At 36.5% G+C, this 144,179-nt stretch overlaps 1 protein-coding gene and 1 pseudogene across 3 annotated transcripts; both read right to left on the reverse strand.

Moving 5' to 3' along the window:
- Positions 1-32,112: 32,112 nt before the first annotated feature.
- MRPS9 (mitochondrial ribosomal protein S9) lies at positions 32,113-114,070 on the reverse strand. Of its 3 annotated transcripts, none has more exons than XM_020987908.2 (11): positions 113,910-114,069; positions 85,454-85,633; positions 69,594-69,656; positions 69,476-69,506; positions 55,353-55,432; positions 45,278-45,360; positions 44,335-44,410; positions 42,032-42,200; positions 40,881-40,989; positions 35,466-35,635; positions 32,113-32,335 (listed from the first exon to the last, which is right to left on the reverse strand). In XM_020987908.2, the coding sequence occupies exons 1-11, from the start codon at positions 114,027-114,029 to the stop codon at positions 32,244-32,246; spliced, it is 1,173 nt and encodes a 390-aa protein (XP_020843567.1). In that variant the 5' UTR covers positions 114,030-114,069; the 3' UTR covers positions 32,113-32,243. The 3 variants fall into 3 exon arrangements, with proteins under 3 accessions (XP_020843567.1, XP_020843566.1, XP_078003499.1); XM_020987907.2 differs by having other exon boundaries at positions 113,895-114,068; XM_078147373.1 differs by lacking the exon at positions 32,113-32,335 and adding an exon at positions 39,835-39,878 and having other exon boundaries at positions 35,542-35,635; positions 113,895-114,070.
- Positions 90,397-90,869, reverse strand: LOC110209414 (large ribosomal subunit protein eL24 pseudogene; annotated as a pseudogene).
- Positions 114,071-144,179: the final 30,109 nt, after the last annotated feature.

A 144,179-nucleotide genomic window follows, 5' to 3' on the forward strand; every position in this document is an offset into this window, starting at 1 on the left:
ATATTCTGCAGATCTTGACGGCTCAATGAATGTTGTTGACAGATGGCGGGTTGTCCCCAAATTTGTTCAGCCCTTTCCCCAGTCCCCCAGGTTGCTAGTCTCTCTAAAGTTACATCTATTCTGTATATATCTTGTACATACCTATTTTCATACATGCTGATCATTAGAATGTAAGCTTTTTGCAGGCTGGGAATATTTTCACTTGAAGTGTTCAATAATTACTCTTAATAAGAACTCTGATTCTTACTTTCCTTACTTCACCATCATATATAAGCTGCCTTCTCACACTGGAACTTCCCTCAGGGACTGTGGCCTTCTTACCTTGAAACACCTCTGTCTCTCAAGGACCCTCTTCTCCTAACAGTGAATTTCTCCCAGGATCTCCATTTTGGAGAGGGGTCCAGGCTTGTCAAGGGCAAGGTCACCTAGGCAGCACAGTAGATAGAATTCTGGATCTTGGGTCAGGAACACACGAGTTCAAATTCAACCTTAGACACATACTAGCTGTGTGACCCTGGGCAAGTTACTCTTTGAGATGGCTCTTTGGAAAAACTGACAGACTATGTGACTCTCCAGGAGTGGGAAGAGAGAGGTGGGGTAGGCCTCAAACTTTCTATTTCCTTACCTGTTAATTTGAGAAAACTGTTCCTCCTGAGTAAGAATTTCTCTGTATAGCTTCATTTTGTTGCTTGAAGTGATTTCAAATCCAACTATATTTAAACACAAATTCAAAAACACATTCTAAGGCTGAATATTAGACAAAGAATTTTAGGATTTTTGCTGCTTTGGATTATCTAGGCTTCTGTTCACCTCCATTAGTGTGAATAACCATTAATCAGAACCAGCTATTATCAAAAGTCTTTTCAGAGGGGAAGAGGGTCCACACTATGTTGCACCGGGCAGGGGTAAGCCAAGGTTTAAACGTGAATAGTGTTCTGTCCAAGAGTGTGCTTGGAGAAATCAGGTATGTCAGTATTGTTCCATTTTTATTGTTCAGCTCGTTTATGTTAAGCTAATGATAGGGGTGCACTGCATCTTCTAGAGGAGAAAGAAGTGAAAATGTAAGATGATTCTGACCAATTAGACCCTCACAAACTTGGCTGGAGTTCTTAATATGAACTGCAAATGCATTAGATTAGACTTTAATCAATTCTCCTCAAACTCCTAATCAAATTATCTTTTCAGGAGAATCAGGCTTCTTTTGATAACTTAATTAATATTTTCAGAGGAAACTTGAGAAACTAATCCACTTAAGACCCTGTTAGTTGTGTGTTAATTCAAATAAAGATGATTTCCCATATATTCTATATTTTCATTTTTCCAGTTTTAGAAGAAGATAAGCATTTTCTTAGCATGACGATTTCCCAAAGTTTAAATTAAGATGCAACAATTTGAAATGAAAATATGGGAAACTTACTCTAAGGATATTTATCTTTGGACACTTGGATATTTCTCTCATCTTGCTTTTGCAGAAAGCACATTTTAAACCTGTTGTAGAAAAAAAATTTCTCTAAGCCTTTTGCCACTATTTTCTCCTCACTATTCTTTTCTTCTTTGACTTAATAAAAACAGGTACCACTTAACTAGTGCTTTAGGTGGTAAAGTTTGCAAAGTGCTTTACACATATTTCATTTGATTCTTATAACAACCCCGGGGGTAGGTGCTATTTATTACCACCATTTTAAATTCGAGGCAACTAGAAGTTCAGTGACTTGCCCAGGGTCACACTGCTACTAGGTGTCTGAGGCAGGATTTGAACTCAGTTGTTTCTGACTCTTAAGTCCAACTCTCTAAACAGCCTAGATGCTTCCTTAACCTCTAAGTGTCAGGGTGGTTTTTCAGTCCTCCTCCTACTTGACCTCTAACTTTTGACTCTTTTCTTTTAGCTTTGGTGACACTCCTTCCTGTCTGACTGCTCCTTCTCAGTGTCCTTTGCTGCTTAATTATCTGACAGCTTCTGGTCTGGGCCCTCTTCTTTCTCTATGTCTTTTTGATCTCATCTATTCCCATGGTTTTCAATTAGTATGCATAGGAAAGTAATTCTCAGATACCTACATCCAGCACCAAAGGCTTTCATGAGCTGCAGTACTAGACTATGAGCTGCCTGCCTGCTAAGACATCTCTGCCTGGATGTCACATGGGCAACTGAAATTCGACATGTCCAAGATGGAATTAATTTCCCCCCAAAACCTGACCTACATCCAAAATGCCATATTTCTGTTGAAGTAACCACTATCCTTTCAGGCAACCAAGTTTACAGTCTCACATAGCCAGTCAGTTGTCAAGTTTTGTCTCTTCTACTCCCACATCATCTCCTGCTTCTTGTCCCCATCCTCATTCAAACCCTCATCATTACTTGCTCAGAATATTGCAACAGCTTCCTATCTGATATTCCTGTTTTCAATCTCTCATCTCTCCCATCGATCCCACAAGTAGCTCTCAAAATAATCTTCCTAAGGCACAGGTCTGACCAGGTTACTCCTCTGCCTCAAAATCTTCAAGAGTTCCTTGTCTCTAGCTAAAATGCACACCCTTCAGCAGGGGACTGACATCACAATCTGGCTCTAACCCACCATTCTAGTCATTTCATATCCATTTCTTCCATACCCTCTACATTCTAGCCAAACCAGGCCATGACCTGTTACCTCAACTTGAAATGCCGTCTCCTATCTCCATGGCTTCGCATAGGCTATCCCTTCCAATGTTAGAATGATTCCACTGGCATGCCCGCAGCCCCTTAGCATCCTTAGCTTCCTGTAAGACTAAACACTAGTGCCAAATTGCTGCCTTTTCTAATTCCCTCTAATTGCTAATGCTCTCTCTCCTGAAATTATCTTGTGTCCACATATAAATGGATATAGGGACATTCATATGTCATGCTCCCTAGTAGAATGTAAGCTCTTTTTGTATCCCCAGTGCCTTGTACATATTAGACACATGATAAACATGATAAATATTTGACTAATTATTAAACACTAAAATATTTCAAGCTGGTCTCGTATGTTAGGTTTTTTAAAAATCTACTAGAACATATTTTTAACAGCCTTGACTCCACCTGATATGATTTTTGCCTCCGAGCTCTATGTGTCACTAAAAGCTAGCACACCTGTTAAGTCAGCTTCTTCCCAAAGTCTTTTTTTCCCTTCTGGGCCCTCTCTATACAGAGAATATGGACACTCTGACATTTTCTCTCCAAGCCTTGGGTTATATACACTTTGATTCATCTTTTGCCTTTTGTGTCTTAAATGTGGATGTCTCTCAAAGTTTCATTTTAGGTTTGTGTTTTATCCCTCTTTTCTACATAGCTTGAATGTAGATGACCCTTCAAAATATATACCCAGACCCAATCTTTCTCTTGCTCTCTATTTCCACATTTTCAAACTACCTGAACTGTACACATCTTTAGATGGATATACCTCCAGGATTTCAAAGTCAAAATGTACAAAGTTGAATTTATCTTACCCTTAAAATTTGCCTTTTCCCCAACTATATTTTTCCCTTACTGGTACCACCCTCCTTCTAGTTAACCACTTTCAAAACTTTGGAGTCATCTTTAATTTTTTCTTCTCTTCCTCCCTCTAGCTTGATATCATGTAATCAGTTGTTATCAAGTCCTTTGTAATTTCTTTTGTAATAATCTCCTTTCTACTAACAATCCCCACCCTACCTAGTTCAAGTTCTTACCACCAAGATGGTTATGATAGCCTCCTGTCTGATCTAGTGAGATCACTTATTAGTCTCCCTGAGTCTAGTTTCTATGTTTTTCAATCCACCTTTCACACAGCACCAAATGAATCTTCTGCACATGCCAATTCTCTGCTCAAAAAATTTCAGTGGTTTTCTTTTGCCTCTACAAATTGCTCAGCCTGGCATTTAAAATACTTCACAACCTGGCTCTAATCTGCCTTAAAGTACTAATTAGTATAAGCACCATCCCACTTCGTGAACTCTCCTTTCTAACTAAACTAGACTACTAGTTAGTTGTTCCTTAGTTCAGTCCTATCTCTCATTCTGACCACATCCCTACCTGTTAAAATCTTTTTCTTCACCCAAACCTGGCTGAAGCGGTGAGTCCTTCGTAAAGTCTTGTCCTTCTCCCCTCAAACCTCCAGCTGAAAGTGATCTCTCTCTCTCCTCAAATCTCATAGCACTTTGAATAGAGCTCTGCTGTTGCCCTATCACCATCTACCTTGTATCATATTTATGTGGACTCAACACTCATTGAAGGGTGGGTGCTGTCATTTCTAATCTTTGTTTCTCCAATGACTAACATAGTGATTTGCACACAGTAGGCACTTAAGTATTGGACATAACATTCGTAAGTACTTTGTGAACACAAGTATGAAGTAAACCTAGAAAATGACTTTTTTTAAAAATCAAGCTTACTAGAAACTATACATCTAAGTAAGTCCTTACCTTCAAAGTAGTCATGTGGGGAGGTTATATTTATTCTAAAACTGCTACTTTTGCTCAAAACATTTGGAACTTGTGTTATGTATTAATCCTTTAAAAGATGGATTTGATTTTTGGAAACAGTGAAAAGTAATTTGGATTTAAATGTGGAAGAGCAAGCTGGGTAATTGTGCTTCCAACCCAAAATGAAATGATTGTGACTATAAAGAAAAAATGCTAATTGTTTTATGTGCTTGTAAACTGCCCTTGAAGGTTATTTCAAAATAAAAGTTTTAAAAAAAACCCCAAACTTGAGTAATGACTGTCAGGTGAAGTCACCCACATGTTAACTATTTAAAAATTTTAAATTTGTATTCTGAACTTAATATTGACTAAAATGAGCATTTCCTGTATGCAAAGTAAAATAGAGAGGATTATATGTGAAACTGCAGATCTCTAGAAGTATAGTTTGCTTTTCTTTTTAAGTATAAATGAATTGAGCCTGTAGCTTTCAAAACTGTCCTGCTTGACTATGATTCTTTCTAGCCTTCCTTCTGCTCTCTTCTCTGCATTAAAAGTTGCTTCAATGACTCCTTTTCTTTCTACTCCTCCTGCCTCTCTTCCTCTCTCTTTTCCTCTCTTCCTTCCTCTCTTCCTTCCTTCCTTTCTTTCTTTCTTTCTCCTTCTCTCTCCCTCCCTCTCTCCAACTTCCTACATACACAGGGGAGAGAAAAAGAAAAAACAAACAAAGCCCTTGCAATAAGTATTTGTGATCAAGCAAAGCATAGTCCTGTATTGGCAAATCCTCTCTTTTTTGTCAAGAAGTGGGTAGTATGTTTCATCAGCAATGATAATGGAATCATTGGTTATTCCTTTGATTAGAGTTCTCAAGATTTTCAAAGTTCTTTTTCTTTATAATGCTGTAATACTATAAATTGTTCTAGCTCTGATCATTTCACCCTGCAGTAGTTCATATAGATCTTCCTAGGTTTTCTTTGAAACCATGTATTTAATAATTTAATTAGATAATAATAATTAATAATAGAGTACAACAATATTTGGTTACTTTCAAACTCTGTTTCCTCACCTGTAAAATGGAGATAGTGAAATCTATAGCACTTACCTCCCAGAGTAGAGGTGAAGATAAAACAAAATAACGTGCATAGAGTTCTCTGCCAACCATAAAGTGATATATAAATGTTAGTATTACTCTAAAGGCAATGAAGCAAAGTATATAGAGGGCCAAATTTGGAGTCTGGAAGACCTAAGTTTCAGTCCTACCTTTGTCACATCCTAGCTGGGTGATTTTGGGAAGATCATAACTTCTCAGACAATTCTCAAAAAAAAAAAAGTTAACTTTTTGCAGGATTTGGCTATCCTCATGTTTATTTTTAATTGTTTAATTGTTTTATTTTTATTGTTTCTGTGGAAGCATAAAAGCCTTGTGATTCCCCCTTTTAGAAATATTAAGGGGGCAGAGCCAAGAAGGCAGAGTAAAGGTAGGGACTAGCCTGACCTCTTCCCCAAGCCCCTCCAAATACCTAGACAAATTCTAGAGTAGCAGCACCCACAAAAAGACAGAGTGAAACAAATTTCCAGCCCAAGACAACCTGGAAGGTCGACAAGAAAGGTCTGTTGCACCAGGCTGAGAGAGGAGCACAGCACTAGTGCAAACCATGCCAGCACAGACCAGGCCCCAGCAAAGCTGGAGCAGGCCTCAGGGGACTGAATCATTGGCAGCTATGTCGGTTTCCAGACTTCTCAACCCACAAACACCAAAGACAACTTACAAGGTCAGTAGGAAAGGTCTGTTGGGAGAGAAAGAAGACCAGTCTGGCCCTGTCCGGAATGTAGCTCAGGGGCAACAGTGGCTGATTCTGGAACTCTCAGCCAACAGATGGTAAGGGGATCAAACCACTGTTTAGAAGATTACAGGGACCTCTTTGCTGGCACTGAGGCAAGATTCTGTTGCTTTGCCCATACTTGGATCTGGGTCAATTATCTGGATAAATTATCAAGGAAAACTTCCCTGACATTCTAGAACCAGAGTGCAAAATAGAAATTGAAAGAATCCACTGATCACCTCCTGAAAGAGATCCCAAAAAGAAAAATTCCAAGAATATTATAGCTAAATTCCAGAGTTCCCAGGTAAAGGAGAAAATATTGCAAGCAGCCAAAAAGAAACAATTCAAGTATTGTGGAAACACAATCAGGATAACATAAGATTTAGCAGCTTCTACATTAAGGGATCGTAGAAGAATTTAATGTGTTCTTGAGAAGCCAGAGCTAAGTAGAAAAACTAACTCAAATACAAGACTGAAGAGAAGCATGAAAAGGTAAACAAGAAAGAGAAATCATAAGAGACTTATTAAAGTTGAACTGTTTACATTCCTATGTGGAAAGATGATATTTGTAACTCATGAGATCTTTCTCATTATTTGGGTAGTTGGAGGAAATATATATATTGACTGAGGGCACAGAGTGAGTTGAATATGAAAAGATGATATGTAAAAAATAAAATTAAGGGGTGAGAGAGGAATGTATTAGGAGAAGAAGGAAGGGAGAGGTAGAATGGGATAAATCATCTCACATAAAAGAGGCAAGAAAAAGCTTTTACAGTGGAGGGGAAGAGGGGGGAAGTGAGAGGGAATGAGTGAACCTTACTCTCATCAGATTTGGCTTAAGTAGGGAATAACATACACACTCACTTGGATATGGAAATCTATCTTACCCTACAGGAAAGTAGGGGGGAAGGGGATAAGAGAGGGCGGGATGATAGAAGGGAGGGCAGATTGGGGGTGGGGATAATCAGAAGCAAACACTTTTGAGGAGTGACAGGGTCAAAGGAGAGAACAGAATAAACACGGGGCCGGATAAGATGGAGGAAAGTATAGTGTTTTGCATGACTACACATGTATAACCTATATTGAATTGCTTGCCTTCTCAATGAGGGTGGGAGGAAGGGAGAGAATTTGGAACTCAAAGTTTTAAAAATGATTGTTAAAATTTGTTTTTACATGCAACTGGGAAATAAAATACACAGACAATGTGATACAGAAATCTATATTACCCTACAGGAAAACAGAAGGGGAAAGGGATAAGAGAAGTGGCAGTATAATAGAAGGGAGGGCAGATTAGGGGAAGGGGTAATCAGAATGCATGCCATCTTGGGATGGGGGGAGAAGAGAGATGGGGAGAAAATTTGGAACTCAAAATCTTATGAAAGTGAATGTTGAAAACTAAAAATAAATAAATTTTTAAAAAAGATTTTTTTTTTGTACCAGCAAGTAAACTTTATTCCAGTACATTATAGAACGGGGGTGGGGTAGGATAGTGCAGGAGTTACATTTTTATTACATTTCTAACAGTATGAATCTAGCTGGTAAGTCAAATACAATTAATATAATCATCAATACATGGTAGATTAACCATTCATAACTCTTATCCTAACTCCATCAACTAACATAATTACCCCAAACTTAATTCTAGTCTGTTTAATTCACTAATACAATCACTGATACCCATCAAATCACAATAAATGGAATAAATGCAGATTAATTTGAGTAGGGGTATGAAAATTATCATCACAGTCAGGAAGATCTGAGTTAAACTCTGCTTCAGATTTTTTAAAATATAAATTTCTTTGTTTTTAGTTTTCAACATTCACCTCCACAAGATTTTGAGTTCCAAAATTTCTTGCGATCTCTCCCCTCCCCCTACTCCAAGACAGTATGTAAGCTGACATAGGCTCAACATATATATTCATATTAAGTCTATTTTCACCTTAGTCATGTTAGAAAGAATTAGAACCAGTGGGAGAAATGACGAGAAAGAACAGAGAGAGCAAAAAATATGCTTCAATTTGCATTCATACTCTATAGTTCTTTTTCTGGATGTGGACAACATTTTCCATCATAAGTCTTTTGGAGTTGTCTTAGATCCTTGCATTGCTAAGAAGGGATGTCTATCAAAGTTACTCATCATACAATGGGGCTGTTACTGTGTGCAGTGTTCTCCTGGTGTTGCTCACTTCACTCTGCATCAGTTCATATAAGTCTTTCCAGGCTTTTCTGAAGTCTGCCTGCTCATCATTTCTTATAGCACAATAGTATTCCATTATATTCATAATTCTACAACTTGTTCAGCCATTCCCCAACTGATGGGCATTCTCTCAATTTCCAATTCTTTGCCACCACAAAAAGGGCATTCTTTGCCACCACAAAAAGAAATATTAAGAAAGCATTTTTAAACTGTCATAGTCTGCAGCCTTTCTCATCTAATAGAAACACACACCACTCTTTCTTTAGGTTATTTTTATTATTGTTACTATTTGAGACTGGGTCTCCATATTTTGTCTAAGCTGGAGCATGTAAAATTACTAAGCACCCAGGAAAAGGTCTATTTTGATGAGAACAGAAATCTTCATCATCTCTACTCACCAAAACAAAAGATACACATGCCTGAAAACATACCCTATGAGGAAACACATTTGAAAAAGAGTGACACATAGAGGGTAAAAGGTAAAAGGCTGGAGCAGAATATATTATGCGTCAGCTGAAGTAAAAAAAGCAGGGGTAGCAATCCTGATCTCACACAAAGCAAAAGCAAAAATAGACCTAATCAAAAGAGATAAGGAAGGAAACTACATCCTGCTAAAAGGCACCATAGACAATGAAGTAATATCATTACTAAATATATATGCACCAAATGGTATAGCACCCAAATTCTTACAGGAGAAGTTCAGGTAGTTACAGGAAGAAATAGACAGCAAAACTATACTAGTGGGGGACCTGAACCTCCCCTCTCGCACTAGATAAGTCTAACCACAAAATAAACAAGAAAGAAGTTAAGGAGGTGAATAGAACATTAGAAAAGTTAGGTATGATAGACCTCTGGAGAAAACTGAATGGGGATAGAAAGGAATATACTTTTTTCTCGCAGTACATGGCACATACACAAAAATTGACCATGTACTAGGGCATAAAAACCTCACAATCCAATGCAGAAAGGCAGAAATATTAAATGCATCCTTTTCAGATCATGATGCAATAAAAATTATATGTAATAAAGGGCCATGGAAAGATAGACTAAAAAATAATTGGAAACTAAATAATCTAATCCTAAAAAATGATTGGGTCAAACAACAAATCATAGAAACAATCAATAATTTCATTCAAGAGAATGACAATAATGAGACAACATACCAAAACCTATGGGATGCAGAAAGCAGTTCTTAGGGGAAGTTTTATATCTCTAAATGCTTACATAAATAAAATAGAAAAAGAGGAGATTAATGAATTGGGCATACAACTAAAAAAACTAGAAAAAGAACAAATTAAAAATCCTCAACTAAACACCAAATTAGAAATATTGAAAACCAAAGGAAAAATTAATAAAATTGAAATTAAGAAAACTATTGAACTAATAAATAAAACTAAGAGCTGGTTTTATGAAAAAACAATAAAATAGATAAGCCTTTGGTTAATTTAATTAAAAAAAAGAAAGAAGAAAACCAAATTACTAGTATCAAGAATGAAAAGGGCGAAGCTACCACCAAGGAGAGGAATTAAACAATAATTAGAATATTATTTCCCAACTATATGCCAACAAATTTGACAATCTTAGTGAAATGGATACATATTTACAAAAATATAAATTGCCCAGATTAACAGAAGAGGAAGTAACATACTTAAATAACCCTCTCAGAAAAAGAAATTGAACAAGCCATTGATGAACTCCCTAGGAAAAAATCTCCAGGGCCAGATGGATTTACATGTGAATTCTATCAAACATTTAAAGAACAATTAATTCCAATACTATATAGACTATTTGGGAAAATAGGTGAAGAAGGAGTCTTACCAAATTCTTTTTATGATACAAATATGGTGTTGATACCTAAACCAGGAAGAGTCAAAATAGAGAAAGAAAATTATAGACCAATTTCTCTAATGAATATAGATGCAAAAATTTTAAACAAAATATTAGCAAGTAGATTACAGCAACTTATCACAAGAATAATACACTATGACCAGGTAGGATTTATACCAGGAATGCAGGGTTGGTTCAATATTAGGAAAACTATCAGCATCATTGAGCATATCAACAACAAAACCAACAGAAACCACATGATCATCTCAATAGATGCAGAAAAGCTTTTGATAAAATACAACACCCATTCCTATTAAAAACACTAGAAAGCATAGGTATAAATGGAGTCTTCCTTAAAATAATAAATAGCATCTATCTAAAACCTTCAGCAAGCATTATATGTAATGGGGACAGGCTAGAAGCATTTCCAATAAGATCGGGGGTGAAACAAGGATGTCCATTATCACCACTGTTATTCAATATTGTACTGGAAACCTTAGCTTTAGCAATAAGAGAAGAAAAAGAAATTGAAGGCATTAGAATAGGCAAAGAAGAAACAAAGCTATCACTCTTTGCAGATGACATGATGATATACTTAGAGAATCCTAGAGAATCAAGTAAAAAACTACTTGAAATAATAAACAACTTTAGCAAAGTTGCAGGCTATAAAATAAACCCACATAAATCATCAGCATTTCTATATATTACCAACAAAGCCCAACAGCAAGAGATAGAAAGAGAAATCCCATTTAAACTTACTGTAGACATTATAAAATATTTAGGAGTCTACCTCCCGAAACAAACCCAGGAACTCTATGAACACAATTACAAAACACTTTTCACACAAATAAAATCAGATCTAAATAATTGGAAAAACATCAGTTGCTCATGGGTAGGCCGAGCTAATATAATAAAAATGACAATCCTACCTAAGCTAATTTACTTATTCAGTGCCATACCAATCAAACTACCAAAAAATTATTTTATAGAGTTAGAAAAAATAATAACAAGATTCATTTGGAAAAACAAAAGGTCCAGAATATCAAAGGAACTAATGAAAAGAAATGCAGGGGAAGGTGGCCTAGCAATTCCAGATCTTAAATTGTATTATAAAGCAGCAATCATCAAAACTGCTTGGTACTGGCTAAGAAATAGGGAGGTGGATCAGTGGAATAGGTTAAATATGCAAGACACAGTAGTCAATGACTATAGTAATCTATTATTTGATAAACCCAAAGACCCCAGCTTCTGGGATAAGAACCCACTCTTTGAAAAAAACTGCTGGGAAAACTGGAAAAGAGTATGGCAGAAACTAGGCATAGACCCAAATCTCACACCATATACCAAAATAAAGTCAAAATGGGTTCAGGACTTAGATATAAAGGCTGATACCATAAGTAAACTGGGAGAACAAGGAATAGTTTACCTATCAGATCTATGGAGAACAGAAGAATTCATGACCAAACAGGAGATAGAGAACATTATGAAAAGCAAAATGGATAATTTTGATTACATTAAATTGAAAAGTTTTTGCACAAACAAAGCCAATGCAACTAAGATTAGAAGGAAGGTAGAAAATTGGGAAAGAATTTTTACAACCAGTCTCTCTGATAAAGGCCTCATTTCTAAAATATATAGAGAATTAAGACAAATTTATAAGAACACAAGCCATTCCCCAATTGATAAATGGTCAAAGGATATGAACAGACAGTTCTCAGATGAAGAAATTAAAGCCATCTATAGTCATATGAAAAAATGCTCTAAATCATTATTGATTAGAGAAATGCAAATCAAAACAACTCTGAGGTACCACATCACACCTATCAGATTGGCCAACATGACAAAACAGGAAAATGATAAATGTTGGAGAGGATGTGGGAAAATTGGAACGCTAATACATTGTTGGTGGAGTTGTGAAATGATCCAACCATTTTGGAGAACAATTTGGAACTATGCCCAAAGGGCTACAAAAATGTGCATACCCTTTGATCCAGCAATAGCACTTCTAGGGCTATATCCCAAAGAGATCAAACAAATGGGAAAAGGACCCACATGTACAAAAATATTCATAGCAGCTCTTTTTGTGGTGGCAAAGAATTGGAAATTGAGAGGATGCCCATCAATTGGGGAATGGCTGAGCAAGTTGTGGTATATGAATGTAATGGAATACTATTGTGCTATAAGAAATGATGAACAGGCTGACTTCAGAAAAACCTGGAAAGACTTATATGGTCTGATGCTGAGTGAAGTGAGCAGAACCAAGAGGACTTTGTATACAATAGCAGCCACATTATGCAATGACTAAGAATGTTAAACTGAACCCTTCTCAGCATTACGAGGATCTAAGACATCTCCAGAGGCCTCGGGATAGAAAATGCTGTCCACATCCAAAGAAAGAACTATGGAAGTCGAATCGCTCTCACTTATTTTTACCTTCAGTTGAGTTTTGTTTCATCTTTCTGATAGTTCCTCCTATTGGTTTTAATTTTTACTTACAACTTCACTAATGTGAAAATATGTTTAATGGGTATGTAAATGTAAAGCCCATGTCAGATTGTGCGCCATCTTGGGGAGGATGGGGGGGGAGAAAAAGGGAGAAAAAAATTTTCAACTCAAAAGCATATGGAGGAAAACATACCCTATGAGAGATAGCAATACATAAACAACTGTCAGGTAAATGCTAAATCTCTTCCAACTCCCTACCAATGTTAGTAGACTTAAGCCTTTTACAAAGCTTCTGATGTTCTTATCATTTAGATGAATTGGAAAAAATTAGTATTGGGCTTTCTTTTGTGCTTCTCTCATTAGTTAGGGCTATGTATGTGATAATTAAAACCACATTATTAACCTATTTGCATACAAAATATACTTTTAATTATTGTATGTTCATTGTTCTTTATCATCATCATCTTTTCATACATCAACTGCTGAAAATGCATCCAAATTCTCTGTTAATCAAAACCAGGTTCTATCCATTGCTGTGAAACTTGGATGCCTTTCAAATTTAACTAATAGACAACATCATACCTTTAAAATAGCCAAAGAAGGTCATCTACTAGGATTAGAGCTACTGTTAGAATTTAAAGGAAATCTTTCTGTTTATTGCTACTATTGCATGGTAATATGAATACAGGATAATATGAATACACTGATAGTAGGATACCTAAGCTATTGTGGCATGATATAAGCTAAAGAGGATGGCACAGTATAATAACAGAGAGGCTCTGAGGTCATCTTCCAATCCAATACTCAAACTACCAGGTCGGGTTACCAGAGCATGGCTACTACATCCCTTGTCAGAGCTCTAGGGTTAGCCCTGAGGAATGAGTGATAGTTTCTAGTATTATCACTAGTACTGTCATGAGCCCCATGCAGTGAAAATCAATCTATCAGTTAACATCTTCCCCATATAAATTAACTGATAAAGATCAATTATCTTTTACAAGGGTATATTTATTCAGAAGGTATAGTAAGGACAGAAACCTGAAACAGAGTCTTCCCTCTAGACAGGAGTTCCTGGAGAGAACAGGTTCAACCCTAAAGTGAATGCTCCAAAATATTTTCCCTACCTAGTTTACTTAGTTCACTTCTAGATGTTTTTAAGTCACTCCCTTATTTTCAGGCCATGGTGTTGTGGCTTCTATGTTGATTCACTGTGGGACTGGGTTACTCTTCAGGGCTGATTCCTCACTTGACTCAGCTACTGCTGTTACCAGATCTTGTCGCTGAGGGGACTTTTGATGGCTCCTCTGACCTTTCAAAGCTCACAAGGTCATGAGCTGGTCCATTCCATCTCTGATACTCATTGAGCTAACACCAGCAATGAACAAAAACAACAGTAACAGAAGAAACAGAGGCATCATGTGTTCATGCACACATGGTGGCGGAGGGGAGAGATCCAGCGTCTGGCAGCAGGTGGCAGAAATTATCCCCTTGCCACCAGGGAAGACTGAGTTGTCCATTCAAGCCTTTTATATACACTCTCAGTTCTGGCCCATTGGCCAATTAAAAGGATCTGTTCTGTAAAACTTGAACTCAGTCAAAAAGTTACACCCAAGGACTTAAAAGGCCACATGTGGCCTTGATCTAGTATAAATATAGTTGTAACATGAAAAGTATGGATCCTTAAAATACTGGTTCCTTGATTATAAATGAATGTTTGTCTTTTTTTATTTTCGATTTTAAACAGACATAGAGTGCTTGCCTTATTGTAAGATCCTGATGGTCTTAGGGCCTAAAAACCCCTAGTAATCAACCCTAAATAATTAATTCCATTGGAGACCCCCACATATATTCAAGCCTTGCTTGATTCTGTTTTCTTTCGTCTTGAACTGAGTTTACTTGTCTCATTGTTAAGACAAATTCCATTCTAATTGCCTTTGCAGAGGCAGGAATTCATTGAGAAAATTTCAGGTGCTCTTTAGTATGGGGATCCAGAAGAAATCTCTTTGGACCTCCAACAAGGTCGCTCCATGATCCCTGGGAAAATGTTGGTGTTCCCTGTGTAGAAAGAGATACCTGGAGATTTTGTCTGAAACACCAGTCACATTCTCTATTATGTTTCAGGGATCCCTAGTGGGGAAATGTGGGTATTTTATGTTTTTGTAAGGACCCAGACAAAGTTTTCATCATTAAATGTAGCCTTTGAGTGTGGGCCAGCATGGAGGGGACTTTAGGGGAAGAGAAAGTGGACAAGTGCCCACTTGGCATGTGGCTGAACTTTGTTTGACATCAAGCCAAATCAGTTTGGTTTCTCACCTGAGGACAGAAGTAGAGTGGTGCCTTCCAATTGACATACACTCCCCACCCACCACCCACCCTGTGTCCTAAATTCCTTCAGGGAAAGTTTATTTTATCCTAAGAATGTCTACAAAAACTGAAGTAGGAAGCTTGGCCTTTTTTTTTTTCCTTTTCCATGTTGCCTTTGGGTTAGAAAAGGACTTTGAAAACGCCAACACAGGCCTCTCTTAAGTACTAAGCAAGCAATAATTGCTGATAAACCTTGTAAAGCATTCTTTCTTAAATTTGCAGAACTCTATATTTGGGGGACAATATGTTCAAAATGTACCCCAGATGATTTGCCAAAGATTATAAAATTTTTTAATTTAAAATTTTTAAGAGGAAAAGTATATTTGGGGGGATTGACCAATGAGGGTCCAGTCACTAGAGTGAGCACATTATTCCCTGCCTGATGTGAATCTATGTAAAGGTTTGGTGAACCTGCTTTCAGAAATGCATGGTGGAGGAGAACCTCCCTGTCCCAATTCAGAACAGATGTTCTCTGACTGTTTCCTGTCAACTTACTGCATGGGGATTTGTTCTGTGAAGTTTGGATTCAGTCAAAGGGCCTCATTTGAGGACTTAGAGGCTATACGTGGCCTTGAGGCCACAGGTTCCCCATTCCTGACTGTAATATAACCTTGGTTCAAAAAAAAAAAAGCATTCAAACAGGCAAAAATCATCACAAAGAAATTAGTCTGATTCACAAGGAAAACCCTAGGAAATGGTACAATTCCAACCTAAAACAAAGAGAGGAAGGCAATAGCAAACTTTTTTTCTAGTAGATCCCTGTAAATGCTAAGGATCCAGTATTTATCTCAGATAAGGCCCCATATATCAAGTAGACTCTGGGCTCATTCTCCCAACTTACACTCAGAGGAGGAGGCTGAATCCTCCAAAGCAGGGCTATTTCAAAATGGTTTTCCTAAAACACAGATATGACCATATCATTCCCCTCCTCTCCAAGATCACTACAGGATCAAATAGAAAATGCTCTGTGACATTTAAAGTTCTTCACAACCTTGCTTCTTGCCATCTTTACAGTCTTACACCTGACTCCTCTCCACATACGTTAAGTATCATATGGTCACACCTGTCTTCTTGCTGTCCCTTGTGCAAAAGATTTCATCTTCCAGTTCCATGGTTTTTTAGTGGCTGTTTCACATGTTTGAATGCTCTTCCTCCTCACCCCCATCTCCTGGCTTGCCTGGCCTCCTTCAAGACTCAGCTAAAATCCCATCTTCTGAAAAAGGTCTTTAGGCCTTTTCTGCTCCCCCACCACACTTAGTACCTTCCCTCTGAGATTACCTTCCTTCTACCCATATCTATCTATCTGTCTGTCTGTCTGTCTATCTATCTATCTGTCTTATATGCACATAATTCTTTGTATGTTGTCTTTTCCATTAGAATGTGAGCTCCTTGATGGCAGAGATTGTTTTTGCCTTTTTTTTTTAAATATCCCCAGATATTACAGTCCCTGACACAAAAGCTTTATAAGTGTTTGTGGACTGCTACATCCCCTCAGAATTCCCATAGGGATTGGAAGTGGTTTAAAGGACTGTCACTCAAAGACCCAAGACCCACAGACTTAAAGTCAGGAAGAATATATTTTTAGCTCTGTGTTTAACTAGCTTGTCCTGAGTTTGGACAGATCATTTAATCTCACTGGAAATCAGTTTCCTCATCTTTAGAAAATGGGAGAATTGGGGAAGATGATCTCAAAGTGTCTTCCATGATTCTGTGAATTTATAATATGTATACTGGAAACATATACAATAAATTCAGTTTTCTACAGAGATCATCCTTTGTGAAGAATAGTAACATCTGACATTTATATATTGCTTTGAGGATCACAACAAAATGTTTTATCTACATATGAAAAACAGGCAGAAAAGGTAAACAGTTGATGATGCACCTATCTCTTTTCCTTCTCACCTAGAATAACGTGCAATACAAAATGGGAACTTTAGGAGACACAAGAACATATGTAAAACCATAATGAAATTAACAGTAAATATGATGTTTTATAGAAATCTTCCTTTCAGCCAACCCTCTTGCCCCATGAATACATCTATCTTGTCATTTCAAGAATATCTTAGGGTAGCATTTAACTTACTGTGCCACTATTCATTTTTATCTGAGATTTTTGGAGAAGTCTCTTCCAGCTCTAAGACTCTATAGTTGGGACTCTAGCAACTCCGGCACAAATTTCACTTACAACAGATATTACAAACAAATCTGTCTTTCCCTTGCAGTTTATGAAACTGTGGCTTCAGTTCTTTTTTTCCAGTATAAAATATATGCATATATTTGCTCACATCTATCAGTGTAGAGGGAGGAAGTGAAATTAGGGAAAATGGGGTAGGCTAACCTTTACAATATCTCACTATTTCAAGAGTTAATTGGTATGGGGACTCCTTCCTCTGAAGCAAATTGCAACCCTTCCATAAGTGGTTCTGCATGTGTTGGTGTGACCCAAAATATTGACCAACTCTTTCGGTGATAAGCCTCTCCAAATTTATCCATTATGGTCCTCAGATCAATGGGCCGCTAGTCAAAGCCTAGAAGAACCTGCTAGAGTTTAGGCTTTGATAATCTCAGGGTCGCCTCTATGCTGCAATGAGGCATCAAGGCAAGAAGCTTTAGTCACTGTATTTTCCTCTGAAATCAGATTGAATGAAATTGAAGTTCAGAGTAGCTCATAGGTTTTCCATTTACCTTAAAGTACTTTTACTACTGTCAGCTCAGTTGGCTTTATACATTTATTGCTTCTGTATGCTTTAGTCTTTCTAAGCATTTTATTTTGCAAAGAATTTCACTACTGGATTTAGTAGTTTCAGTGGTTCCAAATGTGTATCCCAATGACTCTAGGGTGGTATCACATAGGAAATAAGATCAGATACTTATAATAAGACCTACAGCTATATTCAGACATTGTCCAGGTCTCAGTAGGAAGAATCCTTCTCCTTCCTCTTCTCTTTTTTCTATTTCTTTTGGGTAGGTAGCATGAAAATTCTCATGTTCCTATGTCCTCAATCCCTGACAGAGTATAAATTAAAACTGTTGCTGACTGATCAGATGCTAGTCTTAAGGTTCTGCATACGAATAAACAAAAATTAAAAGGGAAGAGATATGAAGTTGAAAGCACAGGTTTGATAGGAATGTAAAATTATAAAACATTTCAGATGAGCACATTTTTACATCCCTCTGAGGCAATTAGGGTCAGTATTGGGGCAGAAGGGATTCTTCCTTCACCAGTGCTGTCTAGTCATGAAGGAATTCCCTCTCCAATTTTGACTCGATGTTCCTATGGTCTCTTAAGGTATCTTGTATGGCTTTGATACACACGAGACACAATGTTTGAGGTGACATTTCGCTTGCTGAATCACATGCTTTTTTGGAGTCAACAAACAATAAGCACTGTGAGATCCTCTATCATCTACATCTTTTAATCAATTATGTGAATGTAAGGTTGTAGTCTACTGTGGAAAGTCATTTGTGGAAAACTGCCTGTTCTCTTAATCATACCTTTTCCGTGGATGCCCTCAATGCATGTGTAATTATTTACATGAAAATTTGGCACCCCCACCTCCCACCCCATGCCTTTGTACACGTAGTGCCCCATGTCTGGCATGTACTCTCTTCTCACTTCCACTTTTCAGAATGCCTACCTTACTCCAGAGCACAGCTCAAATGCCACTTTCTCAATGAAAATTTGTTATCTTCCAAATAATTGTACTCTTTTCCTTTTAAAATTATTCTGTACTTACTTATTTGTGTACACACGACATCTCTCTAGTAAAACATAAGTTCTTCGATAGCAGGATCCATTTTGTTTCACCAATGTATCACCAGCATCTAGTATAGTATCTTATACATGGCTTGTAGAATTGCCTGTGGGTCATTTGGTACGATGAGTGCTGTTGATAAGTTCTAAGTTGCCTTTATGTGTCACACACACACACAAAATAACAAGGTCCACGAATTTTTTCCCCTACACTTTTGGAATATTCCCTTCTTTTGGATACCTTGAGAAATGATCCTGTAAAATTGCATTTCCTTTAGCACAGACCTCTTCTGTTTTATTTTCAAGTAAAGCATACCAGTATATGATTAAGTATCTGCTCATTCAACCTACTGTGACTAAGCTTAGTTAACAGGCAAAATTAATGGAACCTGTACATCTTTCTAAAAAGGCCTTGGTTGTCATAATGACAAACCTTTGTAGATTTTAGAGGCAATTAGAAGGAACAATGGAGAGAGCACTGGCCCTGGGGTCAGGAAAATCAGAGTTTAAATCCTGCCTCAGACACTTATCAGATTTGTCATCCTGGGCAAGTCACTTAACCTGTGTCTGCCTCAGTTTTCTCATCTGTAAAAAGGGGGATAACAATAACACCCACCTTTCAGGGTTCTTGTAGGATCAAATGAGATAACATTTGTAAAGTGCTTTTCATTTAAAAAGTGCTACATAATGCTAGCTGTTATTATTACAACCCTTCTCCCCATCTTGGGGGAAATGAAGCTTTCCTGTATATTATCTAAATGTTTAATGTCAATACTAACAATATAGTAGTGTAACTACTCAATTATAACTGCTTAAAATAAGCTTAGTTGCCCAGTCTCATCACTCATAATTCAGTCACAAGATTAGTATTACTAGTTCATTGTTCTGAATATAAATGTGATTGTCAACACTCAAATGACAATTTTATTTTTAAAGAATCTGGCAGTGGGGTGGGGGATATGAGAACATAGCTCTAAACACATTAATATAATGACTAAGGCTTTGGAGTTCAAGAGTTCTTCCCCACTGAAAATGGTGACACACAGTATTATGTTTTGCTTATGATCTCTCTCATACCAATTTACATCTTTTACAAAAGGAAGGAATTTAATAGGCAGTGAAACTAAGATCATCACAATTCAGAAAACTGTTGTGAAAGATCATTAAAACAGAATTTAGATTATTCAACTGCAGAAAAGGATTTCCAAAAAGTTTGATCAGTACTTATGGTGCTTTCAACAGGTGTTAAAAAATATGAATCCAGATTAAAATCAGGAGAGGAAAAAACTTCATTTCCTGTCTTATTTCTTCAAGGTTGCCTTTCAAGTGCAGTTCCTAATTTCATTAGGTTGTAAACTACTCCATCTTGTGGTTAAACAATGCAGAGCAGAAACCTTTATAGGGCTTTAAAACAGAATAAAATTACCAGACAAGTCTCCTTAGGACTTTAAATGAATCATCTAACCAACACACGCTCACTTTCAAGAATGACATAAATATAATGTGTAATAGAAACAAAATTTCATTCCTTTTGAATATTTCTGTAGCTAAAGTTGTCCCAAGATTTATTGAGCCTTTTAGCTAAAACACTTTCCCTTTTAAGTGTTATTTTTTTCATTTTCAAATTTCCCTGTTTTCTTTTCTGTCCTGAAGTTTTATCAAGCTTCAGAACAGAGATGATCACAACAGAGATTATAACTGCATTTGGATTTATGGTTGAATAGTTAACGTGTTAATATGTTAATGATTTGGAGAAGCACATGAGCAATCCAAAAGTCAAAAATTAAAAATCCAAAAGACATAATCCAAGTCATTTATATCTGTGTTTGGAATTTGTTTTATATATGTGCATTATCTAACTTTATATTAGTCTGGAGTACTGGAAAAGGTATACTATATTAGGAGACAGATGACAGTCCTGACTTTACTAGTCATGTGATTCTGGGCAAATCACTTAACTGTTCCTTAGATGCCTCCCCTATAGGTAAACTTGGCCAATGTCAGCCATACCTATTACATGTTAAATAAAGGCACTGAGTTAGATGATTTCGATAAAAAGATCAACAGTTGGAAATGATGGGCTAAATCTGATAAGATGAAATTTAATAGAGGTAAATGCAAAGGTTTATAGGTTAAAAAACTCGAGTCTGTAAGTTCAGGAATGGGATAGGGCTAAGCAAACCTGTAAAAGGAGGTCTGGTGGATGGCAAGTTCAATGAGTGTGAGATTATAGTAAAGAAAAAATATATAACTGGGCTACATTAATAGAAACACTGTATTCAGAGGAGAGATGGTCAATCAATAATAATTTATTAAATGACCGCTATGTGCCAGAGCCTGTGTTAAGCACTGGGGATACCAAGGCAAAAAAATAGTCCTTGCTCTCAAAGAGTTCATAGTCTATTGGGAGATTATTGTCATACGTAGAGACAGCTTGTGGCTCCTGACATCAGGAAAACCCAAGGTCACATCTGGCCTCAGACATTTACTAGCTGTGTGACCCTGGGCAAGTCACTTAAGTTTCATTTACTTCAGTTTCGTCACCTGTAAAATAAAGATTATAACAGCACCTACCTCACAGGGTTCTTGTGAGGATAAAATGCGATAATATTCATTCCTTTCCTTTACCTTTCCCATTTTCTGGGTAGACTATGCTATTGATTCAACTTTGGAGGAGATATTGGAATATGTTACTCAGTTTTAGGCATCTCATTGAAGGAAGGACAATGACAAATTATGACACATCCCGGGTGGTACATGGGCTTGAGACATTGTTTTTCCTTTGTTTTCGAAGAGGACCAAAGACTTCATGGGGTGATGTCTTGACTTCTGCAAGAATTGGATTTAAGTGAGGCAGAGCTCACAAAGTCATCAGGCTCTCTCTCTCTTCCAGAGTCATCAAAGTCCAACTGCAAGACAAAAGTCGAGATGACTGGTGATCGCTGCGGATGCCGTGGATGACCATGGGGTCTTCAATGTCTGACCAAGTTCTAAGCATTCCACTCATCTGCTTCAGTCACCTTTATGGACGTTGGAACAAATTGTTCTCATCTGCCCATTCCAACAGGGGAAATATTCATGTGCTTCAGGTAGACACCTCCCAACCCACTGAGTCTAAAGCCTGTTGGTTGGTTACCTTCAACTTGGTTTAGTTTGACTGATGAAATAGTTTACCAAAGTGTGGCCACTGCATGTGTTAAGCTTCTTAGAGCCACAGGTGAGAGCTGAGTGCCAAGTAGACACCAAATATGACTGAGCAGCCCTCAAATAGACTCAGCAAGCCCTCACACCAGAGATGCCAGTTTTCCTTCAACTCCCCATACATGGGATTCTACAGGCCAACATTTGGTGAAGGATGAGAAGTCCTGTGGAGGCCTGGAGAAGACCTCTCTTTTTGAGCTAGAGAATTCTGTGCCTCTGTAAGGTCTGGAATTCCCCTAGCTAGGGAACCCTGTACCTCGCCCGTTTATACGTTGGTGTCCTTTTTATGCCAAAGGAAGAGGCCATATCTCCAGACTGATTAACGGCAGTAGTTTAATCAATCATAATGAATAATTACACATAGGGACAATCTTCAGTCTGGAGGCAGCAGCTACACAGTTTAGCAGATTCCTGCTAAGCGCTAGTAGAACCTGTAAAATTTTTGCAGTTATTATAGAAAACAAAGGGGGGAGAAGCTAGAGAATACATCACTACTGATTGGTGGATATTTTTGGTTTTCTACTTAGAAACGAGCTTGGGCGTTAAGCCAATGTTATGCCCAAACATAAATTTATATATTGATCAAGTACTGGTCACCATATTCTTTTTATGGCTTTCATAGGTAATTAAAATTTGTGTACGCAGTTAAGACATTGTAGGTAGACTAGGGTGGATATGGACTCAGGAAGACCTGAATTCAAATACTGCTTCAGACACTAACTATATGATTCTTCAGTTTCTTCTTCTGTAAAATGATAATGTAAAATGATACCTATCCCATAAGAGTTGTTGTAAAAAGCAAATTAGATAACATATGCAAAACACTTTGCAAATCTTAAAAATGCTGTCATGATTATTATTAGTATTTTTATGCACAAAATACAAGTTGGCAGGTGAAGGTAGAGCCAAGATGGTAGAGAAAAGGTAGGGTTGCCCCTTAGCTCTCCCAAATACCCCTCCAAAAAAACTTCAAATAAAGCCTCAAAACAAATTCTGGAGTAAAAGAACCCACAAAAGGATGAGGTGAAACAATTTTCCAGCCCAAGATGACAAAGAAGGTCAGAAGAAAAGGTCTGTCCCACTGGGATGGGATGTGAGTGTAGTCCAGCACAGGCCAGGTCCCAGCAAACCAGCAGCAGTGGCAGTGGCAGCTTCCAGAGCTCTCAGCCCACAGATAGTCAACAGCTTGGTAAAAGAGGAACAAAAAAATACTGGAGAAAATAATAACTTCAAAAACTTTAAGGCCAAATGGAAAAGAGGCACAAAAACCCACTGAAGAAAATACCTTAAAAAAGCAGAATTGGCCAAATGGAAAAAGAAGTACAAAAGCTCACTGAAGAACATAATTCCTTAATTGGGGCTCAGATTCCTTAAGAGTCTGGCTAATATGGCAGATCTTTAATAAACCTTGAAAAAAAAAATTAGAATTGGGCAAGTGGAAGCTAATGACTCCATGAGACATCAAGAAACAATAAAACAAAGTAAAAGAGAATGACAAAAATAGGAGAAAATGTGGAATATCTCATTTGAAAAACAACTGACCTGGAAAATAGATTGAGGAGAGATAATTTAAGAATTACTGGACTATCTGAAAGCCATGGTTAAAAAAAAAAGAGCCTACATGTCATCTTTTAATAAATTATCAAAGAAAACTGCCCTGATATTCTAGAACCAGAGGACAAAATAGACATTGAAAGACTCCACTGATTATCTCCTGAAATTCCAAAATGAAAACTTCCAGGAAATATTACAGCCATATCTCAGAATTCCCAGATCAAGGAGAAAATAATGCAAGCAGCCAGAAAGGAACAATTAAAATACTGTGGACCCACAGTCAGGATAACACAAGATTTTGTAGCTTCTACATTAAAGGACCAGAGGACTTGCAATATGGTCAGTCTGGAAGGCAAAAGAGCTAGGATTACAACCAAGAATCACTTACCCACCAAAACTGAGTATTTAAAAAATTTTAAGACAATATTTCCGCCCCCTGCCCCCCCTCAAAAAAGAAAAAACAAAACTGACGGATTCCTTGCGGGAAAAATAGACATTCAATGAAATAGATGATTTTCAAGCATTCACAATGAAAAGACCAGAGCTGAATAGAAAATCTGACTTTCAAATACAAGCCTCAAGAGAAACATAAAAAGGCAAACAGGAAAGAGAAATCATTAAGGATTCAATGAGGTTAAACTGCTTACATTCCTATATGCAAAGATGATACTTACAACTCCTAAGAACTTTCTCATTATTAGGGCAGTTGGAAGGAATATATGTTAGACAGAGGACATGGGTGTGAACTGAATATGATGTGATATCTAAAAAATAAAATTAAGGGGTGAGAAAAAGGAATGTACTAGAAGACAAAAGGGTGAAGTAGATTGGGGTAAATTATTTCACATAAAAGAAGCAGGAAAGAGTGTCTACAGTGGAAGGGAAGATAAGGGAGGTGGGAAGAGCTTTAATCTTACTTTCATCAGAATTGACTCAAAGAGGGAATAATGTACACACTCAGTTGGATATAGAAATTTATATTACCTTACAGGGAAAGTAGGAGGGAAAGGGGATAAGAGAAGGGGTATGTGTGTTAGAAGGGAGGGCAGATTGGGGGAGGTAAAAGTCAGAAACAAAACACTTTTGAGGATGTACAGGATGAAAGGAGAGAGTAGGATAAACAGAGGGAGAAACAGGATGGAAGGAAATATACAGTAATTATAACTAGGAAAAAATTTTTGAGGTGAGGTTCTCTGATAAAGATGTCATTTCTCAAATATGTAGAGAATTGAGCCAATCTCCAATTGATAAATGGTTAAAGAATATGAACAGGCAGTTTTCAGATGAAGTAATCAAAGCTACATATAGTCATACGAAATAATACGCTAAATCACTATTGGTTAGAGAAATAAAAAAAAATATTAGATTGGCTAATATGACAGAAAAGGAAAATGAGAATTGTTGGAGGGAATGTGAGAAAATTGAGACACTAATGCATTATTAGTGGAGTTGTGAACTGATTCAATCACTCTGGAGAGCAATTTGGAACTATGCCCAAAGGGTTATAAAACTGTGCACACCCTTTTGATTCAGCAGTGGCATTACTAGGTCTGTATCCCAAAGAGTTAAAAAAAAAAAAAAGGAAAAGGATCTATATGTACACAAATATTTATAAGTTCTTTTAGTGGTGGCAAAGAATTGGAAATTGAGGGGTTACCCATTAATTGGGAAATGGCTGAACAAGTTATGGTATGTGATCATGATGGAATATTATTGTACTGTAAGAAATGACTAGTAGGATAAACTCAGAAAAACTTGGAAAGACTTACATGAACTTATTCAAATTGAAGAGAGCAGAGATAGAAGAACATTGTACATAATAGCAGCAATATTCAAAGGATGATCAACTGTACTATTTACAGCAATACAATGATCCAAGACAATTCTGAACGACGTATGATGAAAAATGCCATTCACCTCCAGAGAAGGAACTGATAGAGTCTGAATAAAGATTGATGCGTACTTTTAAAAACTTTTTTTCTCTTGTTTTTTTTTTTGGTCTTTCTTTCACAGCATGACTAATATAGAAATATATTTTGCATGACTACACATGTATAATCTATATCAAATTGCTTGCCTTCTTAAAACAGAGGGGGTGAAAGGAAGGGAAGGAGGGAGAATCAGGAACTCAAAAATTTTTAAAAATGAATGTTAAGAATTGTTTTTACATCTGCTTGGAGAAAATAAAATATTAAATAAAAAAGTAAAAAAAGAAGTTGGTTAACTGTTCTAGTAGAAAAAAATGAAAGCTGGTAGACAGTCTAAATACTAGCAATTATTAAATCTCTAATTTTCTAGGTTATCAGGGAGAATGAAGTTTTCTTAAGAAAATGAAAAAAGGGGCAGCTAGGTGGCGCAGTGTATAGAGCACTGGCCCTGGAGTCAGGAGGATCTTCAGTTCAAACGTGACCTCAGACACATAACACTCACTAGCTGTGTGATTCTGGGTAAGTCACTTAATCCCAACACATAACACTCACTAGCTGTGTGACTCTGGGCAAGTCACTTAACCCCCCCCCCAAAAAAAAATGAAAGAAAATGAAAGAAGTATTGCAAGAAGGAAACAAAAAAAGACTCAAATGAAGAGTCAGAGGGGAACTCTATCCTATGCCAGAAGGTTGGGGGTGAAGGATGTAATACAGAGAAGGAAAGAGAAGAGCACTGAACATCTAAAGTAACAGGTACAAGGTTCCTCATGTACAAGAAACAGACTGTCTTCAGAACTTGGAAAAGAGAAGATGTTTTTCTTTACATGACTAATGTGAAAATAGGTTCAATATGAACATATATGTAGAGCCTATATCCAACTGCACGTCATCTTGAGGTGGGGGGGAGGAGACAGATGGGGAGAATATTTGGAACTCAAAATCTTATGGAAGTAAATTAAAAAAAAAAAGAGATTGGTGCTGTGTTGCCAATAAACCCCAAGGACCTGAGCAGAACTGGGGGCTCTGGCATTTGACCTAACTAGAATGAAAACAGGCAAAGCTTTAAAGTGTTTTCTCACTATTCTCTTCCCCCATCTTCCTCCACAACTGCCCTGCAGGGATGAGAGGTCCACAGGTATAGAATATGACATCTATTTCCAGATTTTTTCTCCTATGGATTAATCGGTTTTGCTGATTTTCCCCCTTAATTTTTTTTCCTTTAATATGTTCATTGTTATATAAAATGGTCTCTGAGGAGTGGGAAGAATTCAGGGGGAAATTTAGGTGATGTAAGAACAAAAGCTATCAATAAAAGTATTCAAAAATAAAGATTTTCTCAACTTCACATGTAAAGGTGACTAGTGTGGGACAGGACAGGTCCACAGGTGTGGAATTTTGTGTATAATGTGAGCTTTTTTTTCCCACTCTTGTTGGTTTACTGATTTTTTTCTCTCTTCCTCTTTTTGTTTTATTAAAGTCTTTAATAGGGATGGCTCTCTGGGAAGGGTATTTTGGCAATGCAAAAACAAAATATATAAATAAAACTTTTTAAAAAAAATACAGGTCTTCTGAGGTATCTCCTCTGGAGCTGGTCAATTCTCATGATCTCCTTCACTCTCTTTCCTGTGGAGCTGAGTAGCTGGCTTCGGGCACTTCGGTTCTCTTTTCTTTGTCTACCCAGCAGGCAAGAAAGCAGAGGCTTTTAAATCCTGCTTTTACTCTCTTTCACTCCCTGATGTGTTGAAGAGCAGGGGCTTCTTATATCTGTTCTCTTTACCTAGCAGCCAGGAAAGCAGAGACCTTTTGGCTTCACTCCTGCTCTTCCTTTGGACAACAGAATGTAGAATAAAGCTGACTCTTCTTTATTCTGCAAGTGGGCAGGGCAAGTAGGAGCCAGTGGTCTAAAACTATACAAGAGTTATGGGAAGCTCAAAAGAATGAAATTATGAAAATACATATGGAAATCAATCCTTTGAGTGGAAAACAGGAAAGGTACACAGATTTAAAAGAGACTTGTAGAAGACACCCACAAAATAATGGAAGACTGATATAAACAAGTATATGATTTTGTAAGAGTAATGTCAAGAGTTCTAAAGTATGGAATGAGGATGACAAAAATTATTTTTGTTGGATTTCTTTTAAGATGTTTGGGTGCAAAAAGGATTATCAAAGGAGTTGTAGGACCATTATTCAAGATGATGGGGTTGTGGTAACAGAGAATGATGAAAAAGGTGAACCAAGAATTTGCTTCTGACTTTTCCTCCCAGCAATGATCTTTAAACTAGAAAGGACAGAAAAAAACAGTTGGCAAGGAGTAGAAACTCAAGATAAGTGACAAGGAATTGAGAAAGCTTCTAGTTGTCCTCAATGAGTTCATGTCAGGAGGCTCTGAGAAACTATTTCCTAGGACAAAGAATTGACAGATGTGATTGCTGTGCCTCTGTGGGTGATCTCTGAAATATCAGGGAGTACGAGAAAGATGCTACTAGACTAAACAAGGGAAAAATGACTAAAGGGGAAAAAAGAAGGGTAGAGGCTCAAAAACTTACTGATAAAGAGCAATGTCATTGTGCTACTTGTGGATACAGGCAGATACAGCTAGTGGAATGTTAAGCTAGCTCTTGGTTTTAGAAAGATACCACCTACCATCTTAAGGAAAGGTCCACTTATTCCTCTATTTGTGTGTGTGTGTGTGTGTGTGTGTGTGTGTGTGTGTGTGTGTGTGTCTGTGCACCTGCACGCGTGCATGTGTGCACAACAAGAATGGGTGTTACTCTTCTGTATCAACTGATATAACTGTATTTTTTGTTATCGACATGGTCTATTATATTGATAGGTTTCTTAATTTTGAACAAATTTTACGTTCCTGGTTTAGATCCAACCTGGCTTAAGTGTATAAATCTTTGCTACTATTTTATTTAAAATTTTTGCATCAATGTTTATCACTGATATTGGTTTATAGTTTTCTTTCTCTGTTCTGTCTCTTTGATTTAGGCATCACAACAGTATTTGTATCAAATGATGGAATTTGGTAGAACTTCTTTTAATATTTTTTCAAATAGCATATGTAATATGGGAATTAATTGTTCTTTAAATATTTGATAGAATTTACTTGTAAATACACCTGATTATATCCCCTTTTCTCCTTTGGTAGCTCATTTGTGCTTTATTCAACTTTTTTCCCCTGTTAATTAAGACATTTTATATTTCATGTTTCATTTAGGTTATTAGTTTTACTAGCATACTACACACCTCAACAACTTTTTTTTTGCTTTCCATTTTGTTTATCTCTTCTTTTGTTTTCAGAATTTCCATTTTGGTGTTTAATTGGGCTTTTTAAATTTGTTGGTCTTATCTTTCTGTATTTTGTTGATGAATGCATATAGAGTTATTAATTTTCCCCTAAGAACTGCTTTGGCTGCAGCCCTCAAATTCTGGTATATTGTTTTATTGTTATTATCTTTAATTCAATTATGGTTCCTGTGACTTATTGTTTGACCCACAAATTCTTTAGGGTTAATGTCCCCTTAAAAAATTACAAAAAAAGATTATTGAAAAAACTTCTAACTAGAAAATCACATACCTCCTTTCTCATCTCCATAAAAATTTTTAAGAGAATGAACTACATTATATTGAGAGTATCCTTGTGTGTATAAAAGTATGTGAAGGAAATACCAAAGTTCTACTTCCTCCATGAAGTTTTGAATACTTTAGCGCAAATTAACCCCTCCATTTTCTGAATTTCCATGATTTTTTTTTCTGTACCATATGATTCAGGATTTACTCTCTAATTGTGTGGTGAGAAATAAAAATTCTTTCACCAAGTACTTCATAGTATTTTGGTTGAGGAAATTACTGCAGAAACATGCTATTGTTCTGTCTTAATCTTGTCTCCCCAACTGAATTATAAGGTTCGATGAAAGGTGGCTCTCACAGTACCTAGGACAGCTATGGGTATACAGTAGTCATTCATTAAGCCTTGATAGTCCACTCTACTGTATATCTCTAAGAAGAAGGCAATGAGAATTTATTATCAACATTTCTTAGCTAAGGAACTGAAACAGGAGGGTGTCTTACCCAAGGTCACCCAAAGATTGGGTGGCAGAAAGAGTATTAAAATTTATGCTTGCATGAGTCTTCAATGCTTAGTAATTAGTTTTGTTAAGGTAAAATTTATATGGAATATTAATATAATACTACCTTCACGCAGGGCAAAACATACCTTCTCACCCCAAAGGACATTTTGCAGTTACAAAAAATGAAATCCAGGTCGGTACTGGAGAAAAGTTTTAAGGAATAGTTAACCTCATGAAGTAATGACAGCATGCTCAGGGAAACACAAGTTTCAATGAAAATTAGATGAAACTATGGGAAGATCTCTATATATTTTTCCTATTTGACATAGGCTGATGTAGTTCACACTGTGAAACCTTCTCTGAAGAGGATTCAATCTTTTCTAGAGTACAATAGAGTTCAAGGAAAACAAAAAAGGAATACATTTGCTATAGAGATGGATTGTTTTCACAAAAAGATTTTACTTCACTTGTAGGTTTGCACGTAACTCACTTGGCTTTTCTGAGCCTCCATTCCCTTTGCTTCATAATCTCCAGGTTTTTTTTTTTAAAATTTCTTCACATAAAAGCCCACAATTTTTCTGGCATATATTTCGTATCACCTCAAAAGGGAGCCTGGTCATCGTTTTTCCTCACTGTGGTTGCACATACTCAATGTCTGTATAGCAGTTAGTATACTAAAACTTTGTAAAGATGTGTAAGCTACTCTGAGAGTGCCACCTAATGGCTTTGTCATATGTAATCTACATTAAAAATGGATGGAAGTTTCTGAATAGAGAGAACACCCACCTGAAGATTTCATATTTTTCCAACACCCAATAGACTGTAAAGTCCAGAAACCATGTATCTTAGTCACCTTTGTGGTCCTCATGGTAAGCAGCACAGTTCCCTGCCAACAAGTGTTTTAATTCATTCAATCAACAGCATTTGTTAAGCACTTTACTATGAGTGAGGTGTTGGAAATATGAAGAAACTTCTAATTTAGTTAGGGGAGATGACATGTACATATCATGTATATACACATGTGTATATATGCATGTGTATGTGTATATATAAACAAAAAATTTTGGGAGGAAGGCATAGTTGGAGCGGGGAAGAAATGAAGTAGAGCTCAGAGAGACTTAGTAACATAAACTTTTAAGTTAGTTGGGGGTTCTAAGCAGAAGTGAGGTGGGAGTTAATTCCAGGCATGGGGGTCAGCCAATACAAAGGCAGGGAGAAGGAATGTGGAGTGCTAGGTATGAGAAAGGTGTCCAGTTTGGTTGGACCACAGCGTGTGAATGAAGGGGAATGATACGTAATAAGACTGGAAACTTAGGTTTGGGTCAGATCATGACGGGCTTTAAATGACAAACAGGAGCTAATATTTGATTCCAGTGGCAAAAGTGAGCCCGTGGAACGTATTGTAAGGACATGACATGGACAGAACTAAGCTTCTGGACTACTTACAGGAAAATTTTTTTATTATAATGACTATCTTTTCAGTGTAATGGAATTTTATTTTTAAAATTGTAGGCTAAGAGCTAGAAGGAATCCCAAATATCACCTAGTTCAATACCTTTGTTTTACAAATGAGGAAACTGAGACTCAAGAGAAATTAAGGGACTTATTCAAGGTTATACAAGTGGTAAGTGGAAAAGCCAGAATCTGAATGCAGGTCCTGACTCCAGCACTCTTCCTAAGCTACTCGGCTATGTGCTTCCTGGGACCACACATCCTTATCTTCACCCAGGCCTTTCCTGCCCTGCTGTTCCTATTTCACATCAGAGGCCATGCAGCCTCTCTGTACTCCCTGGGACCATGAATTCTCATCTTTAGCCATTTCCCACACCTTTCTATTTATTCCCTCCCTTCTGTCTTTCCCTGAGAACTGTAATCAAATCACCACTATCATAGCTTCTGGAAGGGTGTGTTAATGCACTGCTTTATTATTCCACTCACCACCTTTCCATGACTTCTGATTTCTCAGACCACAATTCCCTTCCCTGGCCACTACTCTCCCCCTTCATTAGAATACAAGCTCCTTGAGAAGGATGATTTTATTTTTATATTTGTTTCTCCAATGCTTAAAGCACAGTGCCTGGCACATAGTAAGTGCTTAATAAATGCTTTCCATTCATTCTTTCTATTAAAGTAAAAAGTTTTCCAAACATTATAGTTAGAGGCTTCCCCAAAAGTCCTACTTATGTGGAATTATCAAAGCCTATGCAACCAGGATGTAAGTTCTTTGGGAAGACTTTATAAAGCTGAAAAAGATTCAAATATGGCCCTGAAAAGCAGCTTTGTAAAGGGGATGCTCATTACTCAAGTTTTCCAGCAGGCAATGAATTTTTTTTGTTTGAGAGGGGAGACAGGGAGAAGGTATCAAGTAATGAAAAAAATTTTTTTTTGGTTTCAATTTCCTCATTTGCAAAATGAGGGAGTTGGATTGGATATTTTCTAAAATTCCCTTCAGTTCTAATATTCTATAAAATATGTTTCTAAAATAATTTTTCAAGAGGATTTTAAAAATAAAGAAAGACAGGCTGGATAGTAATATGTATGTGTATAATTGACATATATAGTTGTATATATTGACATCATATAGTTTGAAAATAAACTACACATATCAAAAAAGAAAAGTGCTGCCCAGCAGAGTCAATCCTTTTCTCTGAATAAGACTTAGCGTTTCTTCCAGGTGAATTTCCTTCGGGCTCCCTCTTGGCCTGGTTTCTTCCGTTCTTTGACACGAGGATCAGGAGTCAGCAGACCAGCTGTAACACAAGATGAAAATTTATGAATCATGGGACTTACATGTTGCCTAAATAGGGAAGAAGGTGAATGAAATGCAATTCGTAAGTATTGGGGAAAAAGATAATGAAGAGAGACAAATTCAGATCAATTATTCTTTTTGTGGGGAGTGGAGAACCAGATGTGCCTGGGATTTCAGCTGGTACAGGAAATTTCCATTGAGGAAACTCCTTCCACCAATACAGATTTGCAGCCGTTCTGAAACTCCTAGTTTTAGAGAGTCACCTGGGGCATCCAAAAGTTTAATCAATAAACACCCCCCCAACATATAATAAAACCGCATTTGTGAGCTGCCATTCAAAAACTATAACTAAAGATTAATAAAGATATATAAATCTCAGTGTGACTGATTTAATATGACAGGTGTGGAATATGTGCAGCAGTGGTTTTTAAAAATAATATTTTTTCCCCAATTCCACATAAAGACAATTTTTAACATTCATTTAAAAAATATTTTGAGTTCCAAATTTTCCCCATTCCTGCCTCCTTTACTTCCCCCCATCTTTTGAGACAGTAAGCAATTTGGTATTCGTTATACATGTGCAATCATGGAAAAGGGGCAAGAGGAAGGTGGGCAAGACAACCATTGCATGGTTGTAGGTGTAACTTTCACCCTGGGCCACAATTACGTCAAAGGCAATATCTGAACCAGACCTTCCTGACTCCAAAGCCAACTCTGTATTTAGTTTAACATGCTACCTCTCGTCAAAAATTCTAATTCAGACCCTCCTTAAAATGGCAAAGTGGCAGGAATAGAACAGCCCAGCTCTGTCCCACAGTTAATCCAGCAAGAAAGAAAAAAGAACGTCAGACTGAGTAACGAGCAAGAAATCCAGGGAGTAACCACAGCGAATGCATTCTCCTAACTCAGGTCCACACAAAGATGTAGCCAGAAGTCTGTAGTCACTAGAGAAGGCACTGAGCCAGAACAGCCTGACCCAGGAGCCTAACTCATTGAAACTTGCCAGCTCAGGGACCAAGGACCAATGAGAGGCACCTGGAGCCTACAAGCAGCATTGCTCTGACCCAGAGGGGCTTCTTGGGCTTGGCCCAGGACACCAATGAGGGCTTTCTCTGAATAACAATGCCCCCCACTCCCCCACAAATCACTAGCCAGAGCTACTCCGAAGGTCTTTGATGAACACAAGTATATATCATCCAGCTCCATATAATTCAAATCACAATAAAAATGAAGCCCTACTATTCAAAGGTGCAACCTGCCCACGATATCAAGTCCCAATCCAGAAAGTAAGGTAGTTGAGGTGATCATACCTCTGACCTTGTCACCATCCACAAGTGTTCCACATTTATGTTCATGAACTCTGAAATTCCTTTATCTGATTATAACTTGTTGTCATTCCAATTCTCCCCCTGCCTTGCAACTCCTAACCCTTTTGTTCTTTGTTTTTGCTGTCACCTCCAATCTCTCTACCCCCTCAATTCTTTCCCAGGCTATATTTTCCCTTTCCTGTTTTGACCTCTTGGTGAACCTGTTTAATTCTATACTATATTCTTCTTTTTAATCCTCTGCCCCCTTATCCTATTACTGATACTGCCATATCAAGCCTCAGTCTTGGACTGCTCCTACTCATGTGCTGCTGAACAGCTTTAGAAAATCATGAAACCGAGCTGACCGATCTACTACAAATTAAAGATACACAATCTCAACTGGCCCCTAACTGCTGGTGGAATAGGCAGAAAGATGGCCAGGCAATCCTTTTATATCCCCGTAATTGATTCATTATACCATTCAACTCTAGAGGGTTCTCCAAACCTTTTCATCCCTCCTCAAATCTCCCAAAGCCCCCCCCTTTACCATGCAACCCTCTCAGCTGAGAACTTTACCTCATATTTCACTGAAAAAAAAAATCACGAAAAATTCTAACCCTTTTATCCCCTCCTCATCTCATTTCAATCAGACTCCTTCCACCACTATCTCTTCCTTCACTCCCATCTCACATGAAGAGGTGGCCTTTCTCCTTGAAAAGGCAAATCCTTGCACAAAATTCTTTCATCTCTTTCCTAGCAGATAGCACTCTCCACCATCCACACTCTCTCATTAATAGCTTGACTTAATTTCAGTGTTCCAGGCAACTCTAAAATAATACCATGCTGATCTACATAGACAATGGGAATTTTCTCATAGTGGGTTCCCAAATGAAATCATAGATCTGATCCAAAAATTAGGAAAAAAAAAGGATAGTTGGTAAGAGGAAAGGAATAAGCATTATATAGTGCCAACTATGTGTCAAGTCCTGTGCTAAGTGCTATTACATATATTAATAAGTAACAAGGTCAAGTGACTAACAAAAAGTGTTCAAGAATTGATACTCTATCATTTTAATGAATGTATATGGTTGATAAATTAATTGATTATATTCAAGTGATATTCTAAGATACTTACAATAAAATTAAATAGATAAAACACAGCAGTTTGCTTGCAATACAATATCACTCGTTTGACAAATCATTTTCATGAACAGCATAAAGATTACCCTTGCCTTAGGCCCAAATAAGTTTACCACAAACTCCAAAGGTCCCAATAAATGAGGTTGTCCAATACCGTGTATTTTTTCCCAAAATGTACAAGGATTCCTAGATCTATAGCCCTGGTAATAAACGTTCAAACAATATGTAAAAGCAGGTGAAGAAAATTAAATTCCAGCTATCATCATAATGGTAAAATGAAAATATTTGCTAATTTTTAAAAGAATAATGAAGATATTACAATAAGTCAACAGAAACTTTTATCACAATAATACGGGAAACAGACAAATATAGTCTCACAAATACAGCTGAGTTACGTGCTTAACATACAAGGCAAATGGGCATGCCCCAAGATCAAAATATATTTCCAAAACCTTCAGGCAAAGGAACATTTTAACAAAATTAAACTGACAGTTTCCTAATAACGCAAATTTACTACTTTGGTAGAAATCAAGACCAAAAATTATTGTTGTAACTTTGAAGTGTGAAAGTTGCTGCCATAAAACCAAATATTTAAAAAATTTATTTTCTTATTAATCTCATACAATTATTAAAAAGTTAAGTAAACTGGTATTACTGTGAAAATATGCCTTCTTAAGTTCATACCTTGTCTCATCCATTCTACTTCATTTTCAGAGGCAAAACTACATAATGCATTTGCAGTAGCTAAACGAATTGCCCCTGCTTGGGCAGATCTCCCTCCACCTGAGACTGTGCAGTCCATGTCATGCTTTCCAAGTCGGTCGAGGAACTGGAATGGGAACATCAGTTGTTCTCTGTCAATATATATACAGATATAAATATATTTTAAAATAAGCACAGGTTAGTTCCGTATGCACAAAATAAATGCACATCAACACTTTATCTTTTTTTATGCCTGTTATTTAACACATTAAAGTGAACTGTAAAACTGCTAACATGACAGGAAGAAGTATGGTATGGCCTACAGAATAATAGCATGCAACTGAGGCTCTATTCCTGGTTCTTCTAAGTACTGGCAAATCACCTGGCTTTTTTGAGCTTATAAATGTAAATAGCAGAAAGTCACTAAAACTTGTCTCTTCCTTATCCCACAAGAATTTTGTAAGGATTAAGAGAATCTATAAAGACTTATTTTTTGAAACAACTAATTAGATTAATAAAATTATATTTATGCTTTGATCATAAAATGCTTTGAGTTAACTGTATAAAACCATCGTCTTTGGTTACTATATATAATGATCTTTATATAATTAGTTTGCACAATTACTAATGATGACACTCAACTTTCTTATATATTAGATCTCATATTACTTTTACCTTTAGTCTGAACTAACAACCTTAATAAGCTTTGTAAAATGAAGCAACTGTAGCCATTTTAGTAGCATTATCTTTTGTACTGAGTGACTTAATGCACAACCTTAGGGTAAGCCATTTCAATTAATATTTGTCTAAATGAGATTTAAAAAAGAAAACAGCCCGATTCCATTTAATAAACATTCATTAAGCACCTACTATGCATAAAGCACTCTGCTTGGGTCAAGAAGAGGTAGAAACTTAGACCAGACATGTCTCTGCACTTGTAAAACTTATTATGAGCTCACTTTTAACTTTTTATTTTACTTTGCTTCAAAATCCACTCAACATTTTTATTTACAAGGAGCAATATCATTCCTAATTGCTGCAGGCTAGCTAGGTTCCTCTCTCTGTCAGTTTTGCTTTCTAGAACTGAAGCGATGCTTATTACTGGACAACTATGGTTACGAGATAGATGACAGAAGGATACCCAAGCAAGTGCTATATGTAGAATATTAGTGGAATAATCACAAAGAGGGTAGAGAGAAGAAAAACTTCAAAAGACACACTGAAGAACATTTTCCAGAAATACTGGGCCCTGGGCCATTGTGGCAGAATTCTGGAGGTAACTATGGCAAAAAGATCAAAGTAGATATGTCTTGATAAGAAATAAGATTGTTGTTTTTCTCCCCAATATAAGCTTTAGCATGAATTTTTAGGCAAAATGGAAGAGCCAAACACTGTGGCAGGACTATAAAAACAGTGCAGTTAGACAGTCAATGACACTTAATCACTTACTATTGCCTGCAGAAACATATAAAAAGGCATAAAGGAATTTCTTACTTCCAGAATATCAAAACATTGGAATAGAAAGGAAGTTGTGGAATTTCTGTTCTTGGAGTTCTTCAGGAAGATAAAAGACCATTTATTCTGGATGGTTTAGATCAGCAGTATTCAAATTTTTTGGTCATAGGACCCCTTTACATTCTTAAAAATTGAGTTTTTGTTTGCATAAGAGCTTTCAGTTATAAAAGTTATATTTATTGATATTTACCATATTAGAAATTAAAGTGTCTTATTATTAATTAAAATAGTTTTCATTGCATAGACCCCCTGTAAAGATTTAGGGAATGCCTAGGGGTTCCCAGACCACATTACTGTTTCAGATATTCACTAGCCTTTTCTATCTCACTTTGATGTGCATTTTCTAGCTAAATAAATTTAGGTTATTGAGCTTGAACTGTGACAAACTATTATTACCTATATTAATTGCTCACATTTATATAGCACTTTACATAGGAATAGAGAACTTCCAGGTTAGGAAGTCCATCTTACAGAGTTGTCTAGAGTTCTGAGGGGCTAAATGACTTACCCAAGGTCACATAGCCAAGATGTAAGAGAGATAAGACTTGAACCCAGATCCTACTGATTTTGTGGCTGGTTCACTATATATAAAGCCACACTGGCTCTAACAGCACTTTATATACACTACCCCAGTTGATTCTTACAAAAACCTAATGAGATAGGTACAATAAGTATTATTATTCCCATTTTCTAGATAAAGAAGGTTCAAAGAGGCAGTATATGAACTCAGTTCTTGCCTGAATCCAAATCCAATGAGATTTCCAGAACATTTTTAAATGCTGGTTTTAGAATTGAGAGGCCTGAGACCGAACAGCCCTTTTGCCAATGCCTATGTGGCTCTGGGGACCTCTCAGGTCCTTAGTTTCCACATCTGTAAAATGAGCAGATTGGATATTAGGCACTTTTGAGATCTCTTTAAACTCTAGATATGTGACTCTCTGCTTACAGGAATTTACAGGAAATTAATTTGGGTGTTATTTATAGTTTTATTTCATAAGACGTACTAACCTAAGTAATAACTTCTGCCTTGTTCTTAACTGCCCTTCAGTGAAAAAAAATATTTGAAAGAAGGTTGAGTTTTAGGAACTAAATACCTATGTAATTTACACAAACTTGTAAAATATAAAATGACTATAATAAAATTAAGAATACCTCACTTCAATGATAACTGATAAAAAGTAGAAACATGGTTATAAACAATGAGTTGCTAATTCACTGGCAAACAAAGATCATCAATTCTCTTATTAGGGGGAGAAAGGGAGAAAAAAGGAAGGAGGGAAGGAGAGGAGAGAGAAAGGATACTGGTAACTAAACTGACAAAAAAGCAAGCCACTGGAATATTTTTTAAAAGGCACACGAGAGAAGGGAAAATTCAGAAGGAGGCACAGATAAGGATAGTTTTAAAGTAGTTAGTTCAGTTTATTACTTTTTTAAAAAAAAATCATAAAATGAAGATTAATGATTTTATGTACAATCTCTTTTGTGTTCTGCTGTGTACATGGAAATGAGCGTATTTTGTGTGCATTTAAGTTCAGAACTTTAAAAAATTAAATATAAAAAGCTACCATCACCACAAAAAACAAACCTGGAGCACCAAGGACTCTAAGGCTAAGATATGATGTGAACTGACTGTAAGATGTGAAGACTTTGGGAGCTCCTAAGTTACATGCAAATGAGGTTCAGGCCTAGTATACTTATTTGGAATCTGCCTTTTTTGGATAAAGTGTCATATAATAGCAGCAGCAATTCATATTTATGTCATATTTTACAAGGTATGTTCATCACAAAAACCTTGTGAAATAGGTGCTTTATTATTATTCTCTTATTATAAACGAGAAAACTGAAGATAAACAAAATGAAAGGAGTTCTAGATCATACAACTATTAAGTGGTAAAGCCAGGACAGAAATCTCAGGTCCTCAGGCCTTTTTCCCTCTGACAACTATGTCTCGAGTTGCCTTTTAAAAAATTCCAAACCCGGTACACTGGCACCATCTTCTGTACATGGTAAGTGCTCAAGTAAGTTCCTGCTTATTTAACTGACTGAATCAAAAGGACAGACAGAGAGACATTTGGTTCGTATAAGTTAGTCAGTTGCTAGATGGTGGTCAGGAGACTATCATATGGTATGATGCCTGGACATCCTATGGAAAGTTGGCTGTCATCGCTGAACAAATCAAAAAATAGCCTTACATGGCCTTTGACAACAATTTATAAAAGCTCTGTAGTGGCTGAGAGGAAAGCAACAGATCTGACAAAACTTCAAATCTGCTGCTGGAGATTTATCCTGTAAAGAAGCAGCATAAGAAAAGATCTCTGTCTAAGAAAGAGAACTCTGCCTAAAAACATATTTCTACCCATACATCTATTTTCAATGGAATTTAGGGTATGACATGTTTTTTGATATAGGAAACAAAATAATGAAATTTTTATTGAACTTAAGTCCTGCTGAGAAATTTATAGAGGATTAAAAGGGTAACACCCTTATGTAAGCATTGGGAACAGATGCCTGGCATTCTCATTTGACTGTATAACCCAAGATGGTTTAAAAAACAGAGCAGACAAAGCGTTAGGACATATGGGATCAATCAATCAGAACTTCTATTCTAGTGAATAACCTCACTTTCCCTTGGATGTCTTATGAAAGTAGGAGTTTAGAAAGACAGCTAATGAAAAACTATTAAGTGGCTGAAAAAAAAGACCCTTATGTACAGTGATTTGCTCAAAAAGAATTTGTCTAAGATGATCAATAATGACATTAATAAAATGCTTCTTGAATTAAATTTATATAGTGCTCTAGTGTTTGCATTATGAGTATTCAATCTTTACATACCAACCTTGTGAGGTAGGTGCCACAGGTATTATTATTTCCATTTTACTCCTGAGGAAACAGGTTCAAGGGGTTAAGTAACATGTCAATATCCATCATAAAACTAGCAGGAATCAGAAGAGGAAACCAAATTCAGCTTTTCCTGACTCCAAATCTAGTGCTCTTTCTACTCAACCATGATGTGTCTCAAGCAAGCAACATCTTTTTATTGTTTGTATTTATTTCCCTTACAGATTATATACAACTGAAAAAAATGTAATTGCCACAAGAAAAAAAATGACATTAATTACTGCATAGGATTTTGCTATCATCCCTGGCCACTAAAGGACAATTTCTTTGCCATCTCAACACATAATGAATTTTCCATTTTATAAGAAAAGCCCCTATATTTTCTAACATTTGGGGGAATCAAAGAAAAACATCCGGTGAAATAAGTGGCAAGAAATTCACTACTGCCAAGTTAAAATAGCCAAAGTTTCTCTAGAACTAAGAGAAGCAGAAATATATTTTACTTTATTTTATTATTTATTTGTTTTATACATATTTATTTTACTTTTATTTTTAGGCAATTGGGGTTAAGTGACTTGCTCAGGGTCACACAGTTAGTATGTGTCAAGTGTTTGGTCTGAGGCCGGACTTGAACTCAGGTCCTCCTGACGTCAGGGCCGGTGCTCTATCCACTGCACACCCTAGTTGCCCCCAGAAATATATTTTTTGTGGACACTGGTTCAGCATAAGAAGATGAAATTGGCAGCTTCTAAGAATACCTAAATTCTAATAATATCTTACGAAGAATTTTAGTAGGGGCAGCTAGGTGGCTGCCCAATTGCCTCGCCAAAAAAAGAAAAAGAAAAAAGAATTTTAGTAGCTAACTGTATAAAAATTTTGAAAATTGCTCTCTTCAGTTCAATGAATTCATCTTTCTTTAAAACTAAAAAGCAAAGAAACAAACCAAAAAACCCCAATGACTCAGGAGCACAAGATGAGAACCCTTTACTCTGAAAGTGATCAAAGGAGCTTCATATTAAACAACATGCCAAAACTAGAACTTACCTGTCCTGTGTTACTGGAAAGTAAAGCAAATAATCTATTCCATTCACTTTTATTCTTCCACTTCCATGTTCATAAACTATTACTTTTGCTTTTGCAGTTTTTCTTTTGCCTTAAAGATAGAAAAATCTTATTAGTGGAGTCTTAAGTTCACTTTGGACTTTTTATTTATTTATTTTTATTTTTAGGCAACTGGGGTTAAGTGATTTGCCCAGGGTCACACAGTAAGTGTCAAGTGTTTGGTCTGAGGCCACATTTGAACTCAGGTCCTCCTGACTCCAGGGCTGATACTCTATCCACTGCGTCACTTAGCTGCCCCTGCTTTGGACTTTTTAAAAGTACAAAGAAGTATTTCTTAAAGTAATATATAATGCTGAATAATCCTTGCATTAAATTCAACTAGAAGAGGGCAGATTACCTTGATAAAGTTTTCTAAATTATCTAAGGAACTACATTTTTATTTTTCATCCCTGAAATCATTACTTGGGAAAAAAAAGTTTACTATACCATCATCAACCCAGGGCAGTCTCCTGTTTTCTGTACATCTTTTTTCAGATGTATTTCACAGTTAACAAAAAAATTTTTAAAAAGTAAAAAAAAGTAAAACTGTATTTATTAGTAAAAAATGTCTTTCAGAGAACCATCTATAGAAGTGAAAAAAAATCACAAGTACAAAGTTGAAAACATGAAGTTTAAAAGAAGACTCAAAAAAGTGCTGTAGTTTCTGCTGTCTAGTGCTTAATGAAATCTGCTAAGTTACTTTGTGTGGCTGCACATACATAAAAAAGAAAAAACATCTAGGATGATATTAAAGATAGTAAGTTTACTGTAAATGCATAGTAAATAAGTTTCACCACAGTGGGTATGTGGATTCACTATGCATAGTCACTTTACAGAAGATAGATTTATTTTAAATATTTTATTTGCTCTGTCAGCTGAAAAACAGATGTGTATAACATTAACAGATTCATATAATATTATAGGTACATGTCCATATTTCCCTTGAGATGTTATTATGTACAGTTTTTTCTGAGATCTTCAGCACAATCTTAAGAATTAGGGAAATGTTAAATCAACATCAGGAATGGAAGATAAATGAAAAAGTTATTTTTCTATCTGAGGTTATCTTCTCGTAACTGAAAGAGAGTCACTACCTTCCCCGCTGCTGTAGCCCATTCCTTGTTCGTCATATTGTAGAGGCTGAATCAGCTTTTTTTTGGACTGAACAGGTATAGTTCTGCGAAACTTGTGTATGTATTCTTCTTCAGTGCTACCACATGGCAATGTCAATAACCTTTCGAGTTGTTGAATGAACCGCATATGCTGTAGACAATAAAAATTCATTAGAAGATGCAAGTGTAATTGCATTTGCTAAAATTTTCTATTTTTATATCCTTGATCTTTCCTATGTTGCTTTTCTTGATGAATTGTGACAGGATGACACTTTTGCATCCACATGCTGCTTTTAAAGCTGCATGCAGATGCATCTTATTCTAGGGGCCTGAAAATATCGAACCCTTTCCTTAACAAACAATGAAGTGTTCCACTCAAAGAAAAAAACAACCTTTTTGTAAATACAGCATTATAATGTTAGAATGATGTTTCTATTAATTTTCAAAGAAAACATATGGGTGATCTTAAATGTGATTCTAATTCTTTTATTAGAATTAAATCAAGAAAAGCTTTGCAAGTCTTTTCCAATAAGTTATGTACATTAAAATGGAAACAGTTTGATTTCATGAAAATGTACCTCTCAAATTATATTTTATAATACACTTGGTAAATATATCTTTGCCTGTTCAAGCTGTGTTCCTTTAATGTTTATGATTTCCTTTAAAACTGAACAATCAAGCTATTTAAAAATTCAAGAGATACTTGACTTAAAGGGCAACCTCTTGAAATAAATTATCCCTGCTACTCTGTGAGTTTTTTTTAATAGTTCTTGAACATGTGATTAGAAAGTAAACAACTTGATATTAACCCTTCAGAAATGGAAGCCAAAATAACTTACCTCTAAAGTGTTAATGCAAAATCAAACGAATGTTACATGAACTCCCTAAAATATGGATAACTCTGCCCTGTATAATTCAAAAAATTCTTACAAAATTTTTTCGAATTTAAAAATTTCATTAATTTACATAGAAAAATTACCAAAAGCATTTCCACAAGAACCAATATTCTGTTATGTTACAACTCTGAATGGTTCCTAGTGATGTATGAAACAATACCGATAATGTCAAAGATAGACAACCAAGAGTGTTATGATAATCAACATGTCATCCCTTTCATAGTTGGATTTAGTTCTATTTTCTCTTCTATGTTCTCAATTCCTATCATTTATTTCTTTCCCTTTTCTTTCTTTTCTTTTGTCTATATCTGGCATCTGCAGAGATTACTTGGTCCTACTGGTGAAACTAAGGGATGAAATAGTTGCTGGGTCTTCCACATTTTAGTTTGTCCCCCTCACTAGAAGGTATAGAAGTCACATTGGTATATATTTTAAGGTATGCCTTAGAATGCCTAAAAATTTGAAAATATATGCTCATAAAGTGCAAGGCAGCAAGAAAATGCAGCTAACAATGAAATGATCCTCCTAAAGAATTAAGAAATGCAGATTTTTTTTTAAAGTAAGCTCCAAGAGTGCCAGAACTGAATTGTAATTTTGGCTAAGGAAAACAGGGTCTAGTTTTAACACTAACCAAATTCTTGACATTAAGCAAGCCACAACCTCTCTATTCCTCTACTCAATTTATCAATAAGGATAACAATAATTCAACCTAGAGTGAAAATATAATAACACACATACTATATTTTGGGAAGGTGAAGTGTTAATTGTATTTTTCACAATATCATTTGTTTTGTATGAAGCCATAGAAGCTAGATAACTAAATTTGACGTCCAGCCCTCTCTCAGTTTATGAATTATAGAATTCCTTCTGACAGATTTGAGTGTGGAAGAAACATAAACTACTAACTATAGAGTATAGTATAAGGTTTCCTACAGATATATATATAGCCACGGAAAGATTTAACAGCATGTAATAAAAGACAGAAATAATAAAAAATACAGTAGTATAGACCACAGATAGCACAAAGTTTCCCCCCCATCTTTTTAACCTATCTATTGTATATAACAGTACCTTACTACTTACTGCTAGCCAACACAAACTAGTTAATGTAACAGGCTTATATGTGAATAATCACATCTACTGCACTCAAAGTATTAGATGATGTTAGGAGTACTAGTGAAGAGATTATCTGGAGAAGACCCATGCCATTTTTCTAACCACAGATAAGGTCTTACCAAGGCAGAAAGTAACTGTAAATTTTTTAAAAAGAGGAACATTTTCTTAGGAGAACCTGCCTCTGAGGAATATTTCTATTGGTTTCCTAAATACCACATGTGTCTGCTTTCTTATGACACAGGTCCCCTTAAATTAAAAAAATTAATTACTTACATCTTGAGCTGACAGTTTTTCCACTAACATTTCTTCTAGTTCCTCCTTAATCAGCCATCTGCTGCCAATCAGGTCTCTGTTAAAATATCACATATATTCTCATTTTAATTAACCATGCAATTAGAGTTATATCACAAAGGACCACACATACAATCATGCATGATTCAGACAAACATTTTTATGCCACAAAAGAGTATGACTTCATTCAAATATCAGGCAACTTACATTAGTTTAAGGTGTTACCATTTTGTCAATGTACTTTAAGAATGAGATCTTTATACCTTTAGTTATCTTACTGTATCAAGAATCAAATAAGGAATTAAGTAATATATTTGCAATTAAAGGCTATCCTAAATTCTTACAAAATTCATTTTTGCTTGTTTTATAATTAGAAATTACTTTAGGATCAAACTTGAAGCATAAATGGACAAAAAAGTACTTAAAAATTAAGGTTATTTAGCAAATGCTAAAAAAATCAATGCAGTGCCAAGGGCAATAAAGACACTGGCATGCAAAATCACACGAAGGTATATTCAAAGACTTTATGCACAAAAATATAAAAAGAGGGGGCAGATTTAAAATTCTATTAAAGTTTACAGAGCTAGTCTACCATGGCTTCTCAATCTCTACATCAAAAGATACACTCAAAAGTAAAAAAAAAAAGCACAGGACTTAAAAGTGTACATTATGTTCATAGAAGAAAGGATAAATTAAAACAAAGTATTATAAACCCCTGTCTTAACTATGAAATATAAATAAATCAAAGATCCAAGTACTAAAAGTCAGTATCAAATCATAACTGCAATATCCTTCCATGTAAAAATCACCTAACATTTTGGACGCAAATGATGATAAATTTTTAAGTAATACGTAATTTTTAAACTTTAGAAAACTTGCAAATTTTAATACAAAGTATGTATCTTAACTCAAGAGGTAAACTTACTGTTTATTTTTTTGAGGCAATAGACCTTTGGCTCTCAAGTCATCTGAGCGTTTGTCTAGGTCTAACATCATTCCATACACTTCCTAGAACACGAGAAAGGACCACGTTAAAATGTGAACTATTTTAACTGTTTTATCATACATTATATTCCATATTTCCCAATATATGCCATATTTAAACTTTTAAAAAGGGGCATCCTTTAGCCACGCAGAGGGGTAAAACTAAAGGTTCTTTGAAAGTATCAATACATTATTCTTGCCTAAAATGAGAAGGCTGGCTTTTACCATTAAAGAGGACTTAGATAATAAGAGGACTTAGATAATATACACAGCACTTACCTTGACTTGTTTTTAAAGTTATGTAAAAATATTCACAATTTTCATTTCAACAAGTTTTTATACAGAACAAATATACTTGTTTCCCACTGATCCTTATGAACAAGTGCCAGCCTAAATCATTACAGCTGTAAAAACCTGCACAAGGATGTATATTCTTTGGAAGAGAGGTGGTTGTGAGTCTTAAATAAAAAATACAAAATTAAATTAATTTTAAATGGAGAATTCATCAAAATAAAGTTCTGTAGATTACAAGTATATATTTTGACTTGCACAATTTATATCAAAAAAAAAAGACATATTCTGTTAAATTTGTTTTCCATTTTGTTACATTTTGGACCAAGTCTTTGTATGTAAGATACCTAACACTTATACAGGGTATTCCAAGTCTTTGTGCAGTTTTAGGTCTCAATAGTTTAATTAAGATTTAATCGCTTAAAACTGAATAAAGACTTTTGGTCATCTTTTATAAAACACTTATGATGCAAGTAGGGTAGTGTTTGCCAACATGAAAGTAATACCAGAAGCCTTTCTTGGATTACTTCTATGCTTGGAACAGTCATGTGCAGAAAAACCCTGAACCAAAATGTTGGTAAATTTTAAGAGTTACATTATTGGTTCTTAATTCCTTTAGGAAAATTTTCTGTGGAGATTCTTAAATGTTAACCTTCCAATACTCAAGCAGAAAATCTGTCCTTGCTTTGAAAGACATATCAAGACTTAAAATGTTCATTTATTAAATCCCAATTAGGACTGTATCTACTTCTACAATATAGTAAAACATTCAGGCTTTTGAAACAACTCTGAACCCTAAAATAGCTCCACTCCCCACATCTCTAATCTTTGAACAACCATCTACAACAAATATGTATAATCATGATAATGATAACAATTGAGATTTGAACCTAGATCTCCTTACTGAATCCAGGGCTCTTTCAATTATACTACATTGCATCTCCCAAAGAACTAACAGCAGAATATTATACCCTACAAATTCTGATTTATTTATTTCTGGTAAAGAAGGAAAAGAGTATTCTAATTGTTAATGTTCATAAAAGTTAATTGTTCATAAAAGGCCTACCAGTAAGTACAAGAAGCCAAAGGAGACAGAAAAGATAGGAAAAAAAAGAAGGAAGAAAAAAACATTAGAAGTGATGGCAGAAATGACAGCAATGATAAGGTATACATAATGACAGTGAGGAGACAAAAAACATAATTTAGAATAATATCTCTTTATTCTGAGGGGCAAATTCAATAAACATTCACTAATGACCTACTACATGTAACAAAGGTTGCTAGTTACCAGGGATACAAAGAATAGAAAAATGCCAGTCTCCACCCACAAGGAACATTGAATCTAGAAGGATAAGGCATGAACCGTCATCATTTGTATGCGTTAAAAATATGATTAATTGCATAGGCCTATGATTAAAGTCAAACATAGTGGCATAAGATATCCAAGGGAGAGGGATTTCTTCTAGCTGGGAAGGAGATGTTTAAAGGTCAAGCAACTTCTGAAGTTGCATCTGAGGTAGACTTTGAAGAATGAAAAGTATTTCAGATGGAGGCGATATGAGTAAGGAAAGTCTGTTCCAGAATCACTGTGGGGAGTTCTTAACTCCACTTGGCTGAAACAGATTTTAGGAAGGACAACAGTATGAAATAAGGAAAGAAAGGTAGTTTAGGGTCAGACTGTGGTGGGCCTTGAACATCAGGCTTAGGAGTTTGTATTATACTCAGTGAGCAATGGGAAACCACTAAAGATTTTTAAGCAGAAAAACAATGTGATCAGCTTAGAGGAACATTGAGCACATGAGAGTATAATGGCAATAACTTATAATTATAAAGCATGGTACAGTGAAAAGAGTGTATAATCAGAAGGTTCAGACTTGAAAACAATGTCAGAAATATACTTGTTCTGTAACAATGGGCAGGTATGTCACTTAGCCTCTCACAGTACCCTCATCATATAAAATGGGAATACTGACAGCATCCTATTGAGAAAAGCATTTTGCAAATCTTAAAGCATCATATAAATTTAAATAATTATTACTCACATATCTCATTTGAGCCTCACAACTCCAGGATGTAGGTACATAGAAACATTACTACTCCCACTGTACATTTTAAGAAATTGAATCTTAAGAGATTTTAAGTAACTAATTCATGGTTTCTCAGGTATATCTTTTGACTGAACCTTAGTCCACTAGCCTCTCTTTCTCTCCTATATCACTGTTCCACACCATTACCACTTAATATCTACATCTATAGCTGCAGTAAAACACAGTGTAATAATTGAAGAAGGTAGAGAATGAATATTTAAAATGATTTCCATAAAATAAAGAATATGCCAATCAGTAACACTAACTTTTCCAGAATCATTAATTCCCTAAAGGTGCTAGATAGCTGAGGTTTTACTTAGTTTACTTTTTATGTTTAATACGCTTTTAATTTTCAAAGGATATAAAGAAGCTTTCAACCTTACAAATCGAACTGGAACAGTATGCCAAAAAAATTCTATGTACCTCTGAAAAATATAAAGGGATTAATTCTCAAATGTTCTGATAAAATAAAGAACCAGAAAAAGACAAAATGTATAATTCTATAATCCCACATCTTTGAGGTAGGCAAAGTGCAAAAAGTACTTTATAGCTAGAGATTGTCTGCCTAAGGACATCCTGTCAGCCTGGAAGACCCCAACTAATTCTCTACAGCTTTTATGGTAGGAGGTAGAGGGATTTTTATTTTATCTTAAAAAATCCAGTCTTTAGACTTTGTGGGGTTATAGAAGTTAGAGCCATCAAAAGGCCTTCTAAATATCAGTTCATGAAACTGGAAACAATTTAGCAATCAAAAAGATATACATCAATCAATCAACAAAATTTATTAACCTACTGTGAGTCAGGTGCTGTGCTAAGTGCACTATTAGTGCATAGCGGATAATATATAGATGCTATCTAAAACCAACTACAGAAGTAAGATACTCTCCATCATTTTAGAACTTTACCATATTTTTCTTCAGACATCAGGCAGTTATAGTAGCAAAAGCAAGAGTTTCACTTGTTTTAGTAGAATATGAAAATTCACAACACAACTCTGTTGACAGAATTATTTGAAATATGTTTTACCTATATGATTTCTATCTAAAGACAAGTATGTTCTTAAACTTTCTTTCCACTGCTGTATTTTAGAACGAGTGTGTATGTGTGTGTGTGTATGTGAGTGAATGACATTTGTCAATTTGCCAAGAATAAGGATGGCAGACCAATAATGTGTTAATTTTTTTTTACATTATAAGATATTATGCATTTTAGATACATTCAGATGATTATTTCACCAAAATTAATTCAGTATTTATTAAGTACCAGTATGATTGTGGAACCCATAAGACAGGGTTTTTGTATTTAAGATGCTGATGAATAAACAAGTGATACAACATATTATAGCTATTTTTCCTTTTCACATACTAAAGTTTTTCTCAGATTTTACTTGGGTAGAGGACACAGTATACTAAAGAATAGATGATATAGCCTCAAGTCCCCAAAGAGATGTTCTAATGTACATCAAAAGAACCTTGAGAGGATAAAATATGTCAGAAAGTATAAAAATCAAAAAATTTCACTGGCAATTTCTCCTACATCATCTGGTTTCCACTTAGTTTTACAGGGACACTAGAGAATTAGTATGAATACTCTTACAATAACTTTATATACTGTATTTAGTAGTATAATTTTCAAATATGACAGAAATAACCCAGATGTGAAATGCTGAATCATTAATCACAGTCATGATTAATATTTCATAAAATCAAAGCAAGCCTATCCACCCCTAGTGTCATCAGATTTCCATAATGTATGAATCAAATTTAGAAGGTGTCTGATTTGAAAATACCAGATGCTCAGGTTGCAAAAAAAAAAAAAAGGAATGCTTAAAAGCTATACCCAAGAACAGAGCATTATTTAACTTTACAGTTTAAATTTTTTTTAATATTAATCATGTGGAAATTATGATTTTAGAAAGAATAAACAAGCAACATTAGATGGGAGGAAAAATAAAGCTAGCTGTATTTTTATACTTAAACAGTATTTTAATATTAATATTTTGGAGATAACATCTTCCAAAAATAAACAGAAAAATAAGATTTAAAATTTAAAGATTACAGAAGAGATTCTAGAAGTGCTATATGGTTTTAAAGCACTATATTGAATTCCTTGAGGTTTTGGTCAGTGGTACTCATATAACTAAATTAAAAAAATGTGAGAACAAATAAAATTCATTTATCACAAAATCAGTAAGGGTTTAGTTAAGTACTAAAAGCTCTAAATGACAGAGTTCTACTGATGGCTATTAGTATCATTTTCTGAACTATAAATTACTAACCTATTCAGCACTTGCTGAGACATCACAAACAAAGCCTGTTATGTAGGTCATATTGCAAAAGTAAAAATGCTCTGGGGGAATATATACCCACTAGGAATAATACGGTTTTAACTCAGAGCCCATATATATTTTTGTTTCTCAAATTAAAGGCTAATTATTTACTACATTAACAGTTGCCCAAGTATAAAACAAGCAACTTCTTTAGAGTGAAAATAACAGCCCTTAGGGTGAGTCCATCTTCAAACAACAAGCTCTCTTGAGGAAATTTAAAATGTAATTTAACTGGAAAAAATTCAATGAATACAACTTTTAGGAATTTACCTGACAAAAAAATATACACACTCTTTTTCAGCTACAATGTATGGGCAGACACATTGGCACCAATTGATGCATAATGGCAAACTTGTCGAAGTATGCTGATGCATTGAATATATTAACCAGGATGCTCTGCATCCTCTGTTAATAACACAGTTCATTGTACGCTAAAAATCCAGCCTGAGGGCAGAACATACCTCTCAATAATTTCAGATAAGCATTCTCCTTCTTTCCTTAACCTTGTTATACAATCTCCCTCACTACCACTTTTTCCTAGAGAAAAGTGAGCAGGTATAAGTTCTGCAACATGTATATGATGTTGTACATACATGTACATATATGTATGAGGTTCTCTTTGTACAGTTAATAAGTACTGAGCCATAAAATAATATTTTCTCATTTTCCTCAGCTCCTAAAGTAATTTAAAAAAATTTAAATGTGTCTTCTAGCCCACTTTTCCTCTCAGAATACTAGTAATTTTTTTTTGAAAAAACACTTTGTATACTGACATTTGTTAAAATTGAAGTACCAGCACTTTCTAAAATTATAATTTAATCAAAGTCTCACATTATAAGATACTGTCTTCCTCCCCCAACTCCAATAGTCCTCTGCTTCCATAATGAAATATAGTTCATTCCGAACAACCTCACTGTTTTGGTCCAAAGCATCTCATGGTGGTCAGTGTAGGAAGTTTCCTTATAATTAGAGCTGTCCTAAAATGGAAGGGCATCCTCCAGAAAGAAGCCAGCTCTCCTTTACTGGACATCTTCAAGCAGAAGGTGAATGATCAACCACTTGTCAGAGATGTTATAAAGAATGGACCTACTCTGTGGGTGTTCATCTGAGACATTTTTAACTTTTCTTAAAACAGCAGAAATTATATCTTCCTGCAAGTCACATATTTTGGAATCCATTGGGACTACCCCAACTAAGAGTTTCTGTGAATCAATGATTCTCTTACCTACCACCCTTTTTCTTAGGTCTGTTGTATGCATTGTATATTCTCTTTACTCTCTAAACTCCTCCTCACTGGTGTCAGAAAAATTTCTAATTCTCTCTCACTAACCTGAGTTTATTTGTGAACTACCAATTGCCTCTAATCATGCCTGAAAAAGCATAAAAATAATTCAAGCTATAGATTTGTTTCAAGAAAATAGAAAGCTATAAGTTTTGAAGTGAAAGAAAAAGACTAGTATTATCAACCTCAAAGGTACTTCAAAGTTCACAGAAGTATCTTTAGAATTCCCATAAGTCTCCTCTTGATTCCTTATCTTCTTTTATACATCAATTTTTTTCCTTAATTACCACTGAGTCTTCAAGATTTCAATTCCATTTTAAAAAATGTTAATTACTAATACTGCAACATTATTGTTTTCTATTTTTTTTTTGCATCATAAATGAATAGTATTTCTAGTATATGGTAATTTAAATAGGCTTGGAACTTAACCACCACTTATAATAGCAATTCTCCACAAAAACCAACAACAAAATTACAATTAACTTTTAGAAAACAAACCCATTTATAAATTAGAGACTTCTCATGTAAGCTGTGTCCTAATTTATATTTCTCAATTTATATTTTCCTACTTCCTGTAACAATCCTTTCTCAGTCTCAAAAAAAAAAATAGAAGTGAGTGGATTTTTTAATAACCCAAGAGAAAATATAACTGCATAAAGTAGTATCCTATCTGCTATCTTCTCACTCTCCCTCAGCCCCCATCAAAATAAGGCTCACTATCACATCTAGTTAATCTGAAGTTGGTAAAGGTTAGATATTGAGAGACCAACAAAACATAAAATTATCTAAGGCTTGCCCTCGATTTCATGGCTGCATATCGAAATATTAGCTGCTATGGCCCAAGTACCAACACAAGATGGAAATGAGGTTTACATTTATAAAATAATTTTTCAGTCTAAGGAAAGAAGTACTGTTTTTGGCACAGGTTTATTACTGCATAACTAAATCAAGCAATAAGCAAACTGCATCCTTGTTTCAGAAAAACCTCCTAGCAGAACATGGACAACATTACATGTGATCTAAATCCTTATTGGCCTGCTATACATGACACAAATTATATGGTCCCAGTCTGTGGGAATGCTTTTGCATATAAAATTTTGAGACCAGGAAGGGAGCTACGTCAACACAAAAATTGTTATTAGTTTCAGATCTGCTTAATAAGTCATAATCTGAAAGGGACTCTTAACTGTATACAGATAACTCTTACATACACTTTTCCCAAGCCAGAGCTAACAATGGGAACAAATAGGATAAATGAATACAAAAGATATTCAAGTTTTAGCAAGTCTTACTTTGTGTATGAAAGGCTGAATTAAACATAAAACAAATTTTATAAGCTGTAGAGTTCATGTGTTTATTCAGTAAAGTTAGAAAAGCAAAAGAAACGATGCTGGTGCAATGATAATTACAAATTTAGTAAAATGATGCATTATATTCAATTGGCACATATGTAGATTAGTGTTTATTCAAATTTCTGAAGCACAGTAATTACTTTTAAAATGCCATTAAAAAATTCTCTAACATAATATATTTTTATTAATTCTAAATTACGTTTTTTCTGGTTACACATGTAATTTTTAAAAATGTGAATCAACTTTATTAGAGATAAAATGCTAATTATTTAATTATTGTTTAATAAATGTTAACTATTTAATTGGACCTAATAACATCTTGCAAAACAAAATGACCTAAACATCTTGCTTAATGAAAATGTAACCCATAAAGAACTCTCCAATAATTAACAGTCTTCTTCTTCCACTACTCTATTACTACTACCACTACTACTATTACTACTTCATCTTCATATTTTACAGTGTTTTGTTACCCCTCCCAAAGCCCCCCAAAAGGGGGTAAAACAAGTTTAAGTACCATTTTACAAGCAGTGAAATTGAAACTCCTGGGGTTAAGTGAATTAGATGCTCCTGGTTATAAAGCTAGTAAATGACAGAGGTTTAATACTTCAAACTCGAAGGTCAGGTTTTTCTACTACAATATGGTGTCACATAATTCCAACTTACATTATATCATCTAAAAATTTTCAAGTGATTTTGCATATCTTAACTGATCCTCCCAACAGCCCTGAGCTCTGTAGGTAGGTACAAGTATCATTACCCCCATTTTATAGATCCAGAGACCAAAAGGTTATGGTACTCCCAAGGTCACACAGCTAGTTAAATAGGAGAGCTGGGTTTCAAACCCAGGTCCTCTCCCTTCAGATTTGGTATTCTTTCCACTGAACATACAAAATGAATGCCAATCAGATACAATGTGAAGTATCAGTCAAGTGACAGGGAAACATCTGACCCCTTGAGAAGCTGGTGTGTTTCTTGGACAATCTTATGTGTCTTAAAATGATACAAAGAATTAAAAGTAAAGTTATATTCCTTGTAAAATGTGTAATTTCTTCATTATGATGGAATGCAACAAAACATCTTGCCCTTGGGGTTGCTCTGTTTCAGCCAAAACAAATGCAAATGGCTTGTCGGATGACAGCTGTTTGATAAGGCTCCTCTACAAGACCTGCATGCTTTACTTTTTTCCGTGAAACTTGGGATGAAAGGCAGAAGGCAGGAAGAGAATTAATGTAGCATACAGTCTAAAGGCAATGCTACAACCGTGATTAAGTAGAAAAGTTAAAAGGCACAGATTTTCCACAGCTTCGCTGCGTGCAACCCATCCGTGTAACAAGTTGACAGGCCTATCGCGTCAGCTCCATCATCCTCTCCGACAGCTAAAACGCAGCATTGCATCCCTCTTCAGAGAAAATTTGCGTCTGCACCATGAAGCGTTGTACATTATTTCTTAGCACTGCAGGGGGCTCAAGTCCATATGGAACCTTCACAAATATTACCACAGATCAAACCAGCAGCGTTTGGAGGCAGATTTGACATACCTATTTAAATGAACAGCAGGGGTCCTCGGGCTGCCTCAGGCTGTGCAGGAGAAAACCTCTGTGGAAAGCCTCTGCTGCAGCTCCATTACTCAGCAAAGACACACTCTACATTTATCATTCATTTCATTTCTGCCAGGGCAAGAAGCTCATTTGCCCAAGGTCAACAAAAAATGAAAAAAGGGTTGTTTCCCTAACCCCCCACCAAGAAATGAATGTACCTGACAAGTGGGGATTTTGTCCTTTGGGTTTGTGGAGCACAAATAAACACCAGATAATCTAAGGACAGGAAAGCTTTGTACAGAATAGGAATGCTTGAAATCTGATATCAGATTTGGGAGGAGAGGATGGAGTATGTCTGATAAATACTTGAGTAACTTTTGTATAAGCACAAAATGGGTGAAATAAAACTTGACAGGATCAACTTATTTTTAATTGTTCAATAGTTTCTTCCATTTATAAGTGGCCATCTTTGTACAGGATAATTCTGAGAAGTCAGAGAATCTGCACACTATCAATGTCCATAGCTGTGAAAGAACTGCTCATAATATGGCAAAATGAAGTTGGAAGCCAGAGCATAATAAGCTAATATCTGAGACAGCATTATTGTAAAGGTAAATGGGGTAAGATTCCAGACGCAAACTCATTTTTACCCATGAGTGTGAAAATCTTAGATGAACAATTTAAAAATGTAATTAGATGTAATTGTCTAAATTTCCCTCTTGTCAAATGCCTTAGTGAACCTAACAACTTTATACTATATCCCTTCTTTTCTGCCTTGTTGCTTTACTAGACATCTTATATAATGCCTTTTTAAAAAACCCTAACTCTCTAAGCAAGTCATAATATAAAATAAAATAATTTGTATAAGAAATTTCAAATTACCTATTAAAAGAAAATATTTAAAAAGAAAACAAGCCATTTAATTAGAAATTCAATAAATGGCACATTTATTTAAATTAATGGTAGAAATGTTAAACCTTATCTCTAACAAGTCTAAAATCAAACCTCCAGAGGTCTTATCATTGTCCATTATGATAATAAGTACGTAAATTCTGAAGCTTCTGAAAGCTCTGATGTAATTAGTTAACTCAGATTGTAGCTAACATTATTTGTCATAGAATATGATGTACTTACGTGCATTAATGAGTAATATGCTGGCTTGCCAGTATAAAATAGAAAGTGAAATGGACGGCCATCTTCTCCCCACTGGATTACTAAATGAAAAAGCCAGATGAGACAAAAAAAAAAGGAAGAAAGAAAGAAAGAAAGAAATGTATATAAACTATACTGAATTACAGTTCTAAACCACTTTTATAATGCTGATTAATATTTAAAATACAAAGCTAAAAAAATATCATGGATATTCAGTTAGACGTTTAATAATTTAGAACACATCTTATCTAAATTTTATTATGAGAAACTATAATCTAATATAATCATCTTATATATTTCACCATATGATAAATTCTTGTTATATCTTTTTTTTATTCTTGTTAATGTCTTAAATAAAAGTTTATATGAAATGGGAACTATCACATTACTACAAAGAGAAATATTAAGTGTGAATTTATTAGCCTAAATGCATCCTAAAATGATAAATAAATTAAGTGGTACATATCACATTCTTAGCAATAGAAACCATCATAACCAAATGTAAGGATTTAGGTGAAAAATCTTTGAAAACTGAAGCAATATTCAAATCTGTAAAATTTTCTTAACTAAAGATCTTATTCTTGCACACGCTTTTCTGTACTGTACTATTTGTCTCAGTGCAGTTGCGTCAATCTACAAACTTCCCAGCTTATTCACTTTTCAAATACAAGTTCTAAAGGCGAAATTAGAAATTAGGTCTGTAATGACAAATTATTCCCATGGACAAACAACTTGAAAAACTGAGTTCTAATATGGGGAAATTAGCACAGAATTGAAAATTAAAAGAACACTTTAATTTAAAAATAATACTTTAAAAAAGATATTTGTGTCTAACATAAGAATAGTTCCCTAATTCAGAGAATCTAGAACATTGCTGATGACAGGTGAAATTCATGAAGGACTATTCATTTACAACATTTAATACATTTAAAAAATTTCAACTCCTTTAAGTTCTAATTTAGGCATTAATATACTAGTTCTAGGACACTTAAAGATTCTATTAAATAAAAAGTAAACTTGAACTACAGCCTAAATTGTAATGTTTCCATGTTGCAAAATATGGCTAAAGAAATGAAACTGTGATGACTTCAGAAAAACCTGGACAGACTTGGATGGTCTGATGTTGAGTGAAATGAGCAGAACCAGAACACTGTACACAGTTAACAGCTATGTTGTGCGATGACTAATATTGATAGACTTAACCCTTCTCAGCAGTACAAGGATCTAAGACATCTCCAAAGGCCTCATGATGGAAAATGCTATCCACATCCAAAGAAAGAACTACGGAGTTTGAATGCAGATGGAAGCACACTATTTGCTTTTTTTTTTCTGTTGTGTTTTGTTTCCTCTTTCTGGTGGTTCCTCCTATTGGCTCTAATTTTACTTACAACATTACTAATGTGAAAATATGTTTAATAGGAATGTATATGCATAGCCTATATCATATTGTGCACCATCTTGGGAAGGTGGGTGGGGAGGGAGAGGGAGAAAAATTTAAAACTCAAAAGCTTATGGAAGTGATTGTTGATAATTCAAAATAAACTAACTAATAAAAAAAGAAATAAACATGAGAGAACAATCATAAAAGACTATACAAAAAGAAAGAAATTGTAGAAAAATGAGACAATAAGATTACTTAAAGAAATCAATAAACATATTAATGTATAATCAATTGATTAATAGATATTTATTAAGTACCCACTATATGCTAGGCACTGTGCTAAGTGATTAAAAAAGAGGCAAAAGACAGTCCCTTACTTCGAGGATAATACAATCTAAAGGAGAAGACAACACGCAAACAAATAAATACAAAGCAAGCTATATAAAGTATAAATAGGAAATGATTTAAGAGAGAAGACACTGGAATTAAGAGGGGTTGAGGAGGGCTTCCTGTAGAAAGTGAGATTTTATTTGTACCAAGAACCTGCTGTGACCACAAAATCAGAACTTTAAGGAACTTCAGAGGTCATCAGTTTACATGCGAAATTATATTGTTAAGTGAGATTCTAGCAGAGCCTTGAAGGAAATCAAAGAAACAAAGAGGTAGAGGTAAGGGGTCAGGAAATGCTGGGCATAAGGGACAGCCACTGTGGGGGAAGGGGAGTGGTTAAGGAAGGAAGGGAGTATAAGAAAGCACAGCAGGTACAGGGATAATGGCCTGGAAAAGAACTGGGGAGTGGAGGGAGTGGTGAGGGTGAGGAAGAGGGAATAATGTTAGGGAGAATAAAGGAAAGGGAAAGATGGAATGGTAGAAGATTATGATCAGAGAATTATGAACAAAGAAACGGAACACCTGTGATGACAAGATCAAGGGGGTAACAATCCTTGTGTGTAGCTGAGGTGGAGCAAAGAAGCAAAAAGGTCAAGGGAATTATAGAGTGATAAACTGGGAAGTTAAGAATTATTTTAGGGGACATCAAGGTGTATGTTGGAATCCGCTAGCATGAAGGCAGGAATTGGAGGAAAGAAAGATTGTGAGCCTGGCAGTGACTCATTAAGGAAAGGAGAATGTCTAGGATCTAGATTGAATGCTAAATGTCAATAATGGAACTATGAAGGAGGAGAGTTCCTTAGGAAAGTAAGAAAGTGCTAATGGAGTACAAGGAGTGTTTCATTTGTACCTCAAATTGGGATCTGAAAGCACAGCCAGTACTGGAAAAAGCGGCAAGGAAGAAGTGGTGACATCAGGAGGTGAGCTATGTCTGAGTGAGGCCCAGAAAGAAGGAGTTAAAGAGGACTGCAGTGCATTGGTGATTATACACTTACACACATTGGTTTGTCTCCCCTGTTAGAATCCAAGCTTTTTGAGAGTAGGGATTATTTCACTCTCTGTATCTGTATCCCCAGTGACTGGCACTTCTTCTTGTTGCTCCTTCATGATCCCGTAGGGGTTTCCGTGGCAAAGATATTGGAGTGGTTTGCCATTTCCTCCTCCAGTTGATTAAGGTTAAGTGACTTGGCCAGGGTCACACAGCTAGTGAGTGTCTGAAGCCAAATTTGAACTCAGGTCTTCTTGACATCACACCTAAGTGCTCTATCCACTGAGCCACCTAGCTGCCTTCAAGTGACTGGCCCTGACTGAAGGAAAAAGGATCAGAAGATCATAGATTCAGAGCTGGAAGGGAACTCAGAGGCCATTTAGTACAACCATGAAGCCAAGAGAAGTGAAATGGTTAGAAAGGCTACACAGAGAGGAAAGGGCAGAGCCAGGATTCAAGCCTTTGTCCACTGAGAAACAATCCAGCCAAGTGCTGCTTTACCCAGCGACTGCAATGAGGCTTCTGTCCTGAAATCTAATCCCAGTGTAATTTGAAAAAAAAATTACTTGAGTCTAGGAAACATTCAAAGATGAAAGCAAAGAACCTTAAGTCCAATCCTTGTACATAACAGGTGTTCAAAAAAAATCTGAAAAGTAATGGATAGTGAGTGATGGTAAAGTAGAGATAGGTTGAATAAAGAGTAGAAATCAAAGCACCAGCCAATTTAGGGATGGAGGCTTCATAAGGTACAAGATAGTAAGTAGAAGCAAAGAAAGGAAAAAAAAATCAGTAATGAAGCAAGCATTTATTGAGCATCTACTATTAGCTTACATAAACTCTACCATCCCATGATCCCAATCTTCACAGAGCTTACCATCTAGATAGGAAGGTAAATTATACTAATATCAGGAGGAATAACAACATAACGTTCCATTAACTCTATAAGACCTCATAAAAAGGATTCATGGTTGACCTAAATAAAGGTCTAGTCATCCATGCAGGCAAAACAAAATGGATTAATAATGTATATTACTTGGAAGATGCTGAAATGCAAGAATTAGGTCATCATTACATATGCATATGTTGCTACACATAGACAATAAGCTAGATTGAGAGGGAATAATGTTAGGGAAAGTTTATTGGTTACATATCAGATATATGTAAGCTGTACAGCAATTTAAATCACACTAAAATGCTTGCTACAGTAAAAGTCCATCTTAGAAATACAAATTTTCTCCAGCTTTATTAAGAACAGGATGGCTGGCCTCTTGGTAATCTATTTGATAATGTCAACTCATGAAACAAAGTAAGAAAATTCCACATAATGGCCTTTACTCCTTTGAATACCTGTTGGAATTCTGCAGTGTGATAGAGCCAAAGGAACAGAAGGTAACCAAAAACCAGTTATTTATACCATCCATAAAGACTAACAGCTGCTGGTCCTCTAAAAGTGAAATCCTTATTCAATGACCAATGCTAGAATATACTATCTGACCATAAGAATTGAATTTTATTATTCTGGAAGTTCTTAGTATAAACAAAAGCAGAAGGCAGAAGGAAGTTGTAGCTAAATTGAAGGATGGCTCACAGGTACTCTATTAACATGTAAATAAAGTTGTGAGGTGGTTTTATCCTGCAACCAAAGGCAAAAGTTAACAACTGCATGAGATATTTGGTCTTCTAAGTTAAGACCACTAGAATAGAAGAATAACTGCAACCTATACACTAATACCAGTTGTATAGTAAGAAGAAGGAGATAATTCTTAAAGAACTGAGGAGACTATGTGTAAATACACTAAAATATATTCTGACTCTCAGTAACTTAAAGGCAGAGATGGGAATATGTTAGTTGAGCAAAAGGGATGTTAATGGATATGGTTTAGGAATTCAGTATGAGAGATTAAAAAAAAAACAATCTGTAGAATATACAGAAGCCTCACATGAATACATCATGAATACTTTCTTCAAGAAAAGAATTCCAAAGAACTAGATATGATGGGCAAAAAATAACATCATACAAAAAAGGAATTTATCATATTTGAAATGACAGGATGTTACTGGATTTTGATGAGTCATTTCTGAATTACCTCTCTATATAGAATTAGAGATAAATTTCACAATTAGTACAAATAAAAATTAGTATAAGATATGATGTGCAATTAAAATAGCTCCAAGCTGGCCTACTTAAATAAGTTACTGACACTGACAAAGGAAATGGACAAAAGAAAAAGAGCAAAATATATGATTATAACAGTTTCATACAGAAGTTCAACAGATATAAAACAACTGCTAAAATGAGGAAACCAAAAGACCCCTACATTCCACTTAGCAGAAATCTGAATTACTTGCCAACCAAGGAGACACGGCAGTGAAGAGCAACACTGGTTTAGCATATAAACTATTTTGTAAAATATAAGGAAGAGTGGTGGAATATTATGAGCTGCATTATCTCATGAGAAAGTGAGAAGCAATAGGAGAAACATTTAAAAAAAATTTTTTTTCAGATCTGGACATTTTTTTTGTGACAATTTTTTAAAATGTATTTTTAGTTTTCAACATTCACTTCCACAAGATTCTGAGTTCCAAATTTTGGGAGAAACATTTTAAAGAAAGATTAGAAAAACATTAAGGGTGAGACCCATCTAAAACCATCCAGATGGCATTTAAGAATGAAACTGAAAGGTCAACAGACAGACAAAGATGGAAAAGATCTGCAAATATTTCTGTACAAATTCTTTTCCCTTACAAGGACAGTAGAGTCATCACACTTGGATTCTAGAGGAAGTAGAAACGGTAATGAAGAAAGAAAGATGGGAAAAGTTACTGGACTACTACAAGTATACAGGGAGGAGGCCTGTGCTGGAGACCAAAAAACTGATGATGAAGGAATGCTCAAGGTAGTTGAAGGAAAGGAAGAATGTCAAAGGCAGAGGTATAATCTTAGACTCAAAAAGGCAACTGAGAATAACTACTAACACATATGTCATCTAAAGTTCTCATAACACAGCAAGAGACAATGAAGGGGGAAAAAAGAATTTAGTTTAATTATTTACACAGGAAAAATTAAATAAAGAATGCTTATTGAGACTATGATATGAAGTTGAATGGAAAACATGTAGTGTTTCTCATCCATCTCTGTCTCTCCCTCTCTGTCTGCCTGCTGTCTATATATAATTATATCTTAGAAAGACACTGAAAATGGACAATGAGTTCAGTGCAGAATGGTACAGGAGGAAGAGAGCAGCTTACATTGCTCTTAAGAAAATGCAAATTTCCTAAAATGACCTCAAGTTTTTCCCTGAAATTAAGGGCTACCTTTTTAATATCTAGATTCTTTCAGTTGTTACAGAGTTGAGTTATTGATCACCTGTCTCTAAAGAACTAAAATTGAAGATCACCAACGTCGAGAAGCACATGGAAGGCATGAATACATATGTTGTAAACAAGGAATTACAAAGGAGAATATGTGTAAAAGATGTCATCAAATAAACATACAAGCAAAGATGATGGACTAGTCACATTTTGAGAGGGATAAAAGATGGATAACTTGAATGTTCAGTGGTATCCTTGTGATGTCAAGAAAAAGCAATGAAGACCCCTAAGGATTCTGTCTTCTCCCCATCCTAAGGCCTCAAGAATCAGCAATTAAAGAGATAAGAGGAAAGATCAATAATTGAAAGTACTATTTTCTAGTCAAGCAACATGATTCAAGTCTCAGAATCTCCCAAGCAGGTAGAGAGGTCAGAGGAATCCAAAAGAAGTAGAAAAAAGATTGTTTTAATGTTATAACTATACTTTGGCTTGATAGCAGCTCAGTGTGTCTCAGGATGAAAAAAAAAATCACTCAATCCTAGAGATTTGAATAGAAGCTGTTGGTATGAATGGCAAAGAGTTTCCTATAGATTTTTATCAAAGCATACAGAATACAATAATCACACAGGATGGGCAGGCATGAATGAGTTGTAATCTGTATCATCAGTGGGAGTATCTGCATTGATATCACAGATTCACATGAGTATGGAATAACTGAATATTTTTCAGAGGAAGAATCGGAGCTGTAGGTGACAACTGTAGGGCAATGGATACAAACTTGAGATACAGAAAGCTGAAGTTTGTTACAAATAATGACTTGCATGAGAAGTGATAGAAAAAAACTTCAAGAATATTGACAAGTTTTTATGTTGTTCATTTAATTTCATATTATAGTCTCAACAACAGGCATTCTTTATTGACTTCATTTTTCTTGTGTGGATAGTTGTCAAATTCCATCACTTCTTGCTGTGTGATAAGAACTTCAGATGGCAAATATGGAAGTAGTTATTTATGCTTATGACCAGAAAGGAGGTGAGCTAAACACAGAGCAAGAGTGAAGGATAACAGATATGGCCCCAAAACTTCATTGGTAGCCATGAAATCAATCTCTCTCTCTCTCTCTCTCTCACACACACACACACACACACACACACACAGGTGATATCTTGTTCTCATTGTTTTCAGTGGGGTTCAGATATAAATGGTCCTGGAACAAGCTACTATCCTGCTATTACTTTTTTATATTCAATGTCCTAAGGATGACTACATTGTGGAATAAATTAAGGTAGATAAGTAAAAGTATTAGGATGTAAGTTAATCCTTTGTAGGTTCAACAAACATAATCTCAAGATTTAAGAATTCTGATCAATTATTCATTGAATAATGAATTCATTGAATATAAAAAAATAATAGCAGGGTAGCAGCTTGTTCCAGTGCACCACCTAGCTGCCCCACAATTCTATATTATAAAAAGCTTATTATTGTTGTTGTTGTTATTATCAACAGACAAAATTCATATAGCACTTTGAGTTTTACAAAGCATTTAAAATACATTCTCATTTAATTCTCAACAACCTTGCAAGATATATAACAGGTATTATTATGCCCATTTTATAGATCAAGAAACTGAGGTTTAGAGAACTAAAGTGATGCGCCCAATTTTTACACTAGTGTCAGAAGTGGTAAAGTAAATTCATGTCTTTTGACTTAAAAGCCCAGTGCTCTTTCCACTATACCATACTGCCTTCCTCAAAAAATGAAACAAAATAAAAACAAAAACAAACAAAAACACAGAAGACTTCAAAATTTCTATGTAGGGATTGTGGAAAAAAATGGAAAAGAACCACACAGGTTTAAAAGGTATGGACAGATTGTGATCTATACTGGTGAAGCACATGCATTGATAAAATCATGATTCCAGTAGAGTATTAAATAACCAATGCAAGTTATTGAAGCACAAGGTATAAAGAGTCTAAAAAAATCGTAGTGTTTTCCCCTTTGCATGGGTAGAGGTTGTGAAACTTTTAAGACTTAAAATGCTGGGCTTTAAAACCTAACATGGAAAGCAGCTGAGCAAAAATTAAGTTTAGATTAGGATCTTATCCAACCTATTACACTAAGCTCCAAATGGAAAAAGTAGCCAACATATCAAAGCTTATATCACAAATAAAAAGTCTATGGTAGGAAGACAATTTTTAACCAAACATGGAGAAAGATCACAAAAGATAAAAGACAATTGTGACTACAAAAAATTAGAAAGCACTTGTACCAACAGGCAATATGGCTAGAAGTAGAAGAGAATCTCTTGAGTGGGAGAAAAAACCCAACAACTTGACATCAAATACTTCTACTAAAATTCTTATATCTAAATTATATAGGAACGGACATAAAAATATAAAACCAAGAACTATTTCCTAATACAAGTGGTCAAAGGTTATGAATAAAGTTTTCAAAAGAATGTCAACTATTAATTACAACATTTAAAATGTCTAAAGTCATTAAAAAGAGAAATGAAAACTTAAACCAATCCGTGAATTAAATGCAAATGATAACTGTACACTCATCAAGCTGACAAAAGATTTTTTAAAAAAACCTATCAATGGTGGAGGGACTATTAGAAGACAGGCGCACTATACTGCTGGCAGAGTTGTGATATGGTTCAAAGGTTCTGTAAAACAAATCAGAATTACACAAGAAAATTCACTAAATTAGTTTTACCTCTTGACTTAGTGATCCTATTACTGGGCATAAAATGAAGCCAAAGATAGAAAGAAAGATTCTATATACAGGAGAGGAGAGGAGAGGAGAGGAGAGGGGAGGGGAGGGCAGGGCTTGGTGGAGCCCTCAGTGGAGAGGGAAATATCCAGAAATAGCCATAATGTTAAAGAACAAAGTATCAATAAAATATCTTTAAAACCAGTCTAGCATACTAGGAAAGTCAAAGAGACAAAAAGGATCTATAAAAATAAAATCAAAATATAAAGAAAAGGATTAAAGAGGTTGTACAAGGGGAAAAAAATCCAAGCCATATAAGAAAATTAGGTCTGAAAATGTGATTCCTTGACTAGTGGCCAACTTGGAGATTTCTTCTCAAAAACAGATTGTAATGAATTCTCAAACTGGCTTTGAATCTATTTTTGTAACTCCAAATGCCATAGATACCTGTTTCTTTTAACCTCTTCCTCATTTCCCACACCTTGGAACCAATACCCCGCAGTATGGCTCTTCTTAAATAACTGCTTCTTCCATAAATGGCTTGAACATCGGACATGGTACTGAATACTGGACATAGCACACTATCCAATCATTTTCCTTCTTGACTACATTTGACTAGGTTACTTTGTTGAGCGAGTCGTTTCAGTCATGTCCAACTCTTCATGACCTTATTTAGAGTTTCTTAGCAAAGATATTGGAGTGATTTGCCATTTCCTTCTCCAGCTCATTTTACAAAGGAGGAAACAGAGCAAACAGGGTTTAGTGACTTGCCAGGGTCACCTAGCAAGTAAGTGTCTAAGGCCAGATTTGAAGTCAGAAAGAAGAGTCTTCCTCACTCCATGCCCTGGAGCTCTAACCACTGCACATCTATACCTTTTTCATCCTAACACATTTTATTAGGCAGAGGTACAGTTTTCATCACTTCCCTAGCACTAATCAACCAATTAGTGGGAACTGAAAACTGTCAGCCTAAGGGAGGGCTCTCTACATCAGCCACCAAACCAGATTCAGCAACAAAATCAGTATATACTTAGTAATCAAAATAACCAACTTGAAAACAAAATTTAAAAACCTACAGTTTTAAAATGTTATTTAAAATGAAATTAAGACTTGTACAAGTCCATAAAAAACAAACAAACAAAAAAGGGGCAGCTAGGTGGCGCAGTGGATAGAGCACCAGCCCTGGATTCAGGAGGACCTGAGTTCAAATCCGGCCTCAGACACATAACACTTACTAGCTGTGTGACCCTGGGCAAGTCACTTAACCCCATTGCCTAGCCAAAAAACAAACAAACAAGAATTATACAAGTCCTAAAATATGATACAAAAACATAGCAAAAGACATCTTTATTAAATATACTAACCACTAAATTCAAGACATTAATAAAATCTTATGAAAAGAGTGTAAGATTTTACTAAGCTGGAAAACTAAATTGCCATTTAATCTTTATTTCAAATATACTTCCATGTAATGCTATAACCTACTGGCAAAACTTTTAAAACTTTGTTAATTATACCTGGATTAGTAGTCAGTGTTTTCTTTATAACTACAAGTCACTAATTACATAACATCTTTTGATAGAGACTTGAAAAGTTGTAATGCAAGTTTTTTTTAATTAACCAGATACAGAATCAACTACTTCTTCAATGCATTTTTCATATGTACTACTACTTGGAATAAAATTAGAGAAAATTGAAATTATTAGTATAAATAAATTTCTGATATAAATAGCTAACATTTACTAAGTTTATTAAGGATACACTTTCGAAAATAAATTTACATCAATCCCAAATTTTCTAAGAGTTCTGTCCCTTTATTCCGTACAAAATAAGAACACACTCAAATTCTAGTTCCCAGAGAAAAGATAATCATTGTTTTCTCCACTAAAAGGAAGAAGATTTCCTGGCCATCTCCAAACAAGCCTATGCATGTTCTAGCCATCATCTTCATCTCTCTCCTTGAAACCTGAATGTGGCCCATATGTCACCAGGATCTGAGAGATGAGCCTCTGTTTTATCTTGCCTAGAACCAGGCCTCCATGTCACTTGTCATCTTCCCACCATGCCTCTGGGAGCACATTTCCCCTATTCTATTTCCAGTTCCTTTTTGTGTGCGGCCTGTCTCCATTAGAATGTGAGGTCTCTGAGGGTTGGGTCTGTTTTGTTTGCTTTTATTTGTATCCCCAGAAAACTTAGCACAGTGCCTGGCATATAGTAAGCACTTAATTAAAGCTCCCTTTCTTGCTAATGGAGATCAATTATATTCCATAGTTAGTAAATGAGTGTTGAGAAAGGCTTTGGATTTAACTCCTGAACTGCTATTTGAAGTACAGCAAGGATTATTAGATTTTTTACAAAGTTGTTTTTAAGATCTCTCCCCGCCTCAATTTTTCCTTTAACATATTGTCCTGACCTTTCCTTTGCCCCTGTAAAATTTAACCTTTTGCCATACTGGCATCATATTGGCCCTATTAGATTACAATTCCTTGATTTCAGGGACTCATTTTTCATTTCTGAACTTAGCTCAAATTAGTATGCAGTTTATGACAAATGACTGAAAAAGCATTTATTGTGTTTACCATGTACCCTAGGCACTGTCTTAAAAGTACTGAAGACACAAAGAAAGGCAAAAATAGCCACTGCCTTTGAGGACCTAAGTTCTAACTGGGGTAGGGGGAGAGACAATAAGTACATGGTTTCATGGAGAATAAATATGGGGTAGTTAGGATGGAAAGGTACTAGCAATTTACAGGATCAAGAAAGGCTTCATCTTGAAGGCTTGAGCTATATTCTTAACAGGGTTTCTTTGATATAGAGGTCAGGAGAGAACATTCCCAGCATGGGTAATGGTCAGCGCAAAAGTAAAGAAATAGAAGGTATAGGGCTCATATAAGAACAGTGAAATTTAGAACTTATACATAACGAGGCTAGAAAGACAGGCTGGGATCAGGTTGTCAAAGACTTTAAAAGCTAATCAGCGGGCTAGAAATTCTATTATAGAAGCAATAGGAAACCAATGGAGGTTTTGAGCAGGAGACTCACATGGTCAAAGCTGTGCTTAAGGAAAATCATTTTGGTAGCTGTGTCAAGGATCTATTGAAGTAGGGAAATGCTTGGGGCAGGGAGGTCAATTAGAAGGACATTGTAACAGATTACTCAAGAAGTGAGAGGTGGGGGGCAGCTAGGTGTCACAGTGGATAGAGCACCAGCCCTGAATTCAGGAGGCCCTGAGTTCAAAATCCAGCCTTAGACACATAAAGACACATAGCACTTAACTAGCTGTGTGACCCTGGGCAAGTCACTTAATCCCGATTGCCTACCCCAAAAAAAAGCAAAAAAAAAAGTGAGAGGTGGGACACTAGAACAGTGGTACCTTCAATACAAATAGGGATGTTTGAAAGAGGGACTAGTTTTGGGTAAATATGAATTATTTTGGACATGTTAAGTTTGAGTGTGAGATGTCCACAAGAGGAATAGATTGCTTCAAGGCACGGTAGATTAACCCTCCTTAGAAAGTCTTCAAACAGGTCCTGGACGTAAATACTTGAGACGGATGTTAAAATAAGTATTCCCTTCATTTGGGGGTTGGCCTAGATGGCTGTTGAGGTCCCTAACACCTCCAAATTATCTGATTCTGTGAAATAATGATTTTGAGGTTTGGTTATTTTGCTTTTCTCCAACCACTTTTCCCCCTTACTTGCCAAGATAATGACATACTGGTATTAAGAGACTGATAGTTCACATGTATGACTCTCCTACAATGAACCAACATTTTATCTCTTCATCTGCCCTAAGATGCCTACGTTTCTAAAGTGCTTTGGGGTCACACAGCTTTCTTCACAATAATGTTTCCTGATCCTAGTTTACTTGTTTTAATTAATTTAATATAATTTCAGAGCTATTCATGGGTATAACAGAATTCACAAAAAAAACCCCAACTAATTTTAATTTTAAAAAGAGAAAGATGTTATATATTGCATTTTTATGAAAAGTGAACGAATCAAAGATAGTAATCACTGCTTTTAAGAGAAGAAGACAAGAGGAGACTCATTACAGAAAGAGCTTTATAAATGCTAAGTAGTCAGAGTAGAGGTAAGGGAAACATCCATATCCCTGAACAGTGACATTGCTAGGTTCTGATTTCCAAGTATAGGGGGAAAAAGAATTATGGTGTGTAATTAAACATAAAATATTAGTATATCTGACATATTTACATGTACATATGTGTGTTTTACACACACACACACACACACACACACACACACACACACACACACACACACAGAGTCAGTCTCATAGACTATATATCTAATACTTCCAGTCAGGCTCAGTTTAGACCAAATTGCTTGATAAAATAAAGTGTTCCTGAATAAGTTGATAAAAAAAATAGACCTTTAACACAATTAAACGTTTTATTAAATTTGATGAGTGGCAATGTGGTACAGCGGATAAAGAGAAAGTCAGAGTCAAAACAATTTGGGTGCAAATCTGCCCTCTGACACAGAATTCTCTTTTATCTGGTAACCTACGTTACCCTATCTATATAATTCTCTAAGACAATTAGCTGCAGAGCAGTTATTTGTTTACATTGGCAGAATTCATTGTACCCATGAAATCATAGCACCACAGAAAACAAAAACAAACAAACCAAAAAACAAAACACAACACAAAACTCACCAAATACAATCCAGTACATGTTGTTAAACTACTTATATCTGGACTTTAAATTTTGTTTTAATAATTTCCTTTTGTGAAATGTTAATTTTTTTAAAGTGAATTTTTAAATTTTCACTTAATTTTAACAAGATTAGTAAAAATAAATACAGAAGGAAACCAGAGAGAAAGCATGACTGAGTAAAGAGTGGCCTTGAAGCTAGAAAGACCTGGGTTCTAATCTCATATCTCATAAATAATGGCTGTGTGACCCAGGGCAAGTCATTTACCCTTCTCAGTGCCACAGGCAATTCTAAGGCATAGAGTTCTATTTGTAGAGAAGCCCTGGACTTGGTTTGGTAGAGAAGTTCCTTCATTTGGAAGTTCCCAGTGAAATTATGATGAAATTATAGGTCTAATCCCTCATCCTATTCCCTATAGAAGCAAATTAACACTAAATTTTTAATTGTTGAAAGTGTTTTTGAAGGCTTTCTTATAGCTCTTTAAACTCTTATTTTTTCAGCTTTAGTTACACTGTTTCTGTTTTCAACAAAGGGATTGGTTTTACACCTGTAAAAATTATTTTGGAAATTTTACCCACTTTACAATATAACTCGTTGCCTCAAAGAAATAATATAAAAAGGAAATGGTCCTGAGCATACTTACCTCTACGCCTTGGGAAAATGTCATCAGGATGCTGTAAAAAAAGTAAAAGGTACATTAATCACTAGACATAAGAAAAAGCATAATGAAAATTTTTAAATAGTAAATAAAATTAATATACCTTCATAATTGGTCTGGCCCTTTTTTCAAATAAGCCACTTGGGAAGAGATAGGCAATAGCTCTCTAAAAATAAACAAAGCATTTAAATTGTCAATTTGATTCAATTTTTAAAAAAACATTTAAATGCCTACTATATACAATGTACAAAAAACACTTCACCTGATAAGCTTAAAATCTAGGAAGATATTTTAAATAGATATGCAAATAATATATAATTTAGAATATGATGGGTGCTAGGAGAGTTCCAATGTGTTATTAAAAAACTACAGGAAGGAGAGACAATTTCCATTTAGGATAATACGTTGATAAGTTTGTGATTTCATCAGAGTGGGTATTCTCTACCAACACGTAACACAATGCTTCCATGATTAAAAGTTCTCCAGATAGCCACATGGATTTCAATAAGCTCCTATAAGTAGCAAAAAAAAAGTTACAACCTTCTGACAATAAGTTTCTCTGAACTTAGCTAGATGAGTCTTCAAGGAACAGACACAGTCCCTCACTAGGCCCAAACTCAAATGACATTTGTAATCAAGAAGCCAGGATTATTTCCATGGCATAATGAAGCACTGAAATATGACCTTCATTTTAAGGATAGTAGTAGAAGGAAAAAAAAAATATTCATCCCAGACAGAACCTGACACTCTGAATCTGTGATTTTAATGTGAACATAGGAAACCTGGGGATATAATCTTTTCAAGTAATATTAGTCATAAAAAAAAAAACTAGTACCACAAAATATATTCTGATACCACTAACCAAAGAAGTAGATTTTTTTCCCCCTATATTTGTTTTCCTGCCTTCTGGTGATGAAGCACGGTGTAGTTTAAGAATGAGTCAAAAGAACTGAGCCTAAATTCCAGCTCTCTACCCTTATCACTACTTGTGTGACCACAGACAAGTCTCTTAGCATTTCTGAACTTTAATTTTCTTGTTTATCAAAAGGGGAAAATAATATTAACATTATCTATATATCAAGGTGATTTTGAGAAAGCTATTTTGTTGAAGCAGTACCTACATGTGGAATTATTACTTATTACCTAACATAATGCCTATAGGACTTGGGCCAGTGCTTACTATTTACTAAATTAATGTTACTTATGTGAGAAATCCTCTGACCCTTACTGGACGAAAAGAAGGTGAGCAGTAGTAGCTGACATACTCTGACTGATTCTAGTAGAACAGATGTAACTCTTTATGCAAATGACATTAAAAAGAGGTTAACTCAGTATCTAGGATATGAAACAGAAGATACCCAAGACTTGCTAATCTGTTAACTATGACCCACTGCTAGTGATTTACAGAGGCCATAGGGAATCTAGAAAGTAATTGTGAAGGATTAGAAAATATTGGGCAAAGAACCAAGGACCTTAGCTTCCCTGACCACAACTCCACCAACAATGCATTAGTGTACCTGTTTTTCTACATCCCCTCCAGCCTGTCATTTTCTTTTTTTGTCATGTTAGCCAATATGATAGGTGCCAGGTGTTATCTGAGATTTGTTTTTAATTTGCATTTCTCTAATCAAAAGTGATTTAGAGGGAACAGCTCAGTGGTGCAGTGGATAGAACACTGGCCCTGGAGTCAGGAGAACCTGAGTTCAAATCTGATCTCAGACACTTGATACTTACTAGCTGTGTGATCCTGGGCAAGTCACTAAACCCCATTGCCTTGCCCCCCCCCCAAAAAAAAAGAAAGAAAAGTGATTTAGAGCACTTTTTCATGTGAGCATTGATAGCTTTGGTTTCTTCCAAACTTTTTCATCTCTCCTCAAACCTCCCAAGGCACCCTTCCACCCATTCTCACCTGAGAATTTTGCCTCATGTTTTCCAGGAAAAAAAAAAAGAGCCCATTTACTGTGAACTCTCTCTTTCCCCTTCTTCCTCAGATATCTTCTGATAATTACCTCCTCATTCACAACTCTGTCTCTCATGATGAATTTGACCTTACTCCTTACCAAGGCTAACCCCTCTACTTGTTCAGGTAATCCCATTCCATCTTGTCTCTTCCAACAGACTGCCCCTAGGTCATCCCTACCTGTCCACTTATTTTCAATCTTTCCTTCTCTACTGGCTCATTTCTTACTACCTACAAACTATTCTACGTCTCCCCTATCTGAAAAACTCTCACTTGATTCTTCTACCTGCACTATCATCCTACATCTCTTCTAATCTTTATAGGTAAAATTCTTGAAAATGCTGTCTAAAATGGTACCTCTATTCTCTCTCCTCTCACTTTCTCCTTAATCCCTTACAATCCTTCTTCTGAACTTATTCTACTGAAACTGTTTTCTTCAAAGTTACTACCTATCTCTTAGCTGACAAATCCAACTGGCTTTTCTCAGTCCTCATTCTCCTTGACATCTCTATTGCCTTACACCATTGATCACTCACTCCTCCTTGATATTCTCTTCCTTCCAGTTTTTGGAACACCATTCTCTCCTGGTTCTCTTCTTAACCTATCTCATCACTCATTCTGTCTCCTTTGCTAGATCCTTTTCCAGATCGTACTTTAACTGTAGGTGTCACTCTGGGTTTCATTCTTCGCCTTCCTCTCTTCTCCCTTTATACTCCTTCATTTGGTATCTCATTAGCTCCCATGGATTTAATTACCAACTCTACGCTAACGGTTTTCAAATCTACTTATCCTGGGGGCAGCTAGGTGGCACAGTGGATAGAACACCGGCCCTGAAGTCAGGAGGGCCTGAGTTCAAATCTCGCCTCAGACCAAACACTTGACACTTTCTGTGTGACCCTGGGCAAGTCACTTAACCCCAATTGCCTAAAAGCCCCCCCCAAAACCAAATCTACTTATCCTGCCCCAAGCTCTCTGCTGACATCCAATCTCACATCTCCAACTGCTTTTCAGACATTTCAAACTTGACGTCCAGTAGATATCTTAAACTCAATATGTGCAAAATGGAACTTATCTTTCCCCCAAATCCTCCCCATCCCCTATCTTCCATATTACAGTAGAGGGCGACACCATCCTCCCAGTTTTTCGGGCTCACAATGTAGGAGCCCTCTTGGATTCCTTATTATCTCTCAACCCCCATATCCGTGCTGTTGCCAAGGCCTACCAATTTCACCTTTACAACAGCTCTTAAATGTTCCCTTCTCTCCTCTGACACTGCCATTACTCTAGAGCAGGCCGTTATCACCTCACCACAGATTGTCGCAATAACCTGCTGGAGGGTCTGCCTGACTAAAATCTCTCCTCACTCCAATTCCTCTTCTATTTAGCTTCTAATGTGATTTTCCTAAAATGCAGGTCTGATCATGTCATCCTTCTACTCAATTAAGCTCCAGTGACCTCCCATTGCCTCTAGGACCAAATGCTAAATCCTCTGTTTGGCATTCAAAGCCCTTCATAACCTAGCCCCCTTCTACCTTTTCAGCCTTCTTACACCTTACTCCCTGACACATATTCTTTGATACAGTGACGTTGGCCTCCTTGCTGTTCCACAAACAAAGCACTTTATTTTCTGAATCTAGGCACTTTCTCTGGCTGTCCCCATGCCTGGAATATTTCCCTCCTCTGAAAAGACCACTGACCTCCCTGGCTTCTTTTAAGCCCCAGCTAAAAATTCCACCATCTAGAGGACGCTTTCCCCAACACCTCTAAAGTCCACAGAAACTCATCACCACTGCAGAAAATTAAAAAAAAAATATTTACTTCAAAATGTTCAATTAACAAATGGACTGTAGCATCATTTTCATATGGAGATGTACAATATATCATTATCTGATTAAGCTGATCATTGAACAAATTAAAGAATTATCTCCAAATTACATTGAAACTAGTTAACCACTAGGGGAAAATCCATTTCAGGAGCTAGCATTTTTTTAGGCTGAATCATAAAATTCTATCTGGTCAAGATATACATGTGATTAGGAAATTAACTACTAGAGTTCAAATTGAGCATCTATTGTAAAAGTTCAATGGGATGTGCTCAAGCTCTTTTAACTAACCTCTGCTTGAAATATGGGACAAGTAAAATAGAAATAAAGTTGTCTATGGAAAAAAGAAGTCCATGTATTCTCCTTAAATGAGATACAGCGAGAAGGGTCCACAGAAATTATCTGGTCCAACACTCCTCAATCTGCAGACGAGAAATTGAGAACTTAGACTTTGGGTGGCTAGCCTACGGTCATAGAGAATGCAGAACTTGAATTCAAGTTTTCTCACTGCTCTTACCACTACATGTCAACTTGCCTAAAAGAGCTACTCTATCCCACCTATAAGGAAGATGTCCTAGAGAGCATTTTTGAATCCCTACTTATATAAGACATGGTCCTTCTCATTGTAGAGAGGGAAATGGGATTATTTATTCTTCTCCAAGGTTAGTAGTGTTGGGGGTGGGGGCAGGGATGTGGCTATCACAGTCTACCTGTCCAAATGCCTTCATTGTCATACTTAGGACCTGAAATGTAACTATCAGTGAGCCTGTGTCTTTCTCTTCCAGACTTTCATTGCTAAAGATGTAGTACAATTTACAAAAGCTGGATGCCTACCTGTTGTTGGGGATATTATAGGGGGCATTCCTGTTTAAAAAAAAAAAGTTGGCCAAATTGGCTTTTGACATCCCTTTACAATCCACGTTTCTGTGATTCTATGAAATTCAAATCAACAACAAAAAAAGGTGTAAAGTGCTGTAACATAAAGCATATCTAATATAAAGGATCGTTAATGGAAGTAATTACAAATTCAGCAAGAATAATAACACATGGGGAAGGAGTGTGTGAAGTATGGGAACAGCACAACAAAGAAAATAGTAAATAAAGTGACACTTAAAACAATTTTAAAAACTATTTGCCAACTGAAATGTTTACAAACAATAAGTATTCTTGACAGTGCTATAAACTACTTAATACGCATAGAGTGTGACCAACAAAGTCCTAACCTATTACTTTCATTAATCTTCTACTGGCATTCTATAAACATTCTCAAGCAAACAAAAGATTACCTTGATTTTATGAAATGGTAATTTGGTTTCTTTCTGCATCTATAGAGCAGCAACCACTTGAACCCAAATAAGTGAACACTCCATTTGGGAAGTGAGGAATAATTATAATAAAAATTCATAAAGTCATAAATGGAACATCCTGTAAAACATTAAGCAGGTATGTTTTGGAGAACAGTATAAAGTATATATATGCTGCACAATGGTAACAACTCCACTCTTTTCTACTCTTTTCCCGGTACCAGGTGAATAAAGGTAGAAGATAGCAGGAAAAATATGAAAGCATAAAATAAGTAAATTAAAAGTATAGAGTTTGTTTTGCATTAATATAATAATAATAATAATGATAATAATAATAACAACAACAACAACAACCACCACCACCTTCCACTAAAATACTATTTTTATGCCTTATTGTGGAGGCACAACCTTGGGATCTTAGAGGCTATGTCAGTGAAAGTCAAAAGCCCTGGCTGGTCTTAACAAGCTAGAAAACCACTAAGTATGGATTCATTAATAGGCTGTCTATAGAATCTGGAGAGAAGCCTACTTTGGAATGTTATTATTCTACTACCAAAAGGCCATGTGGTGATAAGTTTTATTTTATTTTTGCTATAGGAATTTATGAAGACACCTAAAAAGGCAAGGAGAAGTTATAATCTGCATCAGTGGATAAAATACTCATGTTAATGAAATCATAAATCTTTTAAGAATACTAAATAATGAGTTTACTTTTATGTAGGGTTTAACAATTTCCAAAGCAAAGCCCTTAACATCATACAAGGTAAGACTACTTAATACCGTCATAGGATTATTATCACCATTTTACAAATAAGGAAACTGAGGGTCAAGAAATTTATGTAACTTAGGCTCACAGCATTTAAAACTAGAAAGGGGGAGGCTTAAAGATCATCTGGTACAACTCCTTCAGCTTAAGGTCTGCTTTAAGATGACAGGATCATAGTTCTAGATGTAGAAGGGTCCTTAAAGGCCATCTAGCTCAGTCGTTTACCTTTACAAATGAGAAAACTGAGGCCCAGAAAGGTTAAGTGACTTGTCAAAAATCACACAGGCAGTAAGCATCACAAAATGGATATGAACACAAATCCTCTGATTCCAGAACCAGTTCTCTTCTATTTATAATCGTAATGTTACACAACACAACTGGGACTAATATACTTATATCTTCTGGTTAACTCTGGTGTTTGCTATTATACCACAATACTTTCTGTTATACTGTAATGTCAACCATAGAGGCAGCTAGGTGGAACAGTGGATAGAGCACAGGGGCTGGAGTCAGAAAAGACCTCGGCTCAACTATAGAACAGAAAGATTCAAAGAAGAAGGAACAGAATGAATAGAACAGAACAACTTAATCAACAAAACAGACACCATTGTATTGGGAGAACTTTTCATAAGTAGATAACACATGGAAAGTACTTCTTAAATTATATCATAAGTACTTAAACAAGTAAATTGAAACCAGAAGGAATTTTTAAAGCCAAAAACTAAACCAAGAACACAATCTGAAATAAAAATCAAGTACAATTGAATGGTATATATTACATAAGTTTCTGTTTACAAAAAACAGAAAATATTTTGATGAAACAATTTTTAAATTAAAATTACTTCCCTCTTATGCTTTTAAAATAGAACTCTCCTTTGAGTCAAGTAAAATAAAAGTACATTTTAGGTTAAGTGCTAATTAAATATCCATAAGATATATATTTTTTTTAATAAGATGTATTTCTAATGGAATGAAATCTAGAACATGGATCCTTTGAATGAAACTATTTCTTCTAAAGGAACAGATTGAAACTATATATTCACCCTATGTTCTTCAATGTTATGGGGGAAGAGAAACTTATTTTCTATGTAAAGTAAAATATTAATTAAACAATACATCTAAGAACACACACAACTAGAAAATTAAGAAATTATTTTCTCTTGGATATTGATACCAAAGATGTATTCAATGGATCTTCAATGACCATAATAATATCTATAGAGTAACTTGGCAAAATTATTAAGTGAAGCCACTTTCCGAAAAATATTCTACATATTAATTTGATTTCAATTGTTAGCTAATCATTTAATAATGCCTTTTCCAAAACTAAATGTGCAATATTTATATTAAATACAAGATCAGAAAATGACTCTCCTAGTTTTTTGAAAATACTATGCAATAAAGATTAAGTTCAACAAATGGCTATACACACATAAAGTGAATAATAATAAAAGTTAATCTAAGTAAATCATAATGCTTAAGGTAATCTTTGATTAATAAAAATATTAGCTACATTTTCAGAATTAAACTAGAATATCAATGATTTTGACTGTTTGCTGAAAGGAAGGCAAAGTATTTACTACATCCTTAAGCTTAAATTGAGCACTAAAAAAAGATTAGACTCAAATGGGAAGAAGCACTGGGTCAAGACTGCAATCTCTATTAATTAGGTATCCCAGCTGGGCAGTGGGTATGCAGCTGTTAACTTGATCAATGACTTACCTAAATGTCATCTCTACTGATTCGCTTATAAATTACCAGCAAGTGAGACTAATGTACAGGTGCTAATTTATTTAAACTGTTCTCTGCAGTTCTACATAGCTTTATAAACTGCATCTGGCACCTAATGTTAGCTGTCAGTTGTACTTAGACATGCCTGTCCTAACGACTCTGTTCATTAGAAATGAGCACAAATTATGAAATATTGTGAAAAATGATACATCAAATGCAATGGGCACAGCAAATCAATTAGAGAAACTTCATACAGCATATTCACACTTAGGAGAATAAAACATTCTGGTTTCAGAGCAAGGTCTATAATACCAATTAAAAAGTAATTGGTAGACTTCTGCAGTTATATATCAATTTGCTAGCTTCTTCCCTGAAATTCAAAAGTAATGTATTGCTTAACTTTAATTCCCAAATAAAAGCATTAGTAAATTCTATACTCAAAACAGTCGACATGACTGAAATGTCTTTAACTATCATCTCAAACAGTAGTAGTTTAAAAATTCAAAATCTATGTATTTAATATACAAAGACAAGTAATGACACATTAAAGTCTATTTTCAAAATACTTTGAATAAACTGATTTCCTACAATGACATGAAGGTACACAGGCATATTGAAGGGATTATTACTGTTCGAAGTGTAAAGCCTGATAATTCTGCTACCAGTTGTGCTAAATCGCTTTTGTAATATTTTTACAAAAGAAATTTAATTACGTATAGCAAATACTAGTTAGTCTTTAAAATATTTTCAGCATCTGACTGTAAGGGGGAAAATTAAATACAAATAACTAGTAGACATAAGACCCTGTAGTATTCTATTGTTTGTTCTCTTTTAAATATTCTCAGAAGACCTGGGTTCAAATTCTACCAGCATTCTGAGGTCTAGCCAGATTATCCTTCTTGCTATTCATCACATACAAAACTCCATCTCCAATTTAGACACCTCTGCATTGGTTGTACTCCATACCTGGAATACACTCCCTCCTTCACTTACCACTTAGAATCCCTGTTTTGTTTCAAAACTCAGCTCAAATGTCACCTGCTACGTGAAGGTGCTCCCCACACCCCCACTACCTTGCATTTATTTTGTATCTGTACATGTTGCTGTACACACACACACACACACACACACACACACACACACACACACACACCTCTCCTTGAGGACAGAGAATTTCATTTTTGTCTTTGTAACTGGCACATAATGGAAGCTTAACAAATACTTGTTAATTAACCCTTACTACCTGGTGTGACCAAGGTAAGTAAAGAAAGTCCCTTAACCCCCTAGGCCTTGGTTTCCTTATCTGTAAAATGAAGAGGTGGACTACATCAGATGCTCTCTGAGTTCCCTTCCAATCTAAATCTATGCTCCTGGGTAATATGATTCTAAAACATTTGTAAGTTAATACTGAGTACTACTAATGGCATCACAGTAGGCTGGTTTAAAAATAATCACTGGTATAAGGAGATATGCTTTATAAACTGTTTATTCAACAACTATACATAGAAATTAATGACTATTCTTCTGTTCATACTAAATCAAAAGCAAAGTAAAAATTCTGTGGATCAAATCTCTAAAAATGTTTTTGAAAGGTATAAACACAAGTAATCCCACCTGATAGTTTTTTTTTAAATGATGGGCTTTCAAAATTTTTCATCTACCATATTTTTATTAGTCATGCTTTCTACTGGATGTCACATTATTTAGTTAAGCAACCTTAGATCATGCCTGCTGCCACAGAAGTTTGCCCATAATAACCTACAATAATACTATTTATGGGGATGGCTAACTTTCAGCAAGTTCAATTATCTGGAAGACAATCATGAGAAACAGGAAGGAAAAAAACATTTAATAAATTACTCATTATGTGTTAGGTTCTATGCTAAGGGCTGGGAATATAAATGTTAGCCAAAAGAAAGACAACCCTTGCCCTCAAAAAACTTTCATTCTAAAGCGGGAAGAAACACACAAAAGGGAGTTGAAAAATGGCAGGGAGTGGTGGGGCAGGAAGAAGGGATGGTTTGAGGATGAAGGTTTAAAATCCAGAAGTCAGTCACAGGAGGGGAATGAAGACACACTAGCCTGGATCCCTCTCTTAAATGCCAGAAGGAATTCAAGAATGGCAGAAGGAGGGTAGACTTTGTAGAGGGATATTCCATGGTTAGTAGGCCACAGGAGTGGAAGGCTGTGCCAGGGGAAGGAGGCCCTGGGTCTTAAGGGACTTTCTAGGATAAGTCAGCAGTTCTGAAGCCAAGAGGAAGTTGGGAACTGAGAGTGGGAAGCATAATCTAAAAACCAGAAATAAACACCACAAAGGCTGTAGCGCAAGTAAGGTGAATTTTAGTATGTGTAAGGTGAATTTTTGTTATGCTTTCTTAGAGTTTAGTTTCCCAGGATCCATAGCCATAACAATCTCTAATCCCCAGGTGTTAGGTATGAGTTCTCACGATCATGGTTCAAAAAATTTCCACCACACTGGCATGGTTAGATATAGGGATGAAGTAATGTAAAATTGTGCGGCTATTGCTGGCAATATGCCTTCTTTGTCTGTTTCCCTATAAAGCAAGTGGGCACTGGTCAGTTGAGTGGGGGATTAGGAATGCACATGAGGTATATCCATTGTGCTTGCCTTGATCCCCCATCAATTCTCCAGGGGAACCCATTTTGGGGATTTGGATAATGCATGGAAGGAATGCATGTACCTGTCTTGACCCATCAAGGCTTGGGGGGAATCTGTATGTTTGCCTCAATTGGCCCCCACTGAGGCTTAGGGGATGAGGAGTCCTACTCCTATTCTCGCCTCTCCCTGTGGGAAGTGTTAGATTAGGGAATGCCTTAGGAGTTGGTGCTTCCATTATCAGCAACGTTTTTGAGAAGACTGGATTAGAATAAAGTAAGCTCTGAAATTCTTCCTGTCTGACCAGATGAAAAGTGAACCTGTGCTAGAACACCTGTTAGCACTGGAAGTCCTTCTGTGTTCTCCTGCCCAACAAATGGTGTTACCTGTGAAACATCTGTACACTTAATTTCACAGTAGAGGCCTTTTTGCTCTTAGAGCCTCCCAACTCTAAATATTACACAAAGTTGGTTATGGCAATTGATTAGATACTGCATTTCACAGTGGGGGTAGGGAAAGAGGTACTAAGAACATAAAAGACTGAGAGCAGACAATTTGACAAAGTACTAGAAAAGGGAATTCAATTAATCAATCCACAAGCACATGTAAGTGCTTACATCAGGCACTGTGTTAACTAAGTGTGAGGGATGCAAAGAAAAGTGAAAAGTCACTACTTTCAGTTTACATTCTATTGGGGAAAGCAACATGTAATATACAGAGTGGATGCAATGTAACCTTAGAGACTTAGCAACTGGTGTATGTTTGGGGAGAAGGGTGTTGAGAACCAGAAAAGTCCCCCTGGACATGGTTCTTGAGTTGTGTCTTAAAGTCAGGGATTCCAAGAGTCAGAGTTTGGGAAGGAGAGCATGATAAGCCTATGGAACAGCCAGTGCAAAGGCTTGGAGACAGGAGATGGTGTCATGTGTGTAGAACAGAAAGCAGGCCTGTATGGCTGGACTGTAAAATTCACAGAATTAAATAAAGTAAACATTTATAAAAGCACAGAGGCCTGGATCATTTTTTTGTAGGAGCAGACAAGATTACATACATCAATAATCTCTTTAAGGGTATCACCAACCACTGTAAGGGCACAGCTTGATAATTAAATATTCATAATGACGACAGTCTTCAAAAGGTCAAATTATATTCATTACGCTCTGTTCAGAAATTCCAAGATTTGTGCAGGTTCTAGTTATACAGACACACATCAAGGCTATCTGAACTGCTCTGCAGTTAGACCACAGGATTCAAGAACAAATGAGAAAGATAAAAAGAATAAAAAAAATGTGGTCTGAAATCCCAACCATTTTCACCTCACCTATTCAAACAAGCTACTAATGCTGAGAAATGGGAAGAGAATAAAGGAGATGTCATTGCTAGGGTCTACCACCACTTCCTATAAAAGCTTAATGGATATAAAGCAATCACCAAAATCAGGAGGCCAAAAGGGCCCAGAATCAGACTAAAGCAACAAATTACTTGATCTCCCTTTAGAGTGGAGACCGAAGAGAACCAAGGCAACAGTGGTTAAGAATATAAACTTATCTGCAAAACAGAAGATGGTGAAAAATTATACATAGTATCACCCAATAAAACAATGAGAAGTGTAGGGAAAAACAAGTTTGCAGTGAGTGTCAGGACCACTTAGACTAGATCATGCTAAGACAATTCAAAGATGAAATTGCAAAAAGGACAACATGCAAACGAAAAAGAAAGCTTTCTTTCACCTTTTCAAAATGGACCTTTTCCCCACCTGATCCCAGCAGAAGCATCACTTTTGGATTTTTTGACATCTTTAGGTTCTTGTGTGCCACGTGAAGAGGCAGAAGTGAGATTAAGGCTGAGGATGATAAGAAAAGCAGCTGCAGCAGGCCGACTACAGAGAGAATATCTGGCCTAGAGGTGACAGAATTGTGAAGGCATTGAGAGATTGATCCACAAGATGTCTGAAAGAGGAAAAGACACTGATGGAAGGGGAAAAAAAAATCACAGATGACATCAACAAGGAAATGAAAAGGACATCAATAACTAGTGACCCATATGCCTAATTTTTCATCTCTTTAAAATCATGGGGAATAATCTACGTACATATTGAAGAGAAATGAAAATATGATAAGAGAACAAGCCAGCTTTCACAAATGATATTCTTCAGCAGACCAGATCAATATATCTTAAGCATGTAAACAGATATTGCATGTGGATAGTAAACTAGGTCCAGAATAGAACAGAAGAGAGTAGATAAAATTTCATTTGGGAAATTATGCTGTGTTTGCAACTATCCCAGTCTGCTCCCTGAAACAAAAACACTTCTTTTTAAAATCAACATTCTTTTTTTTTTTTTGCTTTTTGGTGAAGCAATTGGGGTTAAGTGACTTGCCCAGGGTCACACAGCTAGTAAGTGTCAAGTGTCTGAGGCCGAATTTGAATTCAGGTCTTACTGATTCCAAGGCTGGAGCTCTATCTACTCCACCACCTAGCTGTTCCCATAACTTTGACATTTTTTTATTGGTGGTATAGGGCTATGGATAGAATACACATAATATATAAAAAAATCAAAATAAGTCCAATTTCCTCATTATACAGATGAGACCTAGAAAGATAAAATTTGCACAAGGTCACATAGGTAGTAACTGGGAATCAATTTAAACATAGGAATCTTACTAATTATTGTATAATTATGTTTAAAGGATAGCATCTAGGAAAGTATGATCAGAAAAGAAGGCAGACTGATCATAAAGACCAGGAGATATCAAATGGACACCCAAGACCTGGGGGGACTGAAAAGGTAAGAATACTAGTGTGTAAGATGGACTGTTCATATTAGATTCATGGGCCGACATGAAGAAGAATCATATAGGAAGAGAAAATGTGGATAGGCCACAAACTGCATCACTGGATAAAGTTTCCACTTTGAAATTATGGATTCTTGAAATATAATTAAATTATTTTATGGTATAAGCAAGGTACTTTATAAACGGTTTTGCACCAAACTATTCTTCTTCCTTTGCTTACATAAATTGCCTAGGAGATTTATAAGTGACATTACAGACACTTCAGGAACAAAAGCAATAATCATTGAATAGTTCTGGTTAGCATGTTATTTATTACTAATAGTAATAATAAGAACACATACAATATGTATTAAAAGTAAAATGCAACACATCAAGCAAAATAGGCCTATAATTATAACCACAAGGTAGCATTTAAATTTTCCAGAGCTACTTTCTTTTTCTGAGCATATTACGTTATTCATTCGATTTGAGTCATCATTAGACACGCAAACATATATAAATATTTGTAAAAATACAGAAAATTTGTTCTCTCCTATCCTAGGCAGCTTGGTGGCATAGTAGATAGAGCAGAATCAGAAAGATTTGAGTTTGAATTATGCCTCATAAAAATACTGTCTTATCAGTTGTATGACCTTGGGCAAATTACCCAACATCTTGCTTTACTTCAATTTTGTAAATTGCAAAAATGAAGATAATAATAGCACTTACTTCCTAAGGATCAAATAAGATATCAAATGAGATAATATAAAGCACTCTGCAAACCTTAAAGTGCTTTATAAAATGTCATTTATTATTATCTCAGTACACTGGCATCAATAAACACTTAATATCTGAGAAACAAATAGAACTGAAACTTTGTCTTTGAAGATTAATCTTCTTGACTGAATAAACACTAACTTCCATTGTTTAGTGCCCCTTTAATATAGTGATTATTATCTATCAAAGTAAGCAGTACAGAATTTCTTGAAACCCTGCTTGACTAAATCCCTAATCTAGTTTTGTTTTACCTTATTTCAAAGTTTGTTTTCAAAAGGTATTTTAGCATAAAGATTTACAAATATGACTTTTATTGATACTTCTGGTTTAGCTAGATAGTTAGCTGGAGAGAGTGTTGGACTTGGATTCAAGAAAAACTAATTTCAGATCCTGTCTAGAATGTGTGGACCTGAGCAAGTCACTTAACCTGCCTCAGCCTCTTATCTGTAAAATGGGGATAATAGCATCTATCACAAATTGGTGTGAGGATCAAGTAAATTCACATTTATTTAGCAAAGCCTTCTGAAAACCTTAAACTGACAAATAAATCATTATTTTTACAGGAATTAAGTTGCGTAGCAAAACTAGCTTCTAAAAAATTTATAAAATAATCAGTAGTTCAGTCTGAACCAACTACTTGTTAACTCTGTATTCTAATTAAGTCTTATTTAATTCATATCCTACTAATGCACAAAAATCATTAAGTAGTTTTCTCAAAATGCCCAATTCCTTTTTTAACCTCTATGTTGAATGCTACCAAAAAGACAGCCTTAATGTCTTACAAAATTTTGATCTACTTAAAAAACTAGATAAATAATACCCTGCTGTAATAATGCTCTCTCCTTTAAGCTCACCTGAATTTGCCCTGTGTATGCTCCACATTCTATTTGCAAAATGAAAAGCTGAAGAGATGATACACCCACAGCCTCCTTATCTCTCTCAACTATGAGAGAGCAGTTTATCAAAATTTAAAAAATAAACCAACAGACACAAAACTAAGAATTTTTACAAAGGCCTTCGGATGTCTTTTAAAATCTTTTTCCAAATTACATCTTAATGTGAACTGCTTCTCTTTTAAAAACATAAGGCTCAATCTTACTTTTGATTATAGGTTCTGGCTAATGCTTGTTACCTGTTATTACCATGTAACCAAAAAATTAGCTATAAAATTATGAGATGTAACCAATTATAATGTTATCATCTTATTCGTGAAATGAGCAGATCACCTAAAACACAGAATTAGTATGTGATTACTACCACCACCACCATAACCCTCCCCAGCAGCCAAAAAAGAACAAAATTAAAAAAACAGCTCCCACAGCCCCAACTCAGCTGGGCTTCAGTGGGTGAACTGGTATTGAGGTTTTATTTTGGATGAGACTTTTGGACAACATGAAAATAATTAAGATGTATGAAAAAAGAATTATGTCCTACCAAATACTTTAACACTCTGATGAAGATTAGACTTTGTAATAAGAGTCTTATACCTGGTTAATCATTCATAATATTTAAGAATAAGATTATATGGATGTTCGAGCTGGCATTTTATCAGAGCAAGCTACACAGTTTTTAGTTAAACTGAACAATTTCTCCAGTTATTTCAGGTTACTTAACAATCAAATATCACCAACTATTATTCAAAGTTCCCTAATTTAACATAATACTTTAATGAGCCCTGGCTACAGGGGAACTAGAACCAAAAGTCAGTGCAATTCTCAAAACACTAGAACCTCTTTAACAACACAAGTATATATTAAAAACATTTAACATACCAAATTCATGTTTATTTATAGATTTCCCACAAATCTGACATTTCCATAATAATCTGATATGTCACCTCACATGAAAACATAACCTGACTACATATAACAAAGAAACATTTACCTATAATTTAATCATTTTAAACACCTGTAGAGGCTCTCATGACCTTGAAACAAGTAGATTATCTATTATTACCAGTTAAAACTAAAAACTACATGTAATTAAAGATACAAGTATGCAATCCTGTACTTAGATGTCTGACCTTACACAGCAGTAGAAGGTGGTATCTTTATCAAAGTCATATTTCCTACTGGAGAAGTATAAATGGTATTTTTCAGTCATCTAGCAATTCAATTAAAATTTAGAGAGATGAGGGGCCCATGTTAAAGTAACACACTTTCAATATCCAACTCCATAGTAAATTTATTTCTCCAACACAGCAACTGTACTCACGTCAATATCCTCTTGGGTAAAAGTTTCTGGATCCTCTCCCATCATGTTGGCTAAATGTCTCTTTCCTATGTTGAATTCTTCAATCTGTTTTTTAATAAAAGCCACTGTATATTCTTCACGTCTTGAGGTTGCAACATTTTTCTTCTGTGTTGTGCTGGTGGTATGTACTAACCTTAATAGCTGACAAAAAACAAAAAACCAAAAGAAAATTTTATTCTTGCAATAGTCATCTCTAAACAAAAAAAGGCTGTAAGCATACATCATCTCTAAATAAAACAGCTATCGAAGAAAGGTTTGTTTGTAATGGGACTGGTATAAAGAACTTATTAACTCAAACTTGCTAAGGTTCCTTAGCAATGCTAAAGATACACTCTTACATACAGTGTCTTAAATAGTCTAACATTATATAACCAAGATACGGAGCCAATTACTGACTATACGCATTAAAACACAAAATACGGACAATGTCTTTAAATATGATTTTCATCAAATGTGAATACAATAAGATACAAAACTATTTAATAAAGAAATAATTGGCAATACGCATACTGATATAAAATGTGAAGTAGAAGTTATTATAAAGTCAGTCTGTAAACAAGCATTCATTAAGTACCTACTATGTAAGAGCAAGGAAGACAGTATCACTGGATGGTAGCATACGTAGAAGTGAGTAAAGTGTAAGAAAGGGAAGAGAGGGAGGTAGTATGGAGAAGATGGCCTGGGAAGGGGCTGCTGTGCCACCTGACAGCCCCAGAAGAGCCAGTGGTGAAGAGTTCGCCTTTATTCATCACTAGCCCCTGGCATGGACAATTGGAGAAACTGTTCTGAGGCCAGAAGAAACAAAGCTGGTACCTGGTATAAAAGTTAAAGGACGATAAACCAGTTGGTTTTATCAGGGCTCTGCCAGGTGGGATTCAATGCCACTCCCTCTGGTGCCTGTCCTCAACATCCAACTAATCTGGACGCTCAGTGAGCAAAGATGTAGAAAACCTGGAGTCTGAGCAGGACAATGAGACCACGAGACACACAAAGAAAGATGTTGCTGACACTAATAAGGCATTAGATGTCAAAGTCTACTCCAGTCAGAGAAAAAGTATGTGACTGTGGATGGCCCCACATTCCTGGAAGATGAGGCTTGGGATGAGTGATGAAGCACCCATGTCACTGCTCTCAACCATGTTATCTGATGGCAAAGTATGTATGTGTACACACAAACATGTGTGCATATATTCATATTTACATATATATACACATGTATACATTCTCCCCATGAGTATGGTTCCTCAACATGGTGGCCCTAGGCCACATGCTCATCTATATCAAAGACAAAAGTTCATTTTATCTCAAGGTTATGGCCAAGGTACTTCTGTAGAGGCTAGACAGCAGTACTAGTTCTAAGCTAGAATAGCAAGATACATAGGCCTTTGTAGGCTGAAAAGGAAGGGCTGTATTTGCCTAAGAAACACTACAAATTATGTACCTCATTCTCATGGTGGGGAGCCCATTCTGCCAAAGATGGGTATCTCATTTAGCTTTGCTGAAAAAAAGTTACAATCTCTAGTCACTAGGCAAATATAGAGCTGAAACAGTATTGAAAGTTTCTGAGGCAAAGCTTCCAGGGCATGGGCATAGTTGCAGCTACTGGGATACCGGCCCCCCTACTGAGTTCAACCACGTTCCACCCTCAAACAACAAGACTTGCCATTGTACCTATGACACTCATTGTAGGATCTGGACCACCTACTCGGACAGGATGCTATGTTCTCTGCTCAGGTAAAGTTTTAGATGACAAAGGTTGCACTGACAGTTACTATGAAGAATAGACATGGTCACCCTTTTTGGTTGGACGGGAATCCAGCACATATCCATCAGCAAAAAAGGACACTATGGTGTTTTAATGCTTCAAGGCCAGTCTCTCTTTACCCTAAACCTCAAGGCAAAGTCTGCTGTAGTCTTAGAAGACACAGACATCACTATTGATTTCTTCAGCTTTAGTGAGTCCACCCACCTGCTTGAGTAGGGTACTTGTCCACTGTACCTTTGCCTATAATGATCAAGGCTATGAGCAAACAGTAGAGGGCCCATCATTGCTCTACTGAGTAGAAATCATACTTGGCCAGAATGACTGCTCAGGAAATCCTCATATAAGGATGAGGTAGAGCTATTCCAGGTCACATTGGAAAAGCTGAGACTGGGACATTTGGGTGGGCATGCCAGAGTAGCACCATGACCACGAGCATATCTCTGATGTCTCCTGTTCTTCACATCTCCTCCACTTCATAATGAGGCCTACAAAGAGGAGTGGCTACTTCTACAAGGTCTATTTCAAGAAGCACATGATCAACATCATCCCCAGTGAATAGCTGAACAAGCTGTATTATATGATTGTGACGGCACACTATTGTGCTATAAGAAATGACGAACAAGATGGTTTCAGAAAAATCTGAAGACTTATGTGAACTGATGCAAAGTGAAGTGCGAACCAAGAGAACACTGTACCAGTAACAGCAATATTGATTATGATCAACTGTAAATGACTTAGCTATTCTCGGTAATACAATGATGTGAGATAATCCTGGAGGACTTATGATGACAAATGCTATCCACCTGATGGAGCGTGAATGCAGATCACAGGATATATATATATATATATATATATAAAAAAACTTTTTTTTCCTTTTTTTGGGGAGGGCTGTGTTTTCTTTCACAACATGGCTAATATGGAAATATTGTACATGACTACCCATGTATAATCTATATCAAATTGTTTAACTTCTCAAGGAGTGGGGAGGGGAGTGAGGGAGAGAATTTGGAACTCAAAATTTAAAAAAAGAAGTTAAAAATTGTTTTTACATGCAATTTGAAAAAAATAAAATGTAAACATTACAAAACAAAAACAAAAACAAAAAACCAAACCCCAAACCCATCATCCCTAGTGTCTAACTCAAATACCAAGAAAGCCTAAGGAAGCACATTTATGAAGTAGAAGTTCTATGGCTGCTTGGTGAGGCTGAGGTCCTGAATCACAGTAAGTACCTACATATAAGGCTTCATACATACATGATACAAGTTTAGCACCTGGACCCAGCTTGCCAAGTGCCTAAACATGTAGCAACTGGATGTTTCAGATAACCACCAGAAGCTGTGGAAACTTCTGGATGACAAATCATTTGCTGGAGGTAGGAGTCCCTGCTTTCCCATATTCAGTAAAGAGGCTGCCATATGTGACCCTACTGTACTGGAGCCACCAGTGAAGAAGGATGGGCATAGAGCTGTGAGAGGACCTTCCTGCCAGGCAGATAACTGGGATGCCCCCAAGAACTTTTACTTTTATAAGCCTGTGGCCAAGGCTTGAGGCTTGATTCTGCTTTAATAACGTAAGATTGTTTTTTAACTTCCCTGGGTGAGGAGAGAATCATTTCCCCCTCTCCCCTTACTGGCTCCATGAAGCACTCCAAGCCACCATAGCTGAGGGTTCAATTTATTCGGTTCCTGGGGTGTTTCTAGGCTACTCAAGGTGGGAACCAAGATGAGATGAGGAGGAAGAAAGTGGTCTAATCTCAGACTTGGGCCATGAGCCTTGTTCCTCTTGAGATCAAGATTTGAGCTACGGCAGGGGGAGGACAGAATCTAACTTACTTATTGAATGTCCCTGAGTATACATACCCTCCCCCCATAGAAGAGGCCACAGGGAAAGCTGAGGCAGCAATGAGTTCTCCTTGCCAATGAAGCCTAGGCAGATGCTCTGCCAATCTTTGCAGGAGCTGTGGTCAATTTGGGAGATTGCTATCTGGGGCTGAGGAGGAGGGATACTTAGCTCTTAGCTCTTATTCTGAAAATGATGTCTAGGCACATGTGTACAACACACATAGACACACATACACATATTTGGAAGCATTGCCTTTGCTTGTGCCCTAAGGCTACAACCCCCTGTGTTAGGCTGGATAAATTGACAACAGATTAAAAAAGGAGAAAACATCTAAAGAAAATAAAGCAAAAGTGACTATTTAACTATTTAAGAGAATATATAACAAGAAATAACATCAACTTAAGGTAACTATAATTGGTATTGCCTTTAAAAATTCAATGTACGTAGTCTTCCTTTCTTTTCATTAATCAATAAATAACAGAAAGGGTGTGGAGATGATTTCTGAGTCAAGAAGAGCTGGATTCCACAAGTCTTGTTTCTGGTATACTTGCTGTGTGACACTGGGACGGTCAGTTATCCTTTCCGTATTCTTGGTAACTAAGACTGTAGTTTTAAAATGTTTTAAATGCTCTCATATTTGTCAATTGTTTACACATATAAAAGAACTGAGTTCTAGTCCTAGCTCCACCATTTACTAGAAACAAAGGCAATATATTACAATAAATAATAAAAATAGGTTCAGTTTAGCTTGAGAATGAATTACACAGACTTCGTATTTATTTGATAAGATAAGGGAGTTGTTCAACTAAATATAAAGATGATTTCTTATTATTAGCAATTAGGTTCAACATGCTAGTTCTCACAATAAGAGCTTTCACATCATTTTAAAATATCAGTAATTATATTATACTGGCAGTTGCTGATCCCTTTGTGCTATGGCATTGAAAATTTCTCCCCAAGGCACTAGTAATTCACCTTTGACAAAGTGGTTACAGAACCAGAAAAAATGTGTTCAGATGACATTCAGTTGTCATTCAGTAGTCTGGTACAACGAGAACACATCCTTTTTCTCATCTTTGGCTTTTCTTGATATTTTAAATTGATTTAAACTCATCAGTCATTATAGCTAAGCAGAGAGGAAAAAGGCTACAAGATTAGCAATGGACTGGTTGATAGTATTAGAAATAAATATATTTTTTAAAAAAGAAATAAATATATTCTCAATACTCATTGGTGATTTGGAGAATTTTTTTTGCTTTAAATTTTAGTTTACTTAATCCAACTTAGTAGACAATTAACGTTTACCACCAGCTTGGAGGGCAGAAACTTTCACAGGCTTCACAATTTTTTGTTTAGGTGCTGCTTTTGTAGGAGCCTTAGAGCAGATGCAGCTGTCTTCTTAGTCACTTGCTTAGTCTTTTTTGCTTTCTTGGCAGCCCCAATGGCTTCTTCTCATTGGGCCTTTCGAACTTCAGGTTTCTGGTTCCTCTTGGCCATTATATCAGCAAGAGAAGCCCCAGTGATGGCCCTCTGGAATTTAACAGCCCGGCGAGTTCTTTTCTTTTGAATCTCTTCTGACTTTTCTTTCTTGTGTTTTCTCCTATACGCGACAGTACAATTGATTTGCTGGGACTTCCTCTTTGAAAGGAATGTAGACCCACATTTTGCATTCAACAACTGGAAAACCTTCCCATCAGTGCAGGTCTAGTGCCTCCAACGACCTGGGAAGATTTTGTACCCGCTGAAGCTGCATAGTTCGACCTTCATGGCTGCAAGCGGGAGGAAGATGGTAAAAAGGAAGAGCAGAGAATTCTTTTACATAGCTTACAATCTGCAATTCTTCTTTTGGAAACTGAGTGTTCACATTTTTTAATTTTTTTTACCACTTAGAGGCTTTGGTGATCTGTAGGAATGGCTTTGGATATCTATTTCATTTAATTGCCTATATATTTTAAGTATCAAACTCTTACCAAGAGACATTTTACACAGAAATTTGCCCCTAAGTGCTTGCCTTTTTATTCTAGTTGCATTAATTTTGTTCACAAAAGATTTTCAATTTGATGAAGCTACTTGGACATTTTTTTCTAATTCTATTTTTGAATATAACATTGTTTCTAACAAAGTGGATCACTAAACACAACAGAGTGACTCAGTTTATTTACACTGAAAAGTATAACCATTCAGTATCAAAAGGCAATTGTAATTCCACTGACCTCCATAATACAAAGACTAAGATATAAGTACTATGTTTTATTGGGATATAAATTTCTTCTGCCCAAGAATACAGCTCTTTTAAAACATTTTGTAACATTTGTTTTCCCAAACAACGTATTTAACTTCTACACTATACACAAAGGTTTCAAAGATGTTGCTGCTATGCTAACCAACTGGAAGCAAAAATACTATGAAATGATAAGTGGTCATTTGTGTCATTACATAAACTCATTCTAAGTAGGGATTGTTTCATTCTTTGCTATTTGTGTTCTCACCACCTGGCACTTAGTAGACAATTAATAAATAACTTGCTGTTAGCTCTTTATAATCAGCATGTGCCTTTGCTCATCTTTTATAAACAGATTTTTTTGGTAAGTTCAGGAAAGTTTTCAAAATACTGTCTTTATAGATTGTGGCAAAGGAGGAACAAATGTGAAATAAAGCTAAGAAGATATGATGTGACATTGAGGAGAACAGCCTATTAAAAGTTTCTTTTTTAAATTCATAAAACAAAATAAGCAGGGCTGCCTGTGCACATGGTCATGCACAGCTTTCATTTGAAAAAAAATTTTAGTTTAAAAAATTATTGATGCCTTTTTTGTTACATCAGTTATTTCCAGATATAGCTCCTCCCTGTTTCCCCTGGTCCTCCTGACTCCAAGGCCGGTACTCTATCCACTGTGCCACCTAGCTGGCCCCAAAGAGTCATCCCTTAAGGAAAACTAAATGACAAAACAACCCTGTGACATCATTTACAACATTGTGCACCCAGAGCCATAGCTTTCTACCAATAGGTGGGAAACTGTCTCATCATTTGTTGTATGGGTCCAGTATTGACCACTGCACATTGAATTTAATCTGAATTCAACTGCTGTGGTAAGAGAAATAGTTTACTGTGGCCCTTCCCTATAGGCTGAGCTCATTTTCCCCTAAAGACATGGAAGATATTGCCAATACTTGACTGGTTCAGATATCAAAAAATAGGAAGTGAAGAAGTGGAGGCAGTAAGTGTAGATGGCTTTTTCTAGGCATTTGACTATGAAAGGAAGGTGAGATATAGGACATGGGGAGACAGAAGAGCCAAGCCATTTGACATCTTTGAGTTTCCACGTTCCATAAATATCCATGAAACGTATATGCCACTGACATGGAATGAGATTCATTTGGGCAAAAGATAAAAGGGGTTTATGTCTACCTGAACAACCAGCACTGTGCAATATGAAGAATATCTATCAGAGTCCTTTACCATGTGGACTGGGCTAGTTCTTTTACTTAACAGGTACAGAATCTTTCTAAAGACTTAATTGACTCAAAAGACTAAGGGCTCAGGCCCTTGAAGTCACTTCCAGGTTGTCTCAGTACAAAAATTAATATAAAATCTAGTTCTTCCCTGATGCTTGACCTATGTAGCATCATAGAAGCAGGAGAGCTGCTGAATGAACTAGGCATCCTTGCTGACTATCTTTCCCTTGCTATGGCTAAGTAAATATCCTTTTGTTAATTATCTCACATGTTACAAGTGTTTCCTTTTAGTCTAATATAGAAACTAAACTACCAAGGGAACCACTCTGAGTCATGCTTTTCTCACAACATACTGCACATAGTCCTCCACTAGAATGTAAGCTCCTTGAGGGCATGGACTGGCTTTCATTTTCCTACTATTTATATTTTCAGTTTTGAACACAGTAAGCACTTAATAAGTGCTTCCTGCCTAGCCTTCCTTTCTTCCAAGACACTGAAATGTATACTTTATGTTTTCTGTACGCATAATACTGTTCTACTTTGTATTTAATTATTTCAATTCAATAATCACTCTTATCTGATGGAATACACTGTGACTGATATTGCTTATATTCACTTTCTAATAAAAATTCCTATAAAAGAAATATATTGTTATAATAGTTCATATTTACCTGGCACTTTAAGGTTCACCAAGCACTTTACTCATGTTAATTTTCCATGTTAGGTAGTGTTAACAGAAGTATTAACATAAACAAGTATTGAAATATGATTGTTATTGTAAGAAATAGGGTTAAGAAAAATCACGTTCCAAAAAACATCAAAGAGGGAATTAGTGTTCCAGTATCCTGGCTGCCAGAAAAAAAAAATTAATCTATGTCTTACCATACTTCATACAGGCTATGTTTCTTATTATTATATTGTTAAATAGATATCAGATTTTATTTATAAATATTCAGAGAAGAGAATTCCCTAAATTTAAGGGGAATGTCCTCATTTTGTTACTTTATTATGTCATTTGCAAAAAATAAAATTAAGGTGGTTTAACCTACAACTTCAGTTTCCTAAAATCATAGTAGTACTAAAGGAAATTTGGTTGGAAGTATTGTCCTAAGTTGAAAGAATATACTATAGTTACTAAAGAAAAAAGAACTGCTTTAAATCATGAATTATTTTCATCTTAAAGCTGTATCCAAGTATAACAAAGTAACTATCAAAGTCTCACAAAAGAAAATTATTGAAAAGTTTTGACACTTTTAATATTCAATTTTACACATGTGGCATATGAAATTATCTATTTTTGGGAAAAATATACTTTGGATTTCTTTTAATAAAGACAGCTGTGCATAATTGTTTAACATGACACACTGAAGATTCATAATATTTATTAAAAACATCACATTGCTAAGTCAAAAAGTCATTAAATATATTTGTACAATGCTAAGAATAATGCCAGAGAAAAAAAGATTCAAAGATAATATTTAAGCTCAAAAAATGGTCGCTTTAACTAAGTCTAAACTAAGTATATGCACTGAATTTTGAAATAACTGGATTTTTGGTTAGTATTTTTTTTTAAACTAGAAAATAATGCCCCCTCCCCCATGCTGTTGTTTCTAGTAATAACTGAAAATAAATTATTTGAGAGACAAGTCTTCAAGCTTTTCATTCTTATAGTTGGATACAACTATACTTTTTTTTTTTTTGCAAAGATAATCAGTGGGTTAGACAGCTATAATTTCAATCAAGTAGTCTGCCAAAGAAATACAAGCTTCAGTGACAGAGCAGTAATGCCCCAATTTTGGCCAAATGCCAATTTTATACACTACTTTATTTGTCCTGAGGCACTATTAAGTAAGCCTCTTTTCAGTTTAATTATGCTACTGACTGAACTCAGATGAAGCAATGCACTGATAATTAAAATGATTTTTAATGAAATTTGTTTTAAAAGCCTAAGACTAAAGGAAAGGGCAAAAGATCAGGGGTAAAGAATATGGGGAGAGAAAAAATGTAAATTTAACTCAATCATTCTGGGGAGTGCAATCCCTGTAGCCTACCTGAGATTAAATAGCTCCATTTTAATTTCTATTTATCAAAATTCTCCTATTTGAAATTTTAAGACAAATAAGAGGAAAAACTGAATGAATAAAAAAATAGATAAAAAGACATGATGTTTAGGTGTTGTTTACAAAACTAATGGTACTATATGGCAAGAAAGAGTTATAGAAGTGTTATGTAAAAGTAACTGTCCTATCATTCACTTCGCAAATATGCACTGAACAGCTGCCTTGTGTCTTAGCACTACTGGAGATATAAAAGATACGGTCTTGCTCTTATGTGTGTACAGATTCATTGGGAAAACAAGACAAGATATTACAATAAAAAATAAAAATAATATAATATGGCAAAAACTTTCAGCACCACAGGAACTACTGGATTTGGAGGTATGGCAAGAGATGTACAGCTAAGAATGCTAAATTTCAATAATGGAGACTCTGGATTCAAATCCTGTCTTTTACGTTCACAAGGTAAATGACTTGTTTCAGTTTTCTATCTGCAAAATGGAAGACAACAATGACAACAATAATAACAACAATAGCTGGCTTTAAGGTTTGTCAAGCACTTTATATATGTGATCTCACAGGTTCAAATGAGATAATGTATTGATGTTTTGCAAACTTAATGCTTGTTGATATTTTGATTCTGAAGACCTCAGGTGGCACTCTGGCTCTACCCCTGGGCTCACCTGTGTGCTCTTCAATAAGTCTCCTCACTTCTCAAAGCCTAAATTTCCTCATCTGTAAGGTGAGAGGTCTGGAGCTCTCCCAGACCCCCATCATATGGTCCTTTAGTTCATGCACCCAAGAGTATTTAATTTTTATCTGCTATGACTAGCAAGCACATTGCAAGGAAGACATCTGTGTTAGCTCCCTTTAAAAAAGAAATGAAAGATTTAATACAGGAGTGTAAATTTTTAAAAACTGTTTTAAAGTGGGACAGCTAGCTGGTGCACTGGATACAGCACCAGCTCTGGATTCAGGAGAACCTGAGTTCAGATCTGGCCTCAGACACATAACACTTACTAGCTGTGACCCTGGGCAAGTCACTTAACCCCATTGCCAACTCAATTACTCTTTTGCTGAGAAACTCCCTGAACAGCTTCCAAAGTCATCAACAGTCTGCATCACCAGGTATAATATGAAGGCTACAATATGAAAGGAAATTTGCTAAATAAACTACAGAAGGGAAGAGCCAAGATGCTTGAGAGTGGGAGTGAGGGGAAAGTTGCCCCAACAATCTCTAGCTGAGGCAAGAGACCAAGAACTGGATGTTGTAATGGGCTATTCTGGTAAGGTAATATGTTAGCCACAGAGGCAAAGTCAGCTCTGTACCAGGTGAAAGATGAAATGACTGAGGAAACAAAGGTTTGAGCTTCTGAGCATATCGATTTATTAAGCAATGCATGGCAACTGCATAACTAATTGGCCCCAGGCCTCTTCATCTTTGGCACTGGACACAAACACAGGGGGAGATAAATTTTTATGCATTAAAAACAATTAATCAAATAAGACCAAATAATTAAAAGAATACAATTAACCAGGACACAAAATTAGGTAATCTGACTTCTAACTGGAAGAAAGAATAGGGACTTTCCAAGTTGAAGGGGGAGAGCGAACGGGTGCAATTCCCTGAAATCAGAAAAAGAGATGTCCCACTGCCCCCATGTGTCTTTATTTAATCAAAGGAACATGGAAGCTGGGTGGCTAGTACAGGGTCAGTTTTCAGATAAGACATACGGGTTGTCTGAGATGTATAATTGTGAGAAAATACCTTGCATCAATCTTTGGATCTGAGCAGGTTTCTACATCCTTGATTAAAGGGCTCTAAGCAGCAGGTAGAGGTTGTCCAGCTTCCTTAGCCATGCTAGATTCAAATAATGCAATAAAGCTTTCTCAAAATTCCCAATACAAGCTAAAGTTTTCTCACAAGACAGAAATTGAACCAGACCCATAACTGAATAGAAAGGGAACTGAGCTAGCTCCAAAACTAAGTCATAAGATGGAGTCAGTATGGTTCACTCATTTCCCACTACCATTTGCTGTTTTAATTCCCTCAGCTCTGAGAGAAGGAATCTATCTGTGCCCAGATAAATGGATTTGGGTTGGTTGGAGGCAGGCATCTTAAGTATGGACAACTGACAATTTTTCCACTGTAGGATGCCGTTAGTGCTGGTCTTCCCCCAGAGAAGGAAGTGAACCACATCACTGAAAGAAAGAAGGAAGGTGGAAGAAAGAACACTGAACTAGAATCAAGATATCTGGTTTTAGTTCTGGTTCTGTCACAGATGAGCTAGGCAAGTGATTTAATTTCTTTGGGCCTCATTTTTCACAGCTATATGGGGGTTAATTAAATGAAGCATAGTGCAGTGGAAAAAGCCCTGAATATGGAATTAGCTTACAGCAGATAACCAACAATATGTAGAATTAAATCTGTTCTCAATTAAATTACCAAGTGAATACTTTATAGAACTTTTTTAAAAGTTACAGAATCATTTATTTGAAAGACCAAAAGGTCTAAAATCTCACAGGAAATAATGAAAGACATGAGAATGAAAGTAGGCCTTGAGAATCAAATCTCAAACTAAATTACAAAGCAATAAATCATTCAAACTATTTTGAACTGGTTAAAAGTAGATCAGAGGAACAGTCAAGATAAGTATGACTCAGAAGAAATTTAACAGAATAGCCTGTCTCTTAATAAACCCAAGATCACAACTGACTAGGGAAGATCTTCCCATTCAACAAAAAGTCCTAGGGATAACGTAGTGAGAAATTGTTCTCAAAGGAATGACAAACTATTAACAACTGTATGAAAAATTGTTCCTAGTCAGAGAAATGCACACCAAAAAACTCTGAGGTTTCACTCCACAACAGAAACTTGAGGGAGAGGAGAGGCCCTCAGGGAAGATAGGAATAGTTGATATTAGAGGGGCTTTTCTCTTCAGTGACCTTATCAGCTCCCAAGGATTCAATTACCATCTATGGTTCTCAAATCTACTTATCCAGGCCTAACTTTTCTGCTGACCTCTAACTCTCCTATCTGGAACTGCCTATTAGACATCTGAAATTGGGTGTCTCATAGACATCTTAAACTCAACACATTCAAAACTGAATTCCTTATCATTCTCCCCAAACTCTCTCCTCTTTCAAACTTTCCTATTACTGTTGAGGGCACCACCATTTTCCCAGTCCCACAAGCTTACAACCTAGGTATCATTCTTGACTCCTCACTCTATCTCATCTGCCCTGACCCCCCCACTCACACCCCACTCCCCCAATTCCAAGCTGTAACCAAGGCCTTTTGATTGAACCTTTGCAACATCTCTTGAGTACACAAACTTTTCCCTTCTCTCATACTACCACCCTGGTGCAGGCTCTCATCTCTTCAGGTATGAATTACTTCAATAGCTTGCTGTCACAAATCTCTTCCCTACAGCAGTCCAGCCTCCATTCAGCCAGCCAGCACAGTAGAGATCTCATCATGACAACTCCCTTCCACCCCCTTTCAATAAACTCCAGAGGCTCCCTATCACCTCTAGGATTAAATACAAAATCCTCTGTTTGATAAACCCAACCCTCCTCAGGAAATTGAGTCTCCTGGGAGACCCAATAATTTACTTAAACCCAGGGTCACACAGACAGTAATCATCACAAGAAAATCTGAACTTAGGTCCTGACTTCAGAGTCAAGATCTCAATAATAAAATTAAGCATTTGAACAAAATCAAGGTACCTAGGACAAGAGAAACTGTTAATTGGGTGTGTGTGGGAAAACAACACTGTATCAAACCGATAACCCTCATACCCAAGATATATAAAAATACAAATATTTTATATGCCCAAGAGACATTCCCCAATAGATAAGGGGTAGGGATACAAAGAATAGCAAAAACAAAAAGCAAACAAAAAAAAATCCCTGCCCCCAAGGAGCTTACATTCCAATAGAGGAGACAATATGTAAATAACTAGTTACAAACAAAATAGATACTGAATAGATTTAGAAGGTAATCAGAGAGGTAAAGGAATTAACAGCTGAGTGGATTAAAGGTAATCTGAGAGGGGAAGCAGTAACAACTCAAATGATAACAAAAAGTTTTTAGAAGAAATACAAATAAGAAAAAAAATTTCAAATTTCACATTAGAAAATGCACATTAAAATATCTGGAACTTTTTCCTCATCCCTTTCAAATTGGCAAAGATTATTTTTTAAAAGAGAAAATAGTCAATGTTGGAGGGGTCTGTGGGAAGACAGGGACACCAATACACTAATGCTGGAGCTGTGACTTTAACCATTTTGTATCCAAAAAAAACTGGAACTATGGCATTAAAGCAAAAAACCCAAAAAAACAAAACAAAACAAAAAACAAAACAAAACAAAACTATTCACACCCTTTGACTCAGAAATAGTATCACTGGGCATTTACTTCAAGGAAGGAAGTCAAAGACCAAGTTTTCTATGTCAAAACATTTATAGAAGCACTTTTTGTGGTTAACCACTGATTGGGGAATGTCTGAACAAATGGTGGTAAGTGAATGTAATAAAACATTACTGTACTTTAATTAATGATGAATATGAAAAATTCAGAGAAACTTTGGAAGATTTTGTATGAAGTGATGAAGAATGAAATATAAGTGGAAGTGACAATATATACAATGATTACAACGCTGTAAAGGAAAACAACACTTGGAGAAGATGCAGGAAAATTGGAACACTAATGCATTGTTGACGGAGTTATGAACTGATTCAACCATTCTAGAAAGCAATTTGGAACTATGCCCAAAAGGCTACAAAACTGTGCATACCCTTTGACTCAGCAATACCAATACTAGGTCTGTATCCCAAAGATATCATAAAAAAGAGAAAAGGACCCACAGATAAAAAAACATTTAAAGAAGCTTTTTTTGTGGTGGCAAAGAGTTGGAAATTGAGGGGATGCCCAACTGAGCATCAAGAACAAGTTATGATATATGAATGTAATGGAATAGTATTTGCTATAAGAAATGATGAGCAGGCAGACAGCAGAAAAAACCCAGAAAGACTTACGAGAACTGATGCTGCATGAAGTGAGCAGAACCAGAACATTGTACAATGTAACAACCTCAATGTGCCATGAGTAACTTTGACAGACTCATCTCCTCTCAGCAATGCAAGGATCCAAGACAACTCCAAAGGACTCATGATAGAAATGCTGTCCACATCCAGAAAAAGAACTATGGAGTCTGAATGCAGATGGAAGCCCATTATTTGACCTCTCTCTTTTTTTGTTTATTTCTTCTTTCTCATGGTTTCTCCCATTGGTTTTAATTCTTCTTTACAACCTGACTAAAGTGGAAATATGCTTAACATGATTGTACATGTATAGCCTATATCAGATTGCTTGTCATCTTGGGGAGGGGGATGAGGTAGGGAGGTAGAAAAAAATTCTGGAACTCAAAATCTTATAAAAGACCAATGAAACTTCAGAGGACTGATGAAGTGGAAGACAGGTAGTGAACTATAGGCATGTAATGAGACACATGCTATGGGATTTGATCATTGTGTCAGGGTTTTTTACATAATTAAGTATTGAGAGAGTGGTACTAGGAAATAAAAAAAAGCATAAATAAAATATGTTTAAATAGCTCACTGTTATGGAAATGACTTCCAAATTTGCATCAAGTTAAACCTCTACAAATGACTTGAGACATTTCCATCTAAAAGTTTCAGAAGAAGCTTAAACTGAATATATCTAAAACTGGATTTATTTTATTATCCCTGAGACTACTCTTCCATTAGAGATTCTCAGAATTTAAAACTAGAAGACGATAATCAGGTAGCATTTATTAATCATCTGTGATGTGTCAGGCACTATGCTAGGTAAAACAAAATTAAGTCAGGTCATGGGCTCAAAGAGGTTACATTCTATTGGGGGAAACAACATGTACATATATAGCATTTATACAAAATAGATGCAAGTTAATTTGAGAGGGAAAAGGCACAAGCAACTAGAGAGAGGAAAATGTTGGTTGACTGATGAACTACTGAATAGAACTGGATCAAATCACAAAACTATTACAAATTGATGCAAATAAGCCTTCTACATCTCTCTAATCTATTTCACCCAGGTCATGCCCACTAACCATGAATCCCACCCCTACCCCAAACTTTGTTTTGGACTCTCTTCACTTCTCTCATCAACTGCCACAGATTCAACTATCATCTCTCCACAAATGATTGTCATAACCTCATCACTCTCATGATTTCCATTCTCAGTCTTGAACTAGTTGTCTGATAGACATCTAAAACTTTTTTTTCAATCCTTATCCTTCTTGATCTCTCTGCAACCTCCAACTCTGTCAGACACCCTTTTGTCTTTGATACACTACTCTATTGTGGTTCTTTTCTGTGTCTGACCACTCTTAATCAGTTTCCTTTGCTGGATATTCATACAGGTCATGCCTACTAACCAGGGATGTCCACTGAGGCTCATCCTAAACCCTCTTCTCTTATCCCTCCATACTATTTCACTTAGTGATCTTGTCAGTTCCCATGTATTCAGTTCTTACCACTATCCTGGTGATATTTAGATCTACTTATGTAGGTGTAGACTCCTCCAAATACCTACTGGATCTATCAAACTAGATGTTTTGTAGACATCTTAAACTCAACATGTCCAAAACTGAACTCTTTATTTTCCCCACAAACTCTGCCCTTTTTCTACATTTTCCTTTTACTGTTGTGTGGGACAGCGACCCCAACCCAAATTAAACTCAGAGACTTCTCAAGGTGGAAAGTAAAGGTTACTTTTATTATAATCTCGCGAGATAGCTGTCTGCTCCTTTGATACAGGGAGAGACAGAGAGAGAGAGAGAGAGGAAGGGAGGGAGGGAGGGAAGGGGGGAGAGAGGGAGAGAGAGAGAGACAGAGATGGAGTGACAGGGGCCGCCTTATGAAAGCAAATCTCCGCCTACCATGCAAACAAGCCTCCACAGACCACGCAAACAAGTTTCCACCCACCACTATCCTTTACCCCCTTAACTGGGGGTGGGCTTACATTTTAAGCTCGAAAGTTTCTTCCAGTCCTCTTAACTGGGAGGTGAGGCTTACATTCCAGGCCCGAAATTCAAAGACAAGGAAAGAGGCCAGAAGCTCTGGTTGGGGGTGGGGCAGGGCTTATTCTTTCTGTTAAGTGCTTAAAAACAGGGTCTAAGTGGGGGAGGATTTTGAAAGTAATAATCAAGAATTATTTGACCCTTTGAGGAGCCTTCACTTCTGAGAGTTCATTTCTCACACTACCTCCGGAACTCATTACCTTAATTACACTGAGAAGTCTTCACTGGGACATCCCATTCACTATCATCCTTCCAGTCACCCAGATTCAAAACCTCAGCATCATCTTGAACTCCTCACTTTCCCTCATTCCCCATATCCAGTTTCCAAGTTGTTGTTTCTATCTTTTAACATCTCTTATATATACCCTCTTCTCTCCTCTGACCCTGCCACCACTCAGGTGCAGGCACTCAGAACCTCAAACCTGAACTACTGCAGTGTCCTTAAAAAATCTTCACTTGAACCATCTCTCTGTTTCCCTGCTCACTTAAACTCCTTGAGAAAGCCACCTACAGCAGATGCTTCTACTTTCTATCCTCTCACTAGCTTCAAAACACTCTGAAATCTGATTTCTGACTTCATCCTTAAGCTGAAACTACTCTCTCCAAAGTTATCAATGATCTTTAAACTGCTTAATCAAATGGCCCATTCTCAATTTTCATCCTTTTTGCCCTCGCTGTAGGCTTTGACAACTTATATCATTCTCTTCTTTCTAGGTTTTCACGATACTACTCTTACTTCTCCTCTGTATTTGACCATATCTCAGTTTGCTGGATCTTCCACTGACAAGGCTTTATTCTGGTATTACTTCTCTTTTCTCTATTTGAACTAGAAGTTTTTAATCTGGGGTCTGTAAACTTGTTTGTTTTTTAGTTCTGATAACTGTTTCAATATCCTTTTCTTTGTAATCCTATGTATTTTATGCATTTAAAAACATGATTCTGAGAAGGGGTCCACAGGCTTCACCAGACCACTGAGCAGGTCCACCACACACAAAAAAGTAAAGAACCCCTGCTCTAAACTATCTCACTTGATGATTTATTTCATTGGTTCCCACGGGTTCAACTATTATCTCTAGGAAGATGACTACCAGATTATATGGTTAGCCTAGTCTCTTTCTTGAGCTCTAGTCCTGTATCATCAGTTGCATTTTGGACATCTTGAACTGGTGTTCTATTGGCATCTCAAATACATGTCCCAAACATTATCTTTCCCACTAAACCCTTCCCCTCTAGCCAACTTTCACATTGTTACAGAAGGTACCAGAACTACTCTTCACAGACACTCACTCCACATATCCAATACATTGCTGCCAAATCTTGTTATTTCTACATTCATCACTTCTCCTGTATAATAAATTCCTTTCTTTCTAGTCACACAACTACCACCATTATACAAGCCCTCAACAGAAAGTGGTAGCTTTCTGACTTTCTGTTTCTGACTTTCACCTCTCTTTCAGCAACCTGGTAGTCTCTGGTTCCCAGGGGTCAACATGCCTTAGCAAAGATATCTGATTAGCACAGCACACTGCAGTCCAGAACTCCTGGACTGAATGATCCTCTAGCACAGGTTCCCAAAGTGGAAGATATTGCACCCTAGGGGGCGCTGGAACCATGGAGGGGGGGAGAAATGGTAGTAGCCTCAGGTGCAATTGGAGGGGCTTTGAATAAAAATAAGGGTGAACCTAACCTAACCCTAGAGGGGTACTGAGCAATTTTTTTAAAAAGGGGGCTGTAGACCAAATAATTTTGGGAACCTCTGCCTAGCCTCAGCTTCCCAAGTAGTAAGTACCACTACATCAGGCCACAAAAGCTTTCTAAATGGTCTCCCTACATCATCTCTTCCCACTCCATTCAGTTGCTAAAAGTCCTGCAAAGGTCTGGTCTTGTCACTACCTTCAAGATTCAGCTCAAACTCCTAGCTTCTGCAGGAGACCTTTTAGTCTCCCTGCCCCCACATGGCATCCCTCCTCCATTTCACCTCTAAAATTACCTTCCCTTTATACTGTATATATCTAGTATGTACATAGTTATTTGCGTGTTGTTTTCCTCACTTGAATGTGAATTGCTTATGAACAGAGACTATGTTTTTACCTTTCTTTGTATCCTCTGCATTTAGTACTGTTGCTGGCACACATTAAGTGCTTGTTAAATGCTTAATAACTGACTGGAGATGATACTGAAATCTATGAAGATGAGACCGATGAATGAGGACATTAGTCCAAAAGGAAGATCGCCTCTAACTAGGACAGATATCAAAACATTGAGAAAGGCAGAAAATTAAGGTGAGAAATCACAGATGAGGGGAGATGTTCATGATCTGTTTAGCTCTAAAGGTGACTTCTCAGTTTCATTTTGCAGAGGAAAAAGTGAAATACTGAAGTTTCCTCTTTTAATCACACCTTGGGCCTCTATCTGGATTGTGACTATTGGTCCATGCTCTTAAAGAAGTGCCTCTACCAGTCAGGTTAAATGTGAAAGAATAAATAGCAAAGACAGTTCCTCAAGAAGCTTATAGGGTGAGATAACACATAGGGGAATGCTGGCAAGGAAGGAGCATTCTGGTCAGGAAAAGGGGCATAGTCTGATGCACCCTATCCAGGAACAATGGCAGAGTTGATGTGACTGTAACTCATACTTCCAGACTGGAAGGGGGAAGAGGAAAGGGGAAAATGGTCCATCCAACAAGCAGAGAGGGGGTTTTGGAAGAGGTGTCAGGGGAGGAGAATGAAGTGAAGAATGGCTTGAAGCTTCCTAAAATAGTGTGCCAGGAGAGGATGTCACCAATCAGCAGAGCAGGGCACTGGAAAGGGACTACTAAATTAGTGTAGTTTAAAACCTCTCATAGATGAAACCAAGTAAAAGGGAAGCTGGAAACGGCTTGAGCATCCAGATGCCATGGCCTTTGGTAAAGCTAGACTTCAGCCATGTACCTTGGAGGGTTGCAAAAAAGCACTCCTCTACTGAAAACAGCTGCGGATCATTTTGTTGAAGAAGTAGCTAAATTCAGATGCTCCTGTAAAAGAGGAAGGCAGCACTCTAATTATTCAAACCTCTCAGGACCTTGAAATTCAAAAAAGATGGCAGCCCAATCGAAGAATGTTATTGCAAAACTAACTGAAAGAACATGTTTAAATCAAGAGTAACCACCAAGTATATCCAAAAATTGTTACAATGTCAGAGCTTGGAATCCATGCTGAACAGCATGATTTCCTAAGAAAATGAAGTACCTGAAAAAACTGTGATTGCTTTGTTAGCTTCTGAGTCAGGGAACCAAACAAGGGTTCAATGCGTCAGGAATCAGCACTCCAATATAGCCACTGCAGTGTACCTACACCTCTATTGTAGACAACAGCTAGCAGAACATAGTCAAGAAGCTTAGTCCAGTCATTCATTCTAGCCTAGAATTATTTTTGTTTTGTTTTGTTTTTTGTTCAGCAATGGGTTTAAGTGACTTGCCCAGGGTCACACAGCTAGTAAGTGTCAAATGTCCAAAGCCAGATTTGAACTCAGGTCCTCCTGACTCCCAGGGCTGGTGCTCCATCCACTGCACCACCTGGCTGCCTCTAGTCTTTTTGTTTTTTATGTGCAATCATCTTATGGAAATGCTTGTTTTAGTCCATAAATTAAAAAATAAAAATTAAATTAAAAAATGCTCATGGGGGATAAGGACTTTAGGTAATACTTAATTTCATGTTTAATGTTTTAAAAGGGAAGAAATAGTTAACATTGAGACCTTCTCACAGAATCACACTTCAGACTATGCAGGCCACCAGAGTAAATACTATGCTTACTCTACTACAGAGAGTGAGCTAAAGAACCCAGAAGAGTGTATTGGTAAAGAACCAGCTACAGAGAGTGAGCTAAAGAACCCAGAAGGTAACATACCTATTAGGAATTATTTTGCCTAGCTCTAAACAATTAAGTGATGGTAGCGGTTGGGGGGGACTGGAGTTGAGAGGTGAGCAGGGACAGGCTATGGCATGAAGGACAATTTACAGTGATGGAACATACAGCAGTCCAAATGTGACACACCTGGAGAAGTCATACCCATTGGGCTCTGGGTGAGTTAGCCTAGAACTCTTAAAGTAAGAGAGAGAAAGAGAGAAAGAGAGAAAAAGAGAGAGAGAGAGAGAGAGAGAGAGAGAGAGAGAGAGAGAGAGAGAGAGAGAGAGAGAGAGAGAGTGTGTGTGTGTGTGTGTGTGTGTGTGTATTTGTTTTGTTTTGACATAACCTACATTTCCCAATTTATCCCTTTTAGTCTTCCAAGGGAGCAATCCCTCTTACCAAAAAATTTTTAAAAGATTTTAAAATTTAATTTTAAAAATTTAAAAAGAGGGAAAAAACTCAAAACAACCTTTTGTTAAATCCAAAATATCCTGAAAATGATCAAAAGCATTTACCTAAAACCATCAGCAAGCATTACATGCAATGGAGATAAACTAGAGGCCTTCCCAGTAAGATCAGGAGTGAAACAAGGATGCCCATTGTCACCAATATTATTTAATACTGTATTGGAATTCCTAGCAATAGCAATAAGAAAAGAAAAAGAAATTTAAAGGAATCAGAATAGGGAATGAAGTGATAAAACTACCTTTTTGCAGACACTATGATGATATTCTTGGAAAATCCCAAAGACCCAATGAAATAAATTAGTTGAAATAATTAATTTTAACAAAGTAGCAGGATATAAAGTAAATCCACATATCACCAGCATTTCTATATATCACAAACAAAACTCTACAGGAAGAGATAGTACAAAAAAAAATACCCCATTTAAAATAACTCTAGACAGTATAAAATACCTGGGAGTACACCTACAAAAACAAACCCAGGAATTATATAAACAAAATTAGGAAAACTTTTTGTACAAATAAAATCAGATTTAAATAATTGGAGAGATAGTAATTGTTCATGGGTAGGCACAGCCACTATAACAAAAATGACAATATTACCCAAACCAATTTATATATTCCACATCAAAATTAAATTACCCAAAAAAATCATTTTACCGAATTACAAAAAATAACAAAATTCATTTGGAAAAACAAAAAGTCAAGAATATCAAAGGAAATAATGAAAAAGAGTATAAAGGAAGGAGGTTTGGCAGCACCAGATCTTAAACTGTATTATAAGGCAGTAATTATCAAAACTATCTGGTACTAAGAAAGAAAAAGGTAGATCAATGGAATACAGTAGACATACAATTCACAGCAACAAATAAACACAATAACCTTGTATTTGCCAGATGTAAAGACTTAAGATTTTGGGATAAGAATTCATTATTTGGTAAAAATTGTTGGGGAAACTGGAAAGTAGTATGGCAGAATCTGGGCATGGACCAATATCTCACACCATTGACCAAGATAAGGTCAAAATGGGTAAGTGACCTAGATATAAAGAGGAATCTTACAAGAAAATTAGAAGAACATGGAACAAATTACTTATCAGACTTATGAATAAACAAGAGATAGAGAGCAAAGGTATGTGCAAAATGGATAATATTGATAACACTAAATTAAAAAGATTTTGTACAAATAAACAAATATAATCAAGATCAGAAGGAAAGCAGAAAATTGGGGGGAAATTTTATTGACAATTTATCAAATAAAGGTCTCATATCTAAAATATATAAAGAACTTTGTCCAATCTATAAGAATATGAATGAATCATTCCCCAAGTGATAAATGGTCAAAGGATATGAATAGGCAGTTTTCCAATGAAGAAATAAAAACAATTTATAATTGTATAAAAAATGCTCTAAATCATTATTAGACAAACGTAGCTTAAAACAACCTTAAGATATCATTTGACACTTACCATACTGGCTAAAATGACAGAAGGGGAAGGTGACAAGTGTTAGGCTGTGGAAAAATTGTGACACTAATTCATTGTTGGTGGAATTGTGAACTGATCCAACTATTTTGGAGAGCAATATGGAATAATGCCCAAAGAATTATTAAACTACCTAAACTCTTTGACTCAGCAATACCACTAACTACTTAGCCTACTTCCAAAGATGATTAGGGGAAAACGAAAAGAACTTACATGTTCTAATATATTTATAGCAGCTCTCTTTGTGGTGGCAAAGAACTAGAAATTGCAGGGATGCCCATCAATTGGGGAATAGCTGAAGAAGTTGTGGCATGATTGTGATGGAATACTACTGTGCTATAAGAAATGCTGAGCTCAATAATTTTAGAAAAACAAGGAGAGACTTGCATGAAATAATGAATGAAATGGGCAGAACCAAGAGAACATTGTGTACAATAATAACAATATTGTTTTGGAATGACTTTGAGCAAATAAGCTATTTTGTCTATTATAAACACCCAAATTAGCTATAAAGGATATATGAAGTAAGATGCTATCTGCATACAGAAATGATTAATAGAAGTATGTACAGAATAATTTTACAGATATATATGTCTATTTGTGTCTAATGGTAGCCATCTCAAGGGTGGGGGTGGAGTGCGAGGAAAGAAAAAAAATAAATTAACATGATAATTATGTTGTATATTTGAAAGGAGTAGCAAGTTGTACAAATGGATTTGCAGCTTCATGTACAATTATCTTTTTTATTGTACTGTGTTATGGAAATGCTTGCTTTATTCCATAAATTAAAAATAAAATTTTTAAAAAGAGGCAAAAAACCCCCCCCAGAAGCTTACACACACAAAAAAACCCCCCAATACAATCAAAAAAGTCTTACAATATATGCAATGTTATATACCCATAGTCCCCCACCTCTGCAAAGAAGGTGGGGAAGTGCCTTATCATAATGATTTTTATAGTCTGGCCCAGAATTCTAATATCTTGACTTTCTTAACTAAGCAAGTAGAATGTTGTCCCATACCATGTGCTCCCTTCCTGACAAAAGTAACAGCAATGCCCTCAGTGCTTGCTTAAGAAATCAGGTGTTGCTGATTAACAGGCCATGAACAAGCTGTGACTGGAACTAAATGGATTTAGGAAAAATATGTTATAGTCAATAGGGTATGTGAGAAAAGAATGGAAGTTCCACAACACAGAGGGGTTAGCAGGGGCACTATCATTCATTCCTTGGCTTTCAGCATATTGCAATGCATTACTGTATTACCAAGTGTTAAGCCTAAGATTTTCAAAATTCATGACACACTCAAGCAAGTTGCTCCCACTAAAACATAATTAATATTGATGAGTATTTATATTTTAGTGAGAGCAAAAAGGTTTTTCAAGCCATTAATAAAATTATTTTTCAAATACAGTTTATTTCAACTTTATCTCATGCTTTTTATTTCTATTTTGTGAATATTGTATATGTGCATAACATATTAATACAGCTGAGAGGCAACTGAGCAGAATAAATAGCAACTTAGCTGAGAAGCCAGGAAAATCTGAGGTCAAATCTAGCTTCTGAAACATACTGTCTGTGTGACCCTGGGCAAGTCACTTACCTCTCAGGGCTCTAGGCAACTCCAAAACTACAAATTCCAGAGAAGATGCATACCTGAATTGGTAGGGAGAGTTTCCTAATATGAGATCCTTATATCAATGAAATCACAAGTCCAGTCAGTTCCTATTTCACATTTGGACAGTATCATATGTATACAATTTATAAATAAATATACATGTTAGGGGTGTGCGCTCAATTTTTTTTTAAACTGATAGGGGTGTGTGATCAAAAAAGTTTATAAAACACTGATTCTAGATTACTATATTTAGTTCTGCAGATCATATTTTAAGAAAAACGTAAGACAAGCTAGGGCATACCCGGATTAGGGTAAAAAAGGAAGGAGAGAGGAAAGTAAGCAGTCATGAAAAGGAAATTAAGGAGATAACCACTGGTAGAAGAAGTTAAAATTTTCATCTCCATTTATAGATGACATAAACATGTTTAGAAAATCTAAAATAACCAAAACATTGAGTTAATAATTTCAGATAGTTAGCATACTCTAAAATCATGAATACCAATTTAAAAAAAAAGGAAAAACTGATACATACAAACCAAATTCTAAGTATAAATTCAAAAATATTGCTTCAGAGGCACATTATTTAGCCTGTCTTCATCATGTGAACAAATGTGACCATTGGTGGTGAAGAGGACTGAATGTTAGGCCTAGAGTCAGGAAGACTCTTCTTCCTGAGTTCAAATCCAGCCTCAGACACTTATTAGTTGTGTGACCTTGGGCAAGTCACTTAACCCTGTCTGCCTCAGTTTGCTCATCTCTTAAATGAGCTGGAGAAGGATAAGACAAACCACTCTAGTATCTTTGCCAAGAAAATCCCAAATGGGGTCACGGAGTGTTGGAGACAACTGAAAATGACTGAACAACAACATGGCATAGGGGAAAAATATTGAATCTGGATGAGAAGACTGGAAGGGTAGCCAAAACCAGATTAAAAATGTGATTAGGAAATATTTAACATAAAAAATAAAAACATAATAGAACAGATAATGTTAATATATGGTTTTCTAAGTCAATATGCAGCTGGCAAGGATGGTCATGCATAGTTTAGTGGCCCTGTTTTCTACTTGACACCAGTGGCCTAGAAGACCCTCAGGGTCACTTCCAGTTCTAAATTTATGCTCCTATATGTAGAGCACTCTGCTACGCACTGAAAATAGGAGGTCTAAGATATAGTCCATGCCACTGAGGAACTTGAAATGCAACTGAAAAGACAAGACATATACAAAAAGACAAATACATAAAGCATATGTTCTAGACTAAGGAACTGCATTAATTTACAAGTAAGTACCTGGAACATAACGGGCACTCAATAAATACTTGCTGACTCATGTGAGGAAGGCTAGTACTGACACTCTTCCTATGTGTGAAGACAAAGAAAAAGAAGAGTGATATGGTCAAGTCAAATTGGGAATTTACAGCCTATATATACCAGAGGCTGGCACTAAATTGCCCAGTGTCTCTTCAAACACAAATTATGTTATCACAACAAAAACATGCGGTTTCCCTTCTAAAATTTCAGAAGCTGCCAAGTCAGTTCTAAAAGCAGTCAGTCTTTTAGAGAGATGAGATGTATTTGGATCACGGTTTCAGTTATGTACCCAGCTGTCAAACAGCTCTTCCAAAAAGAAAAAGGAAAAAAAAAAGGAGTGGCAACATGGTTGTTATATGCCTTAAAGAGCCAGCTTTTTAGTACACTAAATGACTTTACACAGGAAATCTGCCATTATTGATAGTGGATTAAGAACTTTCATAAGAAGCCAGTGCAGAATAAACTGAATCCCAATTTCAGCTTGCCCAACAAGTGTCATCAAGTAGGCTATATCTACTTCCTCCAAGGTGAACACATAGTCCTTATTTTCACTGTAAAAGTAATAGGTTTCACTCACCTGTTATGAGATCTGTTCATTTTTAATAAATTTTAAAAAATCACAAGCATTTTCCAGTATCCACTTTCACAATAGGATCTCTTCTTATAACAACATAGTAGAGTTAAACAAAATAACACACAGCTACAATCTACCACTTGTCTATATAGAGAAGGGAGGGACGCCTCATGGAGTCAAGAAATCCAAGCTCTGACAACTTTTAATATTACTTTTCTTTTCATTACTGTGATTCTTGTACATATTGTTCTGCTTACATAATTAATTCACTGGACTCGGGAGTTGGGGAGACCTGAGCTTCAAATCTAGTCTCAAACACTTACTAGTTGTGTAATCTCCGTCTGCCTCAGTTTTCTGAACACCTACTAACATTAAAATGAGCATAATAATAGCACCTACCTCCAACGGCCATTGTGAAGATAAAATGAGACAATGTTTGTAAAGGGCCTGGCAAATCTTAAAGCACTGCATGTTGTTGCTATTTATACAAGTCTTCCCAAGTTTCCCTGAATTTTTCATATGCAATAATAGCCTATTATAACAAGTATTAACTGAGACCTATATATCAAACAAATGCTAGGTGCTAGGGATACAAAGACAAAAATAAAATTCCTGCCCTCCATAAGCTTATATTCTTGGGGTGGAGAACAACATGCATTTTGTCTGGGTACTGAATTTTGTGGGAAAGGGCACTAACATCTGGGGACATGGGAAAGGCTTGTAAAGGTGGTATTTAAGTTGAATTTTTAAGAGATAAGGAGATTGTAGGAGGCAGGGGTGAGATTAGTGTACATTTTAGGTTATAACATGAGTTAATAGCCAGTGAAAGGCACAGAGATGGAAGATGAGGCATCCTTTAGGGCAACAGCAAGAAGGCTTGTCTAGCTGGATAAAAACAAGTAGGAAGGGAAATAATGGGTTACAAATTACAAATACAGGGTTACAAAGTAATGTTGACCCCAGGCTGTGAAAGGCTTTAAAAGGCAAATAGAGGAATATATATTTGATCTTGAAGACAATCACTGGAGTTTACTGCTTAGAGGAGTAATATGTTTCAACCTGCACTTTAGGAAAATCACTTTAGCAGATGTATAGATGATAGACTAACTGAAGCAGGGAGATCACTGAAGTATGGAAACCCATCGGGAAGTTGCTGTAATAGTCCACACAGGTGATAATTAACTTATCTAGGAGTAGTGACAATGTGACTAGCAAAGGGAATAGATACAGAAAATGTTGAGGAGATAAAAGCACAATGACAAATGACAGGATATGTAGGGGTAGGGAGAATGAGAAATCCAAGTAATACCAAGGTAGCAAACCTGGGTGAAGGAGGGTGATGCCCTTGACAGAAATAGAGAAGCTGAAAAAGATGGGTGGGTTTGGGCGTGGGGAGAAGATAAACTGTTTTGGGCATAAGTTTGAAATACTTACTGGACATGCAGTTTCAAATGTCCAAAAAGAAGCTGGAGATGCACAACTAGTGATCAGGAGAGGAGAGAGACTATCAACCAATCAACAGGCGTTTATTAAGGGCCAACAGTGGGCCAGGCCCTGTGCTAGGCCCTGGGGATACAAATCCTCAAAAAGAAAACAATCCATATCCTCAAGCAGGAGATGAAGAGAAACTAGAGCTAGATTTACAGGTCCTTGAGCACTGGGAATATTTTCACTTTTTTCTTTGCATCCTCAGCCCTTACAAATGTCTGTTTATTGATTGATTGCAAAGCATACAGCTAAGAGCTGTCTGGTAAAAAGGCTCAAACTCCCAGCCTTCCTTTTCTCTTTCCTCTCCATCTCTCTTCTCAGCTCCTCTCACCCTTTTCAGTCACTCAGTAAGCCAGCCATTGTACTAAGAACTGGGGATACAAAGAAAGGAAGAAAACAAAAGTCTGTTCTCAAGGTGTTCACCTTCTAACACCTGAGGTGAAGAGGGCCTAAACCAGGGTGGCGGCTGTGTCAGAGGAAAAAAGAGGACTAAAATAGGCATGCCATCTCCTTTGCCCACCTCCAATCCTGGCTCTGGCCAATTTCACATCCTTCCCAATGATAATGGCCAAGGCCACATCACAAACTCACTAAACGCTTCTAAGATAGCAGAGTTAGTGAAAGAGACAAAATTTGGCTGTCTCCTTCCCTCATACATGAATCACGTTTGGATCAATTCACAGCTCCACTAGTAGTAGTGCATCAATGTGCTTGTTTATCCCTGGGCCCTCCAACATTAGTAATTTGCCTTTTTTTCCCTGTCTACCTGCATAATATTTGAGAGTTTTTGTTTTTGTTTTTTTTCCCCCCGAGGGGGACAGACGGGAGGGAGAGAAAATAAATGCTTGTAAACTGGAAACAGGAGAATTTAATTTAAAATTTAAAATAAACATAATAATAATATATTATAAATATTTATATGTGTTTATAATAATAATATATTATGTATATTATATAACAATATAAATAATAAAAATAAAATATAACAAATAAAAATAAAAAGAATGTCTACCTCCACCCGGCAAGTCTCTCTCGCTCTAAAGGACTTAAAGCCGCATCGCACCCAGACACCCCGCAAGCAACACTTTTCAGTACCCAGACAGCACTAGAACTAGAAGGTACCATTCCCGCCTCCCCTTGGCCTCTAAGAACACCGCGGTCGGGGGCAAATTGGGGCGGGGCTACTCAGGGAAGGGGCGGGGCGACGGCCAGACGCGCTCCTCGCGCGCTTCGCCCCCCCCCCGCTTCACGCGCTGCGGCGGGCAGGGAGAAGGAGGAGCCAGAGGCCGAGTCCGGCTTTCCTCACGCCCTTTTCCTATCTCTACATCCCCATGATTTTCCCTTCCTTTCCTCCCCTCCTCCAGGGCGTTACCTGGGGCCCAGCTACCTTTCTGTATTCAGTTGCTGCTGCTTTCCAGGCGACTCGGCTTCGGGCCAGTCCACTCCTACCGCGGATAAAAAGGAAGCTAGTTACTGTTGCAGCGAAAGGCGCCCAGGGAGCCGCCATGTCTACCGTGGGAAGGGGAGGAGAAAGGGGCGGGGCCGGCCTACTGCGCAGGTGCTGAATGGAAGCGCTGTTCTTTTGCGTTCGCTGACGCCGCGAAAGAACCAATCACACAGACTCATTAATAAACCCTCCGCGGAGCCTTGGTCTCTTCTGCTGGTTGGTGATTGGCTGGATGGCGGGGAAGGGCGGGGCGAGTGATCTGTACGGGGTTCCTAGTGTGGATGGGAACTAGGTTGAATACGCCTCACCTCTGGAAAGCAGCCAATCCCTTTCAGCCTGATGCATTCCCGGGTTTTCTGGCCATCCAGGTATTTCCAAAGAGACTAGTGGTACTTGGCCGTAAAGGGGACCGAGCTCTTGGCCTCTTGTCTTTGACATTTTCCTCTTCTTAATCAGTCAGCAAGGCAATCCTCCAGGGTCATGTTTATGTATACAGATTTAAATTTTACAAGGCATTTCTTCAGGAGAACCCACCTAAGATAGGTAGTGCAAGTATTATTATGACCATTTTTACTGAATACAGAAGATTTAAAGCTGGAAAGACCCTAAACTATCGCCAAAGTCCATCTTCTTGACTATAGCTCCACCAGGATGCAGCCTTACAAATGTTACAACATCTTCCACTACCACCACTAAATGACCATTTAGTAAACATTTACTAAGCCGCTTCATACCAGGCCTTTCAAAAAAAGTCAAAAGACAGATCTAATGGAGGAGACACCTAATGGAAGAGGACATTTAATAGTCGTCCAGCCCTCTCTCTTCCAAGGCCCATTCTTTTGTCTTCAGCTATACCAGGATGTAACACTGTCTACTATCACCACTGGTTATGTTCCTCTGGTTCTAGGATATCAGGGCAGTTTTCCTTATAGTTTCTGACCCGAGCCCTCCCTCCTTCACTAAAATCAAAGTCAGTTGCAAGTCATGTCATCATCTCCCTGATGTCATGGTCCTCTTCGAGAAGGAAGGACAAACACAACCTGTTTGATGATGTCCAGGTTCTTTTTTTGATCATGGCTTTAAGATAATCCAATAATTCTTAAATTATCTCTCCTGGAACCGTTTTCCAGGTCAATTGTTTTTTCTAGTGAAATAGTTCACATTTTCTTCAATTTTTTCTTCCTTTTGGTTTTGTTACATTGTTTCTTGGTGTCTCATGGAATCATTAGCTTGCACTTGTCCAATTATAATTTTTAAGCAATTATTTTCTTGAGTGAGCTTTTGTACCTCCCCTTCCTTTTGACCAACTCTGCTTTTTAAGGAGTTCTTAAGTGAAATTTTGTATATCTACTTCAATTTGGCCAACTCCACCTTTTAATGAGTTCTCTTCAGTGAATTCCTGCACCTCTTTTTTCCATTTGGCCAATTCTGCTTTTCAAGGATTTCTTCTCTTCAGTGAATCTTTGTGCTCCCTCCACCACTTGGCCCATTCTGTTTTTTAATGTGTTATTTTCTTCAGCATTTTCCTCTGCCTCCTTTACCAAGCTGCTGATTCCTCTTTCGTGATTTTCTTGCATCACTTCCATTTCTTTTCCTGATCTTTCCTCTACCTCTCTTATTTGATTTTTAAAATCCTTTTTGAGCTCTTCCAGGAATTTTTTTGGGGGGAGGTAGGAGGAGGGCTATGACCAATTTATATTTTTCTTTTGTGCTTTGCATGTAGCTGTTTTGACGTTGTCTTCCTCTGAGTTTGTGTCTTGATCTTCCCTGACACCATAGTAACTTTCTATGGTCAAGTATTTTTTATTTTATTTTATTTATTTTTTGCTTTTTCTCACTTTTGGAGCCTATTTCTTGACATATAAAGGTGGGCTGTGCTCCTGGGATTGAGGGGGCACTGTCCCAAGCTTCAGACCTTTCTTGCTGCTGTGTTTAGAGCTAGCTCTGGGAGTCTGTAGGTTTTGTTTCTTCCATGATGGTATGATTTAAGGAGATGTGTGGTCACTGCTCTCCTGGCCTGTGCCCTGGTTTGTGAGTGACCACAATATTCTTCTCTGTCCTAGAACTGTGAATGAGGCCCCTGCACCCCTGTGGCTGACTGCAAGTGCTAGTGAGCTAGTGTTCTCTGGGACTGTGACTCAGAACTGTGTATTGGCAATGTAACAGTCCTATACCCAGTGCCAGCAAAGGTCTGACCAGTTGTCTGACTCCCTTCTGTGGGTTGAGAGTTCCAGAAGCTGCCATCACCACTGATGAAATGCCTCCAAGGCCTGCTGTTGGCTTCCAGGTCCAACTGATGAGGATGGGAGCTAGACCCCAAAAAGGAAAAACTCTGGACTTTCCTGCATGGCCCAATCTCTGGCTTTTGCCTGAGGCTATATCAACTGGCCTTTCTTTGTGGCTATACCCAATCTCCCAATTCTCTGTTATCCTTAACCTAGCCTAGACCTCCCTATATCCCCTGGCCACTTCCCACCCTTAATCCTATCTAGGCTCCATTCTCCCTTGGCCACTCCTAGATCCCTCCCATAGTCTTTCTGTGTATAAAGTCCATCTTGTCTCCATTAAAATGCTCTAATTCTTATAATCTAGCCACTGCTCAGATTTTTATAATCTAGCCAATAGCTCACAGATTCCTTAAGAGTCTGGCCAATATGGCAGATCTTTACTAAACATTGTCCTTGGCTGAAAGAAGGCTTGGTTCAAATTCTTTGAGACAGGATCCATGTGTTGTGATTTTGGGGTTCCAGCACCTCTGGACCTCATCACAACTACCACACCTGTGAAACAGACCTTTCCTGCCAACCTCCTAAATTGTCCTTGGCTGGAAAAGTGTTTTGCCCTGTTTCATCCTGACCTTTTGTTGGTTCTGCAACTCCAGAATGCAACTTGAGGTATTATTTTTAAAGTTGTTTGGAGGGGAATTTGAGAGAGCTTATTCAAGCCCCTCCCTTTACTCACCCCCCCCATCATTGTCTTGATTAGATAGAGAAGTCTTTCACATTGATCATTGTTACAATATTGTTTTTACTATGTTGAATGTATAGATGAGGTCTTGTCAGAGAAATAAGGCTTCGGCCAAATTCTTTCAGACAGGACCTGCATATTGTGATTTTGGGGTCCCAGCACCGCTAAACCTCTAAACCTCAGCACAATAAGCTGGAGGAGTTTGTATATGGACTTAAATGCTCGTAGAGAGGGGTTGACCTTGGCAAGGAGAAGGGCCACCTCTTTGTCAGAAACCTAGGGAAAAGAAGAGTGGGAGATAACGTCAAAGGGTTTTGAGGTTAAGAGAATTGGAGAAGAAGGAACTCACATGGAATGTTCTCAATTTTCTTAGTAGAGTGAAGTTCTAAGCTGAAAGAGTTGGGGGAGGGAGAGGGAAGAGGGAGATATGAGAAGCCTAGTATTATTGCAGGAGTTGGGGAATAGAGGGAATTGGTGATGCAGGTGCTAAACTCATTGAGAAGGAGGGAAAATAACCTGGGAGGTCAGTATACTTACAGCCTTCACAATTTGGATTGGGTAGAAATTTTGATTGAGTATACTTCAAGAAAGAAAGGTTGCTACTAAAAGGAAGTAAAGAGAGAGTATTGAAGTGACAGTGAGGGGTAAAGCATATTCTGACACCCTCTTCAGGGAAGATATGGGAGAGATAGAGAGAGACAGAGTCAGAGAGAATGAGAGGATGTATGTATAGCCAGGGCACAGTTTGGTAAATATTGGTCTGAAATATAAAGGCTATTTAGTATTCTCCCCCACCCCTCCACCTCTCCATCTTTCCAACTTGTATTTCCTGCCATAAATGGACACATTTATTCTCGTATTCAAGCTAGTTGACCTTTAAGGTCCCTGGAAGTTCTTACATTATATGAAACTGTGCTTGTATACATTCTTCTACTTGGAATGCCTTTCCCCATTTCTGCTTATTCAAACTCTATTCATCCTTCAGAACTGTTAAAAGTGCCGCTTCCCAGGACAGCCTTTTACAACCACTCCATTGCAGCTCCATTGATCTTTTCCTTTTTGAAAGACTCATGGTGATGGGGTATGGGACATGAAAGACCCTCAGTCCTTGAACTTTCCCACAGATTTCAGGAAACCAGGTTCTCCTGAGGTATCTGGCCCATTTCAGTCAATACTCCTTTCAACTGTCCTTTCGTTGTGCCCCCACCCCCACCCCTACCCAACCCTCTATTTTCTGTTACTTCTAGATCACCCCAGGCTACTTACCACTCCTAAATCCCATGCAAATCTTCCCACAATCTTTTCCTTATAAAAGTGTCAATTTTACCCCCATTAAATTCACTAGGAATCTGGCCCATTTGTATTGGTGTCACAAATAAACTCGCTACTTTGACTGGAAGGCTTGAGTGATTGAAATCTTTCAAGGCAGACTCATGCCCTGTACCATTGCATTTGGGGGTTCCCAGAACCCGTAGACCATAACAATAACACTTAAATGTTTATATCATTTGTTTCAAGATTGTGACTTAATTGATACATAATTATACATGTCTTATCTCCTGAGAATTGTAAGATAAAGGATCTTATAATTTTTGGTATTCTTGTGAGCAATATATTATGCACATAAAATAAATACTTGTCTAATGAAGTTTTGTATAAGGCTGAAGTAGATACCCTAGAACAGTATCATGAATGAATGGGATGTTCCAGTGAAGATTCCTCAGTGTAATTAAGGTTTGGGATAAGGCTGAGTGGGATGAGGGGTCCCGTGAAACTTTTTAGAAAAATAAATAGAAATTGTATTAGACGTAAGGCAGGCATAGCAGTCTGACAGGCCTAAGTTTCGGTTTACTAGAAAATCACCTGATGTACAGGAATTCAATCCCAAGCACACCCCTCCCCACCCCGCCCTGCCCCTTATGCCATTGTTAAGTAGTTAAAATTTGCCAAGCCTGAAACTCCTGAAGAAGCCCCCCCCCCCCCCCCCCCCCCCCCCGCTGTATTTTGTTGATGCACCTGTTGCTATATTTCGGTCATGGTGACCTGGCTATACAGTACAGTGTCTAGCTTGACTGCACATCTTTAATTGCTTCTTTGGTATTACTTCAGCAAACTAAGAAATATAGATACGTATATTGTGTTCATTGTTTTGTTTTCAGTTTCTATGGTACATTGAGACTGTGAGCCAAATAGTGGACAGTTGGTGGAAGGGGGGAATTTGCCCATTAGGGTATTTAATCAGGTCCTTTGCTTCTGTCTGTGTCTCCTTTCATCAGAGTATTCTGGTGGAGGAACACCCAAATCTCGAGGTTTGAAATAATAATAATAAATTAACTTTCTATTTCTCCTTGGATACCTCTGTGTGTTCTTTAATTTGGGTGGCATCCCACACAATGAGGTTATAGATTTAAAGCTAGAAAGGACCTTAGAGGTCCCTCTGAGGAATTTGAGATCCAAAAGAGAGAAATGACTTGGCCAAAGTCACATACATAGTAAGTTGTAGAACTGGGATTTGACCTAGTGCTCTTTCCATTGTGCTACATTTTCTGAAGTCCTAGAGCTTTCTAGTTAAAGTAGTGTTAAGAATTATATAACTTTCATCAGGTAAGGTGAAAGAGGTTGCACTATGTAATTGAAAGAGCGCTATATTTGGAATCAGAAGATCTTGGCTCAAATCCTGATCAGTTTGATAAGATGACCAGGATCTTAAAGGTCTTTCAGTCAAGAATGCCCAGATCAACTGGAATAGAGCATTAGCTTAATGTCAAAAAGACCTAAATTTTAGTCCCAGCTCTGCCATTTGCTAATGGAATGACATTTGACAAATCAAAGCCTCTGAGAAAATTTGTTAAGTGGTAAGGCCACTCAACCAAAACAGTGAAGAAGGAGCAGGTTTGGGGAAGAAGATAAGATCATAGGATCAATGAGCATAATAAACATTTTAAAATGGTTTAGAAGTCTATACGCCCCTCCCACCTTCCCCATCCTTCTACAGCCCCAGCTGAATCCTACAATTTTGGTCCAGATTGACCTTTCTTCTTTGCCTCCCTACGTCCCTACTTTTATCTACCCCCAGACACATAAATCCAATTCATAACAGAATTGTTCTCCTAGTGGATGGGCTGCCAGTCCGTGAACTCTGGATAGCTCTGTGCTTTTGTACTCTTCTGTCATACTCCTTAACAACAATACTTAAAAGACCTAGCCAGTGATCCTTTATGTAAATACCTAGTATCTCTCTCACATGATCTATAGTGTGAATTTAATCAGCAACTATAGTTGACATTGTATTTGTTGAGTATCTCATGTCAAAAAATACTGTAATCGGTATCATTTAGACACTGGATTCCCTGAAAGGGATTAATTAGGGTTAACAGTTTATCAGAGATTGTAAAACTGTACTAGAAGACATAATGTTGATAGGGAGATGTGACAGTTTGTAGGAGTTTTATTACATTTTCATTATAAAATCAACAATGGAACAGCCACATGAAGATCAACCACTCACATAGACTATACACTCATATGCAAAATAAAGCCAAATAGTTTCTGAAAAAGATGTCACCCTTTGTCTATATTTTGTTCAAGAACATTTTTTTCCTTCCATAGTCTAACCCCTGGAAATCTGGTAAAATTGATTTATTCTCTGTTGTGTAGACTAAACCTAACTAAATGAATAATATACCTATAATACAGGGTGATAGGTAATATCATTACCATCCTTGAGGTATTTCAGATATTTTGTAGTAGAGATACATTACTGGTGTAGCCATTCAGTCTTAATCTTCAACATTAGTATAAAAATATGCCTATCATATTGATTAGTGAGGTGGACAGACACAGATGGAGCAAACAGGATTCAGGATGTGTGATATCAGATAAGATACAGGGTGTGGCCAGCCAGAAAAGTGATCAAAAAAAGACTATTGCATTGAAGCCCTCTGTCTTGGACTTACCTGTGTGTTTTCACAAAGCACCACCAATCACCTCACAACTCTTCCCCTCCCTTTTCCTATTCTCTTTGCTTATCTGTATGGACTACCTGACATCCTGGAGTAGTCCTTCCCTTCCCCTTTTCCTGTTCTCCTTGACCAGATATGCCCTTTTTCCATCCTCTGTCCTCTTTCCCCCATTCTATAAAATTGTATTTAAACCAGGCACTTAGCCCCAGTAGCCACCTTTGCCTCCTATGGGAAGCAGGGCCATTCAGCTCCCTTAGGGGACTAGGGCTCGCCCAATAAATGCCTTTCTTTGAGTTGGAGACTGTCCTAATGAATTCTTTCAGAACAATAGAATCAACCCGAATATTCCTCATCATTTTAGGTGACACCCCAACATTTTGGGGTGCTCCCTGAACTCATTTCCCCAGAAGTAGATCTATCCTACAACATTCATGCATTTACCCAATACATTAGCTGAATTTTAAAAAGTGATAATTAGAGCAAATTTCCCTTTGTATTTCACTTTTTTCTACATGGACAAAATAATGCCACTCAGGCTACACCTGCTCTTTACCTAAGGGCTGTCAATTTTGTTTCCTATAAAAGACATAGCACTAAGAGAGCTGTCAATGAAGTCTGTTGTGAGACACATTTCAAGAATCATTACTTCAGTCATAGTTATAAAAAATAAAACAAATTTGCATGCGGGCATGAATGCATATCCATCATTTGTTTTGTGGTGAAAGTGACTTCAAACTTGTGTATAAGTATAGAGGAAGTAATGTCAGAATAATGTTTCCCTGAAGGTATTTTGAAATATTTTGTAGAAAATGTTTTATTGGATTATAAATAGGATTATAAATAGACGCAAAGAACTTTTCTTCATAACATAACACATAAAGTCCAGAGAAAGGCAACTTAAATGATAAAGACAATGAACTCATAGGACTAAAGATGTCCAAACTCTTTAAGCCTCTTTAAAATGCTCAGTGAAGACTTAGAGGGAATATGATTGAAGTCTATAAAATCACGAATCATGAGTGTAGGGTAAATAGTACCTAAATAATTGAATGCTGGGATACAGAATTAGAAGACATTCCTTAAAGGATGAAAGGGATAAAAGGAAGGATTAAAATATGCAACGAGGTTTGAAATTAGGAATCCTAATGGAAAATTTTTCTTTTTCACTAACTAAACCAAAAATTTCCCTAAGATTAAGCAAACAGGATGGTTAGAAGGAAAGAGAATTTGAATAATGTACCTGGCTGTCCATGATGGAAATGGGAATGACCCAACCAGTCACGGTTAGCCAAACCAAGAGTAGAGTGCTCTGAGGAGCATATCTCTTTTCCACATGTTGCATCTTCATCACTGGCCCTCAGCTTTTCTAGCACACCGGGGCCCAGTTGTCCTGATTGCTTTATACTGAACCACTGCAGTGTTTCATGGAAATAGGCATGCACCACTTGCTTCCTTATGAAGATTCTGTACTTTGATTGGATACAATTTGTCAACTCAACAAAAGAGTAGGGATGTGAAACCCTAACAAATGGAATAAGTTTGATATAAAGTCTGATCAGAAATCCGCTCACTCTGGCCTAGAGAGTTAGCAGTGCAGGAACTGGACAAAAAGTAATTTTCCTGCAGCTTCCCTCTGATTCTATTAATGACAAGGGGATCTATTACAATCTTGCAAATTGTGTGTGTGTGTGTGTGTGTAGGGGTTGGACCATAAGATGACTAAGATAGGGACTCTTATCTTAAGGAGATTATGGTCTAATACTAAGGATAAAGCATATACAAATAACATGAGGCAAACTGTGATAAAAGAGATAAAAAGTGTTAGGAAAATTCAGAGGAGAACCAGACCATTCTCAGCTGGATGGATAACTGATATGGTATCTAAAGGTTTACAAAGCACTTTACATACATTGTATTCAGGAAGAACTGAGTTCACATTTGTACTATCTGTTTGGCCTTGGGCAATTACTTAACCCTTTCCGGCTAAGTTTCTTTATTGGTAAAATTTTGGTAAGGGGGGTTATAATTATGCAACTGCTTCTCTGCTAATGCTGACTTTTAAAGTGCTTCCTTAGGTTTCGTATTTAAAAGAAAGATCCATATAGTGGCTTAAGTTACTTGTCTTTTTTTTTTAAATCCTCATCTTTTTTTTTTTTTTGCTTAGACAATCAGGTTAAGTGACTTGCCCAGGGTCACACAGGTAATGTCAAGTGTCTTCGGCTGGATTTGAACTTGGGTCCTCCTGACTCCAAGGCTCTATCCACTGTGCCACCCACCTGCCCAAACCCTCATCTTCTAATAAAAATGTTTAACAATAACTAAAAGACTCTGGAAAGACTTGGTTTACTGCAATTTGGAGATATTTAATCTGAATGACTATCATTCTTTTAAAAAACAAAAATTTTGTCACTCTAAAAAAGAAAACAAAACTTTTTAAAAAATAGGATAAAATGAAGATAATAGCACTTAGCTCACAGTTGTGAGGATCAAATGAGTTAACACATGTAAAACCCTTTGCAAATCTTTAGCCACTATATAAATGCTGGGTATTATTATGATAATTTTCCAGATGTGGAAACTGTTTTTGGAGTATGTAAGTGACTTGCTCATAGAGGAAGAGAAGGAACAAGCATTTATTAAATACCTACTGTATGCTAGGTATTATCCTCTGAATTTCTGTAACATTCTCTATCTCTTTTATCATATTTTGCCTTATATTATAATGGTTGTCAATTCTGGTAACAAATGACCAAGGAGTCACAGAAGTTTTGCAACCAAACTGTAAAAATATCAAAGAGCTCACACAGATTAAAAGCAAAACAACTTTCTTTATTTCATTGAGGGAGAGAAATTAGACACACGAGAGAGCTCCTCCTCTGCTAGGAGACCTGAAGCGGTAGGGCTAAACCTTGATTTATATATTTGTGGCTGGATAAAGAATCAAACAGTGTAGTTTAGCAACAGTGGTGAGGCACATCGGCAACATTGAGGCACAGTAGCAACTGTGAGGCAAGGTTGTGTAGTGACAAAAAGTCTGTTCATAGCAGGTCTTCATGTCTAGGCCTGTTGGTGCTTGCCTGAGCTCAGGAACCATCAGTTCTGATATGTAGTTGCAACACTGTTGATTCAGAGGGTGAGCACAGAGGATTGTTGTTATGCCAAGTTCAGGGCGCAGCTTGCTTGCTAGGCCTTAGCTCTGGAAAACAGGGTGTCTCCTAATAGTAAAAAGAGAGGAGTATAAAAAAGAGGGGTGGTCTTGGATCCTGACATGGTCATATAGCTAGTTGGTATCAGAGGTGGAATTTAAACCCAGGTCTTTCTGTTATAACATTATTGGAAACTTAGTGAAACCTGAATGTGCTCTACAAATCATTGATAATAAAAATGATAATAATAATAAAAAATCACAGAGTCTGGAAGCTGCCATCTAACTTATTCCTCAGTTTTCATGAAAAAAACTATTTCTAAACCATCCTAAAGAGATGTTACTCTATCTAGTGCTCTTTTTTCTATTACTTTAGCTGGGTTTTGAAAGCTTTATGTCAGAGGCATGAAGGATTTATATATAGCTTGCAGGATTTCTGACCTCTCATTGTCCCCACCAAAATAATCTAGGAATTGCATCATAAATTACATCTCATGGTAATGTCATAAGCAAGCACACCATTCATAAAACTCAAGTAAAAAAATTCAGGCCAAAGAAAACAAATAATTACCGTTTTCAGAGATCATGGAAAGTATCAGTATCTACCAATGAGCTTTTTTTCCCCTCAGAAATCTTTATAGCCTCTGTGACTTTTGGTCATGTAAGTTAGTACTCCAATAGATACTGCTTTTCATAATTCCTTAGCCCATGACGCCTGCTGCGGCTATCCACTTCTCCCAGCAGGAGGTTGTTGATCACAGTGGACATTTCTTTTACAGTTCTCTGAAGCTCTAGCAGAATAGTTAACCAGCTGCAACCTAGGCAGGATGACTAAGGCTTTGTCTAGGGTACCAACTCATAAAGCAGCTAAGAGGATGATGGAGAGGAGTTGTGTATGTTCGGTTGGGCAAAAAGCTAGTGGGCCACTCCTGGAACAATTTTTCTTGGTCACGTTGTACGTTCCCTTCCTACCTTCTTCATTCTCACCGCCCCTCACCACACATTCCCTTGTGGCATTATTCTACCCTGAACTGTTTTGGACCCAGGTTAAAAAATCCTAAGTCATACGTTAGTTGTTCTCTCTCCTTTTATTAGGCAGATACTTCAGACATTACTTTGCTGGGTATGAAATAGAGACTGTGTTAGAGCTCACATTCAGGTTTCTGCTCAGAAATCTTTCCTTGTATTATGGTTTCTACCATCTTCTGCCCTCATAAAAAAGTTTATCTAGGAATCAAGGCTATTTCTTATCTCCATCATCTCTAAGCTCTTTTATATAAGCAGTACCATAGTGGGACAATGTGACTTAATAATCTGTTGCCTTTTCCCTAACCCCCAAGTCCTGGGTGGTGTGTTTCCTGTCTACCTGTCTAGAAGCTTCATAAATGCCCCAGTATCCCTTCAGCTGTCCCTTATTCATCAAGAGTCCCCACTCCCATTCCCCACCCCAGGGTCAACTAGCTGAGGTTATTCACATTACCCCAGGCTGTTTTTCTAGGTATCCCTGAGAGAAGGTGAGGATTGGTGGGAAAAGCCAAGCTCTCCTCCAACATGAGCCAGGAAAAAAAAAATGCTGCATTTAGATACTTATAGCAAATTATATCTAGACATAAAAGTTTCTAAATGTGATACTTAAACTAGTCACATAATTATGTTCTTTGTAGCTTCTACCTTTTATAACTTATTCAAGGGAAAGTATTTTCTTTTTAGAATACCAGAATCATAGATAAACAACTCAAGAGTTGAAGAGACCAGTACAGTTTCCATTTCAATTTCATTTTAGAAAGCCAAAATGGCTAAAACCTACTTGAATTACTTCTGTGTGTGTGTGTGTGTGTGTGTGTGTGTGTGTGTGTGTGTACATATACTATATATACATATAGTTTTATTTTCTTACAAGTATACTGTAGAGGATATTCTTGCATGGGATAAGAGATTGGACTAGATTTTTTTTGCAACAAGGATCTCAATAAAGGTCTCATTTCTCAAATATATAGAGAACTGAGTTAAATTTATAAAAATACAAGACATTTCCCAGTTGGTAAATGGTCAAAGAATATGAACAGGCAGTTTTCAGACAAATTAAAGCTATGTATAGTCATATGAAAAAATGCTCTACATCACCATTGATTAGAGAAACGTAGATTAAAACAACTCTGAGGTACCACCTCACATCAGATTAACTAATATGACAAAAAAGGAAAATGATGGCTGTTGGAGGGGATGTGGGAAAACTGCAACATTAATGCATTATTAGTGGAGTTGTGAACTAGTTAGGTCACTCTGGAGAGCAATTTGGAACTATGCCCGAAAGGGTTATAAAACTGTGCATACCCTCTTGATACAGCAGCAGCATTATTAGGTCTATATCCCAAAGACACCAAAAAAAAAAAAGAGGGGAGAGGATCCATTTGTACAAAAATATTTATAGCAGCATTTTTTGTGATGGCTAAGAATTGGAAATCAAGAGGATGCCCATCATTTGGGGAATGGCTTAACAATCGGTGGAATATCTTTGTGAAGAAATGACAAGCAGAATGATTTTAGGAACAACTACAAAAACTTAAATGAACTGATACAAAAGCGACATGAGCAGAACCAGGAGAACATTGTACACAGTAACAGCAATATTGTATGTTGAAGAATTGTGAATTACTTAGCTATTCTCAGCAATACAATGATCTGAGACAGTTCCAAAGGATTGTCAAATGTATACTATCCACCTCCAGAGAAAGAACTGGTAGTGTTTGAATACAGACTGAAACATGCTGTTTTTCACTTTCTTTCTTTCATTCTTGTACAAAATGACTAATATGGAAATGTTTTACATGATTAAACATGTATAACCTATATCTGGTTGCTTGCTGTCTCAAGGAAGGGGGATGACAGAGGGGGTCAAAGAGATAGAATTTGGAATTCAAAACATTTAAAAATTGTTTTAATGTGTAATTGGGGGGAAATAAAATATGTATTAAAAAGAGATTAGATTAGATGGCTTCTAAGTGTTCTTCTAAGTCTAAGAGTCTCTGATTCTATAATTATTTTTAGAAGCAAGGAACTTGAGAAATGCAATGATTTTTACCTCCATTTCATCCTCTCCCATTAGAATGCAAGCTCCTTGAGAGCGGAATAACTTTTCTATTTATATCCTGCAGTACTTAGCACAGTACTTTGTATACAGTAAGAACTTAATAAATACTTCTTTCATTTATCATTCAACCTGTTTTGTCTCAATATGTATATAATTTAATTCAACTAAACCTGTATCAAGACCCTGCTTTACTAGATGTTGAGTGGAAATACAAAGACGTTTTTACCCTAAAGAGGTTTACAATCCTCTGTGTGTATGTGTGTGTGTGTGTGTGTGTTTCTATGAACTATGATGCATGGAACAACAAAGACCCCTAATGTGATGATCCTCTTTGGCTATTCTCATAGATATTGTACTCAAGGAGTAATTATATCAATTCATAGCTCAGAAATCCCCATTTCTACTGCATCTCTCCCAGCTAAGCTAAAATGAATCATGCAACATAATAGCAATGCAAAAGACATTTACTTAAAGCAGAATGCAAAGTAAATAAAAAGGATTTAAACCAGAAAGTAGGCAATCTAACCACTGTTTCCCAAAGCTACAACCTCTCCTCTCTCTCCCTGCCCAGTTTTCCTGTTCAGTTATCTTGGAATCATTCTGCTGCTTCCACATTTACAATCTACAGTAAGGGGCATTCACAGAAGGGTGTCAGCATGAGAACTGAAGGGCATTGTAGAAGATGTTTTGACTTGGCATGCAAACTGGGCAAACATTGAAACCTCGGGCAGTTCTGAAAGTGCTGCCCCTCAGTAAAGCAATTTCATAAACAGGACATCACGGCTAGATCCTGGCTTGCCATTTCTTCCCCTTCCCTTTTGCTACTCTCCTTCCCCAACTCAAGCTTGGACCTTTGTCAAAGTTTCTTAAACTAGACACACTGATGAAAGCACACTTATCTATTCAGAGTTCAAGCTGAAGTAACATCATTTACTGAATCATATCCAAGTTTCTGGAAAATGTAGTTCTGAGATTCTTAGAGCCCGTCATATGTGTTTATATAGAAATAGACTACAAAGTAGAGTGCAAACATGCCTGACCAATATAAGTTGCTATGAGAGTTAATGGAATGCCAATACTATCCTTATTACTTTCTTCCATAGTATTATAATATTTTCCTAAAATAAAACATTTTTGCCCTTAGCTTGGTAGGGATACTCCTTTATTTTTACCAAGTAAAATGTATGTTTATTATCATTATTACTATTATTTTAAAAATGAAACATGTGAAGTATTTCCTTTTATATGTGCATATACATATATATATATGTATATGTTTAATATCTTTTAACATAAGCAGTATTACAGATTCACATCTATCAGTATACCACTTGACATTGCTTCTTCATAAACAACACTCACGTGATAGGGATAATAGTGTAAGATAATATTATATAATTTATTTCTGCTGATGTTGTTTATTGTTCCATTACTTAGATGTGATAGGGATTATTTCTAAATATTGTCAGAAACCTCCCTACTTATATAGATCAAATGTGTCAATATTGCAATTAGTCTATGACATGTTGCATTCTACTTGTTTGGAAGATTAAGCATTTCTTGGCAGGCTGGTCAGATTGAATGACAAGTGTTCCATTCACATATGGGATGAGTAAGTTCTTTTCTCATCACTTTGTCTTCATGCAAGTAATACTCCCAAGTTTGTAGTGAATTGACTTTACATAAAGCTTGCATTGCAAGAGTATAGATTCACCTCCTAGACTTCAGGAGAAGCTAGGGAGCATCCCCATAAAGTAATTAACCTTTAAAGTATTACTTACTTAAATTTTTTTTAAACTTAGTAACATTATTTTTTATTTATTTATTTTTTATTTTTTTTAAGCAATTGGGGTTAAGTGACTTACTCAGGGTCACACAGCTAGTAAGTGTCAAGTGTTTGGTCTGAAGCCAGATTTGAACTCAGGTCCTCCTGACTTCACAGCTGGTGATCTATCCACTGCGCCACCTAGCTGCCCCAATAACATTCATTTTTAAAAAATTGAGTTCCAAATTCTCACCCTCCCTCTGGCACTGACCTCCCATTGAAAAGACAAGTGATATGATATTGATTGTACCTGTGAAGTCATGCAAAACATATTTCTGTATTAGCCACGTGACATACAAAAAATAAATAAAAAGCAAGAAACAAAGTGAGAAAAGTATGTTTTAGTCTGCACTCAGAGTTTATCAGTTCTCTCTTAGGAGGTGGATAGCATTTTTCATCCTGGGTTCTTTGGAATTGTCTTGGATCATTGTCTTGGTCAGAGTAGCCAAGTCTTTCACAGTTGATCATTGTTACAATATTACTATTACTGTGTATAATGTTTTCCTAGTTCCATTCTCACTTTGCATCAGATCATGTAAGTCTCCTCAGGTTTTTCAGAAACCATCTGGCTCATCATTTCTTATAGTACAATATTATTCCATCACAATCGTATGGCACAACTTTTTTCAGCCATTCCCCAATTGACAGCTTCCCTTCAATTTCCAATTCTTTGCCATCACAAAAAAAGTTGAGATATCTATCTATCTGTCTACCTATCTATCTGTCTATCTATCTATCTGTCTATCTATCTATCTATCTATCTATCTATCTATCTATCTATCTATCTATCATCTATCTTCCCTTTCCCCATTTATTTGATCTCTTTGGGATACAGATCTAGTAGTAGTATCATTGGGTCAAAGGTATGCACAGTTTTATAGCCTTTTGGGCATAATTTCAAATTGTTTCCCACTTTGGTAGGACCAGTTCACAACTCTACCAACAGTGCATTAATGTCCCTATTTTTTCACATCCCCTCCAACATTTGTCATTTTCCTTTTCTATATTGTTAGCCAAATTGATAAATGTGAAGTGGTACATCAGAGTTGTTTCAATTTGTATTTCTCTAATCAATAGTGATTTGGGGCATTTTTTTGTGTGGCTATTGATAGTTTTGGTTTCTTCTTCTGAAAACTGCCTGCTCATATTTTTGATTATTTGTCAATTTGGGAATGACTTGTACTCTTACAAATTTGGCTCAGTTTTCTATATATTTGAGAAATGAGGCCTTTATCAGAAAAAATGCTTTAAAAATTTTTCCTCCCAGTACCCTGCTTTTTTTCCTTTTAATCTTGGCTACATTGGTTTTGTTTGTGCAAAATCTTTTTAATTTCATATAATCAAAATTATCCACTTTACTTCCTACCATCCTCTCTGTCTCTTGCTTGATCATAAACTCTTCTTTCATCTGACTGATAAATTTTTCTATGCTCCCTAATTTACTTTTAATGTTACCCTTTATGTTTAAATCATTTACCCATTTGGACCTTATTTTGGCATGTGGTATGAAATGTTTGTCTATGCCTAGTTTCTGCCAAATTGCTTTCCAGTTTCCCCAGCAATTTTTGTCAGATTCTGAATTCTTACCCCCAGAACCTTGGGTCTTTGGCTTTATCAAATACAGTTATTATGGTCACTTACTACTGTGTATGTGTATGTAATCTATTTCATTGATTCATCACTCTATATCTTAGCTAGTACCAGATTGTTTGGATAATTAATTGGAAACTAAATAATCTAATCCTAAAGAATGAGGGAGTCAAAGAACCAATCATAGAAACAATCTAATTTCATTAAAGAGAATGATAAAAATGAGAAAACATATCAAAACTTATGGGATGCAGCCAAAGCAGTACTTAGGGGAAATTTTATATCTCTAAATGCATACATTAATAAATGCAAAAAAGAGCAGATCAATGAATTGGACATGCAACTGAAAGATACAGAAAAAGAACAAATTTTAAATCCCCAAACACCAAAATTGAAATCTTGAAAAATCAAAGGAAAGATGAATAAAATTGAAAGTAAAGAAACCATTAAACTAATAAATAAAACTAGGAGTTGGTTTTATGAACAATCAATACATTAGATAAACCATTAGTTAACTTGATTTTAAAAAAGAAAAAATCAATTTACCAATGTAAAAAAATAAAAAAGGTAAATACACCACCAATGAAAATGAAATTAAAGCAATTATTAGTTCTTATATGCCACTAAAGCTGACAATCAAAATGATAATTAGCACTTTAATATAGTTTGAAATCTGTCACTTTCACATTTTTTTTCCATTGATTCCCTTGATATTCTTGACCTTTTATTCTGCCAGATTTCTTTTTTCTAAATCTACAAAATAATTATTTGGTAGTTTGGTGTGGCACTGAATAAGAAAATTAATTTAAGTAGAATTGTCTTTTTATTATGTTGGCTTGGCCTACCCTTGAGCAATTAATATTTCCCCAATTGTTTAGATCTGTATTCATGTGAAAGTTGTTTTGTAATTGTGTTCATATAGTCTTTGGGTTTGTCTTGACAGGTAGATTCTCAAGTATTTTGTAATGTCTATTATTACTTTAAATGGGATTTCTCTTTCTATCTCTATCTGTTGGGTTTTGTTGGCAATCTATAGAAATACTGATGATTTATGTGGGTTTATTTTCTATCCTGCAACTTTGCTAAAATTGTTTTTTTAACCAGTTTTTTTGTTGATTATCTAAGGTCTGAGGATATCATCATATCATCTGCAAAGAGTGATAGTTTTTTTCCTTGCCTATTTGTATTCTTTCAATTTTTTTTTCTTGTTTTATTGCCGTAGCTAGCATTTTTAGAACAATATTGAATAATAGTGGTAATAAGGGATATCCTTGCTTCACTCCTGATCTTATTAGGATGATTTCTAGCCTATCCCCATTACAGAAAATACTTTCTCTTGGTTTTAGATAGATACTACTTATCATTTTAAGAAAGGCTCCATTTATTCCTGCACTTTCTAGTATTTTTAATTGGAATGGGTGTTGTATTTTGTTGAGTTTTTTTTCTACATCACTAGAAATATGTATGATTTTTGTTATTGATATGGTCAATTATGCTTATAGTTTTCCTAATATTGAACAAGTCCTGAATTCCTGGTATAAATCTCACCTGGTCATATTCAATGATCTTTGTCACATGTTGCTGTAATCTCCTTTCTATTATTTTATTAAAAAATTTTTGTGCATCAGTATTCATAAGGGAAATTGTTATATAGTATTCTTTCTCTGTTTTTACTCTTTCTGGTTTAGGCATCAAAACCATATTTGTGTAATAAAAGGAATTTGATAGGACTCCTTTACCTGTTTTTTTTTCAAACAGTTTATATAGTATTGGGATTAATAATTCCTTAAATATTTGGTAGAATTAATTTGTAAATCCATCTGGTACTGAAGATTTTTTCTAAGGGAGTTCTTAGTGGCTTGTTCAATTTCTTTTTCTAAGACAGAGTTATTTAAGTATTCTATTTCCCCTTCTCTTTATCTTGGCAATTTATATTTTTGTAAATATTTGTCCATTTCATTTCAATTGTCAGCTTTAGTGGCATATAAGAACTAATAATTGCTTTAATTTCATTTTCATTGGTGGTGTATTTACCTTTTTTATTTTTTTACATTGGTAAATTGATTTTTTCTTTTTTAAAATCAAGTTAACTAATGGTTTATCTAATGTATTGATTGTTCATAAAACCAACTCCTAGTTTTATTTATTAGTTTAATGGTTTCTTTACTTTCAATTTTATTCATCTTTCCTTTGATTTTTCAAGATTTCAATTTTGGTGTTTGGGGATTTAAAATTTGTTCTTTTTCTGTATCTTTCAGTTGCATGTCCAATTCATTGATCTGCTCTTTTTTGCATTTTTCCCCTAAGTACTGCTTTGGCTGCATCCCATAAGTTTTGATATGTTTTCTCATTTTTATCATTCTCTTTAATGAAATTAGATTGTTTCTATGATTGGTTCTTTGACTCCCTCATTCTTTAGGATTAGATTATTTAGTTTCCAATTAATTTTTAATCCACGTTTCCACAGCCTTTTATTGAATGTAATTTTTATTGTGTTGTGGTCTGAAAAGAATGCATTTAATGCGTCTGCTTTTCTGCATTTGTTTGTGAGGTTTTTATGTCCTGTGGCAAGTTTTTGTAAAGATGTCGTGTACAGCTAAGAAAAAGGTACTGTATACTCTTTTATATTCCCATTCAATTTTCTCCAGAGGTCTATCATATATAACTTTTTTTTTCCAAGTTGTAAAGAACTTTAATTTCACACAGAAGACTTTATATTTCATTCTGCTTGTAAAAGGGATCCAGTGGAGTTTTTTCTTGTTTAAAAAATTGATTTATTTTGATTTATCAACAATCACTTCCATAAGCTTTTGAGTTTCAAATTTTTCTCACCCTCCCTCTCTAAGAAGTCATGCAATTTGCTATAGGCTATACATATACATTCCTATTAAACATATTTTAGTGATGTTGTAAGTAAGATTTAGAACCAATAGGAGGAACCACTAGAAAGAGGAAACAAAACACAACAGAAGAAAAAAGATAGCAAATAGTATGCTTCCATCTGCATTCAAACTCCATAGTTCTTTCTTTGGATGTGGATAGCATTTTCCATCACGAGGCCTTTGGAGATGTCTTAGATCCTTGTATTGCTGAGAAGAGTTAAGTCTATCAATATTAGTACCTAACTCATTATGTTATTCCCTTCTTGAGCCAAATCTAATGAGAGTAAGGTTCAAACAATGCTCATCTCCCTCCCTTCTTTCCTTCTGCTATAATAAGTTTTTGTGACTTTTTCTGTAATGTAATTTACCCTTGTCTGCCTCCTACTTTCTTTTTCTCTCAGTACATTTTCTTAGTTAGATCAGATTAATTCACTTACTTGGATCCATTTAACCCACTTGATTAGATTTTTTTTTATCATTACATCAAAGTCAGCTTATACTCAGCCCTTTATGTATACCCCTTTAACATGGTATAATAACAATACAGTTCTCAAGGGTTACAAATGTCATCTTCCCTTGTAGGGATGTAACCAGTTTGCCCTTATTAATAACATGTTGTTTCTTTCTGTCCAGTTTACCTTTTTATGTCTCTCTTGAGTCTTATATTTGAAGATCAAATTTTCTGCTGAGCTCTGGTCTTTTTATCAGGAAGGTTTAGAAGTCCTCTATTTCATTGAATATCCATCTCCTCCCCTGAAAGATCATGCTCATTTCCACTGGGTAGTTGATCCTTGGTTGTAATCCAAGCTCCTTTGCCTTATGGAATATCATATTCCATGCCCTATGGTCTTTTAATGTGCAAGCTGCAAGGTCCTATGTAATCCTGACTGTGGTTCCATGTTATTTAAATTGTTTCTTCCTGGCTGCTTGCAGTATTTTCTCTTTGACCTGGTAATTTTGGAATTTGGCTGCTATATTCCTTAGCATTTTCAATTTGGGATCTCTTTCAGGAGGTGATTGGTGGATTCTTTCTATGGCTATTTTACCCCCTGGTTCTAGGACCTCAGGGCAGTTTTCCTTTATGATTTCCTGAAGGATACTATCCAGGCTCTTTTTTTCATCATGATTTTCAGGTAAACCAATAATTTTTAAATTGTCTCTCCTGGATCTATCTTCCAGGTCAGTTGTTTTACCAATGAGGTATTTTACATTTTCATCTATTTTTTCATTCTTTTGTTTCTGTTTGACTGATTCTTGCTCTCTCATAGAGTCATTAGCTTCCATTTGCCCAATTCTAGTTTTTAACAAATTGTTTTCTTCTATTAGATTTTGTACCTCCTTCCCTATTTGGCCAATTTTATTTTTTAGGGACTTGTTTTCTTTGGTGTACTTTTTTTTCCAGTTGGCCAATTATATTTTTTAAGGGCTTGTTTTCCACAGTTAATTTTTGTCCTTCCTTTACCTAGAGGAAAGGCCTCTGATCCCTTGGAGCTATAAGGAATACTGTTCCTCCAGGCCCCTGCTCCCTTGTTATAGAAAGTTATGCTGCTTCTCAGGACCCCTGTTCCTTCATGACTGAGAGAGCTGTGACCCTGAAGTAGGTAGGGGCAATGGGGTTGCCAAACAGTGCTTTGTCCTTTGCCTAGTTCTAGCATAGGGGTCTTCTATAATCTCTTTCTAACCAGTTTCCAGATCCCCTTATCATCTCTGGTTCAAGAGCATCTGAAGCTGCTGTTGCTGCTATTGCTGCCTCCACGGCCCACAGCCAGTGTTGCTGCCATGTGGACTCTGGGCCAGCCACTATCCCAGTATCATAGTCTTCTTCTGTCCTCTTGAGTTGTCTTGGGCTGGAAAAATGTCTCACCTCAACCTTTGTTGGCTCTGCCACTCCAGAATTCTATTTGAGGCTTTGTTTTAAAGTTGTTTGGAGGGCAATATTGGAAGAGCTCAGCTGCTTTCTCTACTCTGCCATCTTGGCTCCACCCCCAGAAGTCTGTCAATATATTAGTTTTAAGAAGTTGTCAGATGGAAATTGGCATAAGGAAATATTGTGTTAAGTTGTCCAGGTATTTCCCTTTATACTCTTCTTCCAAAACAGAATCCTAGATATACATTCAGCTGTCTGCCCTTCAGATAAAATTATACTAGACAAGATCTGATCTTCTAGATTTCATAGTTTTTTAAAAAATTTTATATTAGTATATACTCCATGTATTTGTGTGTGTGTGTGTGTGTGTGTGTGTGTGTGTGTGTGTATGTAACTAGCAATCAGGTTACCTCTATGTACATACCATGCTGGCTGTGAATGTATGTGTCAGTCAGTTAACTACTATTCATTAAGCTTCTACTATGTGTCAGGCGATGTGCTAGCAATGGAGATACAAAGAAAGGTTAAAAAAAAAGTCCCTGATCTCAGGAAACTCACAATCTTATGAAGGAGACATCATGAAAATAACTATGTACAAGCAAGATATATACAGGATAAATGGGAGGTGGGTGGTCTCAAAGGGATTATTAAGATTAATGAAAACTGAAAACTCCTTTTTGCAGAAGGTGGGACTTTAGCTGAGGCTTGAAGAAAACAAAGGGTACTCTAGGAAGCAGAGATTAGGAGGAAAAATGACTCCTAATGAAAACATTAGGAATCAGAGATGTCTTGTGCAAAGAACAGCAGGGAGATCACTTAATTGAAGAGTATGTAGAGAGGTGTAAGTGTGAGAACACTGGAAAGGTAGAAAAGAGCCAAGTTGTGAAGGACTTTAAAAGCCAGAGGTAAGGGTTGATCCTTAAGGTGATAGGGAGCCACTGAAGTTTATTAAATAGGTGGGTGATATGGTTAGATCTTCATTTTAAGGAGGGACAGATAAGCAGAGGATTGATTGGGGTGGTGAGTGATTTGAAGCAAGGAAACCAACCAGAAGACATATAATAGCACAGGCATGAGGTGATGAAGGCCTAGTGTCAGCAGTGGTAGTGTCAGAGGAGAGAAGGAGGTGTATACAAGAGATGAAAGCAGAAACAATAGGATTTGACAACTTATTTGGTATCTGGAGTGAGAGTGAAGAGTGGAGGATGACACCTAGGTTGTGAGCCTGGATGACTCGGGGATTGTGATACTCTCTATAGTAATAAAAAAGTTAGCAAGAAGAGAAAGTTTGAGGGGAAAAAATGAGTTCACTTTTGACCATATTGAATTTAAGATGTCTCTGGGATTTCTGTTTGGAGATGTCATCTCCCAATGATTTAATTAATGTCTCTAAGCTGATGATTCTTAAATATACCTTTCCTGTCCCAATCTCTCTGCTGACCTCCAATCTTAGATCTTCAATTGTCCTTTAGACAGTTTGCGCCTGATATCCAGTAGACCTTTTAAACTCAGAATTCATCATCTTTCCCCCTAAACCCTTTCTTGCCCCACTAATTTTCCTATTACTCTTGAGGGCAACACTATCCTCCCAATCCCCCAGGCTCATAACCTAGAAGTAATCCTGGGTTCCTCACCGTCTCTCAAGCTGGTTGTCTCCCATGCTTGGGTCTTCCTTCTTAATTCCAACTACTGACCTCCCTAGTTTCCTTTAAATCCCAACTAAAATCCCACCTACAGAAAGCCTTCCTCAACTCCTTTTAATTCTAGTGCCTTCCCTCTTTTAATTATTTTCAATTTATTCTGTATGTAGCTTATTTTATATATGTTTATATGTTGTCTCCCCCATTAGATTGTAAGTCCTTGAGGACAGGGCCTGTCTTTTGCCTCTTTTTGTATCCCTACTACTTAGTACAGTGCCTGGCTTAATAAATGTGTATTGATTGATTATAATGAAAGACTGGAAGTTAGGAGAGAGGTCAGCACTGGAAAGAAAAGTAGATGTGAGAATCATCTGCAAAGAAATGATTATTGAAACCAGGGAGCTAGTAAGATCACCAAGTGAAATAGTATGGAGATGGAAAAGAAGAAGGACCAGGACAGAGTCTCTGGGGACATCTTTAGTTAGTAGGTGTGGCCTAGATGAAATAGATTAGAGAAGTGTGAAAGGCATGACCTTTCACGAAGATTCAGTAAAGGAGACATAGTAGCAGTCAGAGAGGTAGAACCAGGAGAAAGTAATATCACAAAAACCAAGAGAGAAGAGGGTAATCCATAGTGTCAACAGCTGCAGAGAGTTCAAGAAGGAGGAGAATAAGACTTGGCAATTAAGAGATCTCTATGGAGAGAACAATTTCAGTTGAATGACAAAGTTGGAAGTCAGATTGCAAAGAGAATAGAAGAGAATGAGAGGAAAGGAAACAGAAGGACCCATTATAAAGGACCTTCTCAAAGAGTTTAGCTACAAAAAGGAGGATAGATGTAGGATGACAGAAGGATGGGTGGATCAAGTGAGAGTTTTTTGAATGAGACATGGATGTGTTTGTAGGAAGTAGGGAAGAAGCAGTAGACAGGGAGCAATTGAAGATAAGTGAAAGAGTAGGGATGATATTGGGGACATTCTGATATAGGAGAAGGGATGGAATGCAGTCATATGTGTACGTAGAGGGATTTGCCTTGGCAAGGAAAGTCATCTCTTTATGTGAAAATGTGGAAGAGATAGTGGCAAAATGCTTCAGAATGATTTAAGATGAGGAAGATGGGAGAAAAGATAGCTCTCTGAATGATCTTAATTTTTTGGGGGAAATATGAAGCAAGATTCTCAGCTTAGAAGGTGGGGAGAAGGGTAACTATGGGAGGTTTGAGGAGGAATAAAAAGGTTTTAAAAAGCCACTCTGGCAAATGCAATATTAAATTAAGTTAGGTGAGATGTAAAAGGATTGTCTTAATGCAATGAGGATCCAGTTGAGATTATGTAACAAACTCATAGTGAACCTGAGTCAGTACAGTTTCTTCATTTTCTCCAGCTTAATTCAGTAGCACATCATTGTGATAAAAATCTCTGATGAAGAGAAACTGAGGCACCAAAGTTCTGAGTATAATCTATTTATTGGTAAGGCTAACAGTTGCCGGTAATAGAGGTCAATGGCCCCTCAGTGATCAGAGATCCCTTAGAGTAGACAAAGCAATCTTTTACATAGTTGTTTATGTAAGGTTCAGTGATGCTAAACTAAGATTGTGATTAGTCTATAGCAGAGGTGGAGTAAAAGTATAAGGTGGGCTTATTTTTGGCATAATCATGTTGACTTGCAAAAGGGGGTTTCCAAAGTCCAGGGCAATGGGGAAAACACAGAGTTAATCAACATCCTCTGGCAAGTGCTATGGTAGGCAACTCCCTACACCAGAGTGGTCCAATGCTAGGCTTATGACCAGGCAGAACATCTCCTGACCATGTTGACTCAATGAGTCTAAGCTGTAGTTCTGAGAAATGGGGAAGTTATTCTGTTTTTAAATATAAATTTATTTATTTTTAGTTTTCAACATTCCCTTCCACAAGTTTTTGATTTCCAAATTTTCACCCCATCTCCCCCCTCCCCCCACCCCAAGATGTCGTGCATTCTGAATATCCCTTCCCCTACTCTGTCCTCTCTTCTATCTCCCTCCCCTTCTCTTATCCCCTTCCTCTTCTATTTTCCTATAGGGCAGGATAGACTTCTGTACCCCATTTCCTATATTTATTTCCCAGTAGCATGTGAAAACATTTTTTTAAACATATGTTTTTAAAACTTTAGGTTTCAAATTTTCTCTCTTCCTCCCTCCCCATCCACCCTCATTGAAAAGGCAAGCAACTCAATATAAGTTGTACATGTGCAGTTATGCAAAACATGTCCATAGTAGACATGTGAAAAACTAACTCTATTTCCCTTAATCCTATCCTGCCCTCCCATTTATTCTATTCTTTCTTTTGACCCTGTCTCTCCTCAGAAGTATTTACTTCTGATTAACCCCTTTCCCAATCTGCCCTCCTCTCTATCATCCCCCTGCTCTCTTGTCCCCTTTCCCCCCTATTTTCCTGTAGGGTAAGACAGATTTCCATACCCAATTGAATGTGTATGTTATTCCCTCCTTAAGCCAAATCCTATGAGAATAAGATTCACTCATTCCCTCTCACCTTCCCCTGTTTCCCCTTCCACTGTAAGAGACTTTTCTGGTTTTTTTTGTGAGATAATTTACCCCATTCTACCTCTCCCTTTCTTCTTCTCCGAGTATAATCCTTTCTCATCCCTTAATTTTATTCTCCAGATATGACCCCTTAATCTTCAACTCACCCTGTGCCCTCTATCTATCTATCTACATATACATACATATAATTTTTTTCCTCCAACTACCCTGATACTGACAAAGGTCTCATGAGTTATAAATATCATCTTTCCATGCAGGAATGTAAACAGTTCAATCTTAATAAGTCTCTTATGATTTCTCTTTCCTGTTTACCTCTTCATGTTCCACTTGAGTCCTGTATTTGAAAGTCAAATTTTCTATTCAGCTCTGGTCTTTTCATCAAGAATGCTTGAAAGTCCTCTATTTCACTGAATGACCATTTTTTCCCCTGGGTAGGTGATTCTTGGTTGTAATCCTATCTCCTTTGCCCTCTGGAATATTATATTCCATGCCCTGCGGTCCTTTAATGTAGAAGCTGCTAAATCTTGTGTTATCCTGATTGTGTTCCCACAGTACTTGAACTGTTTCCTTCTGGCAGCTTGTAATATTTTCTCCTTGACCTGGGAACTCTGGAATTTGGCTACAATATTCCTAGGAGTTTTCCTTTGGGGATCTCTTTCAGGAGGAGATCTGTGGATTCTTTCAATTTCTATTTTGCCCTCTGGTTCTACTATATCAGGGCAGTTTTCCTTGATAATTTCTTGAAAGATGATGTCTAGGCTCTTTTGATCATGGCTTTCAGATAGTCCAATAATTTTTAAATTCTCTCTCCTGGATCTATTTTCCAGGTCAGTTGTTTTTCCAATGAGATATTTCACATTGTTTTCTAATTTTTCATTCTTTTGGATTTGTTCTACTGTGTCTTGATTTCTCATAAAGTCACTATCTTCCAATTGCTCTATTCTAATTTTTAAGGAAGTATTTTCTTCAGTAAGCTTTTGGACTTCCTTTTCCATCTGGCCAATTTTGCTTTTTAGGGCATTTTTCTCCTCATTGGCTTTTTGGACCTCTTTTGCCATTTGGGTTAGGCTATTTTTTAAGGTGTTATTTTCTTCAGTATTTTTTTGGGTCTCCTTTAGCATCACTCTCAGTTTTTCCTCTACTTCTCTAACTTGCTTCTCAAAATCGTTTTTGAGCTCTTCCATGGCCTGGGACCAATCCATATTTTTCTTGGGGGCTTTGGATGTAGGGACTTTGACTTTGTTGTCTTCTTCTGGTTGTATGTTTTGGTCTTCTTTGTCACCAAAGTAAGATAATATAGTCTGACTCTTTTTGCACTGCTTGCTCATGATCCTGGCCAATTACTTGAGTTTTAAACTCTTTGTTAAGGTACGAATCTGCTTCCAATGTGGAGAATGTACTGTCCCAAGCTTCAGGGGTTTGTACAGCTGTTTTCAGAGACACTTATAGGGACCTGTAAATTTTCTGTTCTTCCAAGGTGGTATGATAAGGGACAAGGTGTTTACTCCTTTCCTGGCCTTCGACTACAAGTACTCCTTTCTGTCCTGTAACTGTGATGAGGGTCTCCTCTTCACAACCACTACAAGCTCCACCAAGCCAGCGCTCCTCCTCACCCCAGCACCGCTGCCCAGAACTGTGGCCCAGATCCACACACGGGCAAAGCAAGAGATTCCTGCCTCAGCACTGCAAAGAGATCCCTGCAATCCCTCTCTGATCAGCCACTGGATTCCCCCTCAGTCTGTGGGCCGGAAGCTCGGGAAGCAACTGCCCCCCCACAGGGCCATGTTCTTGGGGAATGGAGCTGAAACCCCACCTTCCTTTCTCAGGCACTGACAGAAACAGACTTTTCCCACTGACCTTCTAATTTGTCTTTGGCATTCGTGGATTGAGGAGTCTGGAAACCTCCACAGCTGTCCGAGATTCAGTCCTCTGAGGCCTGCTCCAGGTTTGCTGCAGCCTGCGCACTGCGGCCTGTGCACCCACACCGTGCTGTGCTCGCAGCCCCACACGATACATCTGATCAATCATCCAGGTTGTCTTGGGCTGGAAATTTGTTTCACTCTGTCTTTTTGTGGGTTCTGCTGCTTCAGAATTTGTTTAGAGCCATTTTTTATGAGTATTTGGAGGGATTTGGAGGAGAGCTCAAGCAAGTCACTGCTTTCACTCCTCCATCTTGGCTCCGCCTCTCGGAAGTTGTTCTTATTAAGAAGTCAAACCATCTTATAAACCAGACCTGCACAACTTGGCAGTAGGTAGGGGCCAAAATTAAAATAGGCAAAATTTCTTCGGGCCACAGATAGGTTTTTAGTGGCTCACTTTCCAAGTAAAGGTATAATTCATGATTAAACTATTTCTTAAAAACGCTTTTTTTATCGAGACAAAATCCAGAAACTGCAATCAGCAAACACTTCTTTGTGAAGTCACCTTCAGTAAAAGACTTCCCAGTAGCAGCAATTTCTTTAGCAATGTAAAAACTAACCTTAGTAGCTGCCTCATTTTCTGAGTTTACTTTCTTGAAAAACTGTTGTTCCTCACTGAGATTTTTCAACAATTTGGATGCTTTAATTTGTTTTTCATTGGTGTCCAATTTGTTTGAGTCAGGATGTTTTGATTTGAAATGGTGACGAAGATTGTATTCCTTCAAAACAGCTATTCCTTCTTGGCAAACAAAGCACAATATTTTGTCTCTAATGTTAAGTAAATAAGTATCTATTTGTCTACTCCAGATTAAACACTCTATGTTCTGATTTGATCTTCTGTTTCTTTTTATTACCCATTTTACAAAGTCACTCCAAAAACTTTAATCTTAGAACCAAAAAATTTCCACAGCAACTGCTCACGTACGAAGAAATACTGAACTGAATGTCTGACCTTGGAGAGAGTGCCAGACACTCATGTAACTTGGAGGGCCACTGTGTAGCAAGTTTGGGGAAGAAATCTTTGCATTGTTGTTACTCATTGCACAGCGGCCATCAGCTGCATTGGTGTGTGGCTGCACTCACTTTGTCCCTCTTCAACGCCAATAACAACTGAAAACACAGTGAAAAGATATGACTCTTGCTCCTCTCAGACTAGAGACAGACTGACAATGGTTGGTTGCCACAGGTCATGTGACAAACAGCAGAGAGTACGCAGTGGCAACCCACAGGCCAAGTTGCATGATGGGCACAATAGTGACTAGTGGATGGACAAAGCACTCGTTACACCTTTCCTTTCTTTTATATCCTCTACATTTTTCATGGGCCACCCAAAATCCTTTGGTGGCCTGAGAGCCATATGTTATGCAGGCCTATTATAGACCATACTGCTAAGATTACTAATTCCTAAGTATTGATTCCAGTGATTAGATTCAAATCTCAATAATAATTAATAAATACAGCAATTTCACATGAATGAGAATGAAGGCAGTGAATGATGGGATAGTAATAAGTCAAGGTTGGGATTTATAAGGATAAGATCTTTGATAGGATAAGAGCACAAGGGACTCAAAAGAAGACCATGTGAAGTTGAATTGGTTCACTAAAGGATTAAGCTGGAGAAGAGAAGAGAATGTATGTAGCCAGTACAGAAGTGGGGGCCTGGGAAAGAACTGAGCAATTGGAAGTGGTGTGGTGAAGATGAAGAATAAGATTTTGAGTTGCAAGGCAGAGGAAGAGGTAGAAGAATAGCAGATCATAATTACATAAAACAATTCTAGTGTTCATGAACATGAAGATGTTGTTCATTTGTGGGTGATGGCAAAATCAAGAGTATAATCATCTCTATGTGTAGCTTTGGTAGGTTAAGGAGTAGATCATAGGAAATGAATAGGTTGAGAAATTGAGGGTAACCAACAGTCCTCAAACCTGTTGGTGGTTCAGTAGATGTCTTTCCCAAGCATGTGAATACTTCCTCTGGCAAAATGGATGGATGGGAACAAGTTGTTCTAATGACCATGAAGGCAGCTGAAGCAGGTGGTATTGAGCATTTAGAACTTGGTCTGACGTTGAAGATCATCCACTGCATCCCAGGCTGTTGCCAATCATCTTGACTTTTGTCTTGCTATTGGACTTTCATGACTCTGGAAGAGAGAGTGAGGTTGATGACTTTGTGCAACTCTGCCTCACTTAAATCCAATTCATGAGTGAGTCAAACCATCACCCTCTGATCCTCTTCAAAAACAAAGGACAAACAACATATGTATTGAAGTCCCCTGGTATTAGGGTAAGAGTTGGGGAAGAGAAAAAGACTGAACCAGGCAATGAACTCACTGGGGAATGGAGAGTCTGTCCTGGAGTTCTGTAAACAATTGAATGACATAAATATGGACTGAATGACCCTCAAAGGAGGAGAGATTACTGACTGATTATGGTAGAGGGAGAGCTTGGAAGTAGCAATGGGGAGAAAGGAGTATCATATTTCACGACATAGTTGTTGCAGATTATATGGCAAATGTTTTTGCTAAAAAGTGAGGTACGACCATTATGTGAAGATTTTTTTTTTAGTTGTGCTGGTATTCCTTAAAAAAATCACTTCTTGCTAAACTGTCTTTGGTTCAAGATTAGGATGCATGGAATGCTTGTGAATCTACATTAAAATTAAATATTGACAATGTGTGTGTGCTGAGAATTCTAGGCTCACAGCTCACAATGCAGGAGAAATAAATGTGTATCCATGTGCCATTGGTGAATATATTGCTTCTCTGTTTACCTTTTTAAGCAGT

Source organism: Phascolarctos cinereus, unplaced genomic scaffold (assembly GCF_003287225.1).
Source record: "Phascolarctos cinereus isolate Bilbo 61053 unplaced genomic scaffold, phaCin_HiC Scaffold_7;HRSCAF=346, whole genome shotgun sequence".
NCBI classification, from domain to species: Eukaryota; Metazoa; Chordata; class Mammalia; order Diprotodontia; family Phascolarctidae; genus Phascolarctos; species Phascolarctos cinereus.

Coding starts and splice junctions, on each gene's coding strand:
- MRPS9 (XM_020987907.2), bottom strand. CDS start 114,029: ATGGCGGCTCCCTGGGCGCCTTTCGCTGCAACAGTAACTAGCTTCCTT. Junction 42,201..44,334: donor AAAAACTGTCAGCTCAAGAT/GTAAGTAATTAA, acceptor TATTGTCTACAG/CATATGCGGTTCATTCAACA. Junction 40,990..42,031: donor GGGCTACAGCAGCGGGGAAG/GTAGTGACTCTC, acceptor TCTATCTTTAAG/GCAAAAGAAAAACTGCAAAA.